This window comes from Pristiophorus japonicus, chromosome 10, assembly GCF_044704955.1.
Source record: "Pristiophorus japonicus isolate sPriJap1 chromosome 10, sPriJap1.hap1, whole genome shotgun sequence".
Classification (NCBI taxonomy): Eukaryota; Metazoa; Chordata; class Chondrichthyes; family Pristiophoridae; genus Pristiophorus; species Pristiophorus japonicus.
This window is the reverse complement of record NC_091986.1, coordinates 141,791,465-141,935,643: the sequence shown is the minus strand read 5'-3', so window position 1 is coordinate 141,935,643 and position 144,179 is coordinate 141,791,465. Positions and strand designations below refer to the sequence as shown.

General features: G+C 44.2%; 1 protein-coding gene across 4 annotated transcripts; it reads left to right on the top strand.

Annotated features, from left to right (window-relative positions):
* The first annotated feature begins 40,980 nt into the window (after positions 1 to 40,980).
* upf3a (UPF3A regulator of nonsense mediated mRNA decay) lies at positions 40,981 to 137,079 on the top strand. Of its 4 annotated transcripts, none has more exons than XM_070892140.1 (11): positions 41,154 to 41,409; positions 42,101 to 42,207; positions 54,369 to 54,475; positions 57,064 to 57,170; positions 68,602 to 68,700; positions 77,936 to 78,046; positions 89,481 to 89,536; positions 89,633 to 89,803; positions 93,067 to 93,227; positions 97,435 to 97,744; positions 135,647 to 137,079. In XM_070892140.1, the coding sequence occupies exons 2-11, from the start codon at positions 42,202 to 42,204 to the stop codon at positions 135,815 to 135,817; spliced, it is 1,299 nt and encodes a 432-aa protein (XP_070748241.1). In that variant the 5' UTR covers positions 41,154 to 41,409; positions 42,101 to 42,201; the 3' UTR covers positions 135,818 to 137,079. The 4 variants fall into 4 exon arrangements, with proteins under 4 accessions (XP_070748240.1, XP_070748241.1, XP_070748243.1 ...); XM_070892142.1 differs by having other exon boundaries at positions 41,154 to 41,427; positions 42,163 to 42,207; XM_070892141.1 differs by having other exon boundaries at positions 41,154 to 41,991; positions 42,163 to 42,207.
* Positions 137,080 to 144,179: the final 7,100 nt, after the last annotated feature.

Sequence of the window (144,179 nt, the reverse complement as noted above, 5' to 3'; positions counted from 1 at the left end):
TAATTCTTATTTTATATCACCAGAGATGTCAGAGGAAAACATTGAGATCAACTTTTTTGTTTTCAAGAGAAGTCCATAGGAATTTAATGGGGCAAATTTGCCCCTTTTTGCGACGCCGTTAGCGCCTCCGGGGGGGGGGGGGGCGTTAACACAGACACCCTGGGATGACAGGGGGACATTACTGTCTCCTGGGAAATTGCCTGGAAGTCTGTGGAAGTGCTCTCAGGGAGCGCCGTGCCCCGGGGGTAGCATCCCAGGCCATTGTGCAATCAGTGATGACATCATCGCCATGCGCGGCGCAATTCTGCCCTGCGGGGGATATTGCCCCATGTCCCGCAAAGCTGGCAGACATCTGCTCGTGGGGCGGAAGTTAAAGGGGAGGTCGCTAACGCCCTGCGCCGCCATCTTTGAAGTTTTGCGGACTCTCGGGTCGGCTCGAAGAAATGCTCCCTAGCGTGGTACATGCCGCCATCGTGCAGCCCGGCACTCCATTTTGGGCGCCGGTTACAATCCCGGTACCACGCTGCCCTGGTGGTCCAGTGGAGGCCATCAGAGGCCTTGCAGAGTGCACAGCCGTCTTCCCCTTTAAGCGAAGGAGAGCGGCGTTGAGGTGCGTCAGCGCTACAGGAAGTGGAGTGCACAAAATTGCGCTCCACTTCCTTTGAGGGGTGGTAAGCCCAATTCAGCATCCAGGGCGGGACTTCCGCACCGGGCGCAGGTAATATTGCCCCGAGCAGGCTACCGCACCCAATAGGGGCACTGGGCAATTTCGCCCCAAGTCTTTTTCTGATACATGCGAGTGCAATAAATCTCTTTTTGAGACCATTTATAACAAAGTCCATGATGGGAAAGAAAATACAAAGTCTATTGACACAACTGTGTCAGCCAATGTGTCTGAGGCGGGGCAGGATGACTGGCTGGCAGGACTTTCAGCAGCCAAGTCATTTTACAGCAAACAAAGCAAACAACAAAGTCTACTTACAGAGTCTATTTAAAAAGACCAAATAGAATTCATACATGATGGAAACTGCAGCAACTTCTTCCGATAAAAGCACGGTGATTTCTCGAGCAAAATTCAGTGATTGGAGGATCGTTACACATTGCAAACTGATTATTTCTCCAGAAAAATGCAGTGAGTGGAGAATTGTTACCAAATACAAAATTATGTGCATAAAATCAATCCAAATCTCTTACAGCAGTGCAATCTACAGGCATGATTGATGGGAAATTCATCTGCATTTTGGACGAGAATACTGGTGTCACGACATGCAGCCAAGAAAATATTGTTCTGAAATTGGTCCTTCACAGGCTTGTCTTGATGATCTTTGGCTGCATCATCACTTTCTTAACGGTGGGTGTCAATGGCATGATGCTGCTGATACCTCTGGAGGATGGATGCGAAACATTGCTGTAACAAGCTCACATTCATTAATAATTTAATTCCATTTTTCACTGAACTGTGCCAATTCAATTGTAAGGCATTCACTGTTGTCTCTTTCGATATCAAGTGTAGCATCTTGGTGCTGAAGGACTAGTTTCCAATTATTGATGGGGATTAGAATTTTCAGCCAACTTGATGTGAGTAAAACACATTTAAATTTGGACATGTATTTGAGGAGGCTACCAGTATCACTTCTGGTTGTTCAAGTCATGTCCAATTCAAGCAACTCATTCAATCTTACTTTTAAGTCTTTTAGATTCTTGACAAAAGGACACACACAATCGATACATGTTGACTGCTGTGTATCAGACATTGAATAGAGTAAAATGGGAACATTTTTTCTCAAAATCTTCTATCTTTATGGACTTGCGTTGAAAATATTGTACAATGACTGAAGTCACCCAAATAACATGACATAATCAATTGACAACTCTACAGAATCAATACCAACTAGGCTCTACAAATGGAGAAAAACGTGCTTGTGGATTCTGCCAAAGAAGCACTGCCTGAGCTCCTGAGTACTTTCCTGCTATGTTGCCTGTATTATAATAAACTTGTTCATAACAGAGTTTGAAACTTAATCCGTGTTCAGCTATGGTCTTTTGAATCGGCTATTTCCTCACCAGTCTTCTTGGTAAAGTGTCTGAAGCATAAGAAACGTTCCTAAATCATGAGGTATCCAGCTGATACTTGATGAATATATCTGATCACTAATGCTATCTGTTCCTTGTGTAAGCTGTCTGGCTTTACATCACAAATTATTGAAGAGCACTTGGGGCTGGATTTTCGAGTCAGTTGCGACCGGGTTTTCGCCGGGTTTTAACCCTCCGCCGCGAAGAATAGGGTGGTCAGCTATTTTGCATCCGGGCGCGAGCCTTGGGTCGGTTTTTGCGGCGGTTAAAAACACTGCTGGGGAGAGCTGCACAGGGTGTGCAACAGCTCGCATTGGGACACCGGCAGAAGTTTGGTCACTAAAGTTGGCAAGGATCCCGTTTTTGCGCGGCGAAACCAATACAACGCCTCCCTTTGCGCAAGGCCCAAATGACAAACGTTGCTCCACAAAACGCAAACGTGAATCGGGCGGTCAGTTCTCGCTCCGCCTCCATTTTCGCCCAAAAAACAGCAAAGCCGAAAATTCAACTCTTCGTCTTTTTAACCGCATCGAGGATTGTTTTCACCATGTACACAATGCATTCTTAAATAAATTCATTTTGGCTCTCAAGTGACATTAATGTAATTGAAGTCTTTCTTTTTGCACCAGTGCCATTTTCATCTCAGCGACATCGTCACCCAAAATCTGATCATTCTTGGCTAACAATTCATTAAAACCTAAGAAATTGTCATTGGACAATTGCGCCACGGAAAGCTTGGAGCTGTGCCACGGAAAACTAATCCTCATTCTCCAAGAAAAATGACATCTAAAATAAGTTTATGAATTTTCTTTTTTTCATTTGTGAAATCTTTGGCAAGTAATGAGTAGATGCTTTTATGACCTTTCAATCTCCTTCTCACATCTATCCATTCACATAACATAACAACACAGACGTGAATTGGCTAGGATAGACTGGCGAATGATACTTAAAGGGCTGACGGTGGATAGGCAATGGCAGTCATTTAAAGATCACATGGATGAACTACAACAATTGTGCATCCCTGTGTGGCACAAGAATAAAAAAGGGAAGGTGGCTCAACCGGGGCTAACAAGGGAAATTAGAGATAGTGTTAAATCCAAGGAAGAGGCATATAAATTGGCCAGAAAAAGCAGCAAACCTGAGGACTGGGAGAAGTTTAGAATTCAGCAGAGGAGGATTAAGGGTTCAATTAGGAGGGGGAAAAATAGAGTATGAGAGTAAGCTTGCAGGGAACATAAAAACTGACTGCAAAAGCTTCAATAGATATGTGAAGAGAAAAAGATTAGTGACGACTAATGCAGGTCCCTTGCAGTTAGAATCAGGTGAATTCATAATGGGGAACAAGGAAATGGCAGACCAATTGAACAAATACTTTAGTTCTGTCTTCACTAAGGAAGACACGAATAACCTCCCAAAATTACTAAGGGTCCGAGGGTCTAGTGAGAAGGGGGAACTGAGAGAAATCCTTTATTAGTCAGGAAATGGTGTTGGGGAAACTGAAGGGACTGAAGGCCAATAAATCCCCAGGGCCTGATAGTCTGCATCCCAGAGTACTTAAGGAAGTGGCCCTAGAAATAGTAGATGCATTGATGGTAATTTTCCAACATTCCATGGACTCTAGTTCAGTTCCTATGGATTGGAGGGTAGCTAATGTAACCCCACTTTTTAAAAAAGGAGGGAGAGAGAAAACAGGGAATTATAGACCGGTTAGCCTGACATCGGTGGTGGGGAAAATGCTGGAATCAATTATTAACGATGTACCAGCAGTGCATTTGGAAAGCAGTGACAGGATCAGTCCAAGTCAGCATGGATTTATGAAAGGGAAATCATGCTTGACAAATCTTCTAGAGTTTTTTGAGGATGTAACTAGTAGAGTGGATAAGGGAGAACCAGTGGATGTGGTGTATTTGGACTTTCAAAAGGCCTACTCCTGCACCTATTTTCTAGGTTTCTATGTTTTGACAAGGTCCCACACAGGAGATTAGTGTGCAAAATTAAGGCACATGGTACTGGGGGTAATGTATTGACGTGGATAGAGAACTGGTTGGCAGACAGGAAGCAAAGAGTGGGAATAAACTGGTCCTTTTCAGAATGGCAGGCAGTGACTAGTGGGGTGCTGCAGGGTTCAGTGCTGGGACCCCAGCTCTTTACAATATACATTAATGATTTAGACGAAGGAATTGAATGTAATATCTCCAAGTTTGCAGATGACACTAAGCTGGGTGGCAGTGTAAGCTGCGAGGAGGATGCTAGGAGGCTGCAGGGTGACTTGGACAGGTTAGGTGAATGGGCAAATGCATGGCAGATGCATTATAATGTGGATAAGTGTGAGGTTATCCACTTTGGTGGGAAAAACAGGAAGGCAGAATATTATCTGAATTTTGACAGATTAAAAAAGGGGAGGTGCAACGAGACCTGGGTGTCATGGTACATTAGCCATTGAAGGTAGGCATGCAGGTACAGCAGGCAGTAAAAAAAGCAAATGGCATGCTGGCGTTCATAGCGAGGGGATTTGAGTATAGGAGCAGGACGGTCATACAGCAGTTGTACAGGGCCTTGGTGAGACCACACCTTGAGTATTGTGTACAGTTTTGGTCTCCTAATCTGAGGAAGGACATTCTTGCTATTGTGGGAGAACATAAGAATTAGGAACAGGAGTGGGCCATTTAGCCCCTTGAGCCTGCAGCAAAGGTTCACCAGACTGATTCCCATGATGGCTGGACTGACATATGAAGAAAGACTGGATCCACTAGGTTTATATTCACTGGAATTTAGAAGAATGAGAGGAGATCTCATAGAAACATAAAATTCTGACGGGACTGGACAGGTTAGATGCAAGAAGAATGTTCCCGATGTTGGGGAGTCCAGAACCAGGGGTCACAGTCTAAGGATAAGGGGCAAGCCATTTAGGACCGAGATGAGGAGAAACTTCTTCACTCAGAGAGTTGTTAACCTGTGGAATTCTCTTCTGCAGAAAGTTGTTGAGGCCAGTTCGTTAGATATATTCAAAAGGGAGTTAGATGTGGCCCTTACGGCTAAAGGGATCAAGGGGTATGGCGAGAAAGCAGGAATGGGGTACTGAAGTTGCATGATCAGCCATGATCATATTGAATGGTGGTGCAGGCTCGAAGGGCCGAATGGCCTGCTCCTGCACCTATTTTCTAAGTTTCCTTCTGTGCCGCACTTTTTTGTGGTCAGCAATTCGTTTAAACAGTTTGTACCAGCTGCGATCTGCAGTCCACCCAATTGGCATGGCTAAGGTTAGAAGAAAATCTTGGCTTATTGCACCTTGCAGGAAAAAATTGACATAGAATGCAATAAACAGCATGCTGCATCCCTGCTGTCCAGTCACATTCAGTTTTGCCTCCATTAAAGAATGTGTAGGAGTGAAATGCAAGGGGTCATAGCTTTCCTTTGATATACTTTTTTGGATGGAATTTTATTTTCCTGTTATAAAGAACAAGCATGTCCATATCATCCTGTTTTTTAGTCCTGAGAGAATGTTCTCATCAGAAACATGAAATGGGTCATGTTCATCTTTTTCTTCTTTGTACTCTTCCTCCTCTTGCACTAGTCATCTAGATTAGTAGCAGGAGGATTAGCATCTTATTCATTTTCTTCAGTGTCACAATCAGACTGGTGCTGCTTCATTTTGTTGCCATCAGCACCAGAATTAGACGTTTTAGATATTTTATCATTCTCTATCTCTGCCTTATCTGATGTTTCTGAAGATTTCCCACTGCACTGAATTGATCTCCATCCAAAAGATTCTAAACCTGCTTCTTGCCCTGCAATTTTTCTGTTTTTCCTTTCTTTTTTCCGCACCTGACTTGTATCCACGATTCATTTTTCGTTGTTTAGTATATTCACTGAGTACAGCCTGAGACCCTCTAGAATTCTATATTTCTGCTTTTATAGGTAAAAGCTCATTAGAATGTTCCATAAATTCTGATTGGTTAGCTTGAATGTGCAAGGCATGGTAATGTCCTGGCATCACAGATTGCAAATCAGGTATTACAAAAACTTGTTTTTATTAAATTTATTGTTTTTTTTGGAAAGAAAAGAAATAAGAAGTTAAAATTTATGGAAACCATAGTTACGTATGTTTTATGTAGGGTTAATTGAGCTACACTATGAATCCAAAACAGTAATATACTGCACAGAATTTAATATTTTCAGTCGCTGTCCGAGCTATCCCTGGACCGTTTTCTGTTAAATAAACACTTAAAAACCTTATCATATTAATTTATTAAATGTTGAAAATCACAAATGCTTGTTTCCTCAATTCCATTCGATTATAATCTATAGCCGACTTTGAAATGGAAATAATTGCCAACAATCTTGGTGTATGGAGTCAGGCCCCAATGACGGCGATATACCAGGCCTCCAAAATTCCTCCTGACGGGCATGCTACTAAATCAACTTTCTCTGGCAAAAGCAAAATAATATTTGTGGGGCAACCTGTACTCATTACCATACCATATTGCGCAACAACTTGACTATCAGACCCTGATTCTGTCCAGGAAATAAACGTTATGACCCAGAAATTCCTCTGGGGGTCTTCCTTCAGGCAATTGCCTCCTCGCTGGAGATTTTTTACGAATTTACATGGTGGTCTAGGAGGTGCCCTGATTTCCGATGGGGAGGCCTTTCCCTCCCGCACTGCGAAGCGGGCTCCCTTGCAGAGGGTCCCGACGCAGAAGATGCAATCAATCAGGTAAGTATTTCATAGGTTCCCATTAATAGCACTGAGACTCGCGTATCTACGAGTTCTCAGTGCTATTAATGGGAACAAAAGCAATCACATAAAATAATAAACATAAAAAACAGACCACACATATTTAAAAGTAATTGAAATTAAAGTTATTATGAGAGAGGCGGGAGTCCAGAGAGGCAGCGGCCGATAAAAGGCTCAGCAGTCCGGGGAGCGTCGAGAGAGGCGGGAGTCCAGAGAGGCAGCGGCCTATAAAAGGCTCAGCAGTCCGGGGAGCGTCGAGAGAGGCGGGAGTCCAGAGAGGCGTAGCGGTGCAGCTCCAGCTGGGAGAGAAGGCAAAAAAGAAGTAGAAGGAAATCAAAAGGTGACGTCACAGCCAACGTGGTAAGTGATTGGCTGCTGATTGGTGAGTAGTTTTTCTTTTTCTTTATTAGTCAGTAACTTTTAACATTGTTGTCGGCAATTTAAGTGTATCTAAGGGTTAAGTCATGGCAGGACAGCTCGGTCACGTGATATGCTCCTCCTGTACCATGTGGGAACACGGGGACAACACCAGTGTCCCTGACGACTACATGTGCGGGAAGTGTGTCCACCTCCGGCTACTGACGGTCCGCGTTGCGGAGTTGGAGCTGAAGGTGGATTCACTCTGGAGCATCCACGATGCTGAGAATGACGTGAGTATCACGTGTAGCGAGTTGGTCTTACTGCAGGAGAAGGGTCCACAGCCAGCGAGGGAATGGAAGACCAGCAGGAAGAGTAGTGCAAGGAAGGTAGTGCAGGGGTCCCCTGTGGTCATCCCCCTGCAAAACAGATACACCGCTTTGAGTACTGTTGAGGGGGATGACTCATCAGGGGAGGGCAGCAGCAGCCAAGTTCATGGCACCGTGGCTGGCTCTGTTGCACAGGAGGGCAGGAAAAAGAGTGGAAGAGCGATAGTGATAGGGGATTCAATTGTAAGGGGAATAGATAGGCGTTTCTGCGGCCGCAACCGAGACTCCAGGATGGTATGTTGCCTCCCTGGTGCAAGGGTCAAGGATGTCTCGGAGCGGGTGGAGGACATTCTAAAAAGGGAGGGAGAACAGCCAGTTGTCGTGGTGCACGTTGGTACCAATGACATAGGTAAAAAAAGGGATGAGTTCCTACGAAATGAATTTAAGGAGCTAGGAGCTAAATTAAAAAGTAGGACCTCAAAAGTAGTAATCTCGGGATTGCTACCAGTGCCACGTGCTAGTCAGAGTAGGAATCGCAGGATAGCTCAGATGAATACGTGGCTTGAGCAATGGTGCAGCAGGGAGGGATTCAAATTCCTGGGGCATTGGAACCGGTTCTGGGGGAGGTGGGACCAGTACAATCCGGACGGTCTGCACCTGGGCAGAATCGGAACCAATGTCCTCGGGGGAGTGTTTGCTAGTGCTGTTGGGGAGGAGTTAAACTAATATGGCAGGGGGATGGGAACCAATGCAGGGAGATAGAGGGAAACAAAAAGGAGGCAAAAACAAAAGACAGAAAGGAGATGAGGAAAAGTGGAGGGCAGAGAAACCCAAGGCAAAGAACAAAAAGGGCCATTGTACAGCAAAATTCTAAAAGGACAGAGGGTGTTAAAAAAACAAGCCTAAAGGCTTTGTGTCTTAATGCAAGGAGTATCCGCAATAAGGTGGATGAATTAACTGTGCAAATAGATGTTAACAAATATGATGTGATTGGGATTACGGAGACGTGGCTCCAGGATGAGCAGGGCTGGGAACTCAACATCCAGGGGTATTCAACATTCAGGAAGGATAGAATAAAAGGAAAAGGAGGTGGGGTAGCATTGCTGGTTAAGGAGGAGATTAAGGCAATAGTTAGGAAGGACATTAGCTTGGATGATGTGGAATCTATATGGGTAGAGCTGCAGAACACCAAAGGGCAAAAAATGTTATTGGGAGTTGTGTACAGACCTCCAAACAGTAGTAGTGATGTTGGGGAGGGCATCAAACAGGAAATTAGGGGTGCGTGCAATAAAGGTACAGCAGTTATAATGGGTGACTTTAATATGCACATAGATTGGGCTAACCAAACTGGAAGCAATACGGTGGAGGAGGATTTTCTGGAGTGCATAAGGGATGGTTTTTTAGACCAATATGTCGAGGAACCAACTAGGGGGGAGGCCATCTTAGACTGGGTGTTATGTAATGAGAAAGGATTAATTAGCAATCTCGTTGTGCGAGGCCCCTTGGGGAAGAGTGACCATAATATGGTGGAATTCTGCATTAGGATGGAGAATGAAACAGTTAATTCAGAGACCATGGTCCAGAACTTAAAGAAGGCTAACTTTGAAGGTATGAGGCGTGAATTGGCTGAGATGGATTGGCGAATGATACTTAAGGGGTTGACTGTGGATGGGCAATGGCAGACATTTAGAGACCGCATGGATGAACTACAACAATTGTACATTCCTGTCTGGCATAGAAATAAAAAAGGGAAGGTGGCTCAACCGTGGCTATCAAGGGAAATCAGGGATAGTATTAAAGCCAAGGAAGTGGCATACAAATTGGCCAGAAATAGCAGCGAACCTGGGGACTGGGAGAAATTTAGAACTCAGCAGAGGAGGACAAAGGGTTTGATTAGGGCAGGGAAAATGGAGTATGAGAAGAAGCTTGCAGGGAACATTAAGACGGATTGCAAAAGTTTCTATAGATATGTAAAGAGAAAAAGGTTAGTAAAGACAAATGTAGGTCCCCTGCAGTCAGAATCAGGGGAAGTCATAACGGGGAACAAAGAAATGGCGGACCAATTGAACAAGTACTTTGGTTCGGTATTCACGAAGGAGGACACGAACAACCTTCCGGTTATAAAAGGGGTCGGGGGGTCTAGTAAGGAGGAGGAACTGAGGGAAATCCTTATTAGCCGGGAAATTGTGTTGGGGAAATTGATGGGATTGAAGGCCGATAAATCCCCAGGGCCTGATGGACTGCATCCCAGAGTACTTAAGGAGGTGGCCTTGGAAATAGTGGATGCGTTGACAGTCATTTTCCAACATTCCATTGACTCTGGATCAGTTCCTATGGAGTGGAGGGTAGCCAATGTAACCCCACTTTTTAAAAAAAGGAGGGAGAGAGAAAACAGGGAATTATAGACCGGTCAGCCTGACATCGGTAGTGGGTAAAATGATGGAATCAATTATTAAGGATGTCATAGCAGTGCATTTGGAAAGAGGTGACATGATAGGTCCAAGTCAGCATGGATTTGTGAAAGGGAAATCATGCTTGACAAATCTTCTGGAATTTTTTGAGGATGTTTCCAGTAGAGTGGATAAGGGAGAACCAGTTGATGTGGTATATTTGGACTTTCAGAAGGCGTTCGACAAGGTCCCACACAAGAGATTGATGTGCAAAGTTAGAGCACATGGGATTGGGGGTAGTGTACTGACATGGATTGAGAACTGGTTGTCAGACAGGAAGCAAAGAGTAGGAGTAAATGGGTACTTTTCAGAATGGCAGGCAGTGACTAGTGGGGTACCGCAAGGTTCTGTGCTGGGGCCCCAGCTGTTTACACTGTACATTAATGATTTAGATGAGGGGATTAGATGTAGTATCTCCAAATTTGCGGATGACACTAAGTTGGGTGGCAGTGTGAGCTGCGAGGAGGATGCTGTGAGGCTGCAGAGCGACTTGGATAGGTTAGGTGAGTGGGCAAGTGCATGGCAGATGAAGTATAATGTGGATAAATGTGAGGTTATCCACTTTGGTGGTAAAAACAGAGAGACAGACTATTATCTGAATGGTGACAGATTAGGAAAAGGGGAGGTGCAAAGAGACCTGGGTGTCATGGTACATCAGTCATTGAAGGTTGGCATGCAGGTGCAGCAGGCGGTTAAGAAAGCAAATGGCATGTTGGCCTTCATAGCAAGGGGATTTGAGTACAGGGGCAGGGAGGTGTTGCTACAGTTGTACAGGGCATTGGTGAGGCCACACCTGGAGTATTGTGTACAGTTTTGGTCTCCTAACCTGAGGAAGGACATTCTTGCTATTGAGGGAGTGCAGCGAAGGTTCACCAGACTGATTCCCGGGATGGCGGGACTGACCTATCAAGAAAGACTGGATCAACTGGGCTTGTATTCACTGGAGTTCAGAAGAATGAGAGGGGACCTCATAGAAACATATAAAATTCTGACGGGGTTAGACAGGTTAGATGCAGGAAGAATGTTCCCAATGTTGGGGAAGTCCAGAACCAGGGGTCACAGTCTAAGGATAAGGGGTAAGCCATTTAGGACCGAGATGCGGAGGAACTTCTTCACCCAGAGAGTGGTGAACCTGTGGAATTCTCTACCACAGAAAGTTGTTGAGGCCAATTCACTAAATATATTCAAAAAGGAGTTAGATGAGGTCCTTACTGCTAGGGGGATCAAGGGGTATGGCGAGAAAGCAGGAATGGGGTACTGAAGTTGAATGTTCAGCCATGAACTCATTGAATGGCGGTGCAGGCTAGAAGGGCCGAATGGCCTACTCCTGCACCTATTTTCTATGTTTCTATGTTTATAAAAATAAAATATTTTCCCGATTTTTAAAAAAGTTTTTTTAATTATGGTTAAAAATAAATTTACCATAATGGGGAGGGTTTTTAACAGTAAACTATGTGTTTTTAATTTTATTTTACAATTCTTTTTGTGGGTTTTAAAACACTTGCACCTGTAAAAGTAGGCTATGCACCTGCTTTTTCAGCGCAAGATTTTTGAGGACACTTGCCGGGCAAGATATGGGTAAATAGCCCAATCTTGCCCGTACAAATTTCCTCGCTCCCGATCTGGCTACGATCTGCCAAACTCCAGCTTGACAGATTGGAAAAGCCGGTTTTCAGTGCATGCGCATTGCGCGCTGAAAACCGGCTTTTCCGATGCCTTCCCAGGTCCATAGAAACTTCATACGGGCCCGGGACATCGGAAATTCTGCCCTTATAATTTTTTTCCTATTAAGGGACCAGCTTTGGGGCAGAACCTTCAGCACAGGCCCAGGACAAAGATGAGTTTATTTCTGAAGCTGGATCTATCACCTATTTTGCTATTGCTTGAGCAGCTGACAAAATAGGATGGTGAATTGCCTACCTGGTGCTAGAGGAGTGCACATTGATGAAACGTGAGGAGGGCTACAGAAGGGGACAATAATTGACTTTGTGGTAGTGGTCCATGCTTGTGGGGAAGGTGGGCAGGGGGGCAGGGCGGGTGGCGGTAGTCGTACAACATAAGGTGAAATAATATAGGTGCCTTAAAATATACATACACAATAATTGCATCAAAACTTAAAGTCAGGGGATGCAAAGAAACATTCTCTGGGATCCTCCTGGTGTTTGGGCTGGCAGTATGGTGTGAAAGCAACAATTCTACCTTCATGAATAACTGGGAACATTTTCAGAACAAAAACAACTGGTGCAGGAAGGATGGTCTTCACCTCAAACAAGTAGAACTAAAGAGACTTGCAAAGAGCATTGAGGCATGTGCTGAGAATCATTTAAACTAGACAAATGGGAATGAAGACAGGGAAGAAACAGGATCCATAATGATAGAGTAGAGGTGGGTATAAACACAAAAAGAGAGGCACACATGAACTGTAGACCAGAAACAAATGGACAATTGGGGCTTGAAATGTGATACATCTATATTAAGATGTGTGTGTGTGTATATATAATATATATAATATATGTTAAATGCATTAGGAATAAGATACCAAAACGAGGCTATTGTGGCATAGGAAATGATGGTGCAGTGGGAATATCAGAAACATGGTTGAATAGTGAGGATGGAAGCAAATACAACATTCAAGGTATGAAGTGTTCAGAAAAGGCAAAGTGGACAAAAAAATTGGAGTAGCTCTCTTTGTCAGGTAAACAAAATCGATTCAGTGGAAAGGGGAAAGCTATAGAATGAACTATTTTAAATATCAGCCCTGTTCAGTGGTGACATTGAGCCAGAAGATGTAGGTTCAAGCTCCAGTCTAGAGACTTGAGCACATAATCTAGACTGAGAGTTCAGTGCAGTACTAAGAGTGCAGCATTGTTGGAGGAGCTGTCTTTAAGATGAAACATTAAACAGAGCTTCAACTGCCCTTAGGTGAATGTTAAAGATCCCATGGCATTAATTGAAGAAAAGCATGGAAATTCTCCTCGTGTCCTGGGCAATATTTATCCCTCAACCAATACTACTAAAACAAATTGGGACGTAATTTGTGGCCCCTACGGGTCCGTACAATGTGCACATGTGCACATAGGGGCCACGTAAGTTCTGGGTTTAGTCAGGCACTAAAACCCGGAACTTTCGATTCTCTTGACAGAACGCACGCATCCCTGGGAAAAGGGCCGCGGGCGGAGAGTTGGGCTACTTCTGCCCAGGCTTAAGGCCTGCTTTTACCACCGTGAGAGTGTTAAAAAACATAAAAATAAAATGTTATCAATCATTTCTACATTAAAAACCCTGTGAAATAAGGTAAGTTTATTTTTTAGCCCCACTAAGACATGTAAATTTAATTTTCAAATAAATTATCTGATGTCATGATATATTTTTTATGTGGTCTCCATTCATACTTATAGACTTTCCGTACATACGGAATCCCCATAGCATGAATTGGGATTCCCTTCTTTCATTGGTTGCGCCGGCCGACATGATCCCAGGGTGCTTGTGAACCACATGCGCCCCTGGGATACATGGGCCTCTATGCAGGCCTACGCATAGAGGCCCAGGAACGCAAGTCTCTGTGGATCCCGAGGCACAAGGTAAGGGCGTAGATTTTTTGCTGGTTGAAGACAAAGTCTCTCATGAATGGCTATTAGTCAAACTCAAAGCATTAGGAACTCATGGTGAGGCTTGGGAACGGATAAGGAACTAGTTAAAGAGTAGAAGGCAATGAGTACTCATTAGAGGAGTTATGCTAGGATGAGAGGGAGGTATTGATTGAGTGCTCCAGGGCTTGATGATGGTATCACTACTGTTTCTCAGTTACATAAATGAGCTAGGGCTAGATTTTACACTTTTGCGCATATCGCCCAAAAATGGGCGATATTTCCGGTGTGGGCGGCAAACATGCGTTTTCAGATCGCCGGCTTCTCGCACATTTTCAAAGCACCGAGTCTCCATTTTTTAAACTGGATGTTACCGCAAGCGATATGAAATGGGCGGTAGCGTTAAATCTCTCTGACCTTCTGCTGTAAAGTGTCGCCGTTCCTAGCAATGGCATGGCAATGCTCGATTCCCGCGATTCAGGAGATCAAGGGTCATCATGACGTACTCAGAAGAGGAGACAGACAGAGAGAGAGGGAGCTGAGAGGGACTGAAGGCGTGTGTGGGTGTGGTGTGGCTGCTTTGGGAGGAAGGAGGGAGAGTTTGGAGCTTTAGAGCAAATAGGGAAACAAAAATTAGCTGTTACCAGCCAGATATTTGCCCAAATTTGGCCTATAATGGAGGGAGAGGAGGAGGCATCACAGAATGCTGTGGAGATTGAGAGCAGTGAGCTGGGAGAGGAGCACATTGGAGGGCGCAAAAGAGCGAGGAGGTTCTCGGACGAGGCAAATGTCTCCCTCCTGCAGGAGGTCGTGTTACGCTGAGGCGATTTGAACACTGAGGGAGTGGGAAGCCCACCCCAAAGGCTTACCAGAAGATATGAACCGAGATAGCAGAGGTGGTCTCGTCAGCGACCAACGAGGTGCGTGAGGGCAACCAATGCTGCAAACGATGGAATGACCTTGTGGGATCCACAAGAGTAAGTATTACATTTATTTACATGTACTTATGTATTTATATAATTTGACTTGTAAGAGTCATGAGTGACTATCATCAGTTGTGAGGTCTTTCACTTTTACCGGGAATGTTATAATCAAAGTCTGCGGTCACCGTGTACGCCTTTAGGTGAAGAATGATGATAATCATAATAATCATGATTACATCTGTCGGTTATGTGTTGTATCAGTCTCTGTGACAGTACCTAGCAATGATATAGAAACATAGAAAATAGGTGCAGCAGTAGGCCATTCGGCCCTTCGAGCCTGCACCACCATTCAATATGATCATGGCTGATCACTCCCTCAGTACCCCTTTCCTGCTTTCTCTCCATACCCCTTGATCCCCTTAGCTGTAAGGGCCATATCTAACTCCCTCTTGAATATATCCAATGAACTGGCATCAACAACTCTCTGCGGCAGGGAATTCCACAGGTTAACAACTCTGAGTGAAGAAGTTTCTCTTCATCTCAGTCCTAAATGGCCTACCCCTTATCCTAAGACTATGTGCCCTGGTTCTGGACTTCCCCAACATCAGGGAACATTCTTCCCGCATCTAACCTGTCCAGTCCCGTTAGAATCTTATGCGTTTCTATGAAATCCCCTCTCATCCTTCTAAACTCCAGTGAATACAGGCCCAGTTGATCCAGTCTCACCTCATATGACAGTCCAGCCATCCCTGGAACCTTCGCGGCACTCACTCAATAGCAATAACGTCCTTCCTCAGATTAGGAGACCAAAGCTGAACACAATATTCCAGGTGAGGCCTCACTAAGGCCCTGTACAACTGCAGTAAGACCTCCCTGCTCCTATATTCAAATCCCCTGGCTATAAAGGCCAACATACCATTTGCCTTCTTCACCACCTGCTGTACCTGCATGCCAACTTTCAATGACTGATGAACCATGACACCCAGGTCTCGTTGCACCTCCCCTTTTCCTAATCTGCCACCATTCAGATAATATTCTGCCTTTGTGTTTTTGCCCCCAAAATGGATAACCTCACATTTATCCACATTATACTGCATCTGCCATGCATTTGCCCACTCACCTAACCTGTCCAAGTCACCCTGCAGCCTTTTAGCGTCCTCCTCACAGCTCACACCGCCACCCAGTTTAATGTCATCTGCAAACTTGGAGATGTTACACTCAATTCCTTCATCTGAATCATTAGTGTATATTGTAAAGAGCTGGGATCCCAGCACTGAGCCCTGTGGCACTCCACTAGTCACTGCCTGCCATTCTGAAAAGGACCTGTTTTTCCTGACTCTCTGCTTCCTGTCTGCCAACCAGTTCTCTATCCACGTCAGTACATTACCCCCAATACCATGCGCTTTGATTTTGCACACCAATCTCTTGTGTGGGACCTTGTCAAAAGCCCTTTGAAAGTCTAAATACACCACATCCACTGGTTCTCCCTTGTCCACTCTGCTAGTTACCTCCTCAAAAAATTCCAGAAGATTTGTCAAGCATAATTTCCCTTTCATAAATCCATGCTGACTTGGACCGATCCTGTCACTGCTTTCCAAATGCGCTGCTATTTCATCCTTAATGATTGATTCCAACATTTTCCCCACTACTAATGTCAGGTTAACTGGTCTATAATTACCTGTTTTCTCTCTCCCTCCTTTTTTAAAAAGTGGTGTTACATTAGCTACCCTCCAGTCCATAGGAACTGATCCAGAGTCGATAGACTGTTGTAAAATGATCACCAATGCATCCACTATTTCTAGGGCCACTTCCTTAAGTACTCTGGGATGCAGACTATCAGGCCCCGGGGAGTTATCGGCCTTCAATCCCATCAATTTCCAGCCTAATAAGGATATCCTTCAGTTCCTCCTTGTCACTAGACCCACTGTTGGGAAGGTTATTTGTGTCTTCCCTCGTGAAGACAGAACCAAAGTATTTGTTCAATTGGTCTGCCATTTCTTTGTTCCCCATTATAAATTCACCTGAATCCGACTGCAAGGGACCTACGTTTGTCTTCACTAATCTTTTTCTCTTCACATTTATAGAAGCTTTTGCAGTCAGAATTTTATGTTCCCTGGAAGCTTCCTCTCGTACTCTAGTTTCCCCCTCTTAATTAAACCCTTAGTCGTCCTCTGTTGAATTCTAAATTTCTCCCAGTCTTCAGGTTTGTTGCTTTTTCTATTGCAATTTATATGCCTCTTCCTTGGTTTTAATACTATCCTTAATTTGCCTTGTTAGCCATGCAATGATCATGCAATGATCTCATGCCATGTAGTCCTGTCACCTTTTACAGAAGAGGCTATCGACGATGAGGTCCATGAAGAGGTGAACGGGTGTGGGGGGCCACCAGTCCCCAGCGACATTACTGAAATGGAGGAGCGGATGCTCGCACCCGTGGGGAAACACACCCGGACAGGCAAGGAAGCATCTGCAGATCTGCAGACCCTGAAATTATGCCACCTGAGTAAAGTTTACATCGTTGCGTGATGTAAAGTCAATAGATGCCACACGCACTCATATCCGAACAATCATATATGATAAATGATTTCTAAAATTGTCCTGGAAATAATACTGGTCGAATGAAAATCATTGCAATGCAAATGTGTTGATGGTCATGAAATATGATGTCTGTGATGATTTTGATAGTGTTATTGCATTTGTCGTGCATATGTTGTGTGTAGCACTGGACTCCCCTTGTGACCCTAGCACCCTCTTCTCCTCTAATAACCTCATTTGTGTTTTGCAGCTCAACCAGCAGCGCAGCCGCAGGCAAGACCACAGAGGCAGAAGGTGGGGGCGCGGACTCCGACTCGCCGGGCGATCCTACATCTGAAGAGCTCCGATTCTCGCCTGTCAATCCGCTGGGTCTGTTCTCTACGGATGAGAGCGCGGACTTCGAGGAACCTGCATCAGCCCGCTCCTGAAGCCATTCCACCCCAAGGCCATCTAGTGCTCCTCCGGTCATTCCCGTCTCCACTCTGGAGGTACCGACCCCAAGCACCTCGCCACAGGGCACCCCATTTGTCCCCAGGATGGCGCTGACCCTGCGGAGGTTTCGTGGATGCAGCAGGTCTGTTCCACGAGCACCACATGAGAGCAGTGAGATGGGACAGTTGTCCAGGAGGATTGTAGACATTGGTGACCAGCTCATCAAAGCATTGGGGGGCATATCCCGACAGCTGACCACCATGACTGAGTAAGTTCCGCGGATGGCGGAGGCCCTGGATGCGATAACCAGGAACACTGCTGGCACAGGCCTCCCAGTGCTCCTAAAGCGTGGCATTCCACCCCTAGATTCCACACCACTACTGCGAACAACAGATGAGAGGAAGGACCAAGATCCTGCTTCTGCATCAGAGGGTGTTTCCCCTTCGGCACCCCCTGCTCCCGTACCCGAGCAACGACCGCATCTGCCTTCATGTCCTGCAATGAGGCACCGCCTGAGAAGCTCCTCGGCCAGGCACCGTGGAATGAGGAGGGGAATGGGTAGAGGTGGGGAGAAGAATGGGAGGAGGGAAGGAAAGTGAGGTGCATGTCCACAGGTGATGGCTGTGTTAAATCTCCATCTGGGTGTATGCAATTTGTTGTAATGTATGGGGGGAGGGGACCACCTTCCTGCTTTGCCTTTGTATTCTGTGTTGCTGGACATGTTGAACATTTGATTGATGTCAATGGTGGAAAAAGTGGGGTGTGGGTGGGGGTTGGGTGTTTTTGCCCGTGATACTTATGATTTCAGACCAATGTTGGTTTAAAATATTTTTCATTAACATAATCTTGTTGCGCATTGTCTCAGATAGCTGGACCGTTACACACTGGTGATTCCTTAATATGAAAGGGTTAAATAAAACTTAACTTCAATCAACGTAAACTTTAACTGGCATCAAGGCAATTGGCACCATTGATGCCTGAGCTGCACACACACAGCAGTGTGTCAGCGTTGTCACTCACAGCATAGAAACATAGAAAATAGGTGCAGGAGTAGGCCATTCAGCCCCTCTAGCCTGCACTGCCATTCAATGAGTTCATGGCTGAACATGAAACTTCAGTACCCCCTTCCTACTTTCTCACCATACCCCTTGATCCCCCGAGTAGTAAGGACTTCATCTAACTCCCTTTTGAATATATTTAGTGAATTGGCCTCAACTACTTTCTGTGGTAGAGAATTCCACAGGTTCACCACTCTTTGGGTGAAGAAGTTTCTCCTCATCTCGTTCCTAAATGGCTTACCCCTTATCCTTAGACTGTGACCCCTGGTTCTGGACTTCCCCAACATTGGGAACATTCTTCCTGCATTTAACCTGTCTAAACCCGTCAGAATTTTAAACGTTTCTATGAACAGCAATGTTCCTTCAGGCAAATAGTTCAGATATCAGCTCCTCACTTAAGAGTCTTGCAGCTATGTAGCCACCACGGGCCCTTTCCTGCGGTCTGGAGGGGGTCATGGGCATGGTTGTATAGCCTGCCTGATTGTATGGCCCAAGGTCAGTATCCAGCCCCTCGTCGTTCTCTTCTCTCTCCTGAAATGGAGCATCAGTACCTTCTGGCAATTCTTGGCCCCCTCCTTGTTAAGTATGGAAGAACTCCATAAGACTGAGTACTGTGAGCTAAAACTGATGTGACCTTAGTCTCTTTAATACAACTCCAGAGTGCCTAATCAGCATGGCAGACAACCTTTTATACTCCCTTGCACGGGGTGTGCAGGTGACATAGAAACATAGAAACATAGAAAATAAGTGCAGGAGCAGGCCATTCAGCCCTTCTAGCCTGCACCGCCATTCAATGAGTTCATGGCTGAACATGAAACTTCAGTACCCCCTTCCTGCTTTCACGCCATACCCCTTGATCCCCCGAGTAGTAAGGACTTCATCTAACTCCCTTTTGAATATATTTAGTGAATTGGCCTCAACTACTTTCTGTGGTAGAGAATTCCACAGGTTCACCACTCTTTGGGTGAAGAAGTTTCTCCTCATCTCGTTCCTAAATGGCTTACCCCTTATCCTTAGACTGTGACCCCTGGTTCTGGACTTCCCCAACATTGGGAACATTCTTCCTGCATCCAACCTGTCCAAACCCGTCAGAATTTTAAACGTTTCTATGAGGTCCCCTCTCACTCTTCTGAACTCCAGTGAATACAAGCCCAGTTGATCCAGTCTTTCTTGATAGGTCAGTCCCACCATCCCGGGAATCAGTCTGGTGAATCTTCGCTGCACTCCCTCAATAGCAAGAATGTCCTTCCTCAAGTTAGGAGACCAAAACTGTACACAATACTCCAGGTGTGGCCTCACCAAGGCCCTGTACAACTGTAGCAACACCTCCCTGCCCCTGTACTCAAATCCCCTCGCTATGAAGGCCAACATGCCATTTGCTTTCTTAACCGCCTGCTGTACCTGCATGCCAACCTTCAATGACTGATGTACCATGACACCCAGGTCTCGTTGCACCTTCCCTTTTCCTAATCTGTCACCATTCAGATAATAGTCTGTCTCTCTGTTTTTACCACCAAAGTGGATAACCTCACATTTATCCACATTATACTTCATCTGCCATGCATTTGCCCACTCACCTAACCTATCCAAGTCACTCTGCAGCCTCATAGCATCCTCCTCGCAGCTCACACTGACACCCAACTTAGTGTCATCCGCAAATTTGGAGATACTACATTTAATCCCCTCGTCTAAATCATTAATGTACAATGTAAACAGCTGGGGCCCCAGCACAGAACCTTGCGGTACCCCACTAGTCACTGCCTGCCATTCTGAAAAGTACCCATTTACTCCTACTCTTTGCTTCCTGTCTGACAACCAGTTCTCAATCCACGTCAGCACACTACCCCCAATCCCATGTGCTTTAACTTTGCACATTAATCTCCTGTGTGGGACCTTGTCGAAAGCCTTCTGAAAGTCCAAATATACCACATCAACTGGTTCTCCTTTGTCCACTTTACTGGAAACATCCTCAAAAAATTCCAGAAGATTTGTCAAGCATGATCTCCCTTTCACAAATCCATGCTGACTTGGACCTATCATGTCACCATTTTCCAAATGCACTGCTATGACATCCTTAATAATTGATTCCATCATTTTACCCACTACTGAGGTCAGGCTGACCGGTCTATAATTCCCTGCTTTCTCTCTCCCTCCTTTTTTAAAAGTGGGGTTACATTGGCTACCCTCCACTCGATAGGAACTGATCCAGAGTCAATGGAATGTTGGAAAATGACTGTCAATGCATCCGCTATTTCCAAGGCCACTTCCTTAAGTACTCTGGGATGCAGTCCATCAGGCCCTGGGGATTTATCGGCCTTCAATCCCATCAATTTCCCCAATACAATTTCCCGACTAATAAAGATTTCCCTCAGTTCCTCCTCCTCACTAGACCCTCTGACCCCTTTTATATCCGGAAGGTTGTTTGTGTCCTCCTTAGTGAATACTGAACCAAAGTACTTGTTCAATTGGTCTGCCATTTCTTTGTTCCTAGTTATGACTTCCCCTGATTCTGACTGCAGGGGACCTATGTTTGTCTTTACTAACCTTTTTCTCTTTACATACCTATAGAAACTTTTGCAATCCGCCTTAATGTTCCCTGCAAGCTTCTTCTCGTACTCCATTTTCCCTGCCCTAATCAAACCCTTTGTCCTCCTCTGCTGAGTTCTAAATTTCTCCCAGTCCCCAGGTTCGCTGCTATTTCTGACCAATTTGTATGCCACTTCCTTGGCTTTAATACTATCCCTGATTTCCCTAGATAGCCACGGTTGAGCCACCTTCCCTTTTTTATTTTTACGCCAGACAGGAATGTACAATTGTTGTAATTCATCCATGCGGTCTCTAAATATCTGCCATTGCCCATCCACAGTCAACCCCTTAAGTATCATTCGCCAATCTATCTCAGCCAATTCACACCTCATACCTTCAAAGTTACCCTTCTTTAAGTTCTGGACCATGGTCTCTGAATTAACTGTTTCATTCTCCATCCTAATGCAGAATCCCACCATATTATGGTCACTCTTCCCCAAAGTGCCTCCCACAATGAGATTGTTAATTAATCCTCTCTCATTACACAACACCCAGTCTAAGATGGCCTCCCCCCTAGTTGGTTCCGCGACATATTGGTCGAGAAAACCATCCCTTATGCACTCCAGGAAATCCTCCTCCACCGTATTGCTTCCAGTTTGGTTAGCCCAATCTATGTGCATATTAAAGTCACCCATTATAACTGCTGCACCTTTATTGCATGCACTCCTAATTTCCTGTTTGATGCCCTCCCCAACATCACTACTACTGTTTGGAGGTCTGTACACAACTCCCACTAACGTTTTTTGCCCTTTAGTGTTCTGCAGCTCTACCCATATAGATTCCACATCATCCAAGCTAATGTCTTTCCTAACTATTGCATTAATCTCCTCTTTAACCAGCAATGCTACCCCACCTCCTTTTCCTTTTATTCTATCCTTCCTGAATGTTGAATACCCCTGGATGTTGAGTTCCCAGCCCTGATCATCCTGGAGCCACGTCTCCGTAATCCCAATCACAATTGCGCCCTCTGGTGGCAAGTCTTACACAGTTACAATGTTTACATACATAACATCATTCCCCCCTGCCCCCCCAAAGTCTTTTATACAAATTATATACAAGTTGAGATGATCCAAGCCCTACGCTCCCTGGTTGATCGTCTGAGTTCAAACTCTGGCATGGGTGAGTTGTTCGGACAGGACTGGTCTGGTCTGACAGGACTGTTGGCAATGGTGGGTTCATCCTCTTGATTGACAGCGAGGTCGATTGCTGGTTGGGTGTGTGTTGGTGGATCGATGATGGTGATGTCCTCTTCAAGTTGTTCCTGGTTGTCGGTGAACCGCAGTTTGGTCTAATCCAAATGTTTTCTGCACGTTTGTCCATTCAATAGTTTGACTATTAACACTCTAGTCCCCTCCTTGGCCAAGACAGTGCCAGAAATCCATTTAGGACCATGACCGTAATTCAGGACAAACACAGGGTCGTTAACATCAATGTCACGCGATACAGCCGTGCGATCGTGGTACATGTTTTGCCGATGGCGCCGGGTTTCCACATGATCATTTAGATCTGGGTGGACTCGGGAGAGCCTGGTTTTGAGTGCTCTCTTCATTGACAATTCTGCAGGGGGAATCCCAGTGAGCGAGTGGGGTCATGTCCGATAGCTGAGCAGAACCCGAGATAAGTGGATCTGCAAGGAGTCTTCCGTCACGAGTTGCAAGCTCTGCTTGATAGTTTGGACTGCCCGTTCCGCTTGACCATTGGATGTGGGCTTAAACGGGGCAGACCTGACATGCTTGATGCCATTGCAGATCATAAACTCGTTGAATTCCGATCTGGTGAAACACGGCCCATTGTCACTGACAAGGACATCAGGCAAGCCATGGGTGGCAAACATAGCCCGGAGGCTTTTAATGGTGGTAGTGGATGTGCTGGATGACATGATTACGCATTCAATCCATTTAGAGTAAGCGTCCACTACAACTAAAAACATCTTTCTGAGAAAGGGGCCAGCAAAATCTACGTGGATCCTGGACCACGGTTTGGAGGTCCATGACCACAGACTCAATGGAGCCTCCCTTGGTGCATTGATCAGTTGTGAGCACATGTTGCATTGGTGTACGCATGACTCTAAGTCCGAGTCAATGCCGGGCAACCAAACATGCGACCTGGCTATAGCCTTCATCATGACTATGCGTGGGTGGGTATTGTGCGGGTCGCGTATAAACGTTTCCCTGCCTTTTTTTGGCAAAACCACATGATTACCCCATTAGAGACAATCCGACTGGATGGACATTTCACCTTTACGTCGGTGAAACGGCTTAATTTCATCTTGCATTTCCCCAGGAACAGCCGACCAGCTCCCATTAAGGACACAACATTTTACAAGTGATAGCACAGGATCCTGGCTAGTCCAGGTCCTGATCTGGTGAGCAGTGACTGGTGACCCCTCGCTCTCAAAAGCATCCATAACCAGAAACAAGTCTGCGGGCTGCACCATTTCCACCCAGGTAGTGGGCAATGGTAGCCAACTGAGGGCACAGTTCTCTGTGCCTGGTCTGTGGCGGATAACATCATCATAGGCAGACAATGTTAGTGCCCCTCTTTGGATGTGGGATGAAGCATTGGTGTTTATGCCTTTGCTTTCTGAAAACAGCGAAATGAGCGGTTTGGGGTCGGTTTTAAGCTCAAACTGAAGTCCAAATAGGTATTGGTGCATTTTCTTAACCCCATGTACACGTGCTAACGCCTCTTTCTCGACCATACTATAGGCTCTTTCAGCCTTAGACAGACTTCTAGACGCGTATGCAATCAGTTGAAGTTTACTCAATACATTGGTTTGCTGTAACACACAGCCGACCCCGAACGAAGATGCATCACGAGCTAGCATTAGTCGTTTACACGGGTCATTCAGTACAAGTAACTTATTAGAACAAAGTAGGTTTCTGGCCTTCTCAACCCCAAACCAATCATTACCCTTGCGTAGCAACATGTCTAATGGTTCAAGCAAAGTGCTTAACCTTGGTAGAAATTTGGCAAAATAGTTGGAGTTCCAGGAACAAATGCAGCTCTGTCACATTCTGTGGTCTGGGTGCGTTGTTGTCTTTAAGTCCGTGGGTCTGATCCTGTCTGCCGCAAACTTTCTCCCCAAAAATTCGACCTCTGGCACCAGGAAAACACACTTGGAGCATTTTAGCTTGAGCCCCACTCTGTCTAGTCGACTTAGAATCTCTTCCAGGCTGTGTAGGTGTTTGGTGGTGTCATGACTGGTGATCAGAATGTTGTCTTGAGATACAACTGTGCGCGGAACCGATTTCAGCAGACTCTCCATGTTCCTCTGGAAGATGGCAAAAGCCGAGCGAATCCCAAAAGGGCACCTGTGGTATCTCAACAGTCCTTTGTGCGTGTTGATGCACGTCAATCTTTTCGAAGATTCAACCAGCTCCTGTGTCATGTAGGCGGAGGTTAGGTCCAACTTGGTGAACGACATCCACCTGTTGGCGCTGCGGGGGTGATCATCGGTCCCACCAATGCCACTTTAAGCACTATCCATGCAATGGCTGCAGAATAATGGGACACCTCCAACGAATGTGCAGGTGAGCTGCAAACCCTGCATACCACCACGTTGCAGAGGAAAATCGGTCTGCAGTGGATCAAACGGAATTGTAAACTTGTACGGAAGAGGCAGAAGTGTATGGGGTACACACATTCACGACGAAATGCCCACCAATAATGTTGAAAGGTGAACTGAACAGTATTCCAGTGTCGATGGAGCTGGACATGGGGGCAAGCCGATCCATAATGAGTAAAATGACTTTTGACAGGCTGTGGGGGAAGAAGGCACACAGGCCCAAGCTCAGCCCCATTCACACGAAGCTAAGGACTTATACAAAGGAACTAATCCCGGTAATTGGCAGTGCTGAAATCAAAGTCTCCTCTGATGGAGTAGTACACGAACTCCCGCTGTGGATTGTGCCAGGGGATGGCCCCACATTATTTGGTAGAAGCTGGCTGGGGAAAATCTGCTGGAACTGGGATGACATCCGAGCGCTCTCGCCAGTCGGTGACACTGCATGCACCCAGGTTCTAAGCAAGTTCCCATCGTTATTCGAGCCAGGCATTGGAAGTTTCCAGGGGGCGAAAGTGCAGATCTATTTGGTTCCCAGTACGTGACCCATCCACCACAAGGTTCGGACGGTACCATACATGATGCGTGAAAAAGTGAAAATCGAGCTGGAGAGGCTGCAACGTGACTGCATCATCGCACCGGTGGAATTCAACGACTGGGCCAGTCCACTTGTTCCGATACCCAAGGGGGAACGGTACAGTTAGAATTTGCAGTGACTATAAAGTAACAATGAACCGTTTTTTGCTGCAGGACCAGTACCCGCTACCCAAGGCAGACGACCTATTTGCGACCCTAGCTGGAGGGAAGACATTCACAAAGCTGGACCTGACCTTGGCCTACATGACGCAGGAGCTGGAGGAGTCTTCAAAATGCCTCACCTGCATCAACACGCACAAAGGTCTATTTATGTACAACCGGTGTCCGTTCTGGATTCGGTCGGCTGCAGCGATCTTCCAGCGAAACTTGGAAAGCCTGCTAAAGTCGGTTCCTTGTACAGCGGTCTTCCAGGACGACATATTGGTTACAGGTCGGGACACCATGGAGCACTTGAAGAACCTGGAGGAGGTTTTTAGTCGATTGGATTGTGTGGAGCTCAGGTTGAAACGCTTGGTGTGTTTTCCTGGCACAGGACGTCGAATTCTTTGGAAGAAGAATCACAGCAGATGGCATCAGACCCACCACCAAGACGGAGGCCATCAAGAACGCACTACGACCACGGAATGTGACGGAGCTGCGGTCGTTCCTGGGACTCCTTAACTATTTCGGTAATTTCCTACCTGGGTTAAGTACCCTGCTAGAACCCCCACGTGCTCTACTGCGCAAGGGCGACGACTGGGTTGGGGGAAATTCACAAGAGGCTGCCTTTAAGAAAGCCAGAAATTTACTGTGTTCTAACAAACTGCTTGTCCAGTATAACCCATGTAAACGACTAGTGTTAGCTTGCGATGCGTCGTCATACGGGGTTGGGTGTGTGTTGCAACAGGCTAATGATTCGGGAATATTGCAACCAGTTGCGTATGCATCCAGGAGTTTGTCCAAGGCCGAAAGGGCCGACAGCATGGTTGAAAAAGAGGCTTTGGCATGTGTTTACAGGGTAAAAAAAAAATGCACCAATACTTGTTTGGTCTCAAGTTTGAGCTTGAAACAGACCACAAGCTGCTCATATTGCTATTCTCAGAAAGCAAAGCTATCAATACTAATGCCTCTGCCCGCATCCAAAGATGGGCGCTCACACTGTCAGCATACAACTATGTAATTCGCCACAGACCGGGCCCAGAGAACTGCGCAAATACTCTCAGTCGATTACCATTGCCCACCACAGGGGTGGAAACGGCACAGCCAGCAGACTTGCTAATGGTCATGGCGGCATTTGAGAATGAGAAATCCCCTGTTACAACCAGCCAGATTAGGATCTGGACCAGCCAGGATCCTTTACTGTCCCTGGTTTAAAAAGCTGTGTCCTCCATGGGAGCTGGTCTAATGTCCCAGTGGAGATGCAGGAAGCGATTAAGCCATTCCACATATGCAAAGATGAGTTGTCCCTGCAGGCGGACTGTCTCTTGTGGGGCAATCGTGTGGTATTACCCAAGAAAGGCAGAGACACATTTATTGCAGAACTACACAGTACCCACCCAGGCATCGTGATGATAAAAGCCATAGCCGGATCCCACGTGTGGTGACCAGGCATCGACTCAGATTTAGAGACTTGTGTATGCCAGTGCACCGCTTGCTCTCGGTTGAGCAATGCACCCAGAGAGGCACCGCTAAGTTTATGGGCCTGGCCATCCAAACCAGGTAGACTATGCAGCCCATTCCTACGCAAAATGTTTTTGGCTGTCGTGGATGCTTACTCAAAATGGATTGAATGTGCAATAATGTCTGGAAGCACGTCCACGGCCACCATTGAAAGTCTAAGAGCTATGTTTGCCACGCACGGCCTGCTCGATGTCCTAGTCAGCGACAATGGGCCGTGCTTCACAAGTGCCGAATTCAAAGAGTTCATGACCCGCAACGGGATCAAACATGTCACATCTACGCCGTTCAAGCCCGCATCCAACGGCCAGGCAGAACGGGCAATTCAGACAATCAAGCAAAGCTTGGAACGTGTGTCGGAAGGTTCCCTGCAGACCCGATTGTCCCGAGTACTGCTCAGCTACCGCACCAGACCCCACTCATTCACTGGGATTCCTCCAGCTGAGCTGCTCATGAAAAGGGCACTTAAAACAAGGCTCTCTCTGATCTACATAATCACGTGGAGGACAAGCACATCAACAGAGTGTGTACCATGACCGCGCAAACTTGTCACGCAATATTGAGATCAATGATCCTGTATTTGTGCTCAATTATGGACATGGTCGCTGGCACGGTCACAGCCAAAGAGGGGAGTAGAGTGTTTCAGGTGAAACTGACCAATGGACAAATGCATAGAAAACACTTGGACCAAATTAAACTGCGGTTCACCAACAGCTATGCACAAGCTGAAGAGGACACCACCAACTTTGACCTTCCAACACACACAAGTGGCAAATGACATCACAGCTGACCACGAAACAGAACTCAGCCCGGCTGCCCAACAGCCCAATAAAGAACTGACCAACCCAACTACACCAACATTTGTATCGAGACGATCGACAAGGGAGCGAAAAGCCCCAGATCGTCTCACCTTGTAAATAAGTGTATTGTTGACTTCACGGGAGAGTGATGTTTTGTATTTAACCGCTTGTAACCTTGTAACCTGCACCACAGCTGTCCACCAGAAGGCCTACCTGTTGGAGTCCCAAGGGATCCCAGCATCCCTTGGGAGTACAGTATATAAGCAGGCCACCCACGAGCTACCTGCACTGTGGAACTACAATAAAGGAGCTAAGGTCTCACTTGCTCATTAAACACAGTACTCGCTCTGACCATTTATTATGAGTATAACAATAATGATGTGCATCACACATTGAGCCATCTGCACTCTGTAGCATCTGCATATTAATCGATGCAGGCTGGGAAATGGCTGGCCCCATTGCAATAAAAGTATAGTAGCAATTGATCAGAAGATATAATTTCCTCACTAAAATACATCTACAGTAAACTCCCAATAGTCCAGAGTCTGAAAATATGTCTGTTGAGATGGTCACTTCACCTGAGAAGAACTCCAGAGTCAATCCAAACTCCCTGAAGTTGAAGCAGCCTTTTTGAATGTAGTGACTTGCAATTTTTAAAATGGCAGCCACACTGCTACCGTTCGTTCAGAACAGTTCCACTTTTTCCGGGTGTTTTTTTGGGCGAGCGATATTGTGGGCGATATGTGTGCGAGGTGGTGAAAGTGACGGTGTGCGATTTCCTGGATGTTAGTTTTGCCCAATGTGCTCTTTACGACAAAAAAAATGGGCGGGTGGTATTTTTGAATCTCGGTGTTAATTCCATGCAGAAACTAATGCTGGCCGATATTATTGGCGTTGATTCTGATGATTCCGCCCCAAAAAAATGGGCGGGTGGTATTATTTTTTCCCGGTGTTAAGTGCAATTTTCAAATCTAAGGAGCAGTTCCTGAATCGAGAGAACTTTGGAAGATTAAAGTTAGAGTATCTGCAATGTTCTCACCTACTTCTTTAAAAGCCCTGGGATGGAAACCACCTGATCCAGGGTATTTGTCACTCTTTAGTGCCTTTATTTGCTTCATTACTGTTAATTATTGGGCTCAGTTTTTCCCAATGCCATTTTTTGGCATATTGCGAGAGTTACGGCCATTTTTTTTTTGGCCCTGACGACTCCAAAAAAAAAAATAAGCAAGTTTCCCCATTCTATTTTTTGAAATTGGCATTGCGCAGCCGGGGGTGGGGGCGTTGGAGCCTAATGTCTGCGCCAAAAAAATGATGCTTCCCCTCCTGCGCATGCGCGGGGAAAAAAAGGACGTTTTTGATCTGACTGCTGTGGACGCGCTTGCCCAATACAGCTCCCAGTCGGCATTCGGCCATTTTTAAAGAGACAGTTGTGTGTGAGAACTTTAATTCTCATTGGAAAAATCGGAGCTGCAGTACAAGATGCAATGCAGCTCAAGGACCAAGAATTTCTTACAGGATGAAGTGGAGGCACTAGTTACTGTAATTGAGGCCAGATGGCACGAGCTGGACATCAGCAGAAGTCATTTAAAAGTTTCACCAAAAGAAATGAAGAAACGCTGGAACCAACTTGCAGAAGATTACTATGCAATGGTGACCACCCCGAGGTCTGGAGGCCAGTGCAAAAAGAAGTGGCAGGACCTTGGTCAAGTAGTTAGTGTCAGTAATATTTTCATTTATTCAATGGAATTGCAATTGTAAATGTGACCATCTGTATATATCCCACCCATCAGAAAGACACTCTCTCTAAAAAGTTATATTTTCATCTTTACAGAGGAAGCTGGCACACAACAAAAGGGAAAGAACTTGAACAAGAGGAGGCCCAGCAAATCTGCACCCACTGACATAGAAACATATGATCCCTTTAGCCATAAGGGCCATATCCAACTCCCTCTTGAATATATCTAACGAACAGCATCAACAACTCCCTGCGGAAGAGAATTCCACAGGTTAACAACTCTCTGAATGAAGAAGTTTCTCCTCATCTCAGTCCTAAATGACTTACCCCTTATCCTTAGACTGTGACTCCTGGTTCTGGACTTCCCCAACATCGGGAACATTCTTCCTGCATCTAACCTGTCCAATCCCGTCAGAATTTTATATGTTTCTATGAGGTCCCCCCTCATTCTTCTAAACTCCAGTGAATACAGGTCCTTGGAAGACAGGATCGCTGCTTTGATGGGCCCTGCCTGGAGAAAAGCAACCACTACTGCACAAGCTGGGCCCACACTCGAGAGTGAGGCTAAGTCCTACAAACTCCACAGTCTGGCTTTGCTAAATGTTAAGTACTGCGCAGGCTAGCCATGGTTCAGTTCATGGCGATGTCTCTGTCAGCTACGCTTCGGTTGATGCAATATGCTATCATTCATCGTGGTCCTTACTGTGCTGTGTGCACCTACTCACCACCCTGCCCCCTCCTCTGCTGCTAACCATTTGTCTGTTCTGTTATATTTTGCAGAACTTGAGGCCAACCCTGATAAGGCTGAATCCGATGCAGAAGAAGATTCAGACGCTGACGAGCCTGAAGAGGAGCACATCTTCCAATCCTACCTTCCAGGCCAAGAGCCTGGGGGTGAGGGGGAGGGGGAGGTGATGGATGAAGCCCCCACTGTTGTACTCACTCTGGAAGAGGTACAGGTGCCACCCATTGAGGTGCCAGGCCCTTTCCTGAGTGGTACGAGTGTTGGGACATTCCATGGTTTCTCACAGTCCGATTCCAGTGGGATGCACCGAGGCACACCCAGGGCCCCTGCGTAAGGGTTGCGATTGGCTTTGGGGGGACTGTCAGGAACATGCTTTTAATCGGGCGCGAAACTCACTTTGTTCAAACAAGTTGTTGACCCTGTACGACCCCTGAAAAAAGTTGGTCCTGACATGTGATGCATCGTCCAATAGGGTTGGATGTGTGTTGCAGCAGGATAATGCTGAGGGTCAACTACAACCTGTGGCTTATGCCTCCAGGTCGCTCTCTCAAGCAGAACGGGGATATGGGATGGTCAAGAAGCACCAGTACCTTTTTGGTAGATAGTTCGAGCTAGAGATGGACCACAAGCCGTTAACATCCCTGTTGTCTGACAGCAAGGCTGTCAACGCTAACGCGTCAGCTCGCATTCAGCGATGGGCCCTCACGCTGGCTGCGTATGACGACACCATACGGCACCAGCCAAGCACCGAAAATTGCGCTGACGCACTCAGCAGGCTCCCACTGGCCACCACCGAGGGGGCGTCGGAGCAGAGCGCCGAGATGGTCATGGCAGTTGAGGCTTTTGACACTGCGGGCTCCCCCATCACAGCCCGACAGATCAAACTCTGGACCAATGGGGACCCCCTCCTATCCATGATAAAGAAATGTGTCCTGACTGGGAATTAGGCGCCCGCACACAGGGCGTGCCCCGAGGAAGTCAGGCCGTTTCAGAGACAGATGGATGAACTCTCCATCCAAGCCGACTGCCTGTTATGGGGCAGCCAGGTAGTCATGCCCCAGAAAGGAAGCTAAGCGTTCATCAGGGAACTCCACAGCGAGCACCCTGGCATCGTGTTAATGAAGGCCATTGCCCGGTCACATGTATGGTGGCCGGGGATTGACTCAGACCTGGAACACTGGGTTCGCAGGTGCACGACGTGTGCCCAGCTGGGCAATGCACCCAGGGAGGTTCCACTCAGCCCGTGGCCCTGGCCCACCAGGCCATGGTCATCTATTCATGTAGACTATGCGGGCCCGTTCATGGGGAAAATGTTCCTGATCATAGTCAATCCATATTCGAAGTGGATCGAGTGCATCATATTGAACTCGTGCACGACATCCATCACAGGGGAGAGTCTGCGTACGGTTTTTGCGACCCTCGGCTTGCCGGACAGGTTCCAGCTTTATACCTGTAGGATTTGTAATGTCAGTGGACACTTGGCCAGGATGTGCAAAAAGGCAGTAGCGAGGCTAGTCTGCGAGACAGAGAAACCAGATGAGGGGTCTGTAATGCAGCATGAGGCCTGGGGAACAACCATGGATGCTGAAGTTCAGAGAGTTCATGTGGCTGACGGCCACAGCTCATACACTAAAACGCCACCCATGATGATGAAAGTCTTACTGAATGGCACATGGGAGCTGGATACGGGAGCTAGCCAGTCACTCATGAGCGCCCAACAATTTAAGAGATTATGGCCACACAGAGCTAGCAGGCCCAAACTGGAACGCATTGAGACGCAGCTACGTACGTACACCAACGAGATCATCCCTGTGCTGGGCAGTGCAAACTTGGTGGTAATGCATAATGGATTACAGAACCGGCTGCCACTCTGGATTGTTCCGGGAAGTGGCCCCATGATTTTGGGGAGGAGTTGGCTAGCTGAGATGAATTGGAAATGGGGGATGTGCACGCCATTTCATCCGTGGAGCAAAGTTCATGCTCGCAGATATTGCAAAAATTCGAGTCACTCTTTCAACCTGGTGTCGGAACGTTCAAGGGCACTAAAGTAGTGATACGCATCACTCCGGACGCCAGACCAGTGCACCACAAAGCCAGAGAGGTGCCGTACATGATGCGTGAGAAAATTGAAAGTGAACTGGACAGGCTGCTCAGAGAGGGCATAATTTCGGCCGTTGAATTCAGCGACTGGGCAAGTCCCATCGTTCCCGTCCTCAAAGCAGATGGCTCGGTTAGGATTTGTGGCGACTACAAAGCCACCATCAACCGAGTGTCGCTGCAAGACCAATACCCGCTTCTGAGAGCGGAGGACCTCTTTGCCACGCTGGCAGGTCACGAAGCTGGACCTCACTTCGGCCTACGTGACTCAGGAACTGGCGGAAGATTCCAAGCTTCTGACCACCATCACGACGCACAAAGGATTATTTGTCTACAACAGGTGCCCGTTTGGCAGTCGTTCGGCAGCGGCTATCTTTCAGCGAAACATGGAAAGCTTGCTCAAGTCCATCCCTGGAACGGTTGTATTCCAAGACGACATCCTTATAACGGGTCGAGACACCGAGGCACACCTTCACAACCTGGAGGAGGTGCTACGACGATTGCATCTTTTTCACACCGTCCACACACGCGAGTGCCTCCTTCTCGACCATGCCGTATCCACGCTCTGCCTGGGAGAGCGACCTGGAGGTGTAAGCCACCGGTTGGAGTCGGCCGTCATCGCTACCCTGCTGCAATACACACCCAACCCCGTAGGATGACGCATCGCATGTTAAAACCAGTTTTTTACAGGGGTCATACAAAGTCAACAGTTGGAACACAGCAGGTTCCTCGCCTTATTGAAAGCCCGTTCTTGACAATCCCCCCAAAACCATTCACAACCTTTACGGAGGAGCATGTGTAACAGCTCCAACAATGTGCTTAAGTTCGGCAGAAAGTTCCCAAAATAGTTCAAAAGTCCCAGGGATGATCGCAACTCAGATGTGTTGCCGGGCCTGGGCGCCGGCGAATCGCCTCAGTTTTTGATTCAGTGGGCCGGATCCCATCTGCGGCAACCCTCCTGCCCAGGAACTCGACCTCTGGGGCCAAAAACACGCACTTGGCCTTTTCGGTAGATAGTTCGAGCTAGAGACGGACCACAAGCCGTTAACATCCCTGTTGTCCGACAGCAAGGCTGTCAATGCTAATGCATCAGCTCGCATACAGCGATGGGCCCTCACGCTGGCTGCGTATGACGACACCATACTGCACGAGCCAAGCACCGAAAATTGCGCTGACGCACTCAGCAGGCTCCCACTGGCCACCACCGAGGGGGCGTCGGAGCAGAGCGCCGAGATGGTCATGGCAGTTGAGGCTTTTGACACTGCGGGCTTCCCCCATCACAGCCCGACAGATCAAACTCTGGACCAATGGGGACCCCCTCCTATCCATGATAAAGAAATGTGTCCTGACTGGGAATTGGGCGCCCGCACACAGGGCGTGCCCCGAGGAAGTCAGGCCGTTTCAGAGACGGATGGATGAACTCTCCATCCAAGCCGACTGCCTGTTATGGGGCAGCCAGGTAGTCATGCCCCAGAAAGGAAGGGAAGCATTCATCAGGGAACTCCACAGCATCGTGTTAATGAAGGCCATTGCCCGGTCACATGTATGGTGGCCGGGGATTGACTCAGACCTGGAACACTGGGTTCGCAGGTGCACGATGTGTGCCCAGTTGGGCAATGCCCCCAGGGAGGCTCCACTTAGCCCGTGGCCCTGGCCCACCAGGCCATGGTCATCTATTCACGTAGACTATGCGGGCCCGTTCGTGGGGAAAATGTTCCTGATCATAGTCGATCCATACTCGAAGTGGATCGAGTGCATCATATTGAACTCGTGCACGACATCCATCACAGGGGAGAGTCTGCGTACGGTTTGTGCGACCCTCGGCTTGCCGGACATCCTGGTCAGCGACAATGGCCCGTGTTTTACCAGCCATGAATTCCAGGAGTTTATTCGGGCAATGGGAACAAGCACGTTGAAGCCGGCTTCCAATGGCCAGGTGGAACAGGCGGTCCAAGTCATAAAGCAGGGCATGCTACGCATCCAAGGACCCTCCCTTCAGTACCGCATATTGCGCCTCCTGCTGGCCTACAGGTCCTGACCGCACTCGCTCACGGGAGTCCCACCAGCGGAACTCCTCATGAAACGCACGCTCAAGACGCGGCTGTCCCTCATTCACCCAGACCTGGCATACATTGTTGAGGGCAAGCGCCAGTCCCAAACCGAGCTCCATGATCGAGGCTCAAGGGGGAGGTGTATAGAAATAGATGACCCGGTATTTGTTCTTAACCATGCTTTGGGACCCAAATGGCTTGAGGGCACCGTAATTGGCAAAGAAGGAAACAGGGTCATGGTGGTCAGATTAAACAATGAGCAGATATGCCGCAAACACTTGGACCAAGTAAAGACAAGGTTCAGCATAGACACGGAGGAACCGGAAGAAGAGCATGATGAGATAGCACCCACACCATTGCCAGCGTACGAGCAACAAAGACAGCCCTCAGCATGCACAGTCCCTGCGGTCAGCCCGGACAGGCCAGAATCACCTCAAGTGACAGAGACGCGTGCTGAGGCTCAGCCACCAGAGCCACAACTGCGGCGCTCCACGAGAGAGCATCGACCACCCGATAAACTGAACCTCTGAAACTAAAAGACTCAAGGGGGGAGGTGATGTCATGTATTTCACCATCTTGCAATGACAATAGTTATGTAACTGTAACTCATGCACACTGTACTTGTACCCTTGAAATGCACACCCTGAGCACAGGGGGTGAGCTTGCGGGAGACATTCCTCACCTGGGTTTCCAGGTATAAAAGGGGAGTTTCCACCCAGGGTCAGCACTCCTTGGTCCTGGGAATAAAGTGAAGGTCACAGAGTGACCGTGTCTGATACATACATGCCTTGTGTGAGTTTGTAACAAGGTGCAGAGACACTACATGACGTACATCCTGGTTAGTGATAACGGCCCATGTTTCACAAGCTACGAATTCCAAGAGTTTATGTCGGGTAATGACATCAACCACATCAGGACTGCGCCGTTCAAGCCGGCCTCCAATGACCAGGTGTAACGTGCGGTCCAAATCATTAAGCAAGGGTTGCTCAGGATCCAAGGACCCTCCCTACAATGCCGCCTGTCACGCCTCCCGCTGGCACTCGCTCAAGGGGGTCCCGCCCGCAGAGCTACTCATGAAATGGACGCTCAAAACTCGATTGTCCCTCATTCACCCAGTCCTGACCGACATAGTTGCTGGCAAGCACAAGTCACAAAACGAGTACCATGACTGTAATTCAAGAGGGAGATGTATAGAAATAAATAATCCTGTATTCATCCTCAATCACGCCACGGGGCCCAAATGGCTTGAGGGCACTGTAATTGACAAAGAGGGGAATAGGGTCATCATGGTAAAACTCAACAATGGTCAGATATGCCGTAAGCATCTGGACCAAGTAAAAAAAAGTTTCAGCATGGACACGGAGGAACCTGAAGAAGACCATGAGATGGATTTCACAACACTGCCAGTGAACGAGCAACAAGAGCAATCAGAAGAATGCACAATCCCTGCGGTCAGCCCGGAATCACCACAGGTGACAGATACTCACGTCAGTGTCCAACAACCAGAGCCCCAACTGCGGCGCTCCACGAGGGAGCATAGATCACCTGAAAGACTAAACCTATGATCCCAATAAGACTTTGGGGGGGGGCGGGGCGAAGGTGATGTCATGTATGTAACCACAATGTAACACCACTATATTACTGTATACACTCAACCTTGATGCACACCTTGACCACAAGGGGTGAACTTGTGGGAGACACTCCTTACTTGATCACACAGGTATAAAAAGGGAGGTCCCTCGCAGGGTCATTGTCTTTGGAGTCCTGTAAATAAAGAGAGCAGGTCACAGAGTGACCTTGTCCCCAGAATGTGCCTCATGTGGTTTCATGCTGTAGAGTAAGGACATTACACAAATGGTATGTTAGCCTTTATTACAAAAGGATTGGAGTATAAGCGGCTGAAATTGGCCACCGCCGGAACCGAGGCATACCTACTGGTTTCGATGTGTTCTGGCCGCCCTAAGGACTTGGGCGGCCTAGCCATCGAAATTCAGCTCTTCGGGTATTTTTTTCGAGCAGGGCGGAAGTGGCCTCATCATGGGGGCGGCAGTGAGGGCGGGGCAGAGTAGTGGAGGCTGACAGTCATCAGCGCCGCGCTGATTCTGTCATCACGCTGGTGCATCACACCGTCTCTCGCCTTCAGTTAAAGAGGAGGGCCTCTTAGAACTCTGCAGCCACTTTTGTGGCAAACCCTGAGCCACCAGGAAAGATTTCAGCCAGGCCAGCAGGCTGCCTGTTGGGGTGGTCCTGCCTGTTGGGGTGGTCCTGCCGAACCCGTGGCTATAATTGTCGGCCCGAGCTAGCAGTCGGCCGACAAAACAAATTAACATGGCGGCTGCAACAGTGCACCCTCCCGTTTAAGGGCAGCCGTGCCGCCGTGGCACAGAGAGTGTACTGGCAGCAAAAACTGTCGGGGGCACCAACCTGCGGTGGGGCCGCTCCCATGGGACAATTTTGAAAATTACAATTTTGCCAGTCGGAAAGGGGTTGGTGTGCGCACGCGTGGCGGGGAAATGGCCGGAGCGGCCGCGGACACCACTCCAAACCTGAGATATGCCAATTTCCAAAATGGCGTCCCCTCCACAGAGCGTCGACGGCCATACTATTGACTGCACCCACGTCGCTTTGCGGGCACCGCATAACAATCCTGAGGGATTCCGTAACCGCAAAGGCTACCACTCACTTAATGTGCAGTTGGTATGCGACCACACACAGCAAATCCTCACCGTCAATGCTTGCTATCCTGGCAGCAACCATAATGCCGTCATCCTATGCCAGCTCTCTTCCAACCACCACATCAAACTGCTGGGAGACAAGGGCTATCCGCTCTCCATCTGGCTCATGACTACCCTCCGCCACCCCAACACTCTGCCTAGCACTCATATAATGAGAGCCATGCTGCCACCAGGAACATCATCAGGCAGACTTTTGCAGTGCTCAAGCAATGCTTCCTCTGCCTTGACCGCTCTGGAGGAGCCCTCCAGTACTCAGCTGAGCAGGTGTCCCTTTTCGTTGTCTGCTGCATGCTGCACAACTTGGCTATCATGAGGGCGCAGCCTCTGCCAGCAGACATAGCCGCACCACCTTAGGAGGAAGAAGAGGAAGATGAGGAGCACAAACAGCAGCAACGGAGGAGGCTGCCTCTCAATCGGCCATGTGGAAGGGCGGTCTATGACCGTCTCATCGGCTCCAATGAATTCGAGGCCACTTCCCGGTTGCTCAGCATATCCCCATCATTTCATCAATTTCTCATTCCATACCACACCCCAAATCTGCAACATTCCAATAATAAATTTATCCAAATTCAGTAACCACATGTATCCATCAACAATATTAACTAATTGCCCGTGCAAACCCTCTTAACAGCACCTTTTCCTAATCTACTGCTCCTACGTAGTGTTTCCCCAGTGACTGCAGCAGGGCTGGTGGAAGGCTGCTGAGTGTCGATGCCAGAGATTACAGATGGCCTTTCAGGATGCCCTTGACCAGCTCTGGGTCTGTACACTGGCTGGCTGGGCGGCGACATTCTGGGCTGGCTGGGTGAAAGGCAGCAACAAATGTAATGGCAGAGTGGCAGTGGTGGGATCAGGAATGCTGTCATCCTGAGAGAGGACAGCAGGTTCCTGACCCACTGACCCACTGCCACTCCCCCGGGGCAGTACCTCAGCATCCCCACCAATCTGCTGGAGCACAGATTGGTGGCCTTCTGTGACACCGTGAAATCCCGGTGGATTGTGGTGGACCAAGCGACGACAACAGCAGTCAGAGCTTGCGTGTCTTCCGACTGAGTCTGCTTAGATCAGTTTGAAACTCAGTGCCAACAACCATTGACTGCATGACAGCACTAAGACATTGTGTGGCATCCAGCTGAAACTGCATGAGAGCTGTCTGAGCCTCAATGTCACCAACCATTGTCTACATTACAGCACTAAGACATTGCATCGCTTCCACCTGTGCTGCAATGGAAGCTGCCACACCGGCCATGACACAAGTCATGAGGTCTGGATCTGCACAGTCTCTCTGGGAGTCCACCATCCTCTGCAGAGTGGAAATGATAGGCTCCATGGTGTGCGCAGCGCTCTGTGCAATGCTGAAGGAGGACTCCTCCATGCTCCTTACCATTGCCAAGAGGCTCTCAGGCACCATTGCCATTGCACCTATCATCTCAGAGCGCATGGCCATCACCCTTCTTGTGAACGCCTCCCCATCAAGGTCCTCATCTAAGTCCTGTGCAGCAGAACTCACTTGTGAACTTGCCCTCCGAGGATGTTGGCTCCCGAGCTACCCTTTCCTCTTGGCCTTGCTGAAACCTGCATCTCTCACCCACAGACACTTCCTCAGATACTGGCACTACGCTCTCTACTAAACTTGCCTCTGAAGATCATGTAGTGCCAGTATCTAAGGTGGTGCCTGCAGGTGAGATGTGCACTGACGCAGTGCAAAGCCCCTCCTCCTCTTCTCCTTCCTCACTCTCAGTAGGAGGCTCAAGTACAGGCTAATTTGGTTGCTGATTATCTGAAAGCATAAAGGCACAAGACTTGCATTAAGGTGAGGGCAGGGGGACAGGAATGGAGCAAGGAGTGCAGACATTATCAGGAGCTGGAAAGTGAGAAAGGCTTCTGGTGTGAGGGGGAAGTGGGATGAGAGGAGAGGAGCTGAGCATACCATTTTGCCCCAATGGGTTCGACATCACCGACGGCCACGGCGCCCACCACCTACTACCCAATGAGTCGCAGCACTCGCTCCTCAAGGTCTGAAAGCTGCAGTAGCTGCGCATTACCCCTGCCTGATCTCTGCTGCTCCCTCTAATTGTGGGCCATGAAATGGTCTGCATGAAAATTATTTTGTTTGAGTCAGAGTCCAGCTATGTGTCTGGGAGATATGCGCGCCACAGTTGAATAGCTGAAATTGTAAGCAAAGCATGAGATGTGAATGTGAGTTTGAGTAGGTGTAGATACTTGATGGATGAGTGCTTTCTTCAGTGTGTATAGACTGAGGTTCAGATGCTGGTATGTAGGACCTGTTGAAGCATGTTCTCACCTTGACTACCCAAGTGAGGTCTTGAATGTCTTCTGGCACTTTGTCAGACTGCGGACGACCACACTACTGGCCGAGACCTCCTGGGCCACTTCCCTCCACAGTGCCCTGAAGACCTGGGGCATTGGCCTCCTTCCAGTGTCCGGGAACAGACCCTCCTTCGGTCCACTTCCATGACCAATGCCTCCAATGCCTCATCTGTGAAATGTCAAGCTCTCTCCCTGGGAGTGGGATCAGCCATTACAATCAGTGGATTGAGTTGGTTGCAGGTCGCCTTCACAGCCAGCAATGCAGATAATGAGGATGTGCATAATGATGCATCCTCCCCTGTAAGAGCTGGAAGGAGCTAGTGTGAAAGATCATTCCCGATTGCATTGCACCTGAAATTGATTATCGCTCTGCTGGTAGCACCCCTGTAGCACCCTACTGAGGTCATTAGCGCTTGATTTAGCGTTCAAGAGTTCAAAAGTTAGCGCCCAGTTTCCGAATTTCTAGCCCAAGAAGTCATTGCAATTATATAGGGTCTAGGTGAGACCATACTGGAGTACTGTATACAGTCTTGGTCTCCTTACTTGAGGAAGGATATACTTGCCTTCGAGGGAGTGCAGTGAAGGTTCATGAGAGTGATTCCTGGAATGAGGGGATTGTCCTATGGGGAGAGATTGAGGAAACTAAGCCTATATTCCCTAGAATTTATAAGAATGAGAGGTGATCTCATTGAAACATATAACATTCTTACAGGGCTTGACAGAGTAGATGCTGGGAGGATGTTTCCCCTGGTTGGGGAGTATAGAAATCGGGGTCACAGTCTCAGAATAAGGAGCCGGCCATTTAGGACTGAGATCAGGAGAAATTCCTTAACTCAAAAGGTTGTGAATCTTTGGAATTCTCTACCCCAGAACTGCTCAGTTGTTGAGTATATTCAAGACAAAGATCAATAGGTTTTTGGATATTAAGTGAACCCAGGGATATGGGGATAGTGTGGGAAGGTGGAGTTGAGGTAGAAGATCAGCCCTGATCTTATTGAATAGCGGGACAGGTTGAATAGCCTACTCTTGCTCCTATTTCTTATGTTTTTATGATGAGTTTCATTCACAAATTTTGCACCATTCCAGCTTGGTGCTGGGTAAAAGTGTACTCATTCACCTCCCCCCCCCCCGCCCCCCACCCCCGGCCTCCCCTCAACATTGGTTTTACCTACTAAATTTGACCATTTTGTGCTGATGTTTATTTTTAACGCCATATCGATTCTCATTGCTCTGTTGCCTATACGATGAGGCCCCTCTGAACAGTAAATGTAAAAAGACTGCACGGAAAACATTAAAAGAACAGACAAAAATATATTTTCAATCGGAGCGTATTTTATATTAATAAAGGTTCAAATAAGGCTGGTACGTTGTACTTTGCAGCATGCTGGTTAGATCCACGCTGGAACCTGTCAGCAGTGGCTGCACGACATCACACTCTGTTCCTTCACCCAGTATCTCTGTGCCATCAGTGTGGTGGCAGCACGGTGTTGCGAAGCAGCGAATCAAAAGGCAGCAATGAAGACGGGGAGGGGGCGGGGCCGGTGCTGCGACCGAATGAGTGCAGGAGATCTCGCGAGATGTGGCGCTTTCGTTGTGAAGAGAGAGGTTGAGCGAGCGAGAGAGAGCGAAGGAGCGCTGTACGGAATGAAAGAAGAGAAAGAGAACAAGGGGCGAGAGCGGCGAGTGGAGATCCAGTTCAGAGACAGAGAGGAAGGCGAGAAACGGAAAGAGGAGAAAAAGGAGGTGCTCACTAAGGTGTGGGCCGCGCTGCTCGCTTTATTACCTCAAGCAGGAACCGTTTTTTTCGTCGAGAGCGTTACGGGGTCTCCATGGTGATGTGAGAGTTAAAATCATAACGCGAATGAAGCGAATGCTGACGATGATTGACAGCTCGCGAGCCAACCTGAGCCACAATGACAGCACGCGGAGCCGACAGTTGCCACTCAATGCTGTTCCGTTCCTTTGGTTTGCAACCTGCTCTGTAACAGCTGGCCGCTCTTTATTGTGGCGTGGTGCAGTGTAGGCATCCGTATCCACCCGATTGATGGTGTAGAAATTTTGCAACGAATCATATGGGGAAATGTGCATTGTTCTTTTCTGTGTTGATTTATAAACTGGCTTCATAACCGTCATCATCATGGGTGCATTTACGAATTAAATTTCTGTGATTATAAATCATGCGATATGGGAGGGCTTGTGACCTTTTAAATTCAGTTAATTCGACGTGATGTCATTCCCTTTTTAGAGAAAAACGGGAGAATACAATTTTTTCCGCGATTAATGACCCCGTAATTTTCGTTGTCTCACATTGCACGTTTTAAAGTCGCATATCGCTGTGATTTCGTTATCGCGAATCATTCATTACGGAGAAAAATTGTATTCTCCCATGTATTTAAAATATTTTCTCTCTTCACCAATGTTTCAAGAGCATTTGAGCTAAAGATGCGCTTATTCATTGAAACGGCCAATGTTTTGCCCGAAGAAATTTATAAATTATTTGTAGACAAACAAATGTTGCTTAATATTGTATGATTTGTAAATTTATAGGTTGGCAAACTAGTTGTGGGTGCAGTTGTTGCAGACGAACGCGTGATGACAACCTGCAGTAGCTGTAAGATTCTATGATGTGTTCAACCATGGCAATATTTACATGTCACTTGAACAGTGTTATACTGTGTATAAAGTGTCCATCAAGTACTCTCCTTTAAATATATGATCAGTACAGCAGATCTGCCAGACACCGATCACCACAAAGGCTTGATTTAGTTCTATTTTCTGTCAGTAGCCAAGTCAAATTGGAGACCGTGCAGAGCACCTTCCCATGGAGGTTAGTCACAGGGTTTTCATGTATACACTTTTTCATTAACACACTGAACACTTTTCCATTAATGCACTGAATATTTTAAAATTCTAATTTTGGCAACAAATGGAAATAGTTTTTATTTTGTTTTCTAAAATAATTATGGTTTAAAGATTTTATTATAGCGATGAGTGTCATTTTAAATTATTTTGTAAACGAGCACCATTTAAAGATATTTTTAAAATCTTGTTCCTTTTTAGTTTTTGTATGTATGTATATTTTTTGATTTATTTTTTTAAAATTGAATCATTTTAGGGGTTTATTGCTTTCAGTACAATGCTGAAAAAATACACTTTGTAGTCTTTGTGCAAAAATTTTAAAATAAACATCGATTCTTGTTTTGCAACCATAATACTTTTATTGAAGCATTCAGAAAATTTTCATTTTACTTTTCAGCTCGCTGATTTTCTAAAGAAATAAGCAACTGAATAACAAGTTAAATATTTCTGTTGAAGAAACATCCAATCTCTGTAATGCAAAATAGTAACATGTTTCCATATTGCAAGAACCGATCTGCCATGAATGAAGTTAATGAATTTGTGGTGTTTAAAATGATAGTGTAAATATGGAGAAATTATTTCCTCTGGTGGGGGAATCAAAAACAAGGAAATAATCATAAAATTAGAGCTAGATCATTCAGGAGTAAAATCAGAAGCAATATTCACACAAAGGGTAGTAGAACTCTGGAAATCTCTTCTCCAAAAGGCTATGGATGCTAGGGCAATTAGAGATTGCAAGGCTGAGATAGATAGATATTTGTTAGGTAAGGATATCGGGATGTGAAGCAAAGGCAGGATAATGGAGTTGAGGTTCAGATTAACCGTGATCTATTTGACTGGCGGAGCAGGGTCGAGGGGCTGAATGGCCTACTCCTGTTCTTGTGTTCCTAATTACCACATTATTGTTTTCAGGAATTGGTTCAAATTGATATGCAAAAAAGTATTTATTCCTCATGATTTGGAGAATTTTAGCAGTGAAGATATTTGAAGAATATTTGTATGAAAATGCTTTATTTCAGAACTCTCCTGTCTAAATGGGATGTTCCATACTATTAAAGATTTTGAACATTGTAAAAATGTGGCATACACTTTTCTCCTCTCCCAGGAGATCAAATGTTTTTTTGGGGGGGCGGTGGGGTTGTGTGGGGAGGAGAGTATATATATTATGATACACAAGTATCACAAGATACACAAGTATCACAATTGTGTGAGACAGGTTGGATAGACCAGACGGTCTTTTCCTGTCTCATTCTTCGTATGTTCATAAATGCTGTCAAGCAAAGAGCATGGATCTCTGACTGACAGAAAAATCATAGAAAACTGTTTTTTTTCGTGCAGCTTGGTGAATCACTGCAAAGATAACATTTTCACAACCTTCTTGAAAATGTCTAGCACTGCATTCAAGAATGCATTTCATGCTTTTACCCATTCTAGTTCCATTCATTGTGTGCCAACCACCTACTTTTGATTGTAAAATGTAAACAAGATGGTAAAAAAAAGAAAGAAAGACTTGGATTTATATAGTGCCTTTCACGACCACGGACGTCTCAAAGCACTTTACAACCAGTGAAATATTTTTGGAGTGCAGTCACTGTTATAATGTAGAAAACGCAGCAGCCAATTTGTGCACAAGCAAGTTCCCACAAACAGCAATGTGATAATCTGTTTTTTGTTATGTTGATTGAGGGATAAATATATTGGCCAGGACACTGGGGATAACTACCCTGCTCTTCTTCGAAATAGTGCCATGGGATCTTTTACATCCACTTGAGAGAGCAGACAGGGCCTCGGTTTAACATCTCATCCAAAAGATGGCACCTCCAACAGTGCAGTGCTCCCTCAGCACTGCACTGGAGTGTCAGCCGAGATTTTTGTGCTCAAGTCCCTGGAGTAGGACTTGAACACTCAATCTTTTGACTCAGAGGCAAGATTGCTACCCTCTGGGCCACTGGCTGACACCATAGGTATAGGTCAATATGTGAGTGTTTCCCCATTCTTGGCCAGCAGTGGGGTGGGGCCTTGGGTGTTTGGACCATAGGTGGCCTTGACTGCGATGAAGAATCCTCGCACATCATGGCTGTCGGCCAGCTGCTGTATCTCCTGTGCTTTCTCCATACACCACCTGTTCTTTAGGTCCTGGGCAAACCAGTCTCATCCACCCCTTCCCTCAACGACTATCTGTCCCACCTGTGACAGAGACTGTGGTTCTCGTATTGGACTGTACAGCCACCTAAGAACTCATGTTAAGAGTGGAAGCAAGTCTTCCTCGATTCTGAGGGACTGCCTATGATGATGATGAGGTCAATATGTATCTCACCTCATCTTTCTACTTGGCATTTTGGCCTTAGCATTGACATTATCAACTTCAGAATTTATTTTTTTCTCTGGCAATAGGTGCTGGCAACATAGCATGGGTGTGCTATCATTCTGGGGATGGGGGACGGAGTGGGTTGGTTTGGGGTGGGGACTGCACACCCGGCCCCTCATCAGGGTGCTCTTTGTCCTTGGTGTCAACCTTTTTTCTTCTAACAGACTCCTCTGGCTGCTCTGCTTTGCCAGTTTTTCATGCTTCCCAGTTCTAATTAACTATACCTCTTTTAGCTGTTCACATGTTCTCTGTGTCCTGTATATGAGTTTATTTCTTTGATTTATCTAATTATGCCTCCTTTTGTCTCATGCAATTTAATTATCTTCTGTTCTTCACCTAAGCATTTTGCAGGTCCTTATATTTATTTTCCTGAATGTGTGGTCCTTGCGCACTCCCTCCTTCTCCTTTTGTTCTGTTCCTTTTTAAATGCTGTTCATCTGTTATATCATCCAGTTCTGAGGAAGGCCCGAAATGGCGCTTTTTTTTTCTCTCTATGCTACCTGACCTACAATATTTATCTTTAATGTTTCATTGTCACAGAAATAGTCACACCTTTCACTAATTCCCAAACTTGAGCTGTCTTCTCGCAGCTAATGCCCTTTGGGGCCATTCAGCAGCATCATCATCATAGACAGTCCCTCGGAATCGAGGAACACTTGCTTCCAGTCCTGAAGTGAGTTATTTGGTGGCTGAACTGTCCAAATGAGAGCCACAGACTCTGTCACAGGTGGGACAGATAGTCGTTGAGGGAAGGGGTGGGTGGGACTGGTTTGCCGCACGCTCTTTCCGCTGCCTGCACTTGATTTCTGCACGCTCTCAGCGTTGAGACTCGAGGTGCTCAGCGCCCTCCCGGATGCACTTTCTCCACTTTGGGTGGTCTTTGGCCAGGGACTCTCAAGTATCAGTGGGGATGTCGCACTTTATCAGGGAGGCTTTGAGGATGTCCTTGTAATGTTTCTGCCTTTGGCTTGTTTGCCGTGAAGGAGCTCCTCGTAGAGCACTTACTTTAGGAGTCTCGTGTCGGGCATGCGAACTATGTGGCCTGCCCAGCAGAGTTGATCGAGTATGGTCAGTGCTTCAATGCTGGGGATGTTGGCCTGGACAAGAACGCTGGTGCGCCTGTCCTTCCAGGGGATTTGTAGGATTTTGGGGAGGCATCGTTGGTGATATTTCTTCAGTGACTTGAGGTGTCTACTGTACATGGTCCATGTCTCTGAACCATACAGGAGGGCGGGTATTATTACAGCCCTGTCGACCATGAGCTTGGTGGCAGTTTTGAGGGCCTGGTCTTCAAACACTCTTTTCCTCAGGCGGCCGAAGGCTGCACTGGCGCACTGGAGGCGGTGTTGGATCTCGTCGTCGATGCCTATTCTTGTTAATAGGAGGCTCTTGAGATATGGGAAGTGGTCCACGGTGTCCAGGGCCGCGCCGTGGATCTTGATGACTGGGGGGCAGTGCTGTTCGGCGAGGACAGACTGGTGGAGGACTTTTGTCTTACAGCCATTAGTTTGGTTGCAACAAATGTCATGTTGCACCATAGCTCGAACAAATGTGTGAATGATGTTGATGGCAAAAGGTCTTCCAACAATAATGTTTTCCCTAGCTTTCTCCATCGATACTGCTGAGTGTTTCCAGCATTTTCATACAGAGAATCTTACATAGATACAGCACATAAGGAGGCCATTTGGCCCATCGTGCCTAGACAGCTCTTTGGTAGAGCTACACAATAAGTCCCACTCCCCTGCTCTTTCCCCATAGCCCTGTTTTTAAAAAAGAAAAATAAAATTCCCTTCAAAGTTACTATTGAATCTGCTTCCACCACCCTTTCAGGCAGTGCATTCCAGATCCTAACTTTCTGTGAAAAATGTTTTCCTCACGCATCTGGTACTTTGCCAATTTTTCTGCCCCTGCCTAAGCTTATCTGCTGCTGAAAGATTGGGGCCAGAGATTCCACAATTTCAACCCTTGCGTCCCTCTGCAACCGAGGATGCTTCTCATTCGGACCGGTGACTTTTTTCTACTTGGAGCACTGCCAATCTTTTAAGTACCTCCATCTTTATCTTTTTATCCTATCCAATATCACTAATCATCATCATCATAGGCAGTCCCTCGGAGTCGAGGATGGCTTGCTTCCACACTAAAAATGAGTTCTCAGGTGACTGATGAGTCCAATATGGGACCTACAGTCTCTGTCACAGGTGGGGCAGACAGTGGTTGGAGGAACGGGAGGTTGGGGTACCTGGGTTGCCACGCGCTCCTTCCACTCTTGGCTTCAGCTTGCTCTCATCGAAGAGACTCGGTGTTCAGCGTCTTCTCGGATGCTTTTCCTCCGCTTTGGACGGCTTTGGGCCAGGGAATCTCAGCTGTCGATGGGGATGTTGCACTTTTTGAAGGAGGCTTTGAGGGTGTCCTTGAAGCGTTTCCTCTGCCCACCTGGGTCTTGCTTGCCGTGTCGGAGCTCCAAGTAGAGCGCTTGTTTTGAGAGTCTCGTGTCAGGCATGCGGACGATGTGGCCCATCCAGCGGAGCTGATTGAGCGTGGTCAGTGCTTCGATGTTGGCCTGAGCAAGAACACTGACATTGGTGCGCCTATCCTACCAATGGATTTGCAGGATCTTACGGAGGCAACGTTGGTGGTACTTCTCCAGTGTTTTGAGGTGCCTGCTGTACATAGTCCATGTCTCTTGAGCCATATAGGTGGGCGGGATCATCACTCTTCTATAGACCATGAGCTTGATACCGGGTTTGAGGTCCTGGTCTTCAAACACTCTCCATCAGGTGACCGAATGCTGCACTGGCACACTGAAGGTAGTTTTGGACATTGTCATCCATGTCTGCCCTTGTTGACAGTAGGCTCTTGAGGTATGGAAAATGGTCCATGTTGTCCAAGGCCTTGTGCTTTTTGATAACCTGGGGCAGTGTTATGTGGCGGGGACAGATTGGTAGAAGACCTTTGTCTTAGAGATGTTTAGTGTAAGGTCCATGCTCTTCTAGGCCTCGGTGAAGGTGTTGACGATGGCTTGGAGTTCAGCCTCTAAGTGTGCGCAGACGCAAGCATTGTCTGCGTACTGTAATTCGATGATAGAGGATGGGACGACCTTGGGTCTGGCCTGAAGACGGCGGAGGTTGAACAGATTCCCGTTTGTCCTGTAATTTAGCTCCACTCCAGCGGGGAGCTTGCTGAGGATGAGATGGAGCATTGCATCAAGGAAGGTCGAGAAAAGCGTTGGTGCGATGACACAGCCTTGCTTGATCCCGGTCCGAACGTGGAATGGGTCTGTGATGGATCCAGTGGTCAGGATCACGACTTGCATATCATCGTGGAGCAGGCGGAGGATGGTGACAGACTTTTGAGGGTCGCCGAATCTGAGGAGGATGCTCCATAATCCCTCATGGTTGACAGTGTCGTAGGCATTTGTGAGGTCAAAGAAGGCCATGTACAAGGGTTGGTGCTGTTCCTTGCATTTCTCTTGTATCTGCCACGCAGTGAAGATCATGTCCATTGTTCCTCTTAGTGGGCACTACTACCTCCTCTTTTACTGCTACATTGGCATTGTATGTTTATAGTTCAGGTTTCCAGCACCTGCAATATTTTTCTCTTTTTTTTACTCAATGTTAAACATGTATATTGTATATGTACATATTTATGCGTTTAAAAAGTGTTGGTAACCCGCCTGCAGAATTAACTCTAAGCAATTTAGTGTAAGCTTGAATAGTTTGCTTTAATGCGACAACTGCAGGCTCCTGATGCATGTATGCAGCACAGTTAACAGCAACCCTAATACATGGCCAGCTCCAGGTGGGCCCAGTTTAAAAAGAAAAAATGTCTCCTGACAGACAAACTTGCCAAATCCAAATTTACATTGGGGTTGCCACTTGCTGCTTACTGAAGATGTCCTGAACTTAAAGAAAGGTAACTTCAATGGTATGAGTCGTGAATTGGCTAGGATAGACTGGCGAATGATACTTAAAGGGTTGACGGTGGATAGACAATGGCAGACATTTAAAGATCACATGGATGAACTTCAACAATTGTACATCCCTGTCTGGCATAAAAATAAAACTGGGAAGGTGGCTCAACCGTGGCTAACAAAGGAAATTAGGGATAGTGTTAAATCCAAGGAAGAGGCATATAAATTGGCCAGAAAAAGTAGGAAGCCTGAGGACTGGGAGAAATTTAGAATTCAGCAGAGGAGGACGAAGGGTTTAATTAGGAGGAGGAAAATAGACTATGAGAGTAAGCTTGCAGGGAACATAAAAACTGACTGCAAAAACTTCTATAGATATGTGAAGAGAAAAAAATTAATGAAGACAAATGTAGGTCCCTTACAGTCAGAATCAGGTGAATTTATAATGGGGAACAAAGAAATGGCAGACCAATTGAACAAATACTTTGGTTCTGCCTTCAATAAGGAAGACACAAATAACCTTTGGGAAATACTAGGGGACCGAGGGTCTAGCGAGAAGGAGGAACTGAAGGAAATCCTTATTAATCAGGAAATTGTGTTAGGGAAATTGCTGGGATTGAAGGCCGATAAATCCCCAGGGCCTGAAAGTCTGCATCCCAGAGTACTTAAGGAAGTGGCGCTAGAAATAGTGGATGCATTGGTGGTCATTTTCCAACATTCTAGAGACTGGATCAGTTGGAGGGTAGGTAATGTAACACCACTTTTTAAAAAAGGAGGGAGAGAGAAAACTGAATTATAGACTGGTTAACCTGACATCGGTAGTGGGGAAAATGTTAGAATCAATTATTAAAGATGAAATAGCAGCGCATTTGGAAAGCAGTGACAGGATTGGTCCAAGCCAGCATGGATTTATGAAAGGGAATCATGCTTGACAAATCTTCTAGAATTTTTTGAGGATGTAACTAGTAGAGTGGACAAGGGAGAACCAGTGGATGTGGTGTATTTGGACTTTCAAAAGGCTTTTGACAAGGTCCCACACAAGAGATTAGTGTGCAAAATTAAGGCACATGGTATTGGGGGTAATGTATTGACGTGGATAGAGAACTGGTTGGCAGACAGGAAGCAAAAAGTAGGAATAAACAGATCCTTTTCAGAATGGCAGGCAGTGATTAGTGGAGCACCGCAAGGTTCACTGCTGGGACCCCGCTATTTACAATATACATTCATGATTTAGACAAAGGAATTGAATGTAATATCTCCAAGTTTGCAGATGATACTAAGCTGTGAGGAGGATGCTAAGAGACTACAGGGTGATTTGGACAGGTTAGGTGAGTGGGAAAATGCATGGCAGATGCAGTATAATGTATATAAATGTGAGATTATCCACTTTGGTGGCAAAACAGGAAGGCAGAATTTTTTCTGAGTGGTGACAAATTAGGAAAAGAGGAGGTGCAACGAGACCTGGGTGTCATTGAAAGTTGGCATGCAGGTACAGCAGGCAGTGAAGGTGGCAAATGGCATGTTGGCCTTCATAGCGAGAGGATTTGAGTATAGAAGCAGGGAGGTCTTCCTCCAGTTGTACAGAGTCTTGGTGAGGCCACACCTTGAATATTGTGTACAGTTTAGGTCTCCTAATCTGAGGAAGGACATTCTTGCTATTGAGGGAGTGCAGCGAAGGTTCACCAGACTGATTCCCGGGATGGCTGGACTGACATATGAAGAAAGACTGGATCGACTAGGGTTATATTCACTAGAATTTAGAAGAATGAGAGGGGATCTCATTGAAACATATAAAATTCTGACAGAATTGGACAGGTTAGATGCAGGAAGAATGTTCCCGATGTTGGGGATGTCCACAACCAGGGATCACAGTCTAAAGATAAGAGGTAAGCCATTTAGGATCGAGATGAGGAGAAACTTCTTCACTCAGAGAATTATGAACCTGTGGAATTCTCTACCACAGAAAGTTGTTGAGGCTAGTTCGTTAGATATATTCAAAAGAGAGTTAGATGTGGCCCTTACAGATAAAGGGATCAAGGGGTATGGAGAGATAGCAGGAGTGGGGTACTGAAGTTGCATGATCAGCCATGATCATATTGAATGGTGGCACAGGTTCGAAGGGCCGAATAGCCTGCTCCTGCACCTATTTTTTATGTTTCTATGTCATCAAGCAGATCATAGGAGAAAAAAGTATTGGAAAAGATTGAACTGGAGCAGTGGCTTCTGAAAGGGGTATCTTAATGTAGGTATGAATACAAGAAATGACACTCCTACATCAGCCCTTTATTGGGCCAGAATTTCCAGTGGCCTCCTCCTGTTCCTAATTTTAAATGGACCGCTAGTTCGGCATTCGCACATGCGCTAAATGTCAAAGTTGCAATCTATTAAGTTACGACTTGACCGATCATCTGCTTCCCTTTGGAAATCCCAATTGCTGGTGCAGAGTTAAGCTAAATTCCCACCAACTGCCTAGCAATTACAGACGAAAATTTTACAGCTGATGAAAACAGCCGCAGGGCCTGTTTGCATCTGCATAAGAGAATTATATAGAGACAGTACTCATTCTATTCGCTCCGGAATGTGATGTAATGAATTGTAAAACTGTCCAAAACATCTCCAATGATTAATATACATATTTTTCAGATCTTTGGGCTATGTTGTATTTATGCTTGTATCACCTGTCCATGTTAATACTGTCAGATATTTTCCACATAAATGTATTTTATATGAAATTTCACAGAGCTTGAATGATTATCAGAACTCTAATTCTTAGAAATTAATTCCTCAATACTTTTTTGAGGTGTGTGTGTGTGAGACAGTCATTTTGGAACTATTTATTCTCCTAGTCCTTTGTAATTATTCTGGAAATACATCCAATTGCAGATAATACTGTTAAGAAAAAAATATAACGTTGGGTGAAATGCAATATAAAGAATGTTGCAAATATTGGAGGTAGGCACTTTTCCTTCGGTGTACTGATTGGAGCACCAGGCCCATGTGATCCCAGCTACTCTTCCATACATGCTGCACCCTGGGATCCATGGGTCATTAAGCTGCGCTCGAGTATGCAGTGTCAGCGAGCAAGTTCATGGAGAGCCCCATCAGGTAAGTTTGTATTCTATTCAGATGCCGGCGGCATACTCTGTAGGTTCGCCGCAGACCCAAGGTCTGCCCCAGTATTTGTATTCAGTGCAATTGGGCAGTTTTACAAGTATTGATGTATCTGCCCTGGTTTAGACAAAGGATAGGAAATTAACAAAATGGCAAAGAATGGTCTGTAAAGATCCTGTACAAAATATACTCTCCGTCCCCAATGTTGCAGCGATGCACTGCAATAAATAGGTAGTCAGGATTCAATGCTTAACCTGGTAAATAACTTTTTCTTTTCATTTTAAACTGTAGAGGGCTGTAAAAATATGCATTCGTTTTACTCAACCCAAGATTTAAATTCCCTTTTAGCAGAAAATATTATCACTAAATATAGTATTTACATAGTTTCCTTTTATCGCTATTCAGTTTCGAGTGAGGCATTCCACATCCTAACAATCCTTTACAAAAAAAATATTCTGCTATCCTCTTCCTTCACTGGTTTGGTGATGATTTGAAACGTAAACCCTCGTTCCAACTCACCAACCTCTATTTACCTTGTCAAAACTCTTCATAGTTCTGAAAACCTATCTATGTTCACCTTTCAACCTTCTTTATTCTGATGTAAAGAACCACAGTTTCTCTTGTGTGGGCAGGAAGTTAATTCAGAAAATCTCGTCAAACTCAACGAACAGGTAGTCACACCCCGTCTGCCTGGTATGGCGGTCCGAGAGAGATCAGAAAACTGGACACCATCCTAACTGACTTGTATAGGTTTAGCATACCTCTGCTTTTGTACTCTCTATTTATAAAATCTGGGATCCCGTATGCTTTTGTTTTTACAGCTTTATATATCTGCCCTCCCTTGTTTAAGTATTGATGTATCTGAACCCCTGAGTGTCTCTTCTGCTCTGTTCATAGTCCATATGTGTTCTCTATTTTTGGACAAAAATCTATCTCCTTACATTTTTCTGTATTAAATTTCGCATCATATGTATCTACCCAATCTGGTAACTTATGACCTCTTGAAGTCACTTGGGGAATTTTAACCTTAAAAACAAAAAAACAAGTGGGTTTGGAGGGTGGGGTTAGTTAAATTATTAAAAATGGAATTCCCGACCTGATCCCACCACCAACCCGTTAACAGAGACGGGCTGGGTGGGCTGGGATGGGGGCGGAACGTCAATTTAAATATTATATTGAGGCTGGAAGACTTTTATAACCTCCATTTTGTTTTTAACTGTATGTAGATGGGTTTCACACAATTTATGAAACCTGGCAGTTACAGCAAGATGGAGACTGCTGGATCCAGGAGTTAAGTGCCTTTATACCTACCTCCTGGATCCAGGGTCTCTGCCTAACCCACCCCCGCGATAGGAGACATCCGCCACGAGGCCTCCGCCCCCGATCCATCTATTTAATGGCTCGGCCCCCACGCAAACCCTCCCTCCCTCCCTCACTTGTGCGGCCACAGGCCGCCCGCAGCTTGCTAACCTCTTAATCTGGCAGGTTGTGGGCGGGAAACCGAGGCCTCCCATGCCGTTAAAGGCAGCAGGGCCTGTGGGAAACCCGGCCTCCTGGGTTTCCTGACTGCCCTAGAGCCCCCCGCCCCCAACCTGTCTTCCTTCTCAAAATTCCAGCCTTAGACTTTGCAAACTTTGATATTATAGCCTATGTATCCAAGTTTAGATTGTTTATTAAGAACAGCAATGGCCCTAATACTGATCCTGATGGGTACAACTGTTTACATCTCTCCAGTCTGAAAAACATCTATTAACTAGGACTCCCTATTTTCTGTTCTTTTATCGAACTTCCTATCCATGCTGCCACATTCCCTTGGTTGTGTTTCTATTTTGCCACAGCACTCTATTACAATATTTTGGCCGACTTGAGTTGGTTTGGCATCAGTCTGATGCCTCTGTGTCGTAACCATTATCTTGCATTGACACTGTTGAATAGCTGAAAACCTTTCATAAATTATATTTTGAGCAACTTTTATGGTTTAGTGTCCCCAAACCCACCATTTAAATATTGATTCTAAAGAAGCAGCCACATCAAGCTGTCTTAAGTAATTTAGTGTCGTTTTTTTAATAGGTAAATGTGGAAATATTTTATTGAATTTAAGTCCTTTGAGAACAGAAGATTTATTTCCCAAAGTTTTTAAATTTTCTTTAAATTTTGACATTGTCCTTTGGCTGTACCATCCACGTAACCTGGTATCAAATCTGGAGCATAATCCCTCGTGCATGCAGATGATCTGTTCAAGAACTCCCCTTCAGAGCTCCAAGTGCATTGCAGAATTCGCTTTACTATTGGGCAAAACAAATGCAAATCTGCATTTATCTTGACACAATAACAGGCTCAAAAAAATGGTTTGTGGATGATGTGTAGCCTTGATGACTTTTTTTTGTTCCATGTTTTCTTATAATCTTAAAGCATGACAAAACACCTCCCAAAACCAGATTAAAAAAACAAGTAACAGGCCAATCGATGACTCAAGTTCTTAACAATCTGATATAATCACCAACATTCTGGGATGTTTTACCCTTGTATCGATTAAATATGTGGAGCATATTTTCTGATAAGAGTAGCAGAGGCAAAAATCCTAGAATAATTTGAGAAACAATTGGATGTGATAATGGGGGGACTTTAGAATCTCTGGATGAATGAACTAAGATGGGAGGAACGGTCCTTCTCATCCATAATTATCTTATGAATGTTGTACTTCCTGGAAAATCTGCTCATCTCTTCATTTGTATGTTTACAGGTGGTGATTCGACGTTTACCTCCTAACCTAACCAAAGCACAGCTAGAAGAACAACTGCATCCACTACCTACGCATGATTATTTTGAATTTTGTTCTGCAGATGTAAGGTATGATTAAGAATTGGATCCCCTTATAAATGTTTTTGTTTTTATAATGAACATAATACAACAATAACAACTTGCATTTATAAGCGGATCCAATAATACACATTTATTAAGAAGTAATAAATGTAATTTGTGAGTAAGAATGATTCAGTAACTCGAAGCCCCGTGATAGTCATTCTTGTGAATACAATGTAAATAGTATTCATTATTCTCCAATATGTAGTTTATATTCTAAGATGTGCTTCAGTTTTTAAAAAACATAAATTATATTTTATACATTTATTTTGTTACTTTGTCACATCATTAAGAAAATTATATTTCATGAAAGATCACAATGTTTTTAAAAAGCCATGGAAATGTTATCATACATTATTGTAACTTTTTCATCTAACATCTTTGTCCAAAAAACATCATTAGGGTTGAAATTACACTAAATGCTTTTTTTTGTTTTAAATGCGTTAGTAATTTTGTTAAACTAGCGCACAGGCTTTTTTTTACAAGCATGTTAACCAGTGCATCAAACCAAATCGCATTGTGATTGGTAACGTTGAAATATGTACCCTTGCTGTCTAGTCTTTCAAAAATTGAAATTTACTGAAGGCTCCCGCCATCCCCAGTAGTCATCTTTCCTGCATACTGTCTAGGTATAATTATAAAACGAACAAAAGCAGAAGAAAATAAATACAAGTCACAAAACCAGTGCTATTGAATTTTTGGCTTACTAAATGGCTCCTAGTTTGGATTGCAGGGATGGGATCTGAATTAAATGAGTTAAAAAAAAATTGTTAATATTTTTTCCCACTTTTCTGATCTCTTCTAACTGTAGCTAAATGGGCCAGTTCTCCAACAACGCTCTGTATCTAACCTCTTTAAAATTATCACTACAAGAGAGGTTAGAAGAATCTCACTTTCTGCACAACCCTATTCACCCTATCAAAACACTTCATATTTTAGAAACTTCTACTGAATCTGAACCTCTTACCCTTTTCTGCTGCAATGGTAATAGCCAGCTCGCAGTGGGGTAGATTTTCAACTTGCCAGCCTGGCGTAAAACGGGCATTATGGATTGTTTCCTCCGACCCCTGATTTTCCTTTCCATTTGAATTTAAAACTGGGCAGTTTCTGTAATGGTTGGCCGATTTGCAGCACCAGTTCTATGTCCAACAAGTGGAAAATCTACCCAGGTATCTTAAGTCTTTCCTAATAACAATATTTTCCCATCCTGGTATCCTTTGGTGAATCTACATTCACAAATACTTCATACTTCAGCGCAGTACTGAGGGACTGCTGCACTGTTAGAGATGCCGTCTTTCGGATGAGTTGTTAAACTAAAGCCTAGTCTGCCTTCTCGTGTACATAAAAGATCCTGCGACACTATTCAAAGAGTAGCAGAGGAGTTCTCCATGGTGTCCCGGCCAATATTTATCCCTCAACCAACAGGACCAAAGCAGATTATCTGGTCATTATCTCATTGCTGCTTGTGCAACCTTGCTGGGTACAAATTGGCTGCCATGTTCCTTACGTTACAACAGTAACTACACTTCAAAAGTACATCATTGGGATACCCTGAGATTGTGAAAGGCACTCTCTAAATGCAAGCTCTTTTATTTTACATTGTACAGTCTCTCTGACTTTAGTGTCATTTCTGTAACAGGGTGTCCAGAACTGCACACAGGACTGTAATAGTGACCTAACTATTGCTTTGTACAAATTTATCATTATTCTTTTACATGTTCTGAACAAATTGTTTTCAAAGATTTAAAATCTATTACAGTGGATGATTGGATCATCCCTGACTAATTTAGATTGCATTGTTAGATTAATATCATGGCAGTTTCAAATAATTTTCTTTGCGGATCAGGGGAGAAGATTCACAGAGTTTACGTTGGAAATATTATCTGTTTTCATTAATCTCCCTCAGTTGATTTAAGTCATTTGGTTAAACTCCATGATGGTGCAGATTGTACATAATCAGTTGGAAGCAGATGAATGGGTTTGTCTTGTTCATTTCTTATTTTCTTAAAATCTGCATATAGATTGGAGTTCAGAAGGATGAGGGGTGATCTTATAGAAACATTTAAAATAATGAAAGGGATAGACAAGATAGAGGCAGAGAGGTTGTTTCCACTGGTAGGGGAGACTAGAACTAGGGGGCACAGCCTCAAAATATGGAGGAGCCAATTTAAAACCGAGTTGAGAAGGAATTTCTTCTCCCAGAGGGTTGTGAATCTGTGGAATTCTCTGCCCAAGGAAGCAGTTGAGGCTAGCTCATTGATTGTTTTCAAATCAAAGATAGATAGATTTTTAACCAATAAGGGAATTAAGGGTTATGGGGAGAGGGAGGGTAAGTGGATCTGAGTCCACGGCCAGATCAGCCATGATCTTATTGAATGGCGGAGCAGGCTCGAGGGGCTAGATGGCCTACTCCTGTTCCTAATTCTTATGTTCTTATGTTCTTATATGTTATTAAGAATAAGAAATTTTAATTTTTTTTTCTTGTCAGTCACTTTTATTATGTTTATGTTACTGTTTACTATGTACATATGTAGGTTCCGTATGATATTGTGAACTATATTTTTATTTTTCATTAGCCTTTACCCCCACCTGTTCTCTAGAGCTTACATCAATTTTAAAAATCCTGATGACATCATTCTCTTCCGAGACCGATTTGATGGATACATCTTCATTGATAATAAAGGTAAAGCTGCAACAAGTTTGAGCTGCAAATCAAACAATCCAGATTTCCTATTTCTTACAGGAAACTCCCGAGACTCGTTAAGCACCATACTTGCTGCATTTCTAATAATATCCATCGGACAGCAACTTGCGCAACAATGTTTGCACCAAACAACACTAGGCTGGATTGTTATCTGCACAGAAATTAAACCTGTCTGAACTCAGGATTTTTAATCATGTTGCCACTAGAAATTCAGACTTTTCATGATTGTTCAGCTCGGTGGGACTTGTTGAATTTAGCATTGTCAACAAAAGTAATCCTGCTGCCTGCTGAGCTGAAAAAAAAGAGTTTTGGATCAAGCCGCATCACATTTCAATCTGGCAAAGTGAATTTCAATTTTGGTGTTTGAAGTGTCCCATTGTTGAAATATACCCCGCCTGAGGTGGTAGCACAGTGGTATACAGTCGGAAGGGAGTGGCCCTGGGAGTCCTCAACATTGATTCTGGACCCCATGAAGTATCATGGTTTCAGGTCAAGCATGTGCAAGGAAACCTCCTGCTGAATACCACCCTCCGTCAGCTGATGAACCAATACTCCTCCATGTTGAACACCACTTGAAAGAAGCACTGAGGGTAGCAAGGGCACAGAATGTACTCTGGCTGGGGACTTCAATGTCTATCACCAATAGTGGCTCGGTAGCACCATTATTTTTTCTGAGCTGGCCGAGTCCTGAAGGACATAGCTGCCAGACTGGGCCTGCAGCAGGTGGTGAGAGAACCAACACAAGGGAAAAACCTACTTGACCTCGTCCTCACCAATTTACCTGTTGCCGATTCATCTGTCCATGACCGCATTGGTAGCAGTGACCACCGCACAGTCATTGTGGAGATGAAGTTTCATCTTCACATTGAAGACACCCTCCATCGTGTTGTGTGGCACTACCACCGTGCTAAATGGGATAGATTCAGAACAGATCTAGCAGCTCAAAACTGGCCATCCATGAGACGCTGTGGGCCGTCAGTAGCAGCAGAATTGTATTCTACCAAATCTGTAACCTCATGGCCCGGCATATCCCTCACTCTGCCATTACCATCAAGTCAGGGGATCAAACCTGGTTCAATGAGGAGTGCAGAAGGGTGTGCCAGGACCTGCACCAGGTGTAACTAAAAATGAGGTACCAACCTGGGGAAGCTGCAACACAGGACTACATGCCTGCTGAGCAGCAGAAACAGCATGCTATACATAGAGCTAGGCGATCCCACAATCAACGGAGTCGTGAACGGTGGTGGACCATGAAACAACCCATCCTCAATGATGGCAGAGCCCAGCATGCAAGTGCAAAAGACAAGGCTGAAATGTTTGCAACCATCTTCAACCAGAAGTGCCGAGTGGATGATCTATATCGGCCTCCTCCTGAGGTCTCCACCATCACAGAAACCAGTCTTCAGCCAATTCAATTCATTCCACGTGATATCAGGAAGCGGCTGAGCGCACTGGATACAGCAAAGGCTATGGGCCCTGACAACATCCTGGCTGTTGTGCTGAAGATTTGTGCTCCAGAAATAGCCACGCCTCTAGCCAAGCTGTTCCAGTACAGCTACAACACTGGCATCTACCAATAATGTGGAAAACTGCCCAGTTTTATACTGTCCACAAAAAGCAGGACAAATCCAATCTGGCCAATTACCGCCCCATCAGTCTACTCTCAAAGCAATGGAAGGTTTCGTCAACAGTGCTATCAAGTGACACTTACTAACCAATAACCTCACCAATGCTCAGTTTGAGTTCCGCCAGGACCACTCGGCTCCAGACCTCATTACAGTCTTGGTCCAAACATGGACAAAAGGGCTGCATTCCAGAGGTGAGGTGAGAGTGACTGCCCTTGACATCAAGGCAGCATTTGACCGAGTGTGGCATCAAGGAGCCCTAGTAAAATTGAAGTCAATGGGAATCGGGGGAAACTCTTCACTGGCTGCAGTCATACCTAGCACAAAGGAAGATGGTTGTGGTGTTGATTCCTGGATTCTTTTACCTCAATCTGGTTCAGCAAAATTACTGAAACGAATACCGTTTGTGCTTTAAACAAAGCAAGCTTTTATTTAAAAAGCAAATCCCGATCGGGGACTTTATCAGACAGAAGGAATGCAAGTCTGTTCGAACGCACTCACTTCCTACGGACAAAGTGACGTTACATTGTAAAGGGACGATGGTTATACATTTTCGGCAAAAGATAACAAGATAGGGCCAGAGTGACATCCCAGCTCAGCCCATCTCTTTTGATCCCTCCTTCCCTTTGTCCACTCATAAGCCGACCCAAGCATGGTCCGATTTTAAACAAAGACCTTCTGTCAATGTTTCAGGTTAATAACATGATTTAATAAGACCTTGAGGTTTTTCTGCAAGCTGTGGGTTTTGTTTCAATATGTGTTAGTGTTGTAACATTTCGCAGTCTCGAGTCTGAGATATCATGGCTATTCCTCCTTGAATTGTTTGTTAGCTTATACTGTCCCTATACAATTCCTACGTTCTCAACTTCAATGTCTCTATACATTTTTAAACATTCACATTCCCCCCTTTTATCATTCCATGATAACACTTAGGATCATTCTAGGAATATCGCATTCATCCGTTCACACTCTATTTCCTGAATCATATTGTTGTTAGTGTCGAGTAGTTCTTTAGTTCGTTGGATCATAACTCGGGAGCCCTTGACCACAAGAGGGTTTGCTAACCTTGCCATCATTACTTTACAACAAAGGTTTAGGCAACCAACAATTAGATAGGATCTCTAAGATCCATCTGATAGCCAATCAAACCAGCTAGATCCTTCTGCTGGTGTGGATAACTTCTTCACCTTCCTTCTTATGTGATCAGCGAGATTGGTTATGTTTTCTGAACTATCAGGAATGTAAGTGCAACATTCAGATCCTATCAGGGCACACGTTTCCCCTTTCTCAGCTAACAGGTAATTGAGGGCCATTCGGTTTTGTAATGCTACGGTCCTTATTGCTACCATTTCAGCTGTGATGCCCTCCAGAGCTTCAGCAGTATTGTATTGGCCCCCCTCCTCTCGTGATAGTTTGGCTCTGAATCCATCTGACAGTCTCAGTTAGGGTTAGTGGAACTCCCCCTTTGGAATGTATAGGGAATGTATAGGGAATGTGAACACACCCAACATCTAGAAAAGTTCCCATTTTGTGCATAAACATAAGACATGTAGCTCTCGTCTCTGTCTCCCCTCCCATGCGCCGAAACTGTCATATATCAATACTATTATACAGACTGTGGCATACAGACAGTTTCATCTTATGGCTCAGGATTCAGATAAATAGTCCAATTATTTTGCTGATTAAAAGAGTTCAGTTTTCCCGTCTCTCTTCTCAGGTCACCGTCGGTGTAGCTGGCTGTCTATCACTACGGGTAAAAGTTCAAACTGGTCCACGTTCCAATTAGGATGCCAACGGCCTTGTTCAGCTATGGAGAAGAGGAAGTCTGGAACAGAAACAGGAGTTAGAATAACCAGTAAAATAGGTTCGTTAGAGGGTGGTGAGCTTGCAGTGGTGCAGGTGAACCCAGGCACTTTTCCCCTCAACCTTGGCTGCAGTGGGGGTAGTGAGTAACACCTGAAAAGGCCCCTCCCATTGTGGCTCTAATCCCTTCCGAATCCATACTTCCCTGGTGCCACGAGGGACAATTCGGGTAAAACTGGGAGGTCGAGGTGAGCATCTTGAACCTGGTTGTGAGCTAGTCGCAGAGCCTGAGTCAGAGAAAGAACATACGTGGTCATCAGTCGAGCTGAGATACCATATCTAGGAACAATTTCCCTCATTAACACCTTAACAACAGTTTGAGCCTTATTGTCCAGGGTAGGGTAGGCTTCAATCCATCTGCTAAACACATCTACTATTACTAACACATATTTGTAACACTGAACTTTTTGCAACTCAATGTAGTCCAACTGAAATGTCTCAAAGGGACCTTCGGGTAGGGGCGTTTTACCCCAATCACAGGGGACTCCCTTCTCTGGATTATGTTGCTGGCAAACCAGGCAACGACTACTGATGTTCTGGGTGAGCGCCTGGAGTCTAGGGTGCCATCAACTAGCCAAAAGTGTGTCACTCGTGGTCCTTGCTCCACAATGAGTAGCAAAATGCATACATTCAATAACCCATAGAGCCAACTCGTCAGACATGCAAGTCTGTTCCGCGGGAGTGGTCCAGAGTTTAGAAACATTGTCATAAGTACATGCATAATATTTCCACAACAGTTTATCTTTTTCAGGAGCGTCCTCCTGTGCTTTTATAACATCTTGGATGGTTGGCATCGGTTTTTCCGAGGCTAACTTATCCTTCGCAGGATTTTTAGTCTGACTCATAATTTTGGGCACTACCATCTGTTGGTCACGAGAGGCCTGTTTGGCCTCTTGGTCAGCACAACGATTCCCTATATCAACCAGAGAATTTCCGGTAGTGTGGGCAGTACATTTGACAATGGCAATGCGTTTGGGGAACATGAGGGCTTGCAACAAATCAGATACTAGCTGTTTATGGGATATATCATTCCCCTGTGAGGTTAGGAATCCCCTATTTTTCCATAATTGTCCGAAATCATGGGCCACCCCAAAGGCATACCTAGAGTCGGTATAGATATTGACTTTGAGATCTTTGGCCAAGATACAGGCTCGGGTGAGGGCGAATAGTTCAGCTTGTTGAGCAGAATAGGCAGTTTCAAAAGCGGCAGATTCCCTGATTCTCCTGGTTTACTATGGCGTATCCTGAGATTCGTGTACCTTTTGGATTAATTCCGTCAACATACATAATACAGTCTGGATCTTCAATTGGTACATCAACAAAATCTTCCCTGACTGATGTGGCCTCTTAAATTAAAGATAAACAATCATGACTGGGTTCTTCCTCATCTTGGGGTGGCTCAGTAAGAAAACAGGCCGGATTAATTGCAGTACAGTGCCGAAAGGTCAGCTTAGGATTGTTTAGTAAGTAGATCTCATATCTGCTTTGCCTGGCCACGGTAAGGTGTTGAGTCTGCAGTTGGCCCAGGAGGGCAGCTACGGAGTGAGATGTGTTAAGACAACGGTAGCACAGTCTTTCAGAATTGTACAATACAGTTGAAAGGGCCGGTCATAGAGGGGCCGGCCCAAAGCCGGACGGCTTGCAGCAGGGCTGTCTTTAGTTCCTTAAAGGCTTGGACGTCTACGGTTTCTATTTCAAAGCTGCCTTACTTATTTGTATACAGGGTGAGGTGCTTAGTCATCAGGGCAACATTAGGGATCCAGGATCTGCAGTAATTGATCATCCCCAAACATTGTCGCATTTGTTTAGCCGTGCTAGGGACTGGAAACTGGCAAATTGGTTCGACTCGGCTAGCCTCCAAAGCTCGGTGGATACTCGGTATTGCCTGTGATAACCCACTTGGGAGGGGTCCTCTGCCCACACATGAGGATCCACATAGTCAGGTATGTCAGAGCCAGTATGATGCTGCAGAGTCGTTAAGACCTTCTCGGGGTCCCCGTGGAATTGGACTGTTCGGCCATGTTTTACAATTTGCACATCCTGGCTGGTAGGGTCAGCCTCGTCTATAGCCTGGCACACCATAACTCCCAAATCTTTAGCGTGGTGGGGAGGTAATACTTCACGAGTAATATGTGGTGCCACCGTTGGGGGCTGTCCATTTCCACAAAATCTGCCTTCCCTTCCGGTCCAGTCACTCTAGCCCTTAATAGAATTTCCTTCACTTCCCCTTTGTGATCCTGATAAAAGTTCTGCAGGTTCTGATTCTTTCCACTGGGATCATATGCTAGGGTCACAGGATAGGGTGCCTGCGGCAGGTCCAGAGACCACCACTGAGGGGTTCTAGTGGTATAATACTGCCGCTTAAGGGTTCCCTGTTTTACAATAATCCCATCAGCTCCACACTCCAAATGCAACTGGAATTTGCAGAGGAGGTCTCTAGCCATCAAGTTACAGTCCAGATTGGTTGTGATAACAAATCGATGTTCCACCGATTCTTCCTGATAACCCATTTTAACCGGTTCTGACACCGGGAATGTCGAGATTTGTCCCAGGAATCCTGAAAGTTCCTGTGTTTCAGTAGAAGCAGGGACTTTAAGCTTTGATTGTACAGAAGACATGAAGGCTCACGTATCTATCAAAAAGGGTTGCCATTCATTCAGAATTTTTAACAATATCATTGGTTCGTCGTCCGGGGAGGATCCCTGCACAATCAAGCTGCGTAGTCAATCGGGGGACAATTGACCAAAGGGGTTGTTCTGGGAGAAGTTAGTGTAAGATCCTCCTCTCCCCCCTTGCCCCCCTCCTCTTCCTCCTCTTCCTTTTCCATGCTGACGGTAGGGGCAATTTTTATTCCAATGTCCTTCCTGCCCACAATTAAAACAGTCAATTCCTCTTACCCAGTCCCGGCCTCTTCCCATACCATGCCAGGGACAATAGGGAGGTTTATTAGCAGGGCTCGGGCCGTTTGGTTGTTTAGTATAACCGTATCCTTGTTTATCCATCCAATCCTGTATGCAACACTGCGGTCCTATTGATCCTTCCTCCCGAGATGGCTCTTCCTTTCTAGTCACGTATTCAGTCTTGACCCGGGTTGGGGGCGCACTTCCCCCCTCCCCTTTCTTTTCCTGCCAATAATATCTAACTGCCCTTTCCATTTGTCCGGATAGCGTGAACAATCGAATAGTTGTTCGAAGATCACATAGACATCTATAGTGGGGTGGTCTGCAGCTTGTTGTGCATCAGGGTTTGGCATTGGTCTGACAGGGAATTGGTGTCGGGATTTTGGGATCTTGGAAATCATTTCTAGGTCGGAGGATGTTTCGGAGCTGTCTGACTGCTTGACAGTTCTGCGTCTCGATCGGCGGGGATGTTTGCTATGTCTTTCACAACTTGGACTGGTAGATTGACTAGAAGATTTACGGGACTGTCTGTGATATCGAAATATAGTTCTGCCCTTTCGAGTGTGAGATCTGGTCCTTTCGGCTATATTGCTTGTGAACTGGGGATCCGAATCACTATCAGAGGATGAGGAGTCAGTTTGGGTTTGTTGCTTTGGTGGTATGGGGTTATTTTTAACTCCTCTCGCCAGAGTGTAAGGTGGAGGGTGTTGGGAAGAGGACTGGAGCAAGGGGCCAGGGGGTGCGGGAGGCGCCGTTGGGCGCTGAGTCAGTGACCACTCATCAATTTCATCATCAGCCTCGGTTAACACAAAGCCAGCCATTTGACTATGTAGTCGGTCAATACCTTTCTCAGAGGTCCCAGAGGATCTCTTAGTAAGTTTCTCGTGCGCACATTCTTTTTTTAAGACGTCTACAGTTTTAACATGTGTTCCCTCTGTCAATGAGAGTCCCAATTTAATAGCATTTATTTGCCAACTTGACAGAAGTGATGCATCTTTTAATTTTTGACAATCCCTGTGCTTTTTTTTTTGTTGCTACCTCTACGCTTCTAGTGCCACCTAGAGGCCACTGGTCATCGCCTAATAATTTGTTCAGGGCTCCTGATAATTTTCTCAAGTCTTCAGCTCTTTCAGGGAATTCCTCACATAGCTTTTATAGCGGACCATCCGCATCCGTTGTTTTATCCAACTGATTACCCATTTTCACGCTGTCCCTCGTATTACCGTGTCATTACGCGTTTACGTCGTCGTGCGATTTGAACAAACTTAAAATAAACACAGACTTTACTGAAACTAACACTGACTTTGAACAAACTCAAAATAAACAGACTTTACTAAAACTAACACTGAGCCGCTTCGCCCCGCGGTTCGCGTCGCCGCACGATTTGAAATACTTAAAATAAACTGACTTTACTAAACTAACACTGAGCCGCGTCGCCCCGCGATTTGAAATACTTAAAATAAACAGACTTTACTAAACTAACACTGAGCCGCATCGCCCCACGGTTCGCGTCGCCGCGCGATATGAAATACTTAAAATAAACAGACCTTACTAAACTAACACTGAGCTGCGTCGCCCCGCGGTTCGCGTCACCGCGCAATTTGAAACACTTAAAACAAACAGACTTAAAATAAACAGACTTTCTGAAACCAGCACTGACTTTGATATCACTTCGCGGTTCGCATCGCTGCGCGTTCGCGTCGGCCCACGTTCACTCGGCCGCGCGCTCGCGCCGCCGCACGTCCCACGTCGCTACGCGTTTCATGCTGCTGTGCGTCTGCGTCGGCCCACGTTCACTCGGCCGCGCACTCGCGCCGCCGCGCGTCCCACGCTGCTACGCGTTCACGCTGCCGTGCGTCTGCATCAGCCCTCCTTCACTCGGCCGCACGCTCGCGCTGCCGCACGTCTCGCGTCGCTACGCGTCTTACGCTGCTGCGCGTCTGTGTCAGCCCTCCTTTACTCGGCCGCACGCTCACGCCGCCGCACGTCTTGCGTCGCTGCGCGTTCGCGCCGCTGCGCGTCCGCGTCGGCCCTACCTTTCGAGTTGCTGCGTGATTTAAATTCAATCAGTGCCTAGACGGGCCAAGTGATATACGAGGTCGACGTCACACCTGACTTGAACACCTATCCTCTATTTAATTCCCCATAAGCCTTACTTAATTCCCTGTGAGCCTAATTTTCTAAATTTGATTTTTTATGAGCCTTATTTAATTTCTTTTAGTCTCCAAATTTCCCTATCCTTTCGCGTCACTGCGCAGTTTAAATCCAATCAGTCAATGAAAGCCCTAATTTAATGGAGTTTTTCTGCCAACTGGACGGGAGTGATTTTTTTCTTTTAGACTGCAGTGGAATTTTTCTCATAATTTAAAATCTCAGAACATTTTTTTTTCAGCACCTATTTAGTACGTTACTTTTTTTTGTCTTTTCCATAACTAGAGAGAAGTCTGGCACGTAGGCTGTGGACTGCTTTTCGTTATCTCAATTGTTCCAGCCTCAAGGTCGTGTTATTTAATATAATATATATTTTTTTGAATCCTTTTGAATCCATCTCAGTTGTTTTGCTGTGCCTTCTCTGAATGTTTTCTTTCGATAAGTAAGTGAGCATGTTAAATCCTTTTTTTTTTAACCACAGGGACCATGTAATTTTTTCTTTTTTTTTTACTCAACAAACCTATCCTTTGTGCATTTCCTGGCTCCGTAACTTATCATCCGAATATACGTAATTCAATAAGGTTCACACTCTTAAACTTCCCACATACATGACAACACTACGAAGGGTTAAAAAAAACTTTCATTCTGTTTGAAAAAGTAGGTGGAGATAAAACAAACCACAACTCCCCGGCTTTTTTTTTTACAGTAAAAATCACAGAAGCATTTCTCATTTAAACAGACGTTCACAAGAGTCTCTTTTCTTTCCTATTAATTTTTGGATCCATGATTGATCATCTATCCCTATCTAGCTCTAACTATAACCTATCTTTCCAAGTCGCCGCTTGGTTTGCGTCATCGCGCAATTTCCCTATCTCTATCCCTATTCTAAGTTTGAAAGGTATTCACCAGATTGTCCTGGATCTCGTTCAGACACTACCTGAGAACCAGCGAGTGGCTAAACTTTCCTCAGACTTTTGAAACCGGGGAAAACTGGAGCAGTATTGAAATCATACTCACTCCAGTGGCCACTTTCCCCTCGTCTCGTCCAAGGCTAGTCTGGCTCTTAATTCGCAAGTTTTCGGCAGTCGTCCGTTGAGATCCCACTTCTGACACCAAATGTTGATTCCTGGATTCTTTTACCTCAATCTGGTTCAGCAAAATTACTGAAACGAATACCGTTTGTGCTTTAAACAAAGCAAGCTTTTATTTAAAAAGCAAATCCCGATCAGGGACTTTATCAGACAGAAGGAATGCAAGTCTGTTCGAACGCACTCACTTCCTACGGACAAAGTGACGTTACATTGTAAAGGGATGATGGTTATACATTTTCGGCAAAAGATAACAAGATAGGGCCAGAGTGACATCCCAGCTCAGCCCATCTCTTTTGATCCCTCCTTCCCTTTGTCCACTCATAAGCCGACCCAAGCATGATCCGATTTTAAACAAAGACCTTCTGTCAATGTTTCAGGTTAATAACATGATTTAATAAGACCTTGAGGTTTTTCTGCAAGCTGTGGGTTTTGTTTCAATATGTGTTAGTGTTGTAACATTTCGCAGTCTCGAGTCTGAGATGTCATGGCTATTCCTCCATGAATTGTTTGTTAGCTTATACTGTCCCTATACAATTCCCACGTTCTCAACTTCAATGTCTCTATACATTTTTAAACATTCACATTGGTTGTTGGAGGTCAATCATCCCCGATCCAGGACATCGCTGCAGGAGTTCCTCAGGGCAGTGTCCTCGGCTCAACCATCTTCAGCTGCTTCATCAATGACTTTCCCTCTATCATAAGGTCAGAAGTGGGGATGTTCGCTGATGATTGCACAGTGCTCAGTTCCATTCGCAACTCCTCAGAAAATGAAGTAGTCCATGCCTGCATGCAGCATGACCTGGATGATATTCAGGCTTGGGCTGATAAGGGGCAAGTAACATCCGCGCCACATAAGTGCCAGGCAATTACCAGCTCCAACAAGCGAGAGTCTAATCACCATCCTTGATCGTCCAACGGCATTATCATTGCCGAATCCCCCACTATCAACATCCTGGGGGTCACCATTGATCATAAACTTAACGAGACCAGCCACAAATACTGTGGCAACAAGAGCGGGTCAGAGACTGGGTATTCTGTGGCGAGTGTCTCATCTCCTGACTCCGCAAAGCCTTTCCACCATCTACAAGGCACAAGTCAGGAGTATGATGGAATACTCTCCACTTGCCTGAATGAATGTAGCTCCAACAACATTTAAGAAGCTCGACACCGTCCAGGACAAAGCAGCCCACTTGATTGGCACCCATCCACCACCTTCAACATTCACTCCCTTCATCACCGGTGCACCATGGCTGCAGTGTGTACCATCTACAAGATTCACTGCAGCAACTCGCCACGACTTCTTCGGCAGCACCTCCCAAACCCGCGACCTCTACCACCTAGAAGGACAAGGCAGCAGGCGCATGGTAGCACCATCACATGCAAGTTCCCCTCCAAGTTACACACCATCCTGACTTGGAAATGTCTTCATTGTCACTGGGTCAAAATCCTAGGACTCCCTCCCTGACAGCACTGTGGGAGAACCTTCACCACAAAGACTGCAGTGGTTCAAGAAGACGGCTCACTACCTTCTCAAGGGAAATTAGGGATGGGCAATAAATGCTGGCCTTGCCAGCGACGCCCACATCTCAGAACACATTTTTTTTAAACTTAGACTAAATTGTCATTGTTTGTATCTGTAAACCAGCCATATTTTGATGATTTTTATCACCTTGAATATTGATCAAACATAAGAAATGCTAACATACAGAATTTTGGTTTAGTTGTACCTTATATAATCAATGAATTATTCCTTATGTTCCTATTTTTGTAATACCTCCAGGCCAGGAATATCCTGCTGTGGTTGAATTTGCTCCATTTCAGAAAATTTCTAAAAGGAAACTGAAGAAGAAAGATGCAAAATCTGGGAGCATTGAAGAAGGTATTTATCTAAGACTTAGCTGAAAGCCCACAGAGTACCAGAGCACTGTCGAAGACTGTACTTAAGACTTACATGTTCATTCATTGCAGCGCAACCATCAACAAAACAAATAAAATGTTGACCTATATAGCCAATACTGTAGCATATAAGTTGCTGAAACTGTATAATGCTGTGGCAGATCACACCATGACTACTGTGTCCAGTTGTGAACGCTGATTCATAAGGGAAATATTCAAGTTCTGGTGGCAGATCAAAGAAGAGCCATTAGGCTGATCCCCCAACATCAGAAGACTGAGTTAGGAGAAATTTGGACTTTTCAGCTACGAAAGGACGTGATATTATGGGATACATAATACAGTATATGGTGTAGAAAAAGTAAATCTTAAACTCTACTTCAATGCCATACCTTAAGATTAGGACAAAGGGACACAAGTTCAAATTAGTAAACCGTAGAATTCAGACCAATATCAGGAAGTTCTTTTTCAGACTTTCTCACAAACGATGATCAACATATGAAATGGACTTCCAGGTAGAATAATGGAGGCAAACCTCCTGGAATCATGCCATGATCAGGGTCTGCAGGGTCTTTCTGGACAGATTAGCAGATAATAGCCTTCCTCATCTGTACATGTCTTGTGAATTACTATATTTAATAAGATGTAAAATAAGACTTGTCAGATTTACTTAAACTTTAAAAAGTAATTTGTCTGAAGCATTTTAAATACTTGTCATATTTTGGGCTTTTTACACTAAATATTTCTTTGGGTTCTGCATACCTGGCCATTCTGTAAGTGGCGCTAGTGTCTGTTAAGATGCAGAGTGTACCTTTATCTGCCCAATATCCAGGTAAGCAATAGCGAGACACAGGACTCATAACTGAGAACCCTTGCACTCTACACCAACTATTGGAATATATCACATGACACCATATGATTCTTCTCTGTTTGAAAAGGCAGATTGAATATACACCCTTATTCGATCGAGGTGCAGGCTGTGTACGAACAAATGATTTTATTTAAATAGGACAGGTAAATGAACAGTAAATCATATAAAACAATGGATCATACATCTCACTTTCCTTCTCGATACATAAAATAATAGAGATGTCACTCACTTTTATTCTAAACATAGACTTTATAGTATAAGCACACTTCTTACACTGTGCAGCAAACTGCAGTTTACAAACTAGCCCAGTTTCTCTGGCTGCTACATTCTTAAAGGGACTATTTGTACTGCACTCTTTTGACTGACAGGCGACAAGCCCCACCCCCATGTACTGCTGGCTGGGTAGAGAGAGAGAGAGAGAGAGACGCTGGGTAGAGAGAGAGGGGCTGGGGAGGGGAGGGGGGGAGGGGGAGGAGAGAGAGAGAGGCTGGGTGGAGAGAGGGAGAGAGAGAGAGAAACTGGGTAGAGAAAGACTGGGTGGAGAGAGAGAGAGAGAGACTGGGTGGGGAGAGGCTAAGGGAGAGAGGCTGGGTAGAGAGCGAGAGAGAGAGAGCCTGACTGGGTGGAGGTAGAGGCTGGGGGGGGGGTGCGGGGGGGAAGAGAGAGAGAGAGAGAGAGAGAGGCTGGGTGGGGAGGGGGGGCGAAAGAGAGGCTGGGAAGAGAGAGAGAGAGGGAGAGGCTAGATGGTGTGGCGGGGGGGGGGGGTGGAGAGAGCGAGCGAGAGAGAGGCTGGATGGGGAGAGGGGAAGAGAGAGGCTGGGGGAGAGAGGCTGGGTGGAGAGAGAGAGAGAGAGAGAAAGAAGCTTATGCAGGGGAGAGAGAGAGGCTTGGGGGGGGGGCGTGGGAAGGAGAGAGCGACGTTGGGGGGGGAGGCACGGGAAGGAGAGAGCGATGTGGGGGGGGGGGGGCGGGCGGGATGGAGAGAGCGACGTGAGGGAGGGGATCGAAGGGGAGAGAGGAAACTCTGGAAAGACGGATCACTTTCTTCCAACCCCCTACAAGGGACCAAGGGACATCATTGGAGTGGATGATATCCAGAAGTCACGACACTGCCACTATTCACTTCATACCCAATAAACCTGTTAACAATCTGTAAACAATGTCCCATCTATGGGGGCGGGGCGAGGGGGGGCGGTGGGGGGAGAGGCACTTTGGCTGGGGGAGGCATGCACTTGGACTGGGTGGGGTAAGGCACTTTGACTGGGGGAGGGAAGTACCTGGACTGGGGTAAGGCACTTAGGCTGGGGGAGACATGCAGTTGGACTGGGGTAAGGCACTTTTGCTGAGGGAGGGAAGTACTTGGACTGGGGTAAGGCACTTTGGCTGGAGGAGGGAAGTACTTGGACTGAGGTAAAGCACTTTGGCTGGGGGAGGCATACAATTGGACTGGGGTAAGGCACTTTGGCTGGGGGAGGGATGTACTTGGACTAGGGTATGGGACTTTGGCTGGCCCTTGCTGTCTTCTGGGGAGCTCTGTCCTGTGGTCGCATCAGAAAGTCAAAGTGGATCGAGTTACAGTTTGCAAAGTCAGTGAGACCTTGAGATGGGCAGATCCAATGTCACATTCCTGTGAAACTTCCTGTGGCTTAACCTCCAAGGGGACCAATCAGAAATAAGAGGTGGAGCCTGTTGGCCATTTTTGCAATACAAATAAGCGCGTCCTTCTTAAACTATAGTAATTACATTAGATCAACAGCCATTCATAAAATACTTTACTTTTCTTACCAATATTAAATGGATATCCAACAACAGTGACAAAACTGCTTGTGATTGACCATGATGACTCTGGCCAATTAACACCTTGGAAATTACATTGTGATTTCAAGAGCAACCCAAAACGAACCTGTCTGATCTCTGACCTAATTGCTTTTCTGTTGAGAAATATTCTGCATGATTTTGGGCTTTAATCCTTTACTGACTGCTTCGAGCAAAACAACATACAAATGAAAAAATCAACACCGGCAAAGATCCATTCTTGTCACAATGCTATATGGCAGAAATGGAAGAAAAAAATCGTTTGATAAAATCTGTTATAGTTTTGGTCAGTTAATGAAACGTTACCATGGATGTTTAGGATGTATTTTACAGATTCCACCAGTAAAAATCATATGTTGGGGAAGAAAAGTCCACTTTTTCAAAAGTCGGGCAACTACATCTCTTTCCTGCAATATGTTCTGGGTTAGATAACACACTAGGGAGCTGCACTGTATTCACAGTTTGGCATCAAAATATCCAATGATTATAGAATGTTAAGAGTTTATTGTGTACATGTATTCATGCCATTGCTTTATTTTAGGCTTCTGAGTGCATCCTTCTTTCCTGTATTCCTATGTTTTAGTAGATAGGGCAATAATTTGACAGATTTCAAAAACTACACAAATGTGTCATTGTGCTTGAAATGTTTTTAAGCTTTCTGGGTTCTGGGTTAAATTGAATGAACTTCTTCCATGATCACCCAACAAAAAATATTGACATCGGTGCTTGTGCATTCATACCAATATATCCTTCCTTAAATACGGAGACCAAAACTATACACAGTACTCTAGGTGTGGCCTCACCAATACCCTGTACAGTTCTAGCAGGACTTCTCTGCTTTTATACTCCATCCCCTTTGCAATAAAGGTCAACATTCCATTTGCCTTCCTGATTACTTGCTGTACCTGCATACTAACTTTTTGTGTTTCATGCACAGGGACCCCCAGGTCTCTCTGTACTGCAGCACTTTGTAATTTTTCTCCATTTAAATTATAATTTGCTTTTCTACTATTTCTGCCAAAGTGGATAACCTCGCATTTTCCCACATTATACTCCATCTGCCAAATGTTTGTCCTTTCACCTAGCTTGTCTGTATCCCTTTGCAGATTTTTTGTGTCCTCCTCACAATTTGCTTTCCCACCCATCTTTGTATCATCAGCAAACATTACACTCATTCCGTCCAAGTAATTAATATAGATTGTAAATAGTTGAGGCCCCAGCACCGATCCTTGCGGCACCCACTAGTCACTGCTTGCCAACCTGAAAATTACCCATTTATCCTGTTTTCTGTTAGTTAGCCAATCCTCTATCCATGCTAATATATTGCCCCCAACCCCGTGAGCTTTTATCTTGTGCAGTAACCTCTTTTATGTGGCACCTTATCCAATGCATTCTGGAAATCCAAATACACCACATTCACTGGTTCCCCTTTATCCTCCCTGCTCGTTACATCCTCAAAGAACTCCAGCAAATTTGTCAAACACTATTTCCCTTTCATAAAACCATGCTGACTCTGATTGAATCATGCTTTTCCAAATGTCCTGCTACTGCTTTCTTAATAATGGACTCCAGTATTTTTCCAACCCCATCATCATCATAGGCAGTCCCTCAGAATCGAGGAAGACTTGCTTCCAATTCTGGTGAGTTCTTTGGTGGCTGAACAGTCCAATACGAGAGCCACAGACTCTGTCACAGGTGGGACAGATAGTCGTTGAGGGAAGGGGTGGGTGGGACTGGTTTGCCGCACGCTCTTTCCGCTGCCTGCGCTTGATTTCTGCATGTTTTCGGCGTTGAGACTCGAGGTGCTTAGTGCATTCCCGGATGTGCTTTCTCCACTTGGGGCGGTCTTTGGCCAGGGACTCCCAGGTGTCAGTGGGGATGCCGCACTTTATCAGGGAGGCTTTGAGGGTGTCCTTGTAACGTTTCCACTGCCCACCTTTGGCTCGTTTCCAAACCACAGATGTTAGGATAACTGGTCTATAGTTTCCTGCTTTTTGTCTGCCTCCTTTTTTTAAATAGGAGCATTACATTTGCAGCTTTCCAATCTGTTGGGACCGCCCCAGAATCCAGGGAATTTTGGTAAATTACAACCAATGCATCCACTAACTCTGCAGCCACTTCTCTTCATTAGCGATAGTGATTGTATTAAGTTCGTCCCGACCTATAGCCCCTTGATTATCCACCATTAGGATGTTTTTAGTGTCTTTTACCGTGAAGAGCGATACAAAATATTTGTTCATCCCTGCCATTTCCCTGTTCTCCATTATTAATTCCCCAGTCTCATCCTCCAGCGGACCAACATTTACTTTAGCCGCTCTTTTCCTTTTTATGTACCTGAAGAAACTCTTACTATCTATTTTTATATTTCGTGCTAGTTTACTTTCATAATTTATCTTCTCTCTCAATCATTTTTTTAGTCGTTCTCTGCTGGCTTTTAAAAATTTCCCAATCCTTTGGCCTCCCACTAGTCTTGGTCACATTGTATGCCTTTGTTTTCAATTTGATACTATCCCTTATTTCCTTAATTAGCCACGAATGGTTATACCTTCTCATACAGTCTTTCCGTCTCATATTGGGATATATTTTTGTTGAGAGTTATGAAATAGCTCCTTAAATGTCTGCGATTGCTCATAAACCGTCCCATTCTTTAGTCTATTTTCTCAGTCCACTTTAGCCAATTCTGCATACCTTTGTAGTCTACTTTATTTAAGCTGAAGACCCTGGTTTGAGAACCAACTTTCTCACCCTCCAACTGAATTTGAAATTCAACCATATTACGGTCACTCATTCCTAGAGGATCTTTTACTACGATCTCATTTATTAATCCTGCCTTATTACACAGTACTAGATCTAAGATCGCCTGCTCCCTGGTTGGTTCCTCAACGTACTGTTCAAGGAAACTACCCCAGATACACTCTATGAACTCCTCCTCAAGGCTACCTGGCCAATTTGCTTTGTCCAATCAATATGAAGGTTAAAATCACCCATGATTATTGCGGTTCCTTTATTACAAGCCTCCATTATTTCTTGATTTATACTCTATCCAAATGTTGGGTAAATAGCCTAACTCTACGCCAGCAATACGCTTTTTTCAGTTGGTTTGGATGATCTGTCAAGGCGTTTCTTGACATCGCAAGTTCCAGATTTCGTGCATGCAAAACTAAAACTTCTGGGGTCTTTCAAAGGGAATACGATGGCATACTCTGAGAGTTGTCGAAGACGCTACAATTTCAGGGCCATAATATAGATTATATTTAAGCTTCCTGCAAAATAGTAGGAAAAAGAAATTATGATCCCATACAATAATTTTCATCAAAATTAATGGCTGTCAGTTAATGTGCATTTGGACTGAATAAATTGGCCTAGTAGGGTGAATAAAGTTAAAATATCTGCTCTGAATTGTTGAAGAGCACGGGGGGAAAAAACCTAAAACTAACAAATCTACAAAATTATTTGCTGAAATGTTCCGCTAATAGTGATGGCATCTATTCGCATTCACCTTCCTTTGGACACTTACCTCTGTAGATTCTGTCCCTGGTGATATGGTACTTTTGTTTCAGGAGGATGTGTTACCCTTGTAATTGCTGTTTCTCCAATATTCTGTTGTCAGTGGTTTCTTTAGACCACATGTTTCCAGTATCCGAGAGGACAGGCTAGGTATCTTATTCCAACGCCACTGTCATGGTTTTGGGTTTTCCCCAGAAAAGCACCTTGGATTTGGTCACCAACCACTCCCCTAAGTGGACCTCCTATACCCTAGAAGCCAGAGTATGCAATTGTCTGCCCGGGTAAACAATGGCAAGACCCAGGAGTGGAACAGTGAACCATTGTCACTGTACTGTGACTGCTGGAATGTGCCCTATGCCGTTTTACATAACTGAATTTAACCCACTATCAGACCAAGACTTAGGCTATAAACCAACAGAGAAATTCGTCTATCACTGAACCGGTTAAAAACAAAAACCAGTACTGAGCACAAACATTATGGGGGGAAATTGCCCACTTCTTTAAGGCCCGTTGCCGCCTCGAAGACGCAGTAACGAGGCGGTATAGCCTTTCCAACCACGGGAAGGCGGATGGTCCACTCCATGCGGAATTGCCCCCGAGCCAGGGGCAGCAGGAACGGGTTTCAATGGGCACCAGGGTGGCCTTTAAGTGAAGGGGAGGGCATTGCTACACGTCAGCGCGACGGTGATGACACCGCCCGTCTTCTGCCCCACTACCGACTCGCTGCCGCCCCAACACCGCCCCATTGATTTTTAAAGACAAAAGTGGGAAATTTCCCTCTATCAGTAACTGGCGGTAATTTGCTAGTTAATTTGAATTATCCACCCCAAACAGGGCGGAGGGCAATTCCAGCCCCTTGGAAACTAGCCGTCCCAGAGCTTGAAATCAAAATAGTGCAGACAGTTGTTGTTGCTGCCTCTTATCTCAAGCCTGACCCATGTCTTCATTCTAGACCTAGCTGTCAATAATAATTAGAACCCTATGACGCCAATCACCTGGGAGGTTTGGAATTGAGTAGAATAGCTTGAGTTATTGATCTCGGCCAAATACTTTAAAGTACTTGAGATGATCAAAGATTCTGTTGGGCAGAATGGCATATTAAGCTTTTATTTGACAGATACCAAAATTCAGATGCATACCGTAGAATCATAGAATGATACAGCACAGAAGGACACCATTCGGCCCATCATGTCTGTGCCAGCTCTTTGAAAGATCGATATAATTAGTGCTGCTCCCCTGTTCTTTCCCTGTAGTCCTGCATTTTTTTTCTACCAAGTATTTATCCAATTCCCTTTTGAGAGTTATTATTGAATTTGCTAACACCACCTTTTTAGGCAGTGCATTCCAGATCATAACTCCCTGCGTAATTTTTTTTCATCATGTTGACTGGTTCTTTTGCCTTAAATCTGTGTCCTCTAGTTACTGACCCTTCTGCCACTGGAAACAGTTTCTGCTTATTTACTCTTATCAAACCCCTTCATGATTTTGAACACCTCTTTCAAATCTCCTCTTAATCTTCTTGTCGTGTATTTGCTTCATGGGTTCTTTGCTTAAGAATTCACAGTTAGACATTTGCTGTAAAGAACTAACTGGTGTATTAGCGAAGCTTTAATAATCAAAACTGAACACTACCAGTTCATACACCAGGTTCATAACTGCATGCTTCATCATGGAGAACCTGAACTCAATAAACTGGGGTTTTATGGAGTCTTTTGAACATCATGATGGCTAAGCCACTCACAGTGCAACAGCTCCACAAACCTGTGAGCATGCTCACAGATGCATACATTACACTTCTCTCGTCTCTCCACATAACTGAATTCTTTCATCCCTGATACCATTCTAGTCAATTGCTCTGCACCCACTGTAATACCTTGACACCCTTCCTAAAGTGTAGTCTCCAGAATTGGACACAATACTCCAGCTGGGGCCTAACGAGTGTTTTATTAAGGTTTAGCATAAGTTCCTTGCTTTTGTTCTCTATTCCTCTTTTTAAAGGTAAGGATCCTGTATGCCTTCAAACAGCCTTCTCAACTTATTCTTCCAGCTTCAAAGATTTGTGTTCATACATCCCCAGGTCTCTCTGTTCCTGCATCCCTTTAAAATTGAAGCATTTTGTTTATGTTGTCTTTGGTCTGCCAGATTGGGATGTTTATTCATGTAATTTGCATAAACAATCAACCAAAGTCAATACTAACCGTGTTGTATTGTGGCCAACAATAAATAATGCAATAAATTAATGCATGTCTGTCAGCAATCTGCTAGGAATCATGTAAAAACAACCCGATAAAGACTGTTCCATCCAGATGGATCCACTGCTGAAAGGGCCCAACGATCCTCCTGGGACCTGACTGATCAGCGACCTGACTGATCAGAAACCTGGCAAAATGTAGGAAGTGAACCTTTGGTCCACTATATATTAATGTTTCAGTGTGCAAAAATGTCACTTCTGATCTCTAACGGTTTCACAATGCAGAGATCACATATTAGAACTGTCCTATGAAACTGGTATGAGTTGGTCCAATTCGCAGACTTGCTTATTCCAGAATTCCTACATGAACATCACAGGCTGAGAGAGAGAACTCACAATAGAACATTGTTTAGAACAAAAAAAATAGGAGCAGGAGTAGGACATATGGCCAATAAGTTCCTGGCTGATCTTCTACCTCAACTCCACTTTGTCAACCTAACCCCATATCCCTTGATTCCCTTAATGTCCAAAAAATGTACATTACAGAAGCTTGTATTGATAAGTGAAATGTTAAAAATCTTTTAAAATATATATTCAAAATGTCCGAAGGACCTAGGGTGTAAGATTTTTACACGTTACTATCTGATTTAAGTAGACCCTTTTAACGGTAAGTAGGGGAATGCCTAAATTTCTCTGCAATTCAAGTAACAGAAATCACATAATTCATATAGCAAAAATCAAGCATTCTCACTTTTTTATTAAGAGTAATTTTGCATTTTTAAAATCTGCTTTATGTTTGATAACTAATTGAATACAGTTTTTTTAATGTAACTATAGATCCTGAGTACAAGAAGTTTTTGGAAAGTTACTGTGCAGAGGAAGAGAAAGTTGCAGCCAACCCAGAGACGCTTCTGGGAGAGATAGAGGCAAAGACCAGAGAACTAATTGGTTAGTCTGACGGTGATTTTCAGGTTATAGTTTTAGCATAATTTTTTGTAACTTATTTTTGTCTCAGAAGTAAAGCTGCTTCATATATTTTTACTATATAATTAGCTCAGCAGCAATAGCTGGTCAGTCTTGAGTTGAAACAAATTTGGTGGAAATAATCCCTTATTGCATTGTATATATTTTTTCAAAAAAAGGTTTTGCGTTATGCGAGACAAGGCTTGAAAGCAAATTTCTAACCACAAGCATGCAAAAGCCTCTTCGGCCTGCTCTGTTAGGTAATCTCCGATGGAGTTAGGCCAAATATATCAGCTTTTCCTTTGCTTGCCACTTTACATAGATTTTTTTTTGACAGATCTCCAGCCACATTTTTCTCCTTACAAATTTTTCCTCTATTCATGCAACATCTTGATGTATGCCTACTGGAAATCTAGTACTGATGGCTGAGTTTTGGTGATTTCAGGGAAGTAGGCGTGCCCCTGTTGCTTTAAACCCTTGCAGAAGCATTATTGGTGTTCATTAATATTCCCTTTCAGCACATTTACTGATTTACAGGTATGCATAATGAATGGTGATCTTATAATAATTAGCACATTTTAACACTATAAACCAACATTGCACTGCCTTCTACAGTGGCAAAACTAAAATCTGTAATTCACCAACTAGTCACAGTTCAACGCTCTGCATCCCAGCACATTTGGGTTCCACCGTACTGGGCTGCTATACTGCTCAAATGCTTTAATTTTTTTTTTGTCTATTCATAGAATCATACATCACATTTGGCATATTGTGCCTCTGCCAGTTCCTTGAAAGAGCTATCCAATTAGTCATGCACCCCTGCTCTTTCCCCATAGACCTGCATTTTTTTCCTTTTCAAGTATATATCCAATTCCCTTTTGAAAGTTACTATTGAATCTGCTTCCACTGCTCTTTCAGGCAGTGCATTCCAGATCATAACAAAGGTGTAAAAAAAAAATTGCTCTAATCTCCCCTAAATCAGTGTCTGGTTACTGACTCTTCTGCCAGTGGAAACAGTTTCTCCTTATTTACTCTATCACAACCCTTCATAATTTTAAAGCTCTCTATAACCTTCTCTGCTCGAAGGAGAACAATCACAGCTTCTCCAGTCTCTCCACATAACTGAATCCTTCATCCCTGGTACTATTCTAGTAAATCTCCTCTGCACCCTCTCCAAGGTCTTGACATCCTTCCTATAGTGTGGTGCCCAGAGTTGGACACAATACTCTAGCTGAGGCCTAACCAGCGATTTGTAATGGTTTAGCAAGAAAGAAAGAACATAAGAATTAGGAGCAAGAGTAGCCCATATGGCCCTTTGAGCCTACTCTACCATTTAGTAAGATCATGGCTGATCTTCAACCTCGGCTCCACTTTCCCACCCGATCCCTATATCCCTTGATTCCCTATATCTTTTGATTCCAAAAATCTATCTATCTCAGCCTTGAATATACTCAACAGCTCAGGATCCACAGCCCTTTCAGGTAGAGAATTCCAAAGATTCACTATTACTCTGAGTGAAGAAATTCCTCCTCACATCAGTCTTAAATGGCAGACCACTTATCCTGAGACTATGGCCCCTAGTTCTAGACTCTCCAGCCAGAGGAAACAACCTCTCAGCATCTGCCCTGTCAATCCCCCTCAGAATCTTGTATGTTTCAATGAGATCATCTCACATTCTTCTAAACTCCAGATAGTATAGGCCCAATTGACAAAATCTCTCCTCATAGGACAACCCTCTCATTCCAGACCTCAATCTAGTGAACCTCCGTTGCACTGCCTCTAAGGCATGTATGTCTTTTCTCGGATAAGGAGACTAAAACTGTGCACAGTAATCCAGGTGTGGTCTCCCCAAAGCCCTGTACAATTGTAGTAAGACTTCCTTGCATTTGTACTCCAACTCTCCTGCAATAAAGGCCAATATGCCTTCCTAATTGCTGTACCTGCATGCTAACTTTCTGTAAATTCCTGCATGGGGACACTTAAATTTCTCTGAACACCAACATTTAATAGTTTCTCACCATTTAAAAAATATTCTGTTTTTCTATTCTTCCTGCCAAAGTGAATAGCCTCACATTTCCCCACATTATATTCCATCTTCCACCTTATTGCCCACTTACTTAACCTGTCTATATCTCTTTGCAGGCTCTTGTGTCCTCCTCAAGGCTTACTTTCCTACCTAGCTTTGTATCATCAGCAAACTTGGATACATTGCACTCGGTCCCTCCATCTAAGTCATTAATATAGATCATAATAGCCGAGGCTCGAGCACTGATCCTTGCGGCACCCCACTACTTACAGCCTGCCAACCGGAAAATGGTCCGTTTATCCCTACTCTCTGTTTTCTGTCCGTTAGCCAATCCTCTATCCATGCTAATATATTACCCCCAACTACATGAGCCCTTGTCTTGTGTAACAACCTTTTATGTGGCACCTTGTTGAATGCCTTTTGGAAATTCAAATATACTACTTCCACTGGTTCAATGAGATCACCTCACATTCTTCTAAGCTCCAGAGAGTATAGGCCCAATCTACAAAATCTCTCCTCATGGGACAATCCTCTCATTCCAGACATCAATCTAGTGAACCTTCGTTGAACCGCCTCTAAAGCATGTATGCCCTTTCTCGGATAAGGAGACCAAAACTGTGCACACTACTCCAGGTGTGGTACTTCCACTGGTTCCCCTTTATCTATCTTGCTAGTTCATCCTCAAAAAACTCTATTTCCCTTTCATAAAACCATGTTGGCTCTGCTTAATCATATTATGATTTTTTTTAAGTGCCATGTTACCACTTCCTTAACAAGGGATTGCAGTATTTTCCCGATGACTGATGTCGACGGCTAACTGACCTGTAGTTCCCTGTTTACTCTCTCCTTTCTTGAATAGCCGGGTTACATTTGCGACCTTCCAATCCGCTGGGACCATTCTAGAATCTAGGGAATTTTGGAAGATCACAACCAATGCATCCACTATCTGCAGCCATCTTTTTTAGAACCCTAGGATGTAGGCCATCAGGATTAGGGGATTTGTTGGCTTTTAGTCCCATTAGTTTCTTAAGTACCTTTTCTCTACTGATATCAATTACGTTCCTCACTGTTATTAGCCCCTTGGCTCCCCAAGAAAAAGCTTGCAGTTATATGATGCCTTTCAGATCCGCAAAATGCTTTCCACCCAATGAAGTAGTTTTGAAGTGTAGTCACTTTTGTAATATAGAAAACACGGCAACCAATTTATGCACAGCAAGGTCCCATAAACAGCAATATGATGATGGGCAGATAGTCTGTATTACTGATGTTAGTTGAGGGATAAATGTTGGCTAGGACACCGAAGAGAACTCCCCTGCTCTTTGATGTAGTGCCATGGAAATTTTACATCCACCTGAGGGGGCAGATCGGGCTTCAGTTTAACATCTCATCTGAAAGACTGTACCTCTGACAGTGCAGTGCTCCCTCAGTGCTGCACTGGAGTGTCAACCTAGAATTTGTACTCAAGTCCCTGGAGTGGGACTTCAAACCACAACCTCTGAATCAGAAGCGATAATGCTACCACTGAGCCATGGCTGAAACTAACATAACCTCTTTTCTTTTGTACTCTGTGCCTCTATTTATAAATTCCAGGATCCCGTATGCTTTTTTTAACAGTCATATCAACTTGTCCTGCCATCTTCAAAGATTTGTGCATATGAACCCTCGGATCTCTCTCGCATCCCTTTTTTAAAATTGTCCCATTCAGTTTATATTGCCTTTTCTCATCCTTCCTTCCAAAATGCATCACTTCACACCTCTCTGCAGTAAATTTCATCTGCCATGTGTCTGCCCATTTCACCAGACTGTCTATGGTTCTCCTGAAGTGTGCCACTAACTTCCTATTGTTTACCACATTTCCAAGTTTTGTGTCATTTGCAATCTATTAAATTATGTTGTCTATAGCCAAGTCCAGGTCATTAATATGTATCAAAAAGATACCCCTGGGGGACAACACTATACTTTCCTGCAGTCTGAAAAACAACCGATCACTACGACTTTCTGCTTTCTGTCTCTTAGCCAATTTGTACCCATGCTGCCACTGTCGCTTTAATCCCGTGGTACTTTATCAAACACCTCTTGAAAGTCTATATTTGCAACATCAGCCTCACTACCCTCATGAAATAAGTCAATTAAGTTTGTTAGATACGATTTGCCGTTAACAAATCTGTGCTGACTGTCATTCATTAACCCATGTTTTTCCATGTGACAATTAATTTTGTCCCAGATTATGGTCTCTAAGAGTTTCCCCACCACTGACATTAATGGCATGTAGTTACCAGATTGATCCCTCTCCCTTTTTTGAACAGGTATGTAACATTTGCAACCCTCCAGTCCTCTGGCCACATTGCCAAGGAGGATTGAAGAATTGTGGCTAGAATCTCATTTGCATCCCATCTGGTCCGAATGACTTTCTACTTTGAGCACTGCCACCCTTTCAAGTACCTCCTCTTTATCTAATTTTATTCTATCCAATTCCTCTACCCTCTCTTCTTTTACTGTGACATTGGCAGCATCCTCTTTTGTGAAGACAGATGCAAAAGTACTCATTTAGTACCTTCGCCATGCCATTTGCAAAACAAGAAAATTTCCTTTTTGGTCTCAATTGTCAGACTGCTTGTCCGACATCCAGTTCTGGATGAGCAGAAATTTTCTCCAATTGAATATTGGGAAGACTGAAGCCATTGTTTTCAGTCCCCACCATAAACTCCTTTCCCTAGTCACTGACTCTATTCCTCTCCTCAACTTCTGTTTGAAGCTGAACCAGATTGTTCGCAACCTTGGCGTCATATTTGACCCTGAAATGAGCTCTCGACCACACATCAGCAGCATAACTAAGTCCGCTTATTTCCACCTCCGTAACATCGCCTGTCTCCACCCTTGCCTCAGCTCATCCGCTGCTGAAGCCCTCATCCATGCCTTAGTTATCTCTAGACTTGACTATTCCAACGCACTCCTGGCTGGCCTCTCACATTCTACCCTGTGTAAACTAGATGTGATCCAAAACTCGGCTGCCCATGTCCTAACTTGCACCAAGTCCCACTCACCCATCGCCCCTACATTGGCTTCCGGTTAAGCAACGCCTCAATTTCAAAATTCTCATCCTTATTTTCAAATCCCTCCATGGCCTCGCCACTCCCTATCTCGATAATCTCCTCCAGCCCCACAACCCCCCTCCTCCAGCCCCACAAACCTCCCCGTGATGTCTGCGCTCCTTTAATTCTGTCCTCCTGAGCATTCTTGATTATAATCGCTCAACCATTGGTGGCCGTGCCTTCTGTTGCCGAGGCTCCAAGATCTGGAAATCCCTGCCTAAATCTCTCCGCTTCTCTACCTCTCTTTCCTCCTTCAAGATGCTCCTTAAAACATACCTCTTTGATCAAGATTTTGGTTACCTGCGCTAATTTCGACTTATGTGGCTCGGTGTCAAATTTTTATCTCATAATACTCCTGTGAAGTGCTTTGGAACATTTCACTACGTTAAAGGCGCTATATAAATGCAAGTTGTTGTTGTAATTGGCCCTACCCTTTCTTCAATTCTTTTACTCTTTATATGTTTTAAAAATACTTTAGTGTTCCCTTGTATGTTACCCAATAATCTTTTCTTATGCATGCTTTGTCTCTCTTATTTCCTTTTTCAGTTCTTCTCTGTACTTTCTGTATTCAGCTTGATTCTCTACTGTATTATGAACCTGGCATTTTGTCATAAGCCTTTTTATGTTTCATTTTAATCTCAATTTAATCATTCAGAGACCTCTAGTTTGGATACCCTTCCTTTCCCCTTCATAGGAATGTGTTTAGTCTGTACCTGAACGATCTCCCCTTTTAATGCCTCCCATTGCTTATTTATTGTTTTACCTGCCAATCTTCATTTTCAACCCACCTGGGGCAGATCCCCTTTCAACTCACTGAAATTAGCCTTCTTCCAGTTGAGTATCTTCACCGTTGATTATTCCTTGTCTCTTTCCATAATTACTCTAAACCTAATGTTACATTCTGTTACATAATTTTTGACAAAATACAGAAGACAATCAACTAGGCAAAGCACCTATCTCAGATGGTGACCCATCCATTGGAAAACACTTCTTCAGAATTTTGCAGCAAAGAAATGGTTACCTTAGATTTGAAAGATATGTCCATGTTGTCAGATTGTAGAAGCTTAAGGTTAATTGTTCCGACTGGAAGCATCTCAATTCTCTCTGTTGTTGGGAAGATCCTTGCTTGGATTCTTCTGAACCTTTTGAACAAGACTATCAACAGACAATATTCTTTCTGAGTTACAGTGTGGACTTCAATCCAAAGCGCAGTTGGTCTTGATTATCTAAGTCGACATGTACTGTGGAAGCTCCTGACTAAATTTGCTAATCCTGACATTTGCCAATGTTGGTTTATAGCTACGTGATGGGATGCCCGAATGAGTGATAACTAATGGGACAGTATCTGATGCTTTCTCCATCAGCAACTGTGTCACACCTCTGGGATGTGCACATCCTGTTCAGGATAGAGAGAAAGCTGTTCAAGTTACACAGATTACAAGCAATGAATGTACTCTGTTGGCTCACACATTACAAAATCCCGCAGATTGGAAGATAGCTAATGTAACCGCGCTATTTAAGAAAAGAGGTTAAATGGGGAATGACAGACCAGTTAGCCTGACATCAGTAGTAGAGAAAATGCTAGAATATATTATTAAAGATGTGGTAACAGGGCACTTAGAAAATAATAATAGGATTGGGCAGAGTCGACACGGATTTATAAAAGAGAAATCATGTTTGACAAATCTGAGTTGTTTGAGGTTGTAACTGGCAGAATAGCTCAGGAGGAACCGGTGGATGTGGTGTATTTGGATTTTCAGAAGGCATTCGATAAAGTGCCACACAAGATGTTATTAAACAAAATTAGGGCTCATAGGATTGGGGGTAATATAATAGCATGGATTGAGAATTGGTTAATGGACAGAAAACAGAGAGTAGGAATAAACGGGTCATTTTCAGGTTGGCACACTGTAACTAGTGGAGTATCACAAGGATGGTGCTTGGGCTCCTGATATTCACAATCTGTATCAATGATTTGAATGAGGGGACCAAATGTAATATATTCAAGTTTACTTATGATACAAACCTAGGTGGGAATGTAAGTTGTGAGGAGGATGGAAAGAGACTTCAAGGGGATATAGACAGGCTAAGTGAGTGGACAAGAACATGGCAAATGGAATATAATGTGGAGAAATGTGAAGTTATTCACTTTGGTAGTAAAAACAGTACAGCAGAGCATTTTTTAAATCGTGAGAGATTGGGAAATGTTGGTGTTCAGAGGGACCTGGGTTTCCTTGTACACAAATCACAGAAAGTTAACATGCAGGTACAGCAAGCAATTAAGAAAGCAAATGGTATGTTGTCCTTTATTACAAAAGGATTTGAGTATAAGAGTAAAGACGTCTTACTGCAATTATATAAGACCCTGGTGAAACCGCATCTGGAGTATTGTGTACAGTTTTGGTCTCCTTACCTAAGGAAGGAGTGCAACAAAGGTTCACCAGACTGATTCCTGGGATGGGGGGGATTGTCCTATGAGGAGAAATTGAGTAGACTAGGCCTATATTCTCTAGAGTTTAGAAGAATTAGAGGTGATCCCATTGAAACATACAATTTCTTACAGGGCTTGACAGGATAGATGCAGGGAGGATGTTTCCTCTGGCTGGGGAGTCTAGACCCAGTGGTCACAGTCTCAGAATAAGGGGTCGGCCATTTAGGACTGAGATGAGGAGAAACTTCTTCACTCAGAGCGTGGTGAATCTTTGGAATTCTCTACCCCAGAGGGCTGTTGAGGCATTGGGCTGGATTTTAGGCTTTTATGTTTTCGGGGCGATAATGGCGACGGGGCGGGAAAATTAGTGGCTGGGTATAGTTTGCGTCTTAGTTGTTAAGTTTGGGCATCTGGGCCATGTGTCCGGAGGTACAGCGCTAAGGGATGGCGGTAGGATGGGAAATTCATGAGCTAAAAAGTCAGCCAGGGAGTGCTCCGAGAGGCACCTGGGCCACCGCAGCACAAATTGCACAAAAAGTTAAACAGTGTCGTTGGGTGTTCCCAGGCTATCATCATGGGCGCACTTCCAGGCGGATGGGTCAGGCAAGACTCAAAACTTGCGCCAGTGTCACAACTAGGGTTCTTCTTACAAAACCCGACCGGAGGATCGCTGTAGGGCGTTGGAGACCTCACTGCCGCCTTTAACGTTGCTCCGGGGCGAAAGCCGGTGTGCAATGGACTGGAAAATCCAGCCCTCAGTCTTTTGAGTATATTCAAGACAGAGATTGATAGATTTTTGGATATCAAAGGATATGGGGATAGTGCAGGAAAGCGGGGTTGAGGTAGAAGATCAGCCATGATCTTATTTAATGGCGGAGCAGGCTCGAGGGGCCGAATGGCCTAATGCTCCAAATTCTTATTTTCTTATGTAAAATCTCTAGACCCTCATCAACCACTGTCCGTCTGCAGTTAAGATCTATAATCTGTCCATCAGTTCGAAGTTATTTTCCAGCGAGCATCTTTCACAATACCGCGGAGTTAATTGAGTTGGGTTCAGTCCTGCAATTAACCTACCTCAATTAAGAACTGAGGAAGCTCTACTCAGATATTGGCTTTCTTGGGAAGCCCATATGAGATGAACATGAACTCAAAGTCAAAGCAAAGCTTAAAGTCTGTAAGGCAGTTTGCAACTGTAGGAATTGGACAGTTTAAGATGCCACGTCAAAGACCTTGAACATTTCCAACTCTGCAGCATTCACATCATTAAGAGGTGGCAACATATGATGGCAAGACAAGATTTCAAACACAGGTCTTTGCTCATGCTGGCTCGTCATGGGTTGAAGCCATGCTGATCAAAACTCAGTTGAGATGCTTTGGGGCAATAGATTTACAGTAGTTAGTAGAAGGATTAGAGGGGAGATGAGGAAACATTTCTTCACCCAGAGGGTGGTGGGAGTCTGGAACTCACTGCCTGAAAGGGTGGTAGAGGCAGAAACCCTCATCATATTTAAGGATGTGCACTTAAGGAGCCGTAACCTACAGGGCTACGGACCTAGTGCTGGGAGGTGGGTTTAGGCTGGGTCACTCTTTTTCGACTGGATACGATGGGCTGAATGGCCTGCTGTTTCGTAATGTTCTATGATTCTATGATCTGGCAGATGCTTTAATGACAGCCTGCCCAAGATCACCTAAATATCAGAAAGAGGGCAAGCGTTCCTTTAGAAGCGAGTTCAAGCATCATAAGGATATACTGAAAGGGAATGTAAAGCATTCTAAGGCCAATCTTGGGAGCAGCTTGTACAGACAAAGACGGGTGGCTGACTGTCATCCACCAAACCAGATGCTGCTTCGAAAGAACATAAGAAATAGGAGCAGGAGTAGGCCACTTGGCCCCTCGAGCCTGCTCCGCCATTTAATAAGATCATGGCTGATCTGATCATGGTCTCAGCTCCACTTCCCTGCCCGCTCCCCATAACCCTTTATTCCCTTATCGCTCAAAAATCTGTCTGTCTCCGCCTTAAATATATTCAATGACCCAGCCTCCACAGCTCTCTGGGGCAGAGAATTCCACAGATTTACAACCCTCAAAGAAGAAATTCCTCCTCATCTCAGTTTTAAATGGCCGGCCCCTTATTCTGAGACTATGCCCTCTAGTTTTAGTTTCCCCAATGAGTGGAAACATCCTCTCTGCATCCACCTTATCAAGCCCCCTCATTATCATGCTTTGATAAGATCATCTCTCATTCTTCAGAACTCCAACCTAGTCAACCTATCTTCATAAGTCAACCCCCTCATCAGAGGCAGTGTGTTGGCACTGAATAGGATGAAGGGGATAAAAAAGAGAAAACTAAGTTGGCAACCAGATTGGAATAACAAACTTAGCACTATGGGTGTCAGCCTTGGCTTTGTGGAGCACTCTCATCTCTGAGCTGGAAAATCATGACTCCAGAGACTTGAGCACATAATTTAGGGTGACACTTCGGTGCAGTACTGAGAGAGGAGGTGCTGTCTTTCAGATGAGACATTTAAACGAGGCTCTGTCTGCTCTTGGGTGGACGCAAAAGGTCCTATGGTGCTATTTGAAGAAGAGTAGGGGACTTCCACCAGTATTCTGGCTGACATTTAGCCCTCAACCAACATCACTACAAAAGGTTTTCTGGTCATTTGTTTCATTGCTGTTTGTGGGACCTTGCTATGCACAAATTGACTGTTGCCTTTCCTTATTTTACAACAGGGACTACACTTCAAAAGTACTTCATTGGCTGTAAAGTGTTTTGGGACACCATAAGGTCATGAAAAGCACGATATAAATGCAAGTTCTTTCTTTCTTAAATATAGTTGCATCTGCCTCTCACATATTGGACTAATGAGCCATACCCAGGACTCATGAGTTGAGCCAGGTGACCCAAATGACTCACACTATGACGTGTTTGAAATGTTATCATCATTACACTATATGTATGTTGAGAAAAATTGCTGTCTTTTCAGTCAATAGTTTGACAATTTGTGATCTTTGCTAGTATGTTTGTTAATTACATACATAAATTTGTAATTTTAATAACTTAACTTTCACTGTCTGATCTAAACTAACCATTAAAAATATTGCACAGTTTAACCTGTGAACCAAGTTCTGTCTATCCTGCTTCGCTGGTTTCTATAATAATTGCATTATTTGAATTGTGTGTCAATTTATGATTCTTAATTTTAAAGAATACAAAAAATGGGATGAGAGTAGATAGGTCTAGTTAAGGAGCTAGACCCAGCACAGGTTGGATGGGATCCTTCTGTGCTGTGACTTCAATGATTCCTCACAGTATTGGACTCAGTAACTGGTTTATATGTGCAGCCTGAAAATATGCTTTTTGCATTGCCCACGGGTAGGTACAGTCTAATTCCCAACACTGGAGAATGTCTATAGCCAGGAACTTAAAGGTGTAGGCAGAACTTGGAAGCAGCTGCATGTACAAGAACACAGGTGCGCAGTTGTTTTAAAGTCACAGTTGTGCCTACTGAACCACTGCATAATCGCACATGCTTCAGTATTGCCAGTTTGAGATCTGTCCACAATGTAAACTGGGTGAATTCAAAGCATCAGCAGTCTTAATAATTCGCAGAACGGCTTCCTCAGTGATATACTTATACTTTAAAAAATGAACAGAAATTAACCAAACCTACTGATGTCGAAGTTAATCATTATTAATGTTTTAAAAAAAAATACTAATGAGACTTCTTTAAGACATGAAATAACAATGAAGTTTTGCATGAATAGCTTGAAATAATTTTAAGCTATGACAACATACTTCATTTTATAGGAGTGATGTATAATTGGATGGTTTAGAAAACTAAATTTGATTCCTGCCTTATTCCCAGCCAGGAGAACCACACCACTTCTGGAATATATCAAAAACAAGAAGCTGGAAAAGCAGGTGGAAGTTTACTTTTTAAACTCTCTCTTTATGCTAAACTTTAGCATTTGGTCCTAAAACTGGCATTTTCTTCAATTGAACTTTGTTACATTCCAGCGAATCAGAGAGGAGAAAAGAGAAGAAAGGAGAAGGAGGGAGCTGGAAAAAAAACGTTTGAGAGAGGAAGAAAAAAGAAAACGTAGAGAGGAAGAAAGGCGTAAAAGGAAAGAAGCAGAGAAGCAGAAAAAATTAGCAGAGAAGGAAAGAAAAGAAGAAATCAAAATTAAGGTTCATGTCTTTGCAATAATTAATAGTTATTCAATTTATCAGCATCTTTTTAATATTATTTGTCCTGTTTTTGCTGTGTAAGATTTTGGCTTAGCCAAAAAATTGGCATTTTATGGTTACTCACACTGCGGTTTACATTTACTGCATGCACAGGGAAAAATACCTCTTTAGGTGGTAAACTATGCCCCTCGCTAGTATCCCCTCATTTGTATTGCAGTGTTTCTGCAGTACATACATTGGTGGGCTTGACAATAAGGTAATTTATTTGCAAAACCATGTTAATATTATGCATAAACTCATGCAAAGAGACTGCAATATATTTTAATCATGATGTTAAATGTTGAATTGAAACAGATCGTTGAAGCACTGTCGTGAGGTCCACATTTTCTTTTTTTAAATCTTGGCAACTTTCTGTCAGAAGATAGAATTTCTCTCTGGAGTATAGTACCCTAGGTATTGGTCATCCTCTGGCTCTTCACCCGTGTGGCTATTCTTTAAGTTTAAGGCCTTGATGAGGATTGGCAGCAGGCTATTTGATTGTCGGGACATCACAGTTGAGCCTATCCTTAACTGACATTTGCATATTTCAAGCCAGGGCTGTTAGATAGCGATAAACTCTCAGGAAGTTCCAATCAGGAATTTAGAGCCACTGAGATCAATCGTCATGCCCCTACTACCGCCATGGCTAAGATGAGCTAACTCAGCACAGGCAGAGATTAAACCTTGGCCCTTTTTGGCATATTCACTGGATAAACTCTCTGAACATTAAGAGAGGCTCTTTTTGCGACCTGCAGCATATATTACAATGAGGCTGGGAGCCTCTTTAACGTACATTTTGTTTTTAACTGCAGCTGGACGGGTTTTACACACTCCGTAAAACTGGCAGTTACAGCAAGGTGGGGACTGCTGCATCCAGGAGATCTGCCTTTACACCTCATGAGGCCTTCCATCGCCTTCCCGGAACCTCCGGTCCCTCGATGGCCGCGATCTTCTTCCCTCCGCCTAACCCCCCTCCACCTAACCCCCCCCCCCCTCCCCCCCACACGAGTCCCTCGATATTTTTTGTGGTCCCCCGGAGGCTGTGATCTTCTCCATTCTCTCGGGGTTCCTGCCACATCAGAGCCCCAACCTGCCTTCCCCATGAAAATCCAGCCCTAGGTATGTAAGGTTATCACTCATGTGGGAAGATGCCAATGAAGGAATTAGAGGCAGAAAATCAGAATAGGCTAGAGTTATAATAATAAGTTAATAAAAAAATGGCCTGTTATTTTTCCCATTAATTAAATTCCAGAATTAAAACACTGTTTCCTGTTATTTGTTGCTTATAGTTACAATATGTCAAGGTGCTGTAACAAAAGATTTTATTTAAACCATGGGATGTAATTATTTTGGATTTTGGGCATATAACTTAACATTAAGTTTTGGATGCAGGTAATGTTTCTTCCACTACACTATTATAACAATGTGTCTTACCCCTTCCTCAAACCTAACTGGATAAAATTTCCTCTGTGTTTTATGTATCCCACAGACAGTGTAATGCAACTATTGTGGGATAAATGTAACACGCACAGGAATTTCCCACTCTCCTTAATTTGCCAATGTGGCATTTTTATTTCCTTTATCAAGCATCCTTGTTGCATGTTTGAGGATCTGTTTTGAGTTATACAATTTTGCTTTGTGGCTTCATACTCGACAAGAACTGTAAGTTCATTTCAATTAGTCTCCTTGCCATCAAAGAGAAAGGCTTACCCTATCGGCCCGGTATCGACTGATTTCATCCCTTTTGGAATCAAGCTCAGATTTCAGAGGTGAAAAGAGGTGTACCAATTCAGTTTTTAAAGAAGTATATTCAGCTTAATTGTTTCTAATTCTATTTGTCGGAAAGAGAGATGCCTGTACATTTCTTGGTATCTTTTAGTCTGTTACTCCTTTTTATGCTTTACAACTGCAGGTTAGAAACAGCCTTGGACTGGACTCTGAGGACAGTGGAGTTTGGGTGGATTGCACTATTTATACCAGTGAGTGGAACTTTACACTGTCACAGGAGGGGTTCTACACTAAGGGCTGGATTTTCTGGTCTTCTGCGCTCCATTTTTCGCCCAGGAGCGGCGGCAATGATGGCGGTGAGGGCTTCTGAGCGGGTGGTCAGCCTCCTGCGCTCCGCAGCGATCTTCGGGTCCGGTTTTGCGGCGGTGCAGAGTAGCACCGCCCAGAAGAGCTGCGCCGGTGTGCAACGTCCCTTGTTGTGACACCAGCGCAAGTTTGAACTCCTGCCTGACCCGTCCGCTTGGAAGTGCGCCTCGCAATGGCTGCTTGGGAAATCAAGGCGGTGAAACCATCCTATTGGTGAAGAGGTGCTTAATGAACTCCGAAGGTAAGTGTAATTGTTTTTTCTTTTAATTTTTTTGGCGATTTGTGTTGTGGTGGCGTGGGCAATGTTTTGTGAATGTTTTTGTGGCCCCCCCCCCGGTGTCTCTCGGAGTGCTCCTGGGCCGGCTCTTTAGCTCGGGAGTTTCTCATCCTAGCGCCAAGAGAGGTGTACAATGCCTCCCTTAGCGCTGCGCCCCCTGACGCAGGGCACAGATGCCCAAACTTACCTACTAAGGCGCAAACTATTCCCGGCCGCTAACTTTCCCGTCCCGCCGCCATTATCGCCTCAAAAACATAATAGCCTAAAATCCAGCCCATAATGTCTCCTTCCCAGCTGCCAATAACCAACAGTTCTGAAGCAAAAAACAGAGCAACAAGAGGTGACCACGAGAAATTAATAAGTGTATACATTCTCCCTTTTAACTTTTAGAATTCTAGTCGAAATTGATAGAATGTACTTCCACTTTAATAAAAGGCACTTGGAGCCAGAAGATTTTATGAGAAAGCCAATTAGTTGGAAAATTGAAAAGTAGCAAAGAGATTGTTAGATTATTCATCAGTTAATTATTTGTACAATAAATTTGCTTTATATTTCAAACTTTAAAGATGAGACCTACTGTCATGCTCTGCTGAAGTGAAATTTTACGGAGACATAAAATAGTCCAGTATCGAAGAACAATTGCCAAACAAGATTTGATGTTTGTTTCCTGGGTATGTTACTGAAAGGTTACTTAGAGCACAAGGCAAGGTTTGGGGAGTTGACACTTGCCTATGAACATGATCTAAGGTGTGAGAAACAAAATAATCCAGGATAAGAAAGTTTAAAGTAACCCAAAAATGTAACAGTTTTATAATTACCTTTTTATATAATCAAGTTATATTATACTCTTTAGTTGTTGAAAAAGGCTGATAAGGAGGAGGAACAGGACTCGGACAAATGGAAGGAGAAAGCAGAGGATGGTGACAATGAAAAAGGAAAGTGGGAAAAATCATGTTGTCCAGGAAACTTGCAAGGAAAACGATCAGAGAATACACAGAAGGATGTCAAAGATAAGTGAATTACAACAGCAGTTTTTAATATATGGCTGCATTTGTTAAGTCTTTCATTGTCTACTGATCTGATATTTCACTGTAGTGAAAGAGGACACAATGAAGTTGATCCTTTCATAACATCTGGACATTTTGTCAAATGTAATGATTTTTTAAAAAGTTTACCTGTAAAATAATCTTGACAATTATTTCATAATTATTATTTGTGTGAGGGATGCCTTTGCAATTGTGCTGTTGGGACAATCAATTTAATATTACAGGTATGATTACATATGTAACACAATAGAATATGATTGTCTTCAACATTCATTTTATTTTTAATGCAAGCTGGAAAACGCAGTATTTTTAATTAATTTTGATTGCCATGTTTTCCTCTACTGCTTTCTCAATATTATACTGTTTAATTTTGTTTTACAGAGTATCAATATAAATGTTATACCTTTTCATATATGTATAATTTAAATATTTTACTTTGAGCCCTGATTTGATTAGGACAATAGCTGCAGATATTTTCACTGGCAAAAAACATGTAGGTGTAAGAGTTGGCAAATTAGATTCATGATTTAGCCCTATAAAGGAGACAGTCAACCCTGTAAAGGAGACAAATAGATAATACATAACATTTGTTTTATGAATGCAAAACAAAAAACTGCTACAGTTATAAAATAACTAGAAATTTTCTGTTCACTTGCAACTAATCTGGAAATGACTACCTGTTAATGTCCATACAGTGATCTGGAAGACAGCAAGTCAAAAAAACACAACATTGGAGAGTTATCAGAAAGTGCTAACCCATTAACAATTAGCCTGCAATAATTAGTAGTAATCTAGTTTTTTTTCAATTAAAACAAAAATGAAAGTGCTTGACCTGAAATGAAGAATAAACAATTCGTAGCTCTTAGAACTACTTTTTATAAAATCCTAAGGGATAATTTTAGCTTTAGGAGATGATGTAAAATGTGTGCTATTGAATCGTCCACTCATTATACAACCCATTCAATTTTCCTTACCATTGAAGTCAATTAGAAACATAGACATAGAAAATAGGTGCAGGAGCAGGCCATTCAGCCCTTCTAGCCTGCACCGCCATTCAATGAGTTCATGGCTGAACATGAAACTTCAGTACCCCCTTCCTGCTTTCTCGCCATAACCCTTGATCCCCCGAGTAGTAAGGACTTCATCTAACTCCCTTTTGAATATATTTAGTGAATTGGCCTCAACTACTTTCTGTGGTAGAGAATTCCACAGGTTCACCACTCTCTGGGTGAAGAAGTTTCTCCTCATCTCGGTCCTAAATGGCTTACCCCTTATCCTCAGACTGTGACCCCTGGTTCTGGACTTCCCCAACATTGGGAACATTCTTTCTGCATCTAACCTGTCTAAACCCGTCAGAATTTTAAACGTTTCTATGAGGTCCCCTCTCATTCTTCTGAACTCCAGTGAATACAAGCCCAGTTGATCCAATCTTTCTTGATAGGTCAGTCCCGCCATCCCGGGAATCAGTCTGGTGAACCTTCGCTGCACTCCCTCAATAGCAAGAATGTCCTTCCTCAAGTTAGGAGACCAAAACTGTACACAATACTCCAGGTGTGGCCTCACCAAGGCCCTGTACAACTGTAGCAACACCTCCCTGCCCCTGTATTCAAATCCCCTCGCTATGAAGGCCAACATGCCATTTGCTTTCTTAACCGCCTGCTGTACCTGCATGCTAACCTTCAATGACTGATGTACCATGACACCCAGGTCTCGTTGCACCTTCCCTTTTCCTAATCTGTCACCATTCAGATAATAGTCTGTCTCTCTGTTTTTACCACCAAAGTGGATAACCTCACATTTATCCACATTATACTTCATCTGCCATGCATTTGCCCACTCACCTAACCTATCCAAGTCACTCTGCAGCCTAATAGCATCCTCCTCGCAGCTCACACTGCCACCCAACTTAGTATCATCCGCAAATTTGGAGATACTGCATTTAATCCCCTCGTCTAAATCATTAATGTACAATGTAAACAGCTGGGGCCCCAGCACAGAACCTTGCGGCACTCCACTAGTCACTGCCTGCCATTCTGAAAAGTACCCGTTTACTCCTACTCTTTGCTTCCTGTCTGACAACCAGTTCTCAATCCACGTCAGCACACTACCCCCAATCCCATGTGCTTTAACTTTGCACATTAATCTCTTGTGTGGGACCTTGTCGAAAGCCTTCTGAAAGTCCAAATATACCACATCAATTGGTTCTCCTTTGTCCACTTTACTGGAAACATCCTCAAAAAATTCCAGAAGATTTGTCAAGCATGATTTCCCTTTCACAAATCCATGCTGACTTGGACCTATCATGTCACCATTTTCCAGATGCACTGCTATGACATCCTTAATAATTGATTCCATCATTTTACCCACTACTGAGGTCAGGCTGACCGGTCTATAATTCCCTGTTTTCTCTCTCCCTCCTTTTTTAAAAAGTGGGGTTACATTGGCTACCCTCCACTCCATAGGAACTGATCCAGAGTCAATGGAATGTTGGAAAATGACTGTCAATGCATCCGCTATTTCCAAGGCCACCTCCTTAAGTACTCTAGGATGCAGTCCATCAGGCCCTGGGGATTTATCGGCCTTCAATCCCATCAATTTCCCCAACACAATTTCCCGACTAATAAAGATTTCCCTCAGTTCCCCCTCCTTACTAGACCCTCTGACCCCTTTTATATCCGGAAGGTTGTTTGTATCCTCCTTAGTGAATACCGAACCAAAGTACTTGTTCAATTGGTCTGCCATTTCTTTGTTCCCCGTTATGACTTCCCCTGATTCTGACTGCAGGGGACCTACGTTTGTCTTCACCAACCTTTTTCTCTTTACATATCTATAGAAACTTTTGCAATCCGCCTTAATGTTCCCTGCAAGCTTCTTCTCGTACTCCATTTTCCCTGCCCTAATCAAACCCTTTGTCCTCCTCTGCTGAGTTCTAAATTTCTCCCAGTCCCCAGGTTCGCTGCTATTTCTGGCCAATTTGTATGCCACTTCCTTGGCTTTAATACTATCCCTGATTTCCCCAGATAGCCACGGTTGAGCCACCTTCCCTTTTTTATTTTTACGCCAGACAGGAATGTACAATTGTTGTAATTCATCCATGCGGTCTCTAAATGTCTGCCATTGCCCATCCACAGTCCACCACCTAAGTATCATTCGCCAATCTATCCTAGCCAATTCACGCCTCATACCTTCAAAGTTACCCTTCTTTAAGTTCTGGACCATGGTCTCTGAAATTACTGTTTCATTCTCCATCCTAATGCAGAATCCCACCATATTATGGTCACTCTTCCCCAAGGGGCCTCGCACAATGAGATTGCTAATTAATCCTCTCTCATTACACAACACCCAGTCTAAGATGGCCTCCCCCCTAGTTGGTTCCTCAACATATTGGTCTAGAAAACCATCCCTTATGCACTCCAGGAAATCCTCCTCCACCGTATTGCTTCCAGTTTGGCTAGCCCAATCTATGTGCATATTAAAGTCACCCATTATAACTGCTACACCTTTATTGCATGCACCCCTAATTTCCTGTTTGATGCCCTCCCCAACATCCCTATTACTGTTTGGAGGTCTGTACACAACTCCTACTAACGTTTTTTGCCCTTTGGTGTTCTGCAGCTCTACCCATATAGATTCCACATCATCCAAGCTAATGTCTTTCCTAACTATTGCATTAATCTCCTCTTTAACCAGCAATGCTACCCCACCTCCTTTTCCTTTTATTCTATCCTTCCTGAATGTTGAATACCCCTGAATGTTGAGTTCCCAGCCCTGATCATCCTGGAGCCACGTCTCCGTAATCCCAATCACATCATATTTGTTAACATTGATTGATTGATTAATTGATTAAGCAATCAGTCTATTAATTTTTATGGTTACAATATACTGTAATAATTTATACAGTGGCATCCTTTAGTTTGCTCACTTATGCTGTACATTGTTCACATTCCTGAGGCTTCATCTAGTTTTAGAACTGAGTTCTGGAGAAAAAGGTATTCAGTATTATAATATGTTATAGCTGCATTGTATACATTGAACTCTAACAAAAGATAGAAATCGTTTTTAAGTTTCTTGGAGAATTTGCTGACTACCTTAATATAATTATTTAAAAACATGACACTGTATACAGCCATACAAAAAGAAACAAAACTAACTTTGTAACTTTTTTTTTTACATAGACCACCAAACGATAGTGATCGAGAACGTAGGGAGAGGGAACGGGAAAGACGATTAAGGGAAAAGGAACGAGAACGAGAGCGACAGAGGCGACGTGAGGATGAGCGCAGAAAGCAAAAGGAGCGTTATGAAGTAGAGAGGGCTATGAGAACAAAAGAAGAAGAAGCAAAAAGAGGGAAGGAACATGGACAGGAAAGGGAAAAGAAGGGAGACAGCCTGAGCTACATGTTCAGTACTGAGAAAATAGACAAACTGGGTAAAGAAGACAAAAATGATGACATGGGATCTAAAAGGGAGCGGATAAGGAATAAGGTACCTGTCACCATTTTTTCAAGCTACTATGGTGTTGGCAACATTAATTGGAGTGGATATTCAAGCCCCATGTTCTAAAATACTGAAAATTAACTACGTACATTAAAATTAGATGTCATATTTTTTGAAACATGGACAAAATCTAGCATTGACAGGTATTGTGTTGTACTTTATCAATACACTGTATCTTTTTAAAGTACTACATTAAAACTATTCTTATTTAAGAGAGGGTAAAATTCCGTTCTTCACATGTTTTTTTTTGTTTTACTTTGTTCAGTTTATTTTAAATATTGACTTAAAAATTGCTAATCTTCCAGAAATGGAGTCATCATTTCAAAAGTTAATAAAAAATCTGAAATAATTTTACAAGTAGCATTTTGTGAAGGTTCATGCCTATTGAAAGATTTATTTTACGTAGAGAAGTTGGCATAAGGGAGCAGAGTGGAATTCTATTGTCTCAATGCCATTGAATTTTCTGATATCTAAGCTGTGTGAAGTCAGCATTTTCAGTTCAGGAGTATTTATTAAAATAATAAGCTTCTGAAAAATGATGGGAAATAGTAAGTGTTTAAAATATAACATTTTAAAAATAAAATTGTTCCATTTTAACTAGGGCTTTAAGTTTTTGCCACAGGCAAGAAAGCCTCATTGTTTTTAATACATGGATTTAGAGAACTGATTAAGGAGATTACATATTTATTGAAGGCAACTGCACAAAGTGTCCTCAATCATCTCTCTTAACCATGGACTTGATATCACAAGTGGTTTGGACAGATAGTTCCATTTCTGTATCTACAAAATTCTAAGTTATTTCACTTATTTTTAACTTACACTTTCAAGAGGTGCTTCTTTGAAGAATTATTCCTGAAGTAAGAAATACAAACATTGAGAAGAACATGGCTTTCAATAGGCTGTGCCATTAAACAAATTTCTAAAACTCAAAAGAACTATATACCAAACTAAATTAGAAATTGAAGAAAATGGGGAAGCTGGTGTACTGTAAGGAGTTAAAACAAAGAAGCACTCCAATAATAGTTTTAAAAATACAGTCTTGGGAAAAAAACTAATGAATACAACAGTGAAAAAAATCTAGTGCCGGTGGGGCGGGCGTGTGGTAATAGTATACCCTTTGAGGCAGTCTGTTTTTACAGAGCTAATGACATTCCTGTTAATACTTAGTCTAAATATGAAAAGGTTTGTACAAATTTACATTTTAAAATAAAGATTAACTGCTTCAGGTTTTCTGAGTGCCTCAACTTGCATTTTAATGTAATTTTTCAATGTCACTCTGATGGCTCCAAAAACCTCTCTGTTTTAGACAGTGTGATTTTCAAAGTAAGGGAAAATCGGCTGCCATTTCCCAACCACTTCTGTATTCCCATAGCGGGGCATTGTTTTCATCATTTTACCTGGTCCACTGCAAACAGAAAAGAAAGTTTAAGTGGAAGTACCATATGCGAGGACAGAGTGGTCAGAAGATATACTAGACATTTCTGAAACTTTGTAGGATTTTGTTACCTACAATTGTTTTAGTGTGCCTTAATACATAAGATTGCAAATTAATTTGAGTGAAAAAGTTTGGAAACCCACAACTTGTTTAGAACAGTTAGCACAGATTCAGGAAAGAGAGTTTATGTCTTTTGAAGATACTACAGGTTGAACCTCTCTTATCCTGGACTCCCTTATCCGGCAGCACCCCTAGTCCGGGACCATTCCCAGCCGCCGGGTGGCGCATGCGCAGAACGCGACGTCAAAATCTTACCAATGTAATCTTTCTCCTCAGTCGGCTGCTTCATTTTCGTTGCCCTGCTGGAACTCCTGCAGCCACAGTCCCCAGGCCGGCCGCTCCTCCACACAGCGCCCCTGACTGTTCGAGGCCTGCCGGTTCTTCGAGGCCCGCCTGTCCGCAGGCTCTTTGAGGCCTGTCGACCCGCCGATTTGCCGGGGCCTGCCGGCTCACCAACTATTTCAGGGCCCGCCAGCTCTTCGGGGCCCGCCGACTGTTCCGAGGCTCGTCTGGGCCCGCCGATTTACTGGGGCCTGCCGGCTCACTGACTGTTCCGAGGCTCGCCGGCTCTTTGGGGCCCACCGGCTCGTCTGCTCTTTGGGGCCCACCAGCTCTTCTGGGCCCCCTTCACACTGATCGGCTGACTGACTGACAGTCGGTCCAACCAATCGGGGCGCACATATACTTACCCCAGCAACAGCACTTAAATGCGCAGTCCACCTAAACACGTGGCCTCCCCTCATCCGCCAAAATCCCTCGTTCGGGACAGGCCAGGTCCCGAGGGTGATGGATAAGGGAGGTTCAACCTGTACTAACATAGTTGATAGGACAAATGCAGTTGGTATTGCATATTTTTATTTTCAGGAAACGTTTGAGTAATGACTAAGATAAAGTTATGGAACAGGAGGCAAATTATGGTGCTTAATAGAGTATTTGCTTAGACATGGGAGACACAGGATAACTATTTTTGGTCAGACAATTATCTGAAACATGTAGAAACCCATCACCATGTTTAAGAGTCTCCAAACCAAGCTAATGAGGTATCCAGAGAGGTAGAGTTTTTGTTTGGCGAGAGAGTGCACATTCCATATCAGCCAAAGAGCAAACCCTCCAACCTAAGTCCAGATAGCTTAAGTGTAAGTTGACAAGAGCTAAAAGTTAGGGCCCCCTGAGTGGTTGCAGAGGTTCTGATAGAGTCGGCTCAGCTAAAATTGTACAGCTTACCAGCACAGAGCACTGGTAAGTTTCTTACTGCTTGTCCATCCCATCCATTGGGGCATCAGCTTGGACAGTTACCTGCAGCTGAGTGAAAAAAATCTAAGTCCCAGTGATGGATCTCTCTTTCTAATTCCATTAATGGCTGGTCAGTCACCAACAGTGCCATGAAGTATGTGCTCCTGCTAGTTTAGATATCGAATTACTAAATTTGCCACAGAGCATTGACTTAATTCCAATCTCCATCGGCAGGCATGTTATTTTCAAACCTTCTAAAGAAAGAAAGAAGGAGGATTTGCAATTATATAGCACCTTTCACGACCACTAGACGTCCCAAAGTGCTTTACAGCCAAAACACTTTATTTTGAAGTGTAGACACTGTTGTAATGTTGGAAACGCGGCAGTCAACCCGTGCACAGCAAGCTCCCACAAACAGCAATGCAACAATGACCAGACCATCTGCCCTAGTGATGTTGAGTAAGTGACAACACAGGCCAGGGCACTGGGTACAATTCCCCCAACCCGCCTCAAAACAGTACATGGGATTGCTCACGTCCACCGGAGAGAGCAGGCAGGGCCCTGGTTCAACGTCCCATCCAAAAGACGGCACCTCCGATAGTGCAGCTTAGATTTTTGTGCTCAAGTCTCTGAAGAGGGACTTGAACCCACACCTTCTGACTCAGGTGAGGGTGCTACCAACTGAGCCACAGCTGACACTTCAAAAGTACTTCAACCCCAAGGAGACTCTACTTACCTCTTTACCCTCTTTCACTGAAGATAATCATTAGTTGGTCATTATACAGCTGACAAGCCCAGGTTTGAGCTGCCACTAGGTGGAGGAACTTCACATAACCAGCTTAGTGAGCAACATAACATTGTAAAATGTTTGCATGCATTGCACCATTCTCAACCACAGCATGGATATACCATACCCCATTAAATGGTGGCTCTCCCAGTTGGAGCTGCAAAACTTCAGCAGTAGCTGCTTACCTCTCTAACCCAATCATTGCAAGTGCCAAACCCTAAATATTGATAAGCACATGTTCTCATACTCATAGTGGGCCGTAGGGCTTTTATCTGTTATCCCAGATAGTGAATGCTATTGTCAGAGATGGTTCATCTTGCGACACCCTTCTTTTTGTGGTGTTGTTCTATTCAATCTCCCAGTAAGAAATTCATCCTGGAGGCTTCCTTATCATGCGCATCAAAGGATAGGACTTCAATCTGGAATTGGTAACTGATTTTGACAGCTATTTCTGAGTCCTTTGAAAAGAAGGCAGGCCTCTTTATTGGGTGAAGCCCTCTGTGATCAATAGCTTTGTGGGCAGGAACGTGATCTTACAGACTTGTAGTAGTTCTTAATAAGGGCCAGTTAGTCAGAATGTCCGTGAACGTTACAGCCAATAGCTGTCTGTTTTTTAAAACTGTCTATATCTTTAATCAGGACGAGCCAGTAAGTGGCTTTCTGTTTTAGGACCCGTGTTTAGAGAGAAAGCAAGATGTGTTTTATTGTTTTATATATCGAGGAGTGTATTGAACAATATAGCTCATTGTGTACCATTTGCTAGTTTGAAGCCTGTGACTTCAGTTGATAAGAGTGTTTATCTAGTTCATCTTCTGTAAGAGAGACGAATTTACAGAGGCATGTGATACTATCCAGTAGCCAGTATATGGAATTAGGGTTCTCTATTATGATCTTTGGGTCATGCTATAATTTATCTCATCATCATAGGCAGTCCCTCGGGATCGAGGAAGACTTGCTTCCACTCTTAGCATGAGTTCTTAGGTGGCTGTACAGTCCAATATGAGAACCACAGTTTCTGTCACAGGTCGGACAGATAGTCGTTTAGGGAAAGGGTGGGCAGGGAGCCTGGTTTTCTGCACACTCCTTCCGCTGCCTGCGCTTGATTTCTGCATGCTCTCGGCGACGATACTCGAGGAGCTCAGCGACCTCCCGAATGCACTTCCTCCACTTAGGGCGGTCTATGGCCAAGGTCTTCCAGGTGTCAGTGGGGAAGTCGCACTTTATCAGGGAGACTTTGAGGGTGTCCTTGTAACGTTTCCTCTGCCCGCCTTTGGACAAGTTCCGAGTAGAGCGCTTGCTTTGGGAGTCTCGTGTCTGGCATGCAAACTATGTGGCCTGCCCAGCGGAGCTGATCAAGTGTGGTCAGTGCTTCAATGCTGGGGATGTTGGCCTGGATGAGGACGCTAATGTTGGTGCCTCTGTCCTCCCAGGGAATTTGCAGGATCTTGCAGAGACATCGCTGGTGGTATTTCTCCAGCGACTTGAGGTGTCTACTGTACACGTCTCTGAGCCATACAGGAGGGCGGGTATTACTACGGCCCTGTAGACCATGAGCTTGATGACAGTTTTGAGGGACTGATCTTCAAAAACACTTTTCCTCAGACGGCCGAAGGCTGCACTGGCGCACTGGAGGCGGTGTTGGATCTCATCATCAATGCCTGCCCTTGTTGATAGGAGGCTCCCGAGATAGGGGAAGTGGTTCACGTTCCCCAGGGCCACGCCATGGATCTTGATGTTTGGAAGGGGCAGTGCTGTGCGGCGAGGACAGGCTAGTGTAGGACCTTTGTCTTACTAATGTTTAGCGTAAGGCCCATGCTTTCATATGCCTTGGTAAATACGTCGACTATGTCCTGGAGTTCAGCCTCTGTGTGCACAGACGCAGGCTTCGTCCACGTACTGTAGCTCGACAACAGAGGTTGGAGTGGTCTTGGACCTGGCCTGGAGACAGCGAAGGTTGAACAGCTTCCCACTGGTTCTGTAGTTTAGCTCCATTCCAGCGGGGAGCTTATCAACTGTGAGGTGGAGCATGGCAGCGAGGAAGATTGAGAAGAGGGTTGGGGCGATGACGCAGCCCTGCTTGACCCCGGACGTGAATTGGGTCTGTGATGGATTCATTGGTAAGGATCATGGCTTGCATGTCATCATGGAGCAGACAGAGTATGGTGCTGTACTTTTGGGGGCATCCAAAATGGAGGAGGACGCTCCATAGACCCTCACTGTTGACAGTGTCAAAGGCCTTTATAAGGCCATGTATAAGGGCTGGCGCTGTTCCCTGCATTTTTCCTGCAGCTGTCGCGCTGCAAAAATCATGTCCGTTGTGCCCCTGAGAGGACGAAATCCACACTGCGATTCCGGGAGGAGCTCCTCGGCCACGGGGAGAAGATGATTGAGGAGGACTCTAGTGACGACTTTCCCAGTGGTTGATAGCAGGGAGATTCCTCTGCAGTTGCCGCAATGAGACTTGTCCCCTTTTTTAAAGATGGTCACGATCACTGCATCTCTAAGATCTCCCGGCATGCTCTCCTCCCTCCAGATGGGAGAGATGAGGTTGTGCATTCGCACCAGTTGTGCCTCTCCGCCATACTTTAATGCCTCAGCAGGGATTCCATCTGCTCCCGTAGCCTTGTTTTTTAGCTGTCTTAATGACCTTTTCTACCTCATGCAGTGTTGGGGTCTCACTGAGGTGGTGGCGGGTAGCATGCTGCGGAATGGAGTCGAGAACACTCGAGTCAAAGGCAGAGTCTCGGTTGAGGAGATCTTCGAAGTGTTCCATCCAGCGGTCCCTGACTGCTTCAGTGTCCTTGATGAGTGTTTCCCTGTTCTTGACTAGGAGTGGGGTGGGGCCTTGGGAGTTTGGTCCGTATGTGGCCTTGACTGCGGTGAAGAATCCTCGAACATCATAGCTGTCGGCCAGCTGCTGTATCTTCTGTGCTTTCTCCATCCACCACCTGTTCTTTAGGTCCCGGATTTTTTGTTGGACCTTAGCCTTTAGCTGTCTGTAATGCTGCTTTGCTGCTCCCAAGTTGGGTTGCTGTTTAAGGCTCAGAATGCCCTGCGCTTGCAGTCTATTAGTTCTTGAATCTGCTGATCATTCTCATCAAACCAGTCCTGGTGTTTCCTGGTTGAGTCACCGAGCGTCTCCTTGCACTCCCACTCTGACCTCTCTGTCCTCGGTCTCCGACACTGTTCCAGTGAAGCTCATCACAAGCTCGAGGAACAGCACCTCATCTTTCGTTTAGGCACTTGTCAGCCTTCTGGACTCAACATCGAGTTCAACAATTTCAGAGCATAACCACTGCCAATCGTTGGGTCCTCTCCCGCCCCCCCACCTCCCCCCCCCCGCCCACCCCCGAGCCTGTTTCTTTTTTTCTCCTTGTCTCTAATGGAAGCTGGTCATAATTCCGCCATTCACACCTTATCTTGAGTAATGTTTTTCTAACTCCTGGCATTACCATTTCAATTCGGTCCATCATCCCTTTTGTCTCTCATCTCTCCTGGCTTCCACCCTAACACAGACCTTCCCTTTTGTTCTTTCTTCCCCTCCCCCTTTCAGTGCTTGTTAAGAATGTATTCTTTCCGAACACTCTCCAGTTCTGACAAAGGGTAGTCGACTCGAAACGTTAACTCTGCATCCTCTCCACAGATGCTGTGAGATTTCCAGCATTTTCTGTTTTTATTCCAGATTCCAGCATCCACAGCATTTTGCTTTTGTATTCAAAGTGATTGTTAGACTCCTGTGCAAGATATTAAAATATATAGACTTTCTTATTAGAAATTTGACTGAAACGCCCCATCCATTATAACTTGTATGTATGTGGATACTGTAAGTAAAATCTCCAGCTTTGCAGATGATATTAAAGTAGTAGGGAAATAATGAACAATGCAATTTATTTCTTTTAAGTAACTGGCCCATTTGTTCAATGTGGATTAGAGTAGAATAATTAGTATCATAGCAATGAATCAGAAATGGAGTAGGTGTTAAGTGGATTAGTGGTACAGTGCTGATCAGGAAAGGGATCAGGACTGAAATTTCTGTTCACTAATGTTAGCAAATAAAAGTAGACTCGAGTCTAAAGTAGTTGAATGCCATTTTATACTTGAAATTACTTTTTTGCAAAAATTAGTGAAGACAGGAAATTCACCCTAAGATGATTAAGTCCATCAGCATAATGGTTAGCTGGAATAGAAAGGCAAATGAGTGAAAGTAATAAAGTACAAATCAAAACATTCGGCTTGAAATTCCTCTCTATTTCTAGCATCACATTATCTAAGTAGGGGAGGAATTTGGGACAGAACTTGGTTCAGCCAGGATTTTACTCCTTTCGGTGTGATGCAAAATTCCGATAGGAGTGTGGTTAGGTACTACGTCTGCATATTTAATTTTACTTCAGTTCTTCCATTTACCTCTTTCCTGTTTTCCTCCATACTCCCAAATTTCAGTCGCTGCATACTGTCCTCCTTAGACAGTATGACCAAAGCTGAAGGCCTAATCTTGATGGTTATGGCTTTTTGGCAGGCCTATTTAGGCTTTGTCAAAGTGATGGTGGAAATGACTCTTCCCCCCCCCACTCCCTCCCCACACCCTGCAAACCAATCAATACTGGAGAAACCTTTTTCCACTGAAGAAATCCGTTTGCAAATCCCTCTTTTTTGACTAGAATTCAGAGCTTTTGTCAATATTTAGACAAGTTTAGTGAGAAATATGGTGACTGCGAGGTGTGTTTGCTGTGGATCATTTGCATCATCATCATAGGCAGTCCCTCGGAATCGAGGAAGACTTGCTTCCACTCCTGAAGTTGAGTTCTTAGGTGGCTGAACAGTCCAATACGAGAGCCACAGACTCTGTCGCAGGTGGGACAGATAGTCGTTGCGGGAAGGGGTGGGTGGGACTGGTTTGCCACACGCTCTTTCCACTGTCTCCGATTGATTTCTGCATGCTCTCGCTGTTGAAACTCGCGGTGCTCAGCGCCCTCTCGGATGCACTTCCTCCACTTGGGCGGTCTTGGACCAGGGACTCCCAGGTGTCGGTGGGGATGTCACACTTTATCAGGGAGGCTTTGAGGGTGTCCTTGTAGCGTTTCCGCTGCCCACCTTTGGCTCGTTTGCCGTGAGGGAGCTCCAAGTAGAGCACTTGCTTTGGGAGTCTTGTGTCTGGCATGTGGACCATATGGCCTGCCCAGCAGAGCTGATCGAGTGTGGTCAGTGCTTCAATCAATACTGGGGATGTTAGCCTGAATGAGGATGCTGATGTTGGTGCGCCTGTCTTCCTAGGGGATTTTCAGGATCTTGCGGAGACATTGTTGGTGATATTTCTCCAGCAACTTGAGGTGTCTGCTGTACATGGTCTATGTCTCTGAGCCATACAGGAGGGCAGGTATTACTACAGCCCTGTAGACCATAAGCTTGGTGGCAGTTTTGAGGGCCTAGTCTTCAAACACTTTCTTCCTCAGGCGGCCGAAGGCTGCACTGGAGGCGGTGTTGGTTCTCGTTGTCGATGCCTGCTCTTGTTGATAGGAGGCTCCTGAGATATGGGAAGTGGTCCACGGTGTCCAGGGCCGCGCCGTGGATCTTGATGACTGGGGGAGGCAGTGCTGTGCGGCGAGGACAGGCTGGTGGAGGACCATTGTTTGCATATGAGAATACATGATATTCGAGATGGGGAAGAGATATGGAGATTGATGATCAAAAATTTGAAGAAAAGGATGACGACTTTTGGAAGGGATTACTGAAGGCTAGCAGGTAGTGTGTGACTTTTTTTGTGAGTCACCACAGGTCAATGAAGTGGATGTGCTGGTATCCGACCTCGATAAGTCATCAGGTTTGAGGGGTGAGGATCAGTGCAAGCAGGCACAGAATCACCAAATTAAGCAGGTAAATGCTGAAGGAAACTGAGGAAATAGAGGTGGTGGGAAAAGGAAACCAAAGAAGAAAGGAGGCCACTAAAGTTACCCAGGAAGTTAAAATAATAAATACATGCCAAACTCTGGCCATATTGCAGTAAGAAACCAGGCGATAGAGGAAGAAATAACAAAAAAAAAACACGAAGATAGTTGCAGCAAAGATGTGGACTGCACAGAGAGAGATTGTAGTCAAAAGGATTTTGTTACTTAAGAAAATGGATAGTGATGCGCATTGCATGATGAGTTGTTTACCCAGAGCTAGACTGTTGTGTATTGAGGAGAGGGTATAAAGGCTATAGAAGGGGAAGGGAAGAGCTGTGCTGATAGTGCAGGTAAGCGTCAAACATACAAGAAGATCTATGTCTCAACTCTATGAGGAGTTGCAAAGATGTTTGCTTGTAGACTTTCTGTGGTTGGCAAAATATACTCAATAATGACTTCCTCCTATTATTTAGTTGTGAAGTCCCTCTTAACATGCCCACCACAATTAGGAATAAGTCAAGGAAGATTAACTGTTTCAACAGCAGTTGGAGGTCCTAGACAAAATGGACTCAAAATGAACAAGTCCCTGCATATTTATCCTACGGTATTAAGACTGGCAAGGGATACGATCTTATGAGGTGCACGATGGCTACTATGAAAGAAAGAAGAAAAAGACTTACATTTATATCGCGCCTTTCACGACCACCAGACGTCTCAAAGTGCTTTACAGCCAATGCAGTACTTTTGGAGTGTAGTCACTGTTGTAATGAGGGGATCAATAATTACAAGGAAGCTCCTGCTTGGTTGGAAACAATCTATTGTGGTGTCGCTTTTCAAAAAAAAGTGTCAATATGGATCCAGGGGGAAAAAAACACTCAATACCAGGCAAAATAATGGAATTGATTATTTTGTTAAGCTTGAGGATTGCATGCATGAGAATCTAATTAACAGCCATCGTGGTTTAAGAAGGATAGAATCCTGCCTGACTAAGCTCTGATATTTTTGAGGAAGTGACATCTGCAGTAGACTGTTTAAAGCCTGACAGTATAGTGCATCTATCCTTTCAAAAGCCTTTGATAAAGTTCTGCATGAATGACAGCTGTTTAAGCTTAATGCAATGGGAATTTGAGGTAATATCTAAGAATAAATAAGAAATTGTGTAAAGTGCACGAAAAACAAATACTTGCAAGGGAATTCATGTTGGGGTAGAGAAATTGCTGAGTGGAGTGCCAGTAGTAAATGAGACCCATAAGTGGGAAAATTGATCCTTGTACCCATTTTTCAGGCAGAAAACTTGTGCAAAAGGACCATTTTCATGATGCAACGTCCCGTTAACGATCTGTACCTGCGTTGGGGTGCTGCCACATTGGTAAAGGCAGTTTTGCAGGCGTCCCTGCCATCCCGCCTTAAACAGGTGCTAATCCCTTTGCATATTTAAATCAAGGGCACAATGTCTGTTTGAGCACCCCTGCCATCAATTTGACTGCCTAGAGCAGCGCAGGCGCTGGGCCTGCTTTGCTCAGGATTACCGATTGCACGTGCAGTCTAAATGGACTGCTGGAGACCCAACAAAAATGTATGTTTTTTTTATACTTACTTTTATGTGCAGTGCTCCTCTTGGCTCCACAGTGTTGCTGCGGGCTAATGCTGCCACACGCTAACCCCCGTCCTGTTCTTCCCCAAGGGCCACTGCTGGTGAGGAAGGTGCTACAAATTTATCTTGGAACGTTGTAGTTGTGTCTTGCCTCCCTCAATTTAATCTCTCTCCTTCATTCTTGTTTCACTTTCCTTTTATTTTTAACACCATTTTTCTCAATTATCTTGTGTCTTTTTGCTTCTACAAAAAGTTTCTGGGGCTGAAGGACTTTCAGGCAGGCTTCTTTGGTCTCCACGAAGGTCACCCTTCTTGCTCTAGACTCAGCTGCCTGCTTTCTGTCGGTACTTTCTTTTCTCTGCAGAGTTCTCCACACTTCGGCCAAACTTATAGCTCAGGATATCTGACATTCATGAGTCCCTGCTTCACTCTTTCCTTGCAAACTGGGCTCTCACATGGACTCTTTCCTGCTGTGTCCCTATCCCAGTTCTGCCACTCAGACTCTCTCACTCCTCCCTTGAACCCACAGTACTCAGCTTGGTTTTTCTCCATATACTTTCTCATTGCATTTTCGTTTTCTCCTCTTAAGCCTTTGATACTTCTCCTTTTCATCATTTTTTCCTTATGCTGACTTTCCCACTCTTGGTTTCCTGCGCTCCAACACATAAACAGGTATAAGAACATAAGAACATTAGAAATAGGAACAGGAGTTGGCCATACGGCCCCTCAAGTCTGTTCCGCCATTCAGTAAGACCATGGCTGATCTGATCATTGACTCAGCTCCACTTCTCCGCCCGCTCCCCATAACCCCTTATTGTTTAAGAAACTGTCTATTTCTGTCTTAAATTTATTCAATGTCCCAGCTTCTGCAGTTCTCTGAGGCAGTGAATTCCACAGATTTACAACCCTCAGAGAAGAAATTTCTCCTCATCTCTGTTTTAAATGGGCAGACCCTTATTCTAAGATCATGCCCTCTAGTTCTAGTCTCCCCCATCAGTGGAAACATCCTCTCTGCATCCACTTTGTCAAGCCCCCTCATAATCATATATGTTTTGATCAGATCACCTCTCATTCTTCTGAATTCCAATGAATAGAGGCCTAATCTACTCAACCTTTCCTCATAAGTCAACCCCCTCATCCCGGAATCAACCTAGTGAACCTTCTCTGAACTGCTTCCAAAGCAAGTATATCCTTTCGCAAATATGGAAACCTGCAGTATTCCAGGTGTGGCCTCACCAATATCTTATATAACTGTAGCAAGACTTTCCTGCTTTTATACTCCATACCCTTTGCAATAAAGGCCAATATACCATTGGCCTTCCTAATCACTTGCTGTACCTGCATACTATCCTTTTATGTTTCATGCACAAGTACCCCCAGGTCCTGCTGTACTGTGGCACTTTGCAATCTTTCCCCATTTAAATAATAACTTGCTCTTTGTTTTTTTTCTGCCAAAGTACATGACCTCACACTTTCCAACATTATACTCAATCTGCCAAATTTTTGCCCAATCACTTAGCCTATCTAGGTCCTGTTGCAGATATTTTGTGTCCTCCTCACACATTGCTTTTCCTCCCATCTTTGTATCGTCAGCAAACTTGGCTACGTTACGCTCAATCCCTTCTTCCAAGTCGTTAATATAGATTGTAAATAGTTGGGGTCCCAGCATTGATCCCTGCGGCACCCCACTAGTTACTGGTTGCCAACCAGAGAATGAACCATTTAATCCTGACTCTCTGTTCTCTGTTAGTTAGCCAATCCTCTATCCATGCTAATATATTACCCCCAACCCTGTGAACTTTTATCTTGTGCAGTAACCTTTTATGTGGCACCTTGTCAAATGCCTTCTGGAAGTCCAAATACACCACATCCACTGGTTCCCCTTTATCCACCCTGTTTGTTACATCCTCAAAGAACTCCAGCAAATTTGTCAAACATGACTTCTCCTTCATAAATCCATGCTGACTCTGCCTGACTGAATTTTGCTTTTCCAAATGTCCTGCTACTGCTTCTTTAATAATGGACTCCAACATTTTCCCAACCACAGATGTTAGTCTAACTGGTCTATAGTTTCCTGCTTTTTGTCTGCCTCCTGTTTTGAATAGGGGCGTTACATTTGCAGTTTTCCAATCTGCTGGGATCTCCCCAGAATCCAGGGAATTTTGGTAAATTACAACCAATGCATCCACAATCCCTGCCGCTACTTCTCTTAAGACCCTAGGATGCAAGCCATCGAGTCCAGGGGATTTATCTACCTTTAGTTCCATTTATCTTACTGAGTACCACATCCTTAGTGATTGTAATTGTGCTAAGTTCCTCCCCGCCCAAAGCCCCTTGACTATCCACTGTTGGAATATTGTTAGTGTCCTCTACCATAAAAACTGATACAAAATATTTGTTCAGAGTTTCTGCCATCTCCATGTTCCCCATTACTAATCCTCGAAGAGACCAATATTTACTTTAGCCACTCTTTTCCTTTTTATTTACTTTTAGAAACTCTTGCTATCTGTTTTTATATTTTGTGCTAGTTTACTTTCATAGTCTATCTTCCCTTTCTTAATCATTTTTTTAGTCGTTCTTTGCTGGCTTTTAAAAGCTTCCCAGTCTTCTGTCCTCCCACTAGTTTTGGCCACTTTGTATGCCCTTGTTTTTAATTGGATACCATCCTTTATTTCTTTAGTTAGCCACAGATGGCTATCTTTTCCCTTATACCCTTTCCTCCTCACTGGAATATATTTTTCTTGAGAGTTGTGAAATATCTCCTTAAATGTACATCACTGTTCATCAACCGTCCTATACTTTAATCTATTTTCCCAGTCCACTTTACCCAACTCTGCCCTCATACCTTCATAGTCTCCTTTATTTAAGCTTAGTACGCTTGTTAGAGATCCAACTTTCTCACCTCCATTTGAATTTGAAATTCAATCATGCTATGATCACTCATTCTGAGGGGATCCTTTACGAGGAGATTGTTTATTAATCCTGTCTCATTACAAAGGACCAGATAAGAACATAAGAACATAAGAATTAGGAACAGGAGTAGGCCATCTAGCCCCTCGAGCCTGCTCCGCCATTCAAAAGGATCAGGGCTGATCTGGCCGTGGACTCAGTTCCACTTATCCGCCCGCTCCCCATCACCCTTAATTCCCTTATTGGTTAAAAATCTATCTATCTGTGATTTGAATACATTCAATGAGCTAGCCTCAACTGCTTCCTTGGGCAGAGAATTCCACAGATTCACAACCCTCTGGGAGAAGAAATTCCTTCTTAACTCGGTTTTAAATTGGCTCCCCCATATTTTGAGGCTGTGCCCCCTAGTTCTCGTCTCCCTGACCAGTGGAAACAACCTCTCTGCCTCGATCTTGTCTATCCCTTTCATTATTTTAAATGTTTCTATAAGATCACCTCTCATCCTTCTGAACTCCAATGAGTAAAGACCCAGTCTACTTAATCTATCATCATAAGGTAACCCCCTCATCTCCGGAATCAGCCGAGTGAATCGTCTCTGTACCCCCTCCAAAGCTAGTATATCCTTCCTTAAGTAAGGTGACCAAAACTGCACGCAGTACTCCAGGTGCGGCCTCACCAATACCCTGTACAGTTGCAGCAGGACCTCCCTGCTTTTGTACTCCATCCCTCTCGCAATGAAGGCTAACATTCCATTTGCCTTCCTGATTACCTGCTGCACCTGCAAACTAACTTTTTGGGATTCATGCACAAGGACCCCCCAGGTCCCTCTGCACCTCAGCATGTTGTAATTTCTTCCCATTCAAATAATATTCCCTTTTACTGTTTTTCTTCCCCAAGGTGGATGACCTCACATTTTCCGACATTCTATTCCATCTGCCAAACCTTAGCCCATTCACTTAACCTATTTACATCTCTTTGCAGCCTCTCTGTGTCTTCTACACAACCCATTAATCTTTGTGTCATCTGCAAATTTTGTTACACTACACTCTGTCCCCTCTTCCAGGTCATCTATGTATATTGTAAACAGTTGTGGTCCCAGCACCGATCCCTGTGGCACACCACTAACCACCGATTTCCAACCCGAAAAGGACCCATTTATCCCGACTCTCTGCTTTCTGTTCGCCAGCCAATTCTCGATCCATGCTAATACATTTCCACTGACTCCGCGTACGTTTATCTTCTGCAGTAACCTTTTGTGTGGCACCTTATCGAATGCCTTTTGGAAATCTAAATACACCACATCCATCGGTATACCTCTATCCACCATGCTCGTTATATCCTCAAAGAATTCCAGTAAATTAGTTAAACATGATTTCCCCTTCATGAATTGCACTATTCCTATCTAGATGTCCCGCTATTTCTTCCTTAATGATAGCTTCAAGCATTTTCCCCACTACAGATGTTAAACTAACCGGCCTATAGTTACCTGCCTTTTGTCTGCCCCCTTTTTTAAACAGAGGCGTTACATTAGCTGCTTTCCAATCCGCTGGTACCTCCCCAGAGTCAAGAGAATTTTGGTAGATTATAACGAATGCATCTGCTATAACTTCCGCCATCTCTTTTAATATCCTGGGATGCATTTCATCAGGACCAGGGGACTTGTCTACCTTGAGTCCCATTAGCCTGTCCAGCACTACCCCTCTAGTGATAGTGATTGTCTCAAGGTCCTCCCTTCCCACATTCCCGTGACCAGTAATTTTTGGCATGGTTTTTGTGTCTTCCACTGTGAAGACCGAAGCAAAATAATTGTTTAAGGTCTCAGCCATTTCCACATTTCCCATTATTAAATCCCCCTTCTCATCTTCTAAGGGACCAACATTTACTTTAGTCACTCTCTTCCGTTTTATATATCGGTAAAAGCTTTTACGATCTGTTTTTATGTTTTGCGCAAGTTTACTTTCGTAATCTATCTTTCCTTTCTTTATTGCTTTCTTAGTCATTCTTTGCTGTCATTTAAAATTTTCCCAATCTTCTAGTTTCCCACGAACCTTGGCCACCTTATACGCATTGGTTTTTAATTTGATACTCTCCTTTATTTCCTTGGCTATCCACGGCTGGTTTTCCCTTCTCTTACCGCCCTTCTTTTTCACTGGAATATATTTTTGTTGAGCACTATGAAAGAGCTCCTTAAAAGTCCTCCACTGTTCCTCAATTGTGCCACCGTTTAGTCTGTGTTCCCAGTCTACTTTAGCCAACTCTGCCCTCATCCCACTGTAGTCCCCTTTGTTTAAGCATAGTACGCTCGTTTGAGACACTACTTCCTCACCCTCAATCTGTATTACAAATTCAACCATACTGTGATCACTCATTCCGAGAGGATCTTTTACGAGGAGATCGTTTATTATTCCTGACTCATTATACAAGACCAGATCTAAGATAGCTTGCTCCCTTGTAGGTTCTGTCACATACTGTTCTAAGAAACAATCCCGTATGCATTCTATGAATTCCTCCTCCAGGTTACCCCGTACGATTTGATTTGACCAATCAATATGTAGGTCAAAATCCCCCATGATTACTGCCGTTCCTTTTTCACATGCCTCCATTATTCCCTTGATTATTGTCCGTCCCACCGTGAAGTTATTATTTGGAGGCCTATAAACTATGCCCACCAGTGACTTTTTCCCCTTACTATCTCTAATCTCTACCCACAATGATTCAACATTTTGTTCATTAGAGCCAATATCATCTCTCACAACTGCCCTGATATCATCCTTTATTAATAGAGCTACTCCACCTCCTTTCCCTTCTTGTCTATCTTTCTGAATCGTCAGATACCCCTGTATGTTTAATTCCCAGTCTTGGCCACCCTGCAACCACGTTTCTGTAATGGCCACCAAATCATACCCATTTATAATGATTTGTGCCGTCAAATCATTTACTTTATTTCGAATGCTGCGTGAGTTTAGGTAGAGTGTTTTAATCCTAGTTTTTAAACCATGATTTTTAGTTTTGACCCCTCCTGCAGCCTCTTTATATTCAGTGGCCCTTTTTGTTTTTTGCCTTGGGTTTCTCTGCCCTCCACTTTTACTCATCTCCTTTCTGTCTTTTGCTTTTGTCTCCTTTTTGTTTCCCTCTGTCTCCCTGCATTGGTTCCCATCCCCCTGCCATATTAGTTTAACTGCTCCCCAACAGCACTAGCAAACACTCCCCCTAGAACATTGGTTCCGGTCCTGCCCAGCTGCAGACCGTCTGGTTTGTACTGGTCCCATCTCCCCCAGAACCGGTTCCAATGCCCCAGGAATTTGAATCCCTCCCTGCTGCACCACTGCTCAAGCCACGTATTCATCTGAGCTATCCTGCGATTCCTACTCTGACTAGCACGTAGCACTGGTAGCAATCCCGAGATTACTACTTTTGAGGTCCTACGTTTTAATTTACCTCCTAAATCCTTAAATTCGTCTCGTAGGACCTCATCCCTTTATTTACCTATATCGTTGGTACCAATGTGCACCACGACAACTGGCTGTTCACCCTCCCTTTTCAGAATGTCCTGCACCCGCTCCGAGACATCCTTGACCCTTGCACCAGGGAGGCATCATACCATCCTGGAGTCTCGGTTGCGGCCGCAGAAACGCCTATCTGTTCCCCTTACAATCGAATCCCCTATCACTATCGCTCTCCCATTCTTTTTCCTGCCCTCCTGTGCAGCAGAGCCAGCCATGGTGCCATGAACTTGGCTGCTGCTGCCCTCCCCTGATGAGTCATCCCCCTCAACAGTACCCAAAGCAGTGTATCTGTTTTGCAGGGGGATGACCGCAGGGTCGCTGAATATTTAATTCCCAGTCCTGGTCACCTTGCAACCACGTCTCTGTAATGGCTATCAGATCGTACTCATTTGTCTCAATTTGTGCCGTCAACTCATCTATTTTATTACAAATACTACGTACATTTAGACAAAGTGCCTTTAAGCTTGTTTTTTTACCTTTTTTTCCTGCTTGTTTCCTCTCTCCTTCAAACTCATTTTCTTTATTTTTGCTTTCTAATTCCAGCTTTACTCCCCTCCCTGCTGAATCTATTTTCAGGTTCCCACCCCCCTGCCAAGCCAGTTTAAACCCCCCCGTGAGAATATTGGTCCTGGCTCTGTTGAGGTGCAACCCGTCCAGCTTGTACAGGTCCCACCTCCCCCAGAAGCGATCCCAATGCCTCAGGAAACTAAAGCCCTCCCGCCTGCACTATCTCTCCAGCCACGTATTCATCTGCTTTATTCTCCTATTTCTGTTCTCACCAGCTCGTGGCACTGGGAGTAATCCGGAGATTACTACCTTTTGAGGTTCTGCTTTTTAATCTCTCTCCTAGCTCCCTAAACTCTGCCTGCAGGACCTCATCCCTCTTCCTACCTATGTCATTGGTACCGATGTGGACCACGACCTCTGGCTGTTCACCCTCTTCCCCCAGAATGCCCTGCATCCGTTGAGTGACATCTTTGACCCTGGCACCAGGGAGGCAACATACCATCCTGGAGTCAGATCTGCGGCTGCAGAAACGCTTGTCTGCTCCCCTGACTATTGAATCCCCTACCATAATAGCTCTTCCATTCTTCTTCCTTCCCCTCTCTGTGCAGCTGAGCCACCTGTGGTGCCGTGGACTTGGCTCTGGCTGCACTCCCCAGAGCCACCATCGCCCCCACCGGTACTCAGAACAGAGTACCAGTTGGAGAGCGAGGTGGACTCCGGGGACTGCTGCATTGCCTTCCCGATTTCTCCTCTTCTGTCTGGCTATCACCCATTCCCTCTCCGCCTGCACACTCTTAAGCTGCGGGGTGACCGCCTCTAGAAACATGCTATCCACGTTGCTCTCAGTCTCACAGATGCACTGCAGTGACCCCAGCTGTCGCTCAAGCTCCAAAACACGGAGCTCGAGTTGGTGCAGCTGGAGACATCTCCTGTACACATGGTCGCCCCGGCTGCGCGAAGCATCTGGGACTTCCCACATGCCACAGGATGTGCAATCCACGGGATTGAGCTGCCCTGCCATCCCTCTAGTTACACTCGCAACTATCGAGTAGAACTAAACTCTAAACCTCAGCACAACACACCCAGCCGCTACTCAGCAAACAGCCGATTTAATTATCTAGCTCTCCTTCGATAATAAAGATTACATATATTTACTTGCAGTTCCTACTTACAGCAATGCCAAAGGTTTCCGACTGAAAAGAGAAAGAAAAATACTCACCAATCCACCAGCCAATCACTTACCCGCTTGGCTGTGACGTCACATTTCGATTTTTAAAAAACTTTTTGTCCCTGCTCCAGCTGGCTCCTCCGACTCTTGGGCCCTTTTATCTGGGCCTGGAACTCCCGCTCCTGTGGCTCCTCCCAACTCTCGGGCCCCTTTACCTGGGCCTGGAACTCCCGCTTCCGCTCCTGTGGCTCCTGGGTGTCAGCTTTTTCTCTTGCTGACTTTCCCTGTACTAAAATGTGTGCACAGTTGCTGCCAGTGTTAAAAGATAAGAACTAGAATGGTGTACCAACTGTTCCAGTTCATTTTAATCCATGTGATGAATGTTGGTCAGTACTTTCCTGTGTGGTTTGCATCACTGAGGAGGCAGCCTACAAAATGAGTTAAATAAAATATTTAAAAGGGAGAACCAGTAGCAGATGAAATTCAACATGGATTTAAGTGTGAAGTATAGTACACATAGGCAACATATATATGTTTTGGAGTTGTTAACTAATGGTGGTTAATAGAGATCATGGGGTGTTAATAGACTTGGCTCTTAATTTGTATAATAACTGGAGCAACTAACAAAACAAAGAGAATGCTAAAGTATACAGCCAAAATCGTGGATAACATGTCCGAGGGTGGCATGTTAAAACTGTAGAGAGTTCTGGTAATGTTGCACTTTGAGTCTGTATTCAGATTTGGTCACAGTTGGGCCAATGGATCAAGAGGCTAATACCACATGTCAGAGGAATGAGTTCTGTTGAAAAACTGTAAAAGCTTCGGCTATTCAGCTTTGAAAAGAGGTGACTAAGAAGAGATATCAGTGAAGTATTTAAAATAGCATAAGGTGTATCAAAAATACATTCTAATAAAGGATTAATGTACTAAACAGTTTCACATTAACTGGATATTTTCTGTGAATGGTTAATAATCACACTCAAATAATTTTCCTTTGTTAATGGGCATCTATTCATTGTGTTTCCTGTCCCATTGTGCATTACCTCATATTTATCCACATTCAAGTCCATGTGACTTTCCATAGCTTATTTCACCACACAGCAATTAATTGGGCACGGTCATTCTTCCTTCTGCGAAGTAACTTGACCGCACAGCTTTGTGCCTTCAAAACATTTTATAAATTTATCAGAAACTCCCTCTGGGATATCTTCTATGAATAGTATAAGCAGCAGAGGCCGAGAATAGAACCTGTTAATAATTCCAGTTACTGCCCTCCTCCCCTTTCAACAAAAACTTACATGTATGTAGCACCTTTAATGTTAAAAATGTCACAAGGCACTTCACAAACAGGAAAAATGAAAGCAGACATTGATCCAGGAGGAAGAAAATTAGAACAGGTGACTGCAGGCTAGGCCAAAGATAAAAATAAAAACAGCAAACACTTAGCAGGTCAGGCAGCATCTGTAGAGAGAGAAACAGAATTAATGTTTCTGGTCATGACTTTTCATCAAACTGGAAGATGTTAGAGATTATGGGAGAGAAATTGGCCTCCTTTGCACCTCCCGTTAGCGCCTCGGGAGGGGGGAGGCGGGCGGGGGTGATAACGGGGTGCAAATGGGTGTGCGACGGGGCGTGGAGAGTTAGAACATAGAAAACATAGAACATAGAAAAATAGGTGCAGGAGTAGGCCATTCGGCCCTTCGAGCCTGCATCGCCATTCAATGAGTTCATGGCTGAACATGCAACTTCAGTACCCCATTCCTGCTTTCTCACCATACCCCTTGATCCCCCAAGTAGTAAGGTCTACATCTAACTGCTTTTTGAATATATTTTGTGAATTGGCCTCAACAACTTTCTGTGGTAGAAAATTCCACAGGTTCACCACTCTCTGGGTGAAGAAGTTTCTCCTCATCTCGGTCCTAAATGGCTTACCCCTTAAACTTAGACTGTGACCCTGGTTCTGGACTTCCCCCAACATTGGGAACATTCTTCCTGCATCTAACCTGTCTTAAACCTGTCAGAATTTTAAACGTTTCTATGAGATCACCTCTCATTCTTCTGAACTCCAGTGAATACAAGCCCAGTTGATCCAGTCTTTCTTGATATGTCAGTCCCGCCATCCCGGGAATCAGTCTGGTGAACCTTAGCTGCACTCCCTCAATAGCAAGAATGTCCTTCCTCAAGTTAGGAGACCAAAACTGTACACAATACTCCAGGTGTGGCCTCACCAAGGCCCTGTACAACTGTAGTAACACCTCCCTGCCCCTGTACTCAAATCCCCTCGCTATGAAGGCCAACATGCCATTTGCTTTCTTAACCGCCTGCTGTACCTGCATGCCAACTTTCAATGACTGATGTACCATGACACCCAGGTCTCGTTGCACCTCCCCTTTTCCTAATCTGTCACCATTCAGATAATAGTCTGTCTCTCTGTTTTTACCACCAAAGTGGATAACCTCACATTTATCCACATTATACTTCATCTGCCATGCATTTGCCCACTCACCTAACCTATCCAAGTCACTCTGCAGCCTCATAGCATCCTCCTCGCAGCTCACACTGCCACCCAACTTAGTGTCATCCGCAAATTTGGAGATACTACATTTCATCCCCTCGTCTAAATCATTAATGTACAATGTAAACAGCTGAGGCCTGTCGAAATCTCGACCTCCGAAAAGAATGACTCCGACACTTACAGCTCCGGCAGAAGTTTCTTTAATTTGCTTGCTAGCAAGGGGCAGGTCATACTCAGTCAAGGGCTAAGTGAACACCTCCCAAATGGTACAGTTTCATAAGATATTTATACAGTAAAACCCAAGTTATGGTCTCTCCCTGTGTATTGCTCTGTCTCACAGTTAGTGAATACAGATAAAGAGTTAATTACTATATCCTGGTCCTGACATGGTTTACAGATATTTCCTTTTGTCAGGGTTATCAGTTGGCCAGCCAGCCATTACTCCATGAGAATGAGGTAATGGGCTATCACCTGTCTTGTATTGTGTCAGGATTGTTCAATTTCCTGGTCAGTTTATCGTTTACATCAAAAGGATGAGGTCTCTACAAGAGATAGTGGCTGGTGGAATGGAGTACATAGGAAAGGGTGGGGTGACATGGAACTCTTGTCGTGTAGACAATAAGAGAGCACCATGGGAGGGTACTTGTCTCTGCATGACTTGTCTCCCAGCTGTCTGATGGCCATCAGCCATCTCAAACCAGGTTTAGCTGTTTATGCAAGCTGACTGCTAAAATGCAGAAAGTTCTGGAAAGACCAGGACTCCATTTTGATATATATTGCAAGGGGCACACAAATACCGTATGGTATCAGCTTAGATAAATATACATTTCCACATTCCCCCATTTTGTCCTTCACAAGGACAACTCAATCCATTCTGATCTTGTACAGTCTCTCCATTTCCATTTCCACACAAGAGCCTTCAGCAGTTGTTGCTACCATAACTCTAGCCGTGGTCTCGGTAGGTAACATAGTTTCTCCCACCCTGGCACAGCAACACTTAATGACGACAAATAATAGATATAGGGCGAAAGCTATCGGCAGGAATATGATCAAACCCTGTCCCACAGATTTCCCCAGGGCTCCCAACCATCCTGATGCCCAACCCCGTCCTGGCCAACTGTCTGTTTATACTCTATTACCTTTTTCCTGATGTTTTCAGCTAGACTGCCGATATGTCCTGATTTATCTGGGATATATGTACAGCATTCTTCACCTATTAATGCGCATGTCCCTCCCTCCTTGGCTAGGAGATAATCTAAGGCCATACGATTTTGGAGAGCCACTGTTCGAATAGCTACCATTTCGTCATTTATCCCTTCAAAGGCTTGGGAAGTTGCGTTGGCTACTGATTTGACTAAGTTAGCCAGTTCCCGTAACTGCCATTCGGTCGATGCTATTCCATAGGGTGGCACCATTACCTTGAATATTCCGTTTAGCCACGTCAAATCCCGTTTAAATCTGTGACTTCCATAGTCCTCCCTTAGAGTCTTTACTGATCTGATAAGGGGTACCACATATCCTAAGTAACAGGACCCTGTCCAGTTGGCTGGTAACCATGGGTAGGCTTTATGGCCACAAATAAAGTGCAATTATAGGACGTCAGCTCCTGGTCCTTTCGCACTATCCCTACTCGAGTGGTCTCACCTTCCCACCCTTCACCTGGGGCTTTGTTATGGACCGTTGTCCAGCCAACGGTTGCTATCTTTCTCTCAGTGGCTTAGTTGTGGCTTGCCATTTAATCATTTGGGAACACTTGCTGCGTCCCATTTCTGGTCCTGTAATCTCATTACTCACTAGGCATATTATACCTTCGGGATTTTCTATTCTGGGAGTAATGCTTAGGAAGGGAGGCTGATGGTTATTATCATAATTGGGCTGGTACCATCCCTGGAAGGCTGTAAGTTTATACCCTGCCGACCTCCATTCTGTTTGCTCCTTCGTTTCTGGCCCCTTAGTTAGGTTTGTCCTATTTTGCACTGTCAATCATTCTACCATTTCTGATTCGTTAAAGGGGACAGATCTCAGGGGAATACCCCCTTCGGAGTGGACAGGTACATGGGAACATATCCAACAACTCGACAAGTTTCTTTCTTAAGCATACTTATGACTCAGTGCCATAAATACATTTACGTGCAATTCCCTTCGGTGGCGGGTCTGTACCCCTGGTGTAATCAATAATGCGAAGTAAAACCCTGTCAAGCCCAGCACCATCAGTCCCCATAGTCCATACAGTTCCTTATTCAGTCTTCCTTTTTCTGTTCCTCTGATTCCTTCGTCCCTTCCTCCTGGTCGGGTGCCCGTTTGCAATGGGATGCGTGGATCCATGTTGGTCTTTCCTTTACCTTGATTGCAGTATTGGTCGCCAGCAAGACTTGGTATGGTCCTTCGAATCTTGGCTGTAGACTGCTTTTTCTTTTAAAAATCTTGATGTAAACGAATTCCCCTGGCTCCAGGTTATGACACTTCCCTTCCGCTGGCTTGACTTGGGCTTCCTTTACCTGTGAATGAAAGCTGGAAATACATTTGGTTAGTGCAGTACAATAATTCAACATATTTTCCTCCATTTTGTGGATGTCCATCTGTTTTGCAGTAAATGGTGCTGTAAAAGGTAGTCGTTGGGGACGTCCCATAACTATCTCATGCGGTGACAGGCCTGTTCTGTTGGTTGTAGATCGCATTACCATCAAAGCTAAGGGCAGCAGTTCTGTCCATTTCAGTCCAGTGTCATTGCATAGTTTTGCCAGCTTATTTTTAAGCATTCCATTATATCTTTCAACAAGTCCAGCTGATTGTGGATGATAACTGCAATGAAAACGTTGATTAATCTGCAAAGCTTTACACATTTCTCTTATAACAGTTCCCGTGAAATGTGACCCGTTATCACTAGAAAGCTTAGCAGGAATTCCGAAGCACGGTACGATTTCTTTTAACAAACATTTAGCAACAGTAGTGGCATCGGCCTTTTTACATGGAAAGGCTTCAATCCATCTAGAGAACACATCTACAATAACTAATACATACTTGAATCCCATACACATAGGTAATTCAATAAAATCCATTTGTAAATGTGCAAAAGGCCCCACTGGATTTGGGTGGGAGGCAGATTCTACTTTTTCCGTCTTACCCGGATTCATTGTCTGACAGGTAACACAATTTTCGCAGATTTGTTTTGCAATTGCCGAAATACCTGGTGCATACCAAGTTGCCAAAATATAATCTGCCAATCCCCCTTTGCCCGCATGTGTGAATGTATGAACACATCGGGCAATCCATGGAAGTAAGGATCTGGGGGCCACCACGCGGCCGTCGTGGTGAACCCATATTCCTTATGGATTTTTATAACATTGATCCTTCGTCCAGGTCACCACCTCCTCCATACTGGCCTGTGTCTGAAAGGTCAGCACGTCATTAATAATAGGTGGCGGGTCTGAGCAATTATTTTTCCTTAGTGGGAACAATGACACCTGCATCCCCCCTTTTCAATGACACCTGCATCCCCCCTTTTCAATGACACCTGCATCCCCCCTTTTGACAGAGCTGCTGACTTAGCTGCATTATCAGCTCTGGCATTCCCAAGTGCCACCTCATTCGACTGGCCTGTATGTGCTTGGCATTTGATAATGGCAAGTTTCAAGGGGCATTGAATGGCTCGCAGGAGATTTTCCACTCGTTCTGCATTTTTGATAGGGGTTCCTGAAGAAGTCAGGTACCCACGAATCTTCCAAATTTGTCCATAGTCATGTGATACCCCAAAAGCATACCTGGAGTCAGTGTAGATATTAACTGTGTGTCCTTCAGCCAGAATACAGGCTCGAGTTAACGCAAACAATTCAGCTTGTTGGGCTGAAAAGGAGTCTGGAAGAGAGGCTGTTTCGACAACATTAAACTGAGTTACAATTGCATAAGCCGCTCTAGGTTGGCCCCTATCATTTTGTAGGGCTGATCCGTCAACATAGTACACTAGATCAGGGTTATACATTGGTACATATGTTAGATTGATACGTGGTTTAGTCACTAATTCGGTTACCATTTCACATGAATGGGGTTCGCCGTCTTCTTCCGTGGGGAGTAGAGTGGCTGGATTTAAGGTAGTGCATCTTTTGATAAGGTTCGGATTTGATAACAGTTCGACCTCGTATTTAGTGGTTCTTGCGGAGGTTAGGTGTTGGGTGGCACACTTAGTAAGTAAAATCTCGACAGAGTGAGAGATGTACAAAATGGTCTGATGATTTAGAGTTATTGTCTGAGCCTGTTGCATAGCATAATAAGCTGCTGCCAATGAAGGAAGACATCCTGGTAGTCCACGTGCCACTGGGTCTAGTTGGGTACTGAAATATGCTACCGGTCGCTGCCTGTCCCCATGTAACTGAGTCAAAACAGATTGTGCAAAACCCGACTTGTGATGCACAAATAAGTTGAATAGCTTAGTGTAATCTGGTAATCCCAAGGCTGGTGCTGAAGTGAGGGACTGCTTAAGACTCTGGAAAGCATTCCGGGATACTTCATTCCACATCCTTTAAGCATTGTGAGAATATAGTAGATTCATTCACAGCTCGTAGGTCATGGACAAACCTCCATTTGTGTGGGCTTCTGAACTGGACGAATCTGTGTGTTACACTGACTTCTCATTTATGCTTATAGTGATTCACAGATCACAGAATGTAAAGTACTTGTTTTCTAATCTTATTAAAAGGCTTCCAAACCCAAGATTTTTCCAATACACCCAAAATGTTGATCAAGGAGATCACCTGAAATATCTCAAAATCCCAATTCAACTATTGTACTGCCACTCTTTATCAAAAACAAATCCTCTTACTGAGCCAGAAGCTTTTGTACCAAGATTTTACACCAAGGACAATGAGAGTGTACTCCCCCAGCCTGCACCTCGAGAGACCCACAAAGGCTTTTTTTTAAAAAAAAAAGGCATTACAACTTTTAACCACCGGGACCATGTCTCAACAAACCTATCCTTTGTGCATTTCCTAGCTCCGTAACCTCTCGTCCGAATAAATCCACACCTGCGCTTCTAACTTAAAATGTCTTAAACTTCCCACATGCAGGACAACACTATGAAGGGTTAAAAAACTTGACTTTGTTTGAAAAAGTGGGTGGAGCTAAAACAAACAGGCAGCTCCACAACCTTTCCAAACAGGTTTCCAGACACAAGGAAGAAACACAGAAGCACTCTCATTCAAAGACAAGACATTCACGCACTCTCATTCAAAGACAAGATATTCACAAAAGTCTCTCTCCATTCAATAAAGCTTTTTTTTTGGCTAGCTTTATTTTTTTTTGAATCCATAAGTCACTATCGGGTTTTCTTTTTTTTTTTCATTTGATTTACTTCCTCTGTTAATTTTACATGGGCTTGAAGAATCGGAACCCAGGCCTTTTCTATTACTTTCCTTTTTTTTTCTTCTACCTGGATCTCTGTTTATAAGACACTCCTCTAGACATGTTGTTCTCTCTAAATTAAATGAACCATCGGGTGGAAATGGCCTGTTTTCACCCTTAGTCCACTTTGCCGGTTTTTGTTTCTTTGGTCAATTGAAGACTGACCACAATTCTGGAGCATGACATAGGCTGGTGTTCCTTTTGTGGTGTTTTAACTTGCTCCGGCACCCATTCTGGATGATTAAGATTTTCCACAGTTTCTGATCTCACAATCCTTTCAGCCAACCGAGTTCTCTACGCCCACTTCTCCTGGCCGTTACGTGGCCTGAAAAGGCTCTTAATTTGGGCTCAGTCTGGGTGTGTGAGATATGTTGGCACGAACCAACCGTAGTTGATCAATCAGTTACTGTTTCTTTTCTTAATCAATCCTTGTGTTTTTTTTTCCCGAATCACAATTTTCCCTAGTGACTCTACCCGTTTCTCTAATGGCAATCTCTCACAAAGGTATTGCACACAACAGTATAACAAAGACAACAAACAATATTCTCAGTCTGCGTTGTACGCCACTGCAGACCGAGTCCTTAACATATCCTAATAAAAAAAACTGATAAAACTTATGGTTCCATACCCAAACTCTTTGATCGATTGCGCTTTCTTTTTTTTTCAACTCTTATCACATAAGAACCCCTTCCGAATTAAAAACAATAAAAATCTTATCACATAAGAACCTTCGATCGATTAGCGCTTTCTTTTTTTTTACTCTTATCACATAAGAACCCCTTCCGAATTAAAAACAAAAAAATCTTATCACATAAGAACCAGGAACCCTTTTCGATCGACTAGCGCTCCCTTACCTACTGAAACCTTCCCCGGGCTGTTTCGAGATTTTTCCAGAACCGGTTCTCTTCTGCTGGCGAGCTGAGAAAGAAATGGTTATAAAAAATACCTTTAGCTTTTAAATGCCGAGTCTTGTAGATTGCAGTACCTCCCCTGTGGACAACAGATTACATATGCGATTCAACAGTGAAGAAACCTCTTGTGAGCAAAAGGCTCACCTTGTTTGGCCACTGAAGCCTTTCACTGGAGAAGCACTATGCCTGTATCCGCTTTACTCACAGGACAGAGAGTATGCATCTCGGTGGGACCTCCAAGAAGTAACTGTCGAAATCTCGACCTCCGAAAAGAATGACTCCGACACTTACAGCTCCGGCAGAAGTTTATTTAATTTACTTGCTAGCAAGGGGCAGGTCACACTCAGTCAAGGGCTAAATGAACACCTCCCAAATGGTACAGTTTCACAAGATATTTATACAGTAAAACCCAAGTTATGGCCTCTCCCTGTGTATTGCTCTGTCTCAGTCAGTGAATACAGATAAAGAGTTAATTACTATATCCTGGTCCTGACATGGTTTACAGATATTTCCTTTTGTCAGGGTTATCAGTTGGCCAGTCGGCCATTACTCCATGAGTCATAGGTAATGGGCTATCACCTGTCTTGTATTGTGTCAGGATTGTTCAATTTCCTGGTCAGTTTATCGTTTACATCAAAAGGATGAGGTCTCTACAAGAGATAGTGGCTGGTGGAATGGAGTACATAGGAAAGGGTGGGGTGACATGGAACTCTTGTCATGTAGACAATAAGAGAGCACCATGGGGGGGTACTTGTCTCAGCATGACTTGTCTCCCAGCTGTCTGATGGCGATCAGCCATCTCAAACCAGGTTTAGCTGTTTATGCAAGCTGACTGCTAAAATGCAGAAAGTTCTGGAAAGACCAGGACTCCATTTTGATATATATTGCAAGGGGCACACAAATACCCTATGGTATCAGCTTAGATAAAAATACATTTCCACAGGCCCCAGCACAGAACCTTGCGATACCCCACTAGTCACTGCCTGCCATTCTGAAAAGTACCCATTTACTCCTACTCTTTGCTTCCTGTCTGCCAACCAGTTCTCAATCCACGTCAGCGCACTACCCCCAATCCCATGTGCTTTAACTTTACACATTAATCTCTCGTGTGGGACCTTGTCGAAAGCCTTCTGAAAGTCCAAATACACCACATCAACTGGTTCTCCCTTGTCCACTCTACTGGAAAAATCCTCAAAAAATTCCAGAAGATTTGTCAAGTACGATTTCCCTTTCACAAATCCATGCTGACTTGGACCTATCATGTCACCTCTTTCCAAATACGCTGTAATGACATCCTTAATAATTGATTCCATCATTTTACCCACTACTGATGTCAGGCTGACCGGTCTATAATTCCCTGTTTTCTCTCTCCCTCCTTTTTTTAAACAGTAGTGTTACATTAGCTACCCTCCAGTCCATAGGAACTGATCCAGAGTCGATGGAATGTTGGAAAATGACATTTGCTATTTCCAAGGCCACCTCCTTAAGTACTGTGGGATACAGTCCATCAGGGCCTGGGGATTTATCGGCCTTCAATCCCACCAATTTCCCCAACACAATTTCCTGCTTAATAAGGATATGCGACTCCTGCTAAATTTGGCAGGAGTTTTGCGGCAGCGGCACGTTGTTGCACCTGATCCCCATCGCCCGGAGATCGTGACGTCATTGCCGAGCATTACATAAGAACATAAGAAATAGGACTAGGAGTAGATCATACGGCCCCTCGAGCCTGTTCCACCGTTCAATAATATCATGGCTGATCTGATCATGGACTCAGCCACACTTCCCCGCCCGCTCCCCATAACCCCTTATCCCCTTATCGCTCAAAAAACTGTCTATTTCCGTCTTAAATTTATTCAATGTCCCAGCTTCCACAGCTCTCCGAGGCAACAAATTCCACAAATTTACAACCCTCTGAGAGAAGAAATTCCTCCTCATTTCTGCTTTAAATGGGTGGCCCCTTAATCTAAGATCATGCCCTCAAGTTCTAGTCTTCCCCCATCAGTGGAACCATCCTCTCTGCATCCACCTTGTCAAGCCCCCTCATAATCTTATACATTTTGATAAGATCACCTCTCATTCTTCTGAACTCCACTGAGTAGAGGCCCAACCTACTCAATCTTTCCTGATAAGTCAACCCCCTCATCCCTGGAATCAACCTAGTGAACCTTCTCTGAACTGCCTCCAAAGCAATTATATCCTTTCGTAAATATGCAAACCAAAACTGCGCGTAGTATTCCAGGTGTGGCCTCATCAATACCTTGTATAGCTGTAGCAAGACTTCCCTGCTTTTATACTCCATCCTTTTTGCAATAAAGGCCAAGAAATTATTGGCCTTCCTGATCACTTGCTGTGCCTGCATACTATCCTTTTGTGTTTCATGCACAAGTACCCCCAGGTCCCGTTGTACTGCGGCACTTTGCAATCTTTCTCCATTTAAATAATAACTTGTTCTTTGATTTTTTTCTGCTGAAGTGCATGACCTCACACTTTCCAACATTAAACTCCATCTGCCAAGTTTTTGCCCACTCACTTAGCCTGTCTGTCATTTTGCAGATTGCTTTGTGTCCTCCTCACACATTGCTTTTCCTCCCATCTTTGTATCATCAGCAAACTTGGCTACGTTACTGTTGTGTATGGAGAAAGAGTCAGACTGAACACTGTGAGCTCAAAATAAAGTGTTACCGTAGTCTTTTATTGCAAGTCTCCAGAGTGCCTCGCCAACCTGTGAAGCCTCCTTAAATACCTGCGCTCCCAAGGGATTATGGGATCCCTTGGGACGCCAGGGTATGAGCCCTCTGGTGGCTGTACAGAGTAAATACAGGTATACATATATGACAACAATCCCCCCCACGCTCCCCCCACCGCCCCCAAAGTCAATATTGTAACTGTTTACAATGTAAGTCGATCTGGGGCCTTTCTTGCCCTGGTTGATCGTCTCGGTGTGAAAGCTGGTGTTGTTGAATCATTTGTTGGGCCCTCGCTGGGCTGCTTTGCAGCTGGCCTTGCTGGGCTGCCTAGTGTGTTGGGCCCTGCTGGGCTGCTGTGGATGATGGGTTCTGCTTCGTGGTCAACCGTGGTGCCGGTTGCCACTGGTGTGTATGTTGGGGGATCAAAAAAGGTAGGTTCCAAGGGGGGTTGCTCAGGATAGTCCATGTATCTGAGTTTGATTTGGTCCAAGTGTTTCCAGTGATTGAGTTCATTTGAAAGTTTGACCCGAAACACCTTGCTCCCCTCTTTGGCCACGACAGTGCCGGGAAGCCACTTGGGACCTTGTCCATAATTTAATACAAATACAGGATCATTGATTTCAATCTCGCGTGACATATTTGCGCTATCATGGTATGCACTTTGTTGAAGCCACCTGCTCTCTACCTGTTCATGTAGATCAGGGTGAACTAATGAGAGCCTTGTCTTAAGTGCTCTTTTCATGAGCAATTCAGCAGGTGGGATCCAGTGAGCGAGTGGAATCTCGTGCGGTAGCTAAGCAGGACTCGGGATAGGCGAGTCTGCAATGAGCCTTCAGTTACCCTCTTCAAATCTTGCTTGATGGATTGCACTGCTCTCTCTGCCTGACCATTGGACGCTGGTTTAAACGGGGCAGATGTGACATGTTTGATCCCGTTACGATTTCATGAATTCTTTGAACTCAGCACCGGTAAAACATGGCCCATTGTCACTCATCAGGACATCGGGTAGGCCATGAGTGGCAAACATGGCCCGCAGGCTTTCAGTAGTGGCAGCGGACGTGCTAGCCGACATTATCTCACATTCAATCCACTTGGAGTACGAATCTACAACTACAAGGAACATTTTACCCAAGAACTGGCCTGCATAGTCAACGTGTACCCTCGACCTCGGTTTGGAGGGCTAAGACCATAAACTTAGCGACGTCTCCCTGGGTACATTGCTTAACTGCGAGCATGTATTACATCTGTGAACGCAGGTCTCTTAAGTCCACATTGATACCAGGCCACCACACGTGGAATTTGGCTATCGCTTTCATTATTACGATGCCTGGGTGGGTACTGCGGAGGTCATTGATGAAGGTATCTCTGCCGTTTTTGGAGACCACTACTCGATTGCCCCAAAGAAGGCAGTCTGCCTGTATAGACATTTCATCTTTGCGCCGCTGGAACGTCTTTATCTCTACCTGCATTTCCACTGGGACACTGGACCAGCTCCTGTGAAGCACGCAGCTTTTGAATAGAGATAATAAGTGGTCCTGGCTTGTCCAGGTTTTGATCTGCCGGGCAGTGACTGGTGATTGCTCACTCTCAAATGCTTCCATAACCATGGCTAAATCTGTGGACTGCGCCATTTCCACCACCGTGGTGGGCAATGGCAGCCTACTGAGAGCATTGGCGCAGTTTTCTGTGCCTGGCCTGTGGTGGATGGCGTAGTTGTATGCGGACAACGTGAGCGCCCATCTCTGGTTGCGGGCCGATGTGTTGGTATTTATCCCTTTACTTTCGGAGATCAGGGATATAAGTAGCTTATGGTCCGTTTCCAATTCGAATTTTAGTCCAAACAGGTATTGATGCATTTTCTTTCCCCCATAGACACACGCTAACGCTTCTTTCGCAATCATGCTGTAGGCTCTCTCAGCCTTAGACAGACTCCTGGATGCATAAGCAACTGGGTTGCAGTTTCCCGAAATCATTAGCTTGTTGCAATACACACCCGACGCCATATGACGCCACATCACATGCTAGTACCAAACACTTACATGGATCATACAACATAAGCAATTTGTTTGAGCATAACAATTTTTTCGCTTTTACAAAGGTATTTTCCTTGCCCCAAACCCATTCGTCCCCTTTTCTTAGTAAGACATGCAGTGGTTCTAACAGTGTGCTGAGACCCGGTAAAAAGTTACCAAAGTAGTTCAGAAGCCCCAGAAATGACTGCAGCTCCGTCACATTCTGTGGCCTCGTTGCGTTCTCGATTGCCTCCGTCTTCGTGTTGGTGGGCCTGATGCCATCTGCCACAGTCCCCCTTCCCAGGAACTCCACTTCAGGCACCAGGAAAATGCATTTCAAGCATTTTAACCTGAGCCTCACGCGGTTGAGTTGACTAAGAACCTCCTCCAGGTTCTGCAGATGCTCGACTGTGTTTCGACCTGAAGACCACAGTGTGCGAGACCGACTTCAATAAGCTTTCCATGTTTCTCTGGAATATCGCCACCGCCGATCAGATTCCAAACGGGCATCTGTTATAAACAAAAAGACCTTTGTGCATGTTGATGCAGGTGAGGGCCTTCGATGATTCCTCCAGTTCCTGCGTCATGTAGGCTGAAGTCAGATCCAGCTTCGTGAACGTCTTTCCTCCTGCCAGCGTTGCCAAGAGGTTGTCGGCCTTTGGTAGTGGCGATAGCACTCGGATGTCGTCTCAGTTCCAGCATATCTTTCCCGGCCAGCTCCTGCCGAGCAGTGTAGGACCATCGCCCCGTACCACCCAGAGTGGTAGCTTGAGCACCGCTCCATAGTGGGAGACCTTTACGGTAGCACTGCCGATTACAGAAATCAGTTCTTTCGTGTAAGTTCTGAATTTCATGTGAACTGGAGTTAAGACTGGCCTTGAGGCCTTGTTGCACCACAACCTTTCGAAAGTCTTTTTGCCCAAGATGGACTGGCTCACGCCCGTGTCCAGTTCCATTGACACCGGGAGTCCATTAAGTTCAACATTCAGCATTATCGTGGGACAATTCGTGGTGAATGTGTGCACCCCATGTACCTCTGCCTCCTCGATCTGAGGCTCTGGTTCGTCGTGATCCTCCGTGGATCTGTCCTCCTCTGCAACATAGTGGTTTTCAGATTCAACAGGCTTTGCAGCTCGCCTGCACATTCATTGGAGATATCCCATTGTTCCACAGCCCTTGCAAACGTACTCTGAGTCGGCATGAATGGAAACGATGATCACCCCCGCAGCGCCAACGTATTAATGGCCTTGCATTCATCACCCTTGATGGTGGACTCAGAGACATTTGCGGACGTGTAGCTGCAGGTATGTGTGACCTGCCCTGTACGTTACGATTCGAAAACATCATCTCTTTGTTCACAGTACTTGTAGCAGCACTTGTGTGCTGAGAGATTTGCTTCGTATTGTCACTGGTGGCAATGAAAGCCTGGGCTATCGCTATAGCCTTACTCAAGGTTGGGGTCTCTACAGTCAAAAGTTTGCGAAGTATGGTTTTGTGGCCAATGCCAAGTATGAAAAAGTCTCTGAGCATGTGCTCCAAATGTCCTTCAAATTTGCAATGGCCTGCAAGGCGTCTTAGCTCATCGACATAATTCGCCACTTCCTGGCCTTCAGACCTTTTGTAGGTGTAGAACCGGTACCTCGCCATCAGAATGTTTTCCTTCAGGTTCAAATGCTCTCAGACCAGTGTGCACAAATCGTCGTACGATTTCTCCATCTGTTTCGCTGGAGTGAGCAGATTCTTCATGAGGCCATATGTTGGTGCCCCACAGACGGTGAGGAGGATCGCCCTTCATTTGGCAGCACTCTCTTCCCCATCTAGCTCGTTGGCCACGAAGTATTGGTCGACTCGCTCCATAAAAGTTTCCTAATCATCTCCCTCCGAGAATTTCTCCAGGATGCACACTGTTCTCTGCATCTTTGGGTTCGCTATCTGTATCTCGTCGCCAGTTGTTGTGTATGGAGAAAGAGTCAGACTGAACACTGTGAGCTCAAAAGTAAAGTGTGACCGTAGTCTTTTATTGCAGGTCTCCAGAGTGCCTCTCCAATCTGTGAAGCCTCCTTAAATACTTGTGCTCCCAAGAGATTATGGGATCTCTTGGGACTCCAGGGGATGAGCCCTCTAGTGGCTGTACAGAGTAAATACAAGTATACATATATAACAGTTACACTCGGTCCCTTCTTCCAAGTCGTTAATATAGATTGTAAATAGTTGGGGTCCCAGCACTGATCCCTGCAGCACCCCACTAGTTACTGGTTGCCAACCAGAGAAGAAACCATTTATCCCGACTCTCTGTTTTCTGTTAGTTAGCCAATCCTCTATCCATGCTAATATATTACCCCCAACCCCATGAACTTTTATCTTGTGCAGTAACCTTTTATGTGGCAACTTGTCAAATACCCCGATAGCGCCCCGGACCTGAACTTGCATTCCGTCCCCTGCAGCACCGCCGGGCGAAATCACCGATGGATGCAGCTGCCATCCATCGGGAGGCCAAGCGCATCAGGGGCAACGCTTAACGGCGAGGTGGCTGAGGTAAGTAAAATAAATAAATTTCAAACCTCTGTCTCCCATTTTTTACTTTGTTTCGTGTCTGCGATTGATCAGCACGGCACTCTGTTGCAGTGCATCGGGCTGATCGGGCTGGATCAGGGCTGCCGTTGAGGAGGAGTCTTTTGCAGAGCCTGCAGCGATGGCCCTTCCCTTTAAGGGAGGGAAGGAGCCTTCCAATATGGCAGCGCTGCACAGCCGATTGTGCAGCGCTGCACAGGACCGTCCCGCCTGCTGCCTCTTGCACTCCAGGAATGAAGTGGAGCGCTTGATTTAGAGCTGCACTTCTTTCCTGGAGTGCAAATGCCAATTTTTAAAAAAGTTTGAAAACAGTTGCGCCTGGCGCACATTTTCCAAACTTTTAAAAGTTAGCACCCCAATTTCTCCCCCTATAGTGTTAATGTAAGTATCAAGCCAAGGAAAGAGGGGGTGGCGGATGCGGGGAAGATCAAAGGGAAGGTCTGTGATAGGATGGAGAACAGGGATGATTAAATGACAAAAAGAATGATGGTGCAAAGCAAAAGGGGCTGGTAATGGGACAAGTTTAAAAAAAAACAAAAGATGGGCCCAGTGGAAGTGTAAATGGTTACAGCAGATTAGCAAAGGGGGAGGGAAACATGGAAAAGCGGTCAAAGTTTAAAAGGCATCCATAGCCCGAAAGTGTGGCAGAGTGAGTGGGTCGACCCCAGGTGCGCGGATCACCCCACTGGCTGTGTACCAATAGGGAATCCCCACTCCAAGCACCAACCCACACCTCCTCCATTCCGTGGCTCTGGTGCAGTCACTCTCCATTACCAGGTTGGGGAGGAGTTTGTGCAAGGTGAGGTAGTCACCGTGCGTGGAGAATTGAGGCATTTTGGAGTGCTGCTGCAGGGGATTAATCAACTGGCCCTATGCAAGGCCCAGTAGAAAAATTCCAAGGGCGGCAGGGCAGCACAAAGAGACTTCCCAAAAGTGCTTTGCCTGTTTCTCATATTCAAATTTTTGCCAGCTCTAAGATGTTTGTTGAGACAGTCAGGAAAACTGATTTGATACAAGTATTAACAATATTTAAAATCATTGTTCAAAATATTGCTTAACTGGGAATGCAGTATGACACAATAAAGTAAGACTTGAGGGAAGATTTTTCTCTGAATTACCACATGAAAGTGAGTTATCCTGGCTAGCAGAATTAAAGAAGGTAGAGCAGGGAGGCCTTCCGCTGAATCCATGTGCGTAGAATTAACGACCAAAATCTTTCTCCTTCGCCCACTGCAACAGATGCTGGCCACCTGTACTTTGCCTACTCTGACACATGTTAAAGATGGCGAAGTGGGGTATAAGACTCGAGCCAATTTCCTCTGTTCCTACCTCTGCACCACCAATGGAGTAGAATATTAAGAAGGAGACAGTAGGGGGCTATAGAGGCAGGAGAAAAGATTTTCTTTGACTGTTAAAAAGGAGAGCCTTGCAACTGTCTGTCTTCCAAACTCACCACATGTCTGTTTCTTGGCTGCTGGAATCGCTCAATATTTAGGGAGCAACTGCTCTTTTTAAAACTGGCCCCATCTATTTTTAGTGTTGCAGTGAGTGTTCCAATGCTGCACCATGCGAGTTTCTTTCTGACATCAGTAAAGTCCCACTGAAGAGCCGAGATACCACTGGAAGTCTGCCCTTCATATATAATTGAACCTGATCCAGGAAAATGTGTTGAGGTAACACTGGGGGGATCACAGTGGGGTCAGACAAGCAGGTGGAACTCCTTCCCCAACCCACTTTTAGCGGCAATCTTGCCTGTAAGAAAAATCCCCCACCCCTTAAACTGTCAGACCTAATAACATATAAGCAGCTAAACATATTTGAGTTGTTTATAAAAATCTTTCCTATCATGCGGCATCAAAGTCAAATAAAATAAAATCTATGCTGTTTAAATTTCTAACCTTTTTTTCTTACAAATCTGATCGTGTGAGATTTCTACAATTTCTTTGCCATCTACAGTATATTCAGATACTGTTTATTTAACAAATCTTGGTGTTTAGAAGATATAACTAAACTTTGAAGATAGTTTTCTTAGCCATAGGAAACGATGCAAAAAATCTGTGGCAATAATTACTATAATTTGCTTATAATTACTAAAACTTCTTTGTAAAATTATGTTCTATAAAAAGAGACATTGCACTGTACAATTAAACTTAATGTGAGCGAGTAAGATTAGGAATTTTATGACGAAGGATCTGGTAATTTAGTCCCAATTTGGCCAATAAAAATCCTAAGTGTACTTGCTGTTGGCAATGTTGGTGAACATCCAATTCGTTAATTATTTCCTGATTTGCCCTGATTTTTATCATAAAGTGAAGTGTTACCCTATTAAATAATCCCATGCAGTACACTTGAAACTATGGGTTGGGGAGGTGGCGAACATAGCACTTCACAGCTGCAAAAATATTGAAAATTGAAATTGGAAAAATGGTTTCCTGTTGATATTCTTTTTATAGACTAAATAATTGGTAATTTAACTTTCAGATCAATAGATGACTTCAACAAAATATAATTTTGATAGCTCTGCTAGTAATTCAGTTTATTCAGAAAATAATGTGCATGAAAGGACCATCTCATGGAGTTTCTCCTGTTCCCATCCTTGAGATTACATTGTTACACTGTAAAGAAATGCAATCATGCAGTGCTTATAAAACATGTATCTCAATACAGCCACATGGGTTTTGCACAGTACCACTTTTTCTGGTTTTGGTTGTACAGGACCGCCCAGCTATGCAGTTGTACCAACCCGGAGCACGTTGTCGAACTCGTCTAGGATCTGGTGGAAAAACATATGACTGTTGCAGTAAATACTCTGAAGACAGCATGGAGAGAAAGTATGAAGATGATAGTTCTGTTGGAGCTGGTTCAGAGAAGAGTTGTGAAGAATGAAAGAGCACTAATTATGGTGATCAATTGAGCAGAACACTTATTACAGCACGAAAACAGATATGTATGCACAGCATCACAATGTATAAAGGCCAACTCAGATCGTGCTGATTTTCTGGGTTATCTGGTATTAATAAAAGTACTGTAATTTTATGTCAGCAATTTGTCAACCCTAGTTCACCCAGTTTAGTAAAGTAGGTAAGAGGTAGATTTTGTTTGAAGTGAAATAGTGTAAAACAAACTAAATTCAGTATTGTACCATTTATATGAAGTAGCTTTCTGATTTGCTGATGGTAATATTGGTGAATAGTAGCACCAATCATTCTGGGTAGCATTGTTAGACAGGGTGCGGGATGCATGTTAAGATTCGGATACTAATGGAACATCAGTAATTTATGGACTATACTGATAACATTAGGATTTCACTCAAGTTGCATGCACATGGTTCCCAAATCAGTGTGGAATGCTGAATCCACTTAAGCAAATCTATGACAGTTTTTCAATATATGTGACCCATGAGAAAACAAAGGTGTATGTTGTTATTTTCATGTTGATGTAAAATGGTTTTAGGTGTGCATTAACGCAGAAGTGGCAGTATGACTCAGGAGTCGGGTCCTCATCTGGCTCCAAAGCACACTGAAGCCAGAATTCCCTCCAAGTGCCATTTGTACTGGTTTGATCACACTTGTTGCATTATAACTCCATCCTGGTGCAAAGCAGCGTTTTAAAAGTGCACAAGCGGTCCAAAACTTATAACATTATGTTATTTGTCCAAGCCCGAATACCCAGTGCTTCTTTGTGACTGACCTCATTGTAATCCACAGGTTTTGGCATGGGCATTTGACAGTATAACTCCAGCCTACCAACTGCACACTCACTTCACAAATACCAGTCTGAGACCAATAGCTGCAATATAACTTAAGCCGAAGAATCACAATTAACTTTTAAGCCTTTTGAAAAAGCTGAGGGTAAAAGATGGAATAGCTGATTATGCCATTTTCATGATTTTGTTCTAGTGCAAATATGGAAAAATACACACATAAAAGCACAAGTTCTATCTTAGTAAACGCATATTAATATTTTGCAATACCATCTTCAGCACTGGCTGTGAAATGTAAACAAAAAAAATTAATATTTGAACTTCAGTTGGATAATGTTGTGCTGCACAATTATCTTTAGTATTGCAGAAATACTTGTACCATCACAGTGCATCTTGGTTGCTGATTTTATGTTGAGTCTGTAATGCTCAGATTTTGTTTGGCAGTATGGAGTTTGTATTATCAAATTAGAAATAGTTAGGTTTTCTGTTTGAGAGTTTCTTAATATTCCGTTTTTAATATCAAACCATCTCCTACTTTTTGTTCCATTGTTTTTGTCAGCAACAATAGCAATACAATCTATACATGGTATTGTTTATCAGTAAATTTGTAATTGAACAGCTATATTGCAGAGCTGTTTTAAGGTGTAAATATGTGATATGTAAATTATTCCATTATGGACACTTAACATTGTTGGATCCATGAGTACAGGTGTGTATGTGAAATAATTAAATGGTATGATGATGAATCCGCCTCCATGAAATCTTTGTGTTTATGGAGAAATTAGTTAAATAAATATTATTTTGGAGAATCTCATTTTTAGTAATGATTTTAGGAACTTTAGCTACTGTAGATCAATTTCCAGTTTTGAGTACCTGTGGGTATATTTTGCTCTGTGTAGAATTAAAATATATTTTGCAAAGCTGGGGAGGTTTGTAGTGAAAACAATCTTTTTAAACTTTACACAGAGTAAAGTATACCTTAATTTTCCAATGATAGCCATTCTTTAAAGATTTGAACCACATGTGCCATTCCTGGGTTTGCCCTATTTTTTTTATTGCAATGGCACTCTTTTTTTTAAAACAGTTCCTTGCCAATAAGATTGCCTGTTTATATCTGAGGGAAAGCAGATTTCCGGAGTTTTTTTTTTCTAATAATGACATTAGTTTTGAGAAATTATAATTGAGAACAGGGAAACTCTGCTGCCAGTAAATCCCATTTAATGCTCAAGTCTTTCCACCTGAAAGCTGAGTGACGTGCAGGACCAGTGATTTATGGAGAGTGAATAAGCCAAATTCAGTTTCTGCTGAATGGAATTCCGTGATTTATTTTGGTGTTTCGATCACTGCATTGAGCAGTTATATAAGGTCCACTTACAATTAAGCCCACTGTTTTATGGTGATTGAATCAATGCAATTCTGTTTTTATTACTTGGAATTATTATTTATACCTGCGTTTTGTGATCCTGTGATTCATTCATTTTTCCATTAGTGATGGGTATCTTATGGAGAAACTTTTTTAAAGATATGGATGCAAAATGTTAATCATTGTTTGTGATTAACAAAAACTGGGCCAGCAATATATTAGCACGTGCTCATTTAATTTGCAGAATATGCTTTAATCACAGTATCACAAGAAAGCATCTACACTAACAGTATAAATATTTCCATACCAGCCAGATTGTGGTGAAGCTGGCAATTTATGCTGAACTGTGAGTAATTTTGTGATATGGGCTCAAGTCCACTGGGAGCTGGGTAGACTTTGTATGGAATATGGAATTAATATTTAATGCTGTAAAAAAGAAGCAAACCTTGATGGACCATGAAACAGGAAAGACAATTTTGCAATCAAAATAGGAAAATGTGTGCTGCAAATTAGAACTATTTTTAGACTATTTAGATAACCTGATTGGAGTACATTGGTGAAATTACAAATTCTCACCTATTCTGCTTTAATGTCTCCAAGTATAAGGATTCTGTTTCACCATTCTGAAACTATTATGTAAAGTGCAAAATGCGAAAAGACCATTGATCGCATCAAGTTTGTTTCTTCCACAGATATGGACAAATTTGCTCTATGCTTGACTCTTTACACTTATTTAATCTTCTGAGGGAGGTAACTAGACACAAGCAAAACTTCCTAAAAGATGAAACTCTGAAATGTCACTCTTATTTCTGAAGGTAATATAACCAAACCTCAGGATTCACTCTGACATTACAGACTAAATTATTAATCCTTTACTGGTTGCATTCTAAAGGTGACATTTTCATGGCTCCAGCAGCAGAGGAATCGATTACCTGGAATGTTTTGGTGTAATTCCAGGTGTAAGATTGAATTTGCAGCAATTTTATCCGAGGACATTAATGTGCAACTGATTTGCAACAGAAACATTGCTACCAATGAATTTCCTCGATCATTTGCTTATTTCAACCATTTCTGTTACTTTATTACATAACAAATGATTACATTTCAAAAGTAATTAATTGTCTGTGAAGAACTTTGGAATGTCCTGAGGACGTAAAAGGTGCTAAATAAATGCAAGTTCATTCTTTCTTTTGTTTGTTCATTCTCTCATTGTTTTAAAGATCTGTAGCATGCTCCAGTTATGATTGCCAAAATCCTACTTGGCGCATTAACATAGCTCCACACACACGCAAAGAACGAGAGAACACAAGTTTCCTGCATTTCCACTGGTTCGGAATAGGTGCAAATTTACGCCCAAAATTCTAGGAGCTGAAGGATTCATAATCACTATTTCTCATGTTTTTATAGGGATTTCTTTTTATTTCTCCTCACTGAGACCAGCTCTGTATTTTTTGTATATCTTTGAATGCCTTTTCATGACATCAGAATCTGTTGTATTAAAAAGTGAAAAGCTTCCACAATTGCATTTTCTTAAACACGCCCATAGTTTTATGGCTGCACAATTTAATTTTTATAACATCAATAATGTAAAATTTTTATAACATCAATAATGTAAAGAGGGACTTAAAGAAGGAAGCCTCGAAGGGCCGAATGGCCTACTCCTGCACCTATTTTCTATGTTTCAATGTTTCAATTGTTTACACTAATTTCAACTTGTTGTATGCCTATTTTTACATTCCAGCGTATGTTAATGAGGTTTTCAGGAAATTGCAGCATAAGTTGGCGTTGGCAAGATCGATGTGGAAACTAGCGTAAATCGTATCAAGGAAATTTCAGGCCATTATGTGTAGACTATTTGCACAAACTGTAATGTACTTACATAACAACTATTACACTTCAAAGCTATACATTGTGTGAAGTGCTTAAACATGTTCTGATATCCTATAAAAATGATGTATTATTTGATCATTCATGACTATATTTACTCTCCGAGATGTTGACATGGCTCTTTTTACATTTTGCTGACATAGCATTAATTGCTTTTGCTGGAAGTCTCTTCTATATGCCCATTACTACGTATGTTGAAATAATTCTTTTAATCAATCATTTTGTTTGAGTCTATTTTTGTATTCTTCTGGTTCTGTGGTCACAGTCTAAATTAAATAACCTGCTTAATCTGTTATGCCTTTCACTATTGAATTGATAAGTTAAATGTCAATGAAAATAAGTTAAGTACTTTGGTTTCTTTTATAACTTGGGAGTTTTAGGCCCCTGAATCGGCAACATTGCTCTTCTCTGAACCCTCTTCAATGCATCAATAACCTTCTGTAGGTAGGGCACACAATAGTGTATACAATATTATATATGTGGCCTTACTAGTGATCTGTACCACTTTAAAATAATCTGGTTACATTTTAACTCCTTTCTTGCAGGCTTTTAAAAGGTGTTACCTGCTGAAAGGTAGGAAATCTAATGCAGATTATTGGGTTACACAACTTTGATCAAATAATGGTCCTACCGTGAAGCTATTTTAATATAAGATAATACTTAGTGAAATATCCTTTTCCCGCCAATATGCACTGTGAAACAATTGTATTGACTGAGCATAAGTTAAATAAGTCGATATAATGTGCTGAAAATTCATGTTTTGTCTCGGAAAATCAGCAAGTAGTGTGAAAGAAAGAATGGAGCAGGTGTTCTTTTTGCTCCTTCAGGTGAACAGTAGCAGATCCAAAATAGCAAGGGGCTGAATTTCCTGTCTGCCTCAAGTGATATATTCGCAGAGCACAGCACACACAGCTCCTAACATGGCAGGCAGCTCTCTCGGAATCCTCCGGAATCTGCCTGGTTCTGTTTATTATTAACTCTGCAGTTGCAGTACACAATACGTCCACATCCTCAGTGTGGCGCTACAAACATTACAAGCTTACAGACATTACACTCAATAACAGTAAATCTTTGGCAGGACAAAACTGCGACCCAGCCATTTCCTCCCCCAACCTTGATCTTGGCCTACTTCCCGCTTTAGTGGCATTTTTTTTAATGGGCATACAAGAGCCATTTATGACACTGCTGGTACATCTACTTTGTGTGTAGGGGCGGAAGGGGTTGCACAGAGGAGATATTATTGTAATACCCGGCCCCAGCTTCATAAAACTTTACAAAGTGACCTATTTGAAACATGCAAACAATTTACCCAGATGTACTTTTAAGTGAACAACACCAGAGGGAAATGTAAGGCTAAATATCTGTATCTTTACACAAACCATTTTTCAAATCATTGTTATAAAAGAAAGTTGTGTTTCCCGTGGTTATAGTCACAACAAAGGGTTGTTGATCCTGCAACAATAATCTCCTCATGATTCAGGCCCATGTAGTTTTAAACAACAAGCTTTAATATAAATTGATTAATAACAATATTGTTCTTGTATAACTTTTACACAGTATTACATTAAATGACAAGCAATTAGTATAACCTCTTTCCTTCATGAAGCCCAAGCTGATCAGCCTTGTAACCTTCGTGGGCTACCATTAAGACAAAGGGACTTCTGACTGTCTACGAGAGCACTCTAACTTTTGCAGGGGCCAAGTTCTACCCTTATACTACTCGGCTACCTTGGGCTGCTTGTACTCATAACAGTATCCCACCAAGCTGACGCCATGCTTGAGCTGTTTACGCAATATCCAAATTTCCTCTCCAACTCTGCCTTACAGGCTTGCTATTGTTAACACTCTTATCTGCAAGTCTCTGGTTCTTTACAGGTTAGCATAATACCAGCCCACTTATGGCCTTGCATGTTAGGTATGTGGATCTCGTGACAATTAGTCCCTTATCTAGGTGTGGGCCATATCTTGACCTAGGTGTTTATCATCATTCTGCAATTCACTCCCTGCCACCCATTTTCTCCACATTTGCTCTCTGGTTAAAATGCTGGAGCATAACAAGCTGGGATACCCTGACCATTGGGCCACTTTAAAATATTCTACCATGATGTAATGACGTCCAACAACACACTATAGTAAAAAGAGCTGCTGTACGGAGTGAACATCTTTATTTGTAGTTTACTAAGGCTGAGTCAAAGGTTATTTTCTTCAAAGTATTATTTGGTAATATTAGTTATAAAGGTAATTATTTTCACCCTCAACCTTTTGAATTCAATATTGAAATGTGTTTTTCCTATTCATGTTCCATACTTCCATTAAATCCACAGGACTTATGGCATCATCTGAGTTTGATTCAGAAAAGTCTTATGACTTGAAAATCAGACCATTAAATATTACTAGGAGAAAGAGCAATGTAGCATGAAAATGTATTTGTGATCTTTTTGAGGATTCCAAAGTATATTAGTAAAGTTCCAACTGGGTCACAATGTGGGATAACATATTAATACAGTCGAATCACATCCAGTGAATTGTATTTAGAACTATAGAATGGTTACAGCACTGGAGTCCATTCGGCCCGTTGAGCCCATGCCGGATTCCTGCAAGAGCAATTCATCTAGTCCCTTTCGCCTGCAATTTTTTTTCCTTCAGGTACTTATTCAATTCCCTTTTGAAAGCCATGATTAAGTCTTCCTCCACCAACCTTTCAGGTGGTGCATTTCAGATCCTAACCACTCGCTGCGTAAAAATGTTTTTCCTGATGTCGCCTTTGGTAGACTATAAAAACAGGTTCATCATAACTTGCTTTTGTACTCTATGCCTCTATTTATGAAGCCCAGTATCCCATATGCTTTCTTAACCGCTTTCTCAACCTGCCCTGGCACTTTCAATGATTTGTGCAAATATACTCTAGGTCTCTCTGTTCATGCGTAGCCTTTAGAATTGTAGTCTTTAGTTTATATTGCCTCTCCTCATTCTTCCTGCTAAAATGTATCATTTTGCACTTTTCTGTGTTAAATTTCATCTGCCACGTGTACATTTCACAGCCATCACTATCCCTATCCTCCTCACTGTTCACTATACTTCCAAGTTTTGTGTCATTTGCAGAGTTTAAAATTGTGCCCTGTGCTCCCAAGTCCAATTCATTAATATATGTCAAGAAAAGCAGTGGTCCTAGTACCAACCCCTGGGAAACCCCACTGTATACCTTCCTCCAGTCTGAAAAACAACTGTTCACCATTACTCTGTTCCTGTCACTTAGCCAATTTTGTATCCATGCTGCTACTGTCCCTTTTATTCCTTGGGCTTCAACTTTGCTGGCAAGCCTATTATGTGGCACTTTAATTCCATGTACATCACATCAACTGCATTTCCCTCATCAACCCTCTCTGTTACCTCATCAAAAAACTTGATCAAGTTAACAAATCCGTGCTGGCTTTGCTTAATTAATCCAAATGACTGTTAACTTTGTTCCTGATTATCATTTCCTAAAGCTTCCCCACTATCAAGGTTAAACTGACTGGCCTGTAGTTGCTGGGTTTATCCTTACAACATTTTTTGAATAAGGGTGTAACATTTGCAATTCTCTGGCAGAACTTCTGTATCTAAGTCAGATCACTCCTTATGGTGACTTATCAACTTTAAGTTCAGACAGCCTTTCTTGTACCTCCTCTTTATCAATTTTTTATCTCGTCTAGTATCTCCACTTTCACTATGACCTTGGCAGCAGCATCTTCCTTGGTAAAGACAAATGCAAAATGCTCATTTCGTACCTCAGCCAAGCCCTCTGTCTCCATACATGAGTCTCCTTTTTGGTCCCTAATTGGCCCCACCCCTCCTCTTACTACCCGTTTATTATTTATATGCATATAGAAGTCTTTTGGATTCCCTTTTATGTTAGCAGCCAATCTATTCTCATACTTTCTCTTTGCCCCTCTTATTTCTTTTTTCATTTCCCCTCTGAACTTTCTATATTCAGCCTGTTTCTCACTTGTATCCTCAACCTGGCATCTGTCCCATACCTTCTTTTTCTGCTTCATCTTTCTATCTCTGTTGAAGTTTACAGCATAGGAAAATACCATTCAGGCCATCATGTCTGTGCAAGCTCTTTGCTGGAGAAATCCAGAACTAATCCCACTGTCCTATTCTCTCTCGCTACAACCCTTTATCTTCATGAGCTTCATATATTTAGAGTAACACCTCTCATAGTTTTAACCTTAATTGGCCTAGAGTATAAAGCGAGTGTGAACATTGGAGTGCGAATATGCTGTTAATTTTAAGCATAAGAACAGGAGTAGGTT

Bases quoted from the DNA above. Each gene is read 5' to 3' on its own strand.
- upf3a (XM_070892139.1), top strand. From the start codon at position 41,025: ATGAAAGAAGAGAAAGAGAACAAGGGGCGAGAGCGGCGAGTGGAGATC. The intron at 68,701-77,935 runs GTATTTATCTAA...ATGTAACTATAG, and splicing joins ATCTGGGAGCATTGAAGAAG to ATCCTGAGTACAAGAAGTTT. The intron at 97,745-135,646 runs GTACCTGTCACC...TTGGTTGTACAG, and splicing joins GGGAGCGGATAAGGAATAAG to GACCGCCCAGCTATGCAGTT.